Source organism: Tursiops truncatus, chromosome 8 (assembly GCF_011762595.2).
Source record: "Tursiops truncatus isolate mTurTru1 chromosome 8, mTurTru1.mat.Y, whole genome shotgun sequence".
In the NCBI taxonomy this organism is placed as follows: domain Eukaryota; kingdom Metazoa; phylum Chordata; class Mammalia; order Artiodactyla; family Delphinidae; genus Tursiops; species Tursiops truncatus.
This window is the reverse complement of record NC_047041.1, coordinates 17,741,917-17,865,750: the sequence shown is the minus strand read 5'-3', so window position 1 is coordinate 17,865,750 and position 123,834 is coordinate 17,741,917. Positions and strand designations below refer to the sequence as shown.

Sequence of the window (123,834 nt, the reverse complement as noted above, 5' to 3'; positions counted from 1 at the left end):
CATTCAATTGGATTGGTCAAAAATAATGGAGCAATCAGTCAGCAATTACTGGAACCTAACAGCTGGATGTTATACCAATAGATGCAGACAGCTTAACAGAGAGATCAGGATAAAAGATGGTCAAAGAGAGCCTTGATAAAACCACGGTCAACTCAGGGTGATTGTGTGCATGCCCAGGGTTACACCTTCTGAGGAGTAACACTAAAGCCTGCATACTCCAGGAGAAATAGACTTTACTAAAATAGTCAAGCAAAAAACTAAACAAATAAACAAGCAAACAACAACAACATCCAGCTCCAGATGGGGAGATCAGTGTATACAGTTACTACAACATATTATCTGAATTTTTCAGTTTTCAACAACACCAACAAAAAAGAGACACGCAAGGAAACAGTAAATTATGACCCCAAAACAGGAAAAAAAAATAAAAGCAAACAACAGAAATTGCCCTAGAGAGGACCAAGGTGTCAGATCTAGTAGGCAAAAACTTCAAAACAACAATTATAAATACAGGCATACCTTGGAGATATTGTGGGTTTAGCTCCAGACCACTGCAATAAAGTGCGTATCACAATAAAGTGAGTCAAATGATTTTTTTTGGTTTCCCAGGACACATAAAGATTATGTTTACACTATACCAAAATCTATTGGGGTGCAATAGCATTATGTCTAAAATATGTACATACTTTAGTTTAAAAATACTTTATTGTTAAAAAATGCTAACCATCAACTAAGTCTTCAGCGAGTCATAATCTTTCTGCTGGTGAGGGGACTTGCCTTGATAGATATTGACCGAGCAGGGTTGCTGAAGCTTGAAATGGCTGTTGCAACTTAAAATAAGACAACAGTAAAGTTTGTCACATTAATTGACTCTTCCTTTCATGTACGATTTCTCTGTACCATGCAATGCTGTTTGGTAGAATTTTACCAACAGTGGAACTTCTTTCAAAATTGGAGTCAATCCTCTCAAACTTTACTGCTGCCTTATCAACTAAGTTTATGTAATATTCTAAACCTTTTGCTGTTATCTCAACAATCTTCAAGCATCTTCACCAGAAGTGGATTCCATCTCAAGTAACCACTTTCTTTGCTGGCCCATAGGAAGCAACTCTTCATCTGTAGAAGTATTATCATGAGATTATAGCAATTCAGTCACATCTTCAGGCTCCACTTCTAAATCTAGTTCTCTTGCTATTTCCACCACATCTGCAGTTGCTTACTCCACTGAAGTCTTGAACCCCTCAAAGTCATTCATTTGGGTTGGAATCAACTTCTTCCAAACTCCTGTTAATGTTGATATTTTGACCTTTTCCCATGAATCACCAATGTTCTTAATGGCATCTAGAATGGTGAACCTTTTCCAGAGATTTTTAATTTACTTTGCCCAGATCTGTCAGAGGAATCATTATCTATGGCAGCTATTGCCCTACAAAATGTATTTCTTAAATAATGAGACCTGAAAGTCAAAATTACTCCTTGATCCATGGGCTGCAGAATTGATGCTGTGTTAGCAGGCATGCAAACATTAATAATTTTGTTCAGCTGCATCAGAGCCCTTGGGTGACCAGGTGCATTGTCAGTGAGCAGTGATGTTTTGAAAGGAACCTTTTGTTTTCCTGGACAGTAGTTCTCAACAGTGTGCTTAAAATATTTAGTAAACCATGCTGTAAACAGATGAGCTATCATCCAGGCTTTGTTGTTCCATTTATAAAGCACAGGCAGAGTAGACTTAACATAATTCGTAAGGGCCTTAGGATTTTGGGAATGGTAAATGAGCATTGGCTTCAACTTAATGCCACCAGCTGCATTAGCCCCTAACAAGAGAGTCAGCCTGTTCTTTGAAGCTAGACATTGGCTTCTCCTCTCCAGCTACAGAAATCCTAGATGGCGTTTTCTTCCACTATAAGGCTGTTAGGTCTACGCTGAAAATCTTTTGTTTAGTATAGCAACCTTCATTGATTAACTAAGCTAGATCTTCTGGATAACTTGCTGCAGCTTCTACATCAGCACTTACTGCTTCATGTTGCACGTTTATGTTACGGAGATGGTTTCTTTATTTAAACCTCATGAACCAAACTCTGCTAGCTTCAAACTTTTTTTTCTGTAGCCGTCTCACCTCTTTTAGCCTTCATAGAATTGAAGAGAGTTAAGGCCTTTCTCTGGATTAGGCTTTGGCTTAAGGGAATGTTGTGGCTGGTTTGATCTTCTATCCAGATCACTAAAACTTTCTCCATATCAGCAATAAGGCTGTTTCATTTTCTTATCATCTGTGTGTTCACTGGAGGAGCACTTTTGATCTCCTTCAAGAAGTTTTCCTTTGTATTCACAGCTTGGATAACTGTTTGGTGCAAGAGGCCTAGCTTTCGGCCTGTCTCAGCTTTTGGCATGCCTTCCTCACTAAGTTTAATCATGTCCAGCTTTTGATTTAAAGTGAGAGACATGCAAATTTTCCTTTCACTTAGAAGCCATTGTAGGTTATTGACTAGGCTAATTTCAATATAGCTGTGTCTCAGGGAATAGGGAGGCTTGAGGAGAAAAAGAGAGAGAGCAGTATGGTGGAGCAGTCAAAACACACACATTTATCAATGGAGTTCACTGTGTTAAATGAGTATGGTTCTTGGTGACCCAAAATAATTAAAATAGTAACATCAAAGATCACTGATCACAAATCACCATAACAAATATAACAATATTGAAAAAGTTTGAAATGTTGCAGGAATTACCAAAATGTGACACAGAGACACGAAGTGAGCAAATGTTATTGGAAAAATTGTGCTGATAAACTTGCTTGATGCAGAGTTGCCACAGACCTTCAATTTGTAAAAAGCACAATATCTACAAAATGCAAAAAGTGAAGGGCAATAAATGGGGTATGCCAGTATATTCAAAGAACTGAAGGAAATTCTGCTTAAAGATGTTAAAGAAAGGTATTATGACAATATCTCATCAAAGAGATCATCAATAAAGAGAAATTATTAAAAAATAAAGAAACAAATAGCAAAATAGAAATTTTAGAGTTGAAAAATACAATAGTAGACTTGAAAAGAAAAGCTCAATAGTATATTTGAATTGGCAAATTACTATATTTGAAGATAAATTGATAGAGATAATAGAGGAATAGGGAGAAATATCATGAGAAAAATAGATAGATCCTCATAGACATGTGGCACAGTTTAAGCACACTGACATACACATCCTGGGAGAGCAACAGGAGAGGGGAGAGAGAGAAAAAGAGTAGAAAAAGTATTTGAAGAAATAATTATTGAAAATTTCTCAAATTTAATGAAAAACACTAATCTACACATGCAAGAAGCTCAACCAACTCCAACTAGGATAGTATAGAGATCCACATCCAGACATATCAGTGAAAGTGCTGAAAAACAAAGTGAAAATCTGTACATCAGAAAGATAAAAATGAAAAGAAAAAGGTGAAGACTTTTAATCACAGTTTCAATTTCAGTGCTTGTGATTGGTCTGTTCATATTTTCTATTTCTTCCTGGTTCAGTCTCAGAAGGTTGTGCATTTCTAAGAATTTTCCCATTTCTTCCAGGTTGTCCATTTTACTAGCATATAGTTGCTTGTACTGATCTCTCATGATCCTTTGTATTTCTGCAGTGTCAGTTGCCACTTCGACTTTTTCATTTCTAATTCTATTGATTTGAGTCCTCTCCCTTTTCTTCTTGATAAGTCTGGCTAATGGTTAATCAAGTTTGTTTATCTTCTCAAAGAACCAGCTTTTAGTTTTATTGATCTTTGCTATCGTTCCCTTCATTTCTTTTTCATTTATTTCTGATCTGATCTTTATGATTTCTTTCCTTCTGCTAATTTTGGGGTTTTCTTGTTCCTCTTTCTCTAATTGCTTTAGGAGTAAGGTTAGGTTGTTTATTTGAGGTGTTTCTTGTTCCTTTTTTTTTTTTTTTTTGCGGTATGCGGGTCTCTCACTGTTGTGGCCTCTCGCATTGCGGAGCACAGGCTCTGGACGCGCAGGCTCAGCAGCCATGGCTCACAGGCCCAGCCGCTCTGCAGCATGTGGGATCTTCCCGGACCAGGACACGAACCCGTGTCCCCTGCATCGGCAGGCGGACTCTCAACCACCGCGCCACCAGGGAAGCCCGTTTCTTAAGGTAGGATTGTATTGCTATAAACTTCCCTTTTAGAACTGCTTTTGCTGCATCTCATAGGTTTTGGGCCATTGTATTTTCATTGTCATTTGTTTCTAGGTATTTTTTTTATTTCCTCTTTGATTTCTTCAGTGACCTCTTAGTTATTAAGTAGTGTGCTGTTTAGTCTCCATGTGTTTGTATTTTTTACAGATTTTTTTCCTGTAATTGATATCTAGTCTCATAGTGTTGTGGTTGGAAAAGATACTTGATATGATTTCAATTTTCTTAAATTTGCCAAGGCTTGATTTGTGACCCAAGATACGATCTATCCTGGAGAATGTTCCATGAGCGCTTGAGAAGAATGTGTATCCTGTTGTTTTTGGATGGAATGTCCTATAAATACCAATTAAGCCCATCTTGTTTAATGTATCATTTAAAGAATGAAATTAGAACACTCCCTAACACCATACACAAAAATAAACTCAAAATGGATTAAAGACCTAAATGTAAGGCCAGACACCATCAAACTCTTAGAGGAAAACATAGGCAGAACACTCTATGACATAAATCACAGCAAGATCCTTTTTGACCCACTTCCTAGAGAAATGGAAATAAAAACAAAAATAAACAAATGGGACCTAATGAAACTTAAATGCTTTTCCACAGCAAAGGAAACCATGAACAAGACCAAAAGACAACCCTCAGAATGGGATGAAATATTTGCAAATGAAGCAACTGACAAAGGATTAATCTCCAAAATTTACAAGCTGCTCATGCAGCTCAATATCAAAAGAACAAACAACCCAATCCAAAAATGGGTAGAAGACCTAAGTAGACATTTCTCCAAAGAAGATATACAGATTGCCAACAAACACATGAAAGAATGCTCAACATCATTAATCATTAGAGAAATGCAGATCAAACTTACAATGAGATATCATCTTACACCGGTCAGAATGGCCATAATAAAAAAATCTGCAAACAATAAATACTGGGTAGGGTGTGGAGAAAAGGGAACCCTCTTGCACTGCTGGTGGGAATGTGAATTGGTTCAGCCACTATGGAGAACAGTATGGAGGTTCCTTAAAAAACTACAAATAGAACTACCATACGACCCAGCAATCCCACTACTGGGCATATACCCTGAGAAAACCATAATAAAAAAAGAGTCATGTACCAAAATGTTCATTGCAGCTCTATTTACAATAGCCAGGACATGGAAGCAACCTAAGTGTCCATCAACAAATGAATGGATAAAGAAGATGTGGCACATGTATATAATGGAATATTACTCAGCCATAAAAAGGAATGAAACTGAGTTATTTGTAGTGAGATGGATGGACCTAGAGACTTTCATACAGAATGAAGTAAGTCAGAAAGAAAAGAACAAATACTGTATGCTATCACATATATATGGAATCTAAAAAAAAAGAAGGCTTCCCTGGTGGCACAGTGGTTGGGAGTCCACCTGCCGATGCAGGGGACATGGGTTCGTGCCCCAGTCTGGGAAGATCCCACATGCCACGGAGAAGCTGGGCCCGTGAGCGATGGCCGCTGAGCCTGCACGTCCGGAGCCTGTGCTCCACAATTGGAGAGGCCACAACAGTGAGAGGCCCATGTACCGCAAAAAACAAAAACAAAAACAAAAAATTAAAAATAAAAGAAAAAATAATGGTCAGAAGAACCTAGGGGCAAGACGGGAATAAAGATGCAGACCTATGAGAGAATGGACTTGAGGATACGGGGAGAGGGAAGGGTAAGCTGGGACAAAGTGAGAGAGTGGCATGGACTTATATACACTACTAAATGTAAGATAGACAGCTAGTGGGAAGCAGCCACATGGCTCAGGGAGATCAGCTTGGTTCTTTGTGACCACCTAGAGGGGTGGGATAGGGAGGGTGGGAGGGAGGGAGATGCAAGAGGGAAGAGATATGGGAACATATGTATATGTATAACTGATTCACTTTGTTATAAAGCAGAGGCTGATACCCATTGTAAAGCAATTATACTCCAATAAAGATGTTAAAACAAAGAGAAATAAGTGAAGGAGATTAAGAGGTACAAACTTCCAGTTGCAAAATAGATGAGTCATGGGTATGAAATGTACAGTGTGGGGAATATAGTCAATAGCTATGTAATATATTTTTATGGTGACAATTTGTAACTAGACCTGTCATGGTGATCATTTTGATATGTATAGAAATATCAAATCATTGTGTTGTGCAACAGTAACTAACATAGTGTTTTAGGTCAATTATACTTCAAAAACAAAGTCATAGCAGAAGAGATCAGACTTGTGCTTACTAGAATCGGCGGTGGTGGTGGGAGGTGGAGAGTGAACTGGATGAAGGCAGTCAAAACGTACAAACTCCCAGTTAAAAAATAAATTAGTGCTAGGGATGTAATGTACAACATGATAAATATAATTAATACTGCTGTTCATTATATATGAAAGTTGCTAAGAGAGTAAATCCTAAGAGTTCTCATTACAAGAAAAATATTTTTTTTACATTTATTTAATTTTGTATCTATATGAGATGATGGATGTTCACTAAACTTTTTGTGGTAATCATTTCATGATGTATGTAAGTCAAATCATTATGCTGTTCACCTTATACTTAAACAATGCTGTACATCAATTATATCAATAAAACTGGAAGGAAAAAAAGAAAAAGAAAACTGACTAGTCATGTGCAAGGAAGCCACAGTAACATTAACAGTCAACTTCTCACTAGAAACAATGGATCCAGAAGACAGTAGGATAAATATTTAAAGTGCTAAGAGGAAGAGAAAAAAAAACCCCAAAACTTATCAACCAAGACTTTTATCCAGCAAAACTATTTTTCACAAATCAAGGTTGAGAAACAAAAGACATTCCCAGATGAACAAAAATGGAGAGAATTCATTGCTAATAGACCTGCATTACAAGAAATAGTAAGGGGAATTCTTCAGGCTAAAAGTAGGTGACCCAGAGAATAATTTGAATTGATACACACACATAAAAGGTGACTATAGAACTTAACTACCATGAATATTGAGAATCTACTGTATATGGTAATTGTTAGAACAACCATTAAAATTTTTTTATATAGTCAAGATACCATTAAGAGAATTAAGAGTTACACTAGAAAATATTCATTTAATACAAACAAAGCAGTAAAGAAGGAACAGAGGAACAAAAAGACATGGGACACACTGAAAACAAAACAAAGCAAAAAAGCAACTATCTCAATGATAACATTAAATGTGAGTGGATTAATCAGTCCAATCAAAAGACAGAGACTAAAAAACTACAAATAGAACTGCCATATGACCCAGCAATCCCACTACTGGGCATATACCCTGAGAAAACCGAAATTCAAAAAGAGTCATGTACCAAAATGTTCATTGCAGCTCTATTTACAATAGCCCGGAGATGGAAACAACCTAAGTGCCCATCATCGGATGAATGGATAAAGAAGATGTGGCACATATATACAATGGAATATTACTCAGCCATAAAAAGAAACGAAATTGAGCTATTTGTAATGAGGTGGATCGACCTAGAGTCTGTCATACACAGTGAAGTAAGTCAGAAAGAAAAAGACAAATACCGTATGCTAACACATATATATGGGATTTAAGAAAAAAAGAAATGTCATGAAGAACCTAGGGGTAAGGCAGGAATAAAGACGCAGACCTCCTAGAGAACGGACTTGAGGTTATGGGGAGGGGGAAGGGTGAGCTGTGACGGGCCGCGAGAGAGTCATGGATATATACACACTAACAAACGTAATAAGGTAGATAGCTAGTGGGAAGCAGCCGCATGGCACAGGGATATTGGCTCGGTGCTTTGTGACAGCCTGGAGGGGTGGGATAGGGAGGGCGGGAGGGAGGGAGACGCAAGAGGGAAGAGATATGGGAACATATGTATATGTATAACTGATTCACTTTGTTATAAAGCAGAAACTAACACACCATTGTAAAGCAATTATACCCCAATAAAGATGTTAAAAAAAAAAAAAAAGACAGAGACTGCCAGATTGGTTAATAAGACAACATCCAAATATGTGCTGACAAAGTAGCTACACTACACTTAATGATTCAAACAGAATGAAAGTAAAATGATGGCAAAAGACATATCATTCATATAGCGGTGATAAGAAAGCTAGAGTTGCTATACCAATACCAGACAAAATAGACTTTAAAACAAATAATGTTAATGGAGATAAATATGAACATTTTCTAATGATAAAAGGGTCAATCCATCATGCATATATAGCAATTAGGAAAATATATGCATCTAATAATAGAGCTCCAAAATACATGGAACAATAACTGACAGAATTAAAGGGAGAAATAGACAATTCAACAATAATGGAGACTTCAATATCCCACTTTAACAATGGTTAGAACAACTAGGCAGAAGACTGACAAGGAAATATAAGACTTCAATGTTATAAACCAACTAGACCTCACAGATATCTATAGAATGTTTCATCCAACAAAGGAAATTACACATACTTATCAAGTGCATGGGTAATATTTTCCAGGAAAGAACATGTACTATGCCATAAAACAAGCATATCTATCTATCTATCTATTTATCTATCTATCTATCATATATCTAACGTCATACAGGTGGCCATGGGTTTACATTTGCAGATATGGAGGGTTGAGTGTACAAGACTTGAGCATCTGTGGATTTTGGTGTTCGTGGGAAGTGGGGGATGAGGGGGTGTTGAAACCAATACTGATACTGAGGGACGACTGTACTTAGTGGTTTAAGATTGAAAGCTTCCCCTAAGATAAAGAAAAAGGAAAAGATGCATGCTTTCAACACTGTTATTCAGCATCATACTAGAGGTTCTAGGCAGGGCAATTAGGCAGGGAAAAATAAGAGACATTCAGATTGGAAAGGAAGAAGTAAAACGATCTCTATTTGCAGGTGATATGACACTCCATATAGAAAATCCTAAGCAATTCACTAAAAACTGTTAGAAAAAATAAATGAGTTCAGCAAAGTTACAGAGTATAAGATCAATATGCCCAAACCAATAGTATTTCTATAAATTATCAATGAAAAATTTGAAAATGAAATTAACAAAACAATTCTATTTACTGTAGCATCAAAAAGAATACTTAGGAATCAATTTAATAAAATAAGTGAAATTCTTATATTCTGAAAACTACAAAACATTGTTGCAAGTAATTATATAACTCCTAAAAAAAAAAAAAATGGAAAGACATCCTATGTTCATGGATCCGAGGACATAATATTGTTAGAATGAAGTTCTTTCCAAACTGATCTGCAGATTCAACACAATTGCTATCAAATAGCTTTTTTGCAGAAATTAATAAGCTGATCCTACAATTCGTATGAAAATGCAAGGGACCCAGAATAGCCAAAACAATTTTGAATAAGAATAACTTCAGATAATCCATACTTCCCAGTTTGAATCGTTCTGAAAAGTAACAGTAATCAAGCCTGTGTTGTACTGGTATAAGAGTAAACTCATAGATCAATGGAATGAATTCAAAGTTCAGAAATTAAACCCTTACAAATATAATCAATTGCTTTTTGGCAAGAGTGCTGAGACAATTCAGTGGGGAAAGAGTAGTTTGAATAGTTTATTTGACAAATGATGCTGGGACAACTGGATATCCACTTGCAAAACAATGAAGTTGGAACACTTCCTCACACCATATACAAAGATTAACTCAAAATGGATTATAGACTTACATGTTACAACAAATCTACAAAACTCTTAAAAAGAAAATATATAATTGAAAAGAATCTGAAAAGAAATGCATATGTATGAATCATTTTTCTGTACATCTGAAACAAACACTACATTGTAAATCAACTATAGTTCAATAATAAAAAAAGAAAATATATGATTAAATTTTTGTGACCTTAGGTTAGACAAAGCCTTCTTAGATTTGACCAAAAGTACAAGTAACAAAAGAAAAAAAAAGATTTCAAATTCATTGAAATTAAAATGTTTTGTGTTTCAAATGACACCATTTAAAAATGAAAAGACAATCTACAGAATGGGAGAAAACATTTGCAAATAATATAGACAATCAGGGGCTTGTACATAGAATAGATAAAGAACTTTTACAATTCAATAATAAAAAGACAAGTGACCTAATTAAAAAATAGACAATAGATACGAATAAACATTTCTCCAAAGAAGATGCATAAAATCCAATCAGCTCATGAAAAGATGTTCAACAGCATTAGTCATGAGGGAAATGCAAATCAAAATGACCACTTCAGATACACTAGAATGGCTATAATGAAAAAGATAGATAATACCAAGTGTTCGTGAAGATGTGGAGAAATTGGGATCCTCATCCACTGCTAGTGAAACTATAAAGTGGTGCATTTCCTGACAGTTCCTCCAAATGTTAAACACAGAGTTACCATATACCCAGAAATTCCACTCCTGGTATGAAAATGAAAGAAAAATGAAAACATATGTCCACACAAAAACTTTTACATAAATGTTTACAGCAGCATTATTTCATAAGAGCCCCAAAGGGGAAATAACTTGAATGTCCATAAACTAATGAATGGATAAATAAAATGTGGTCTATCCAGACAGTGGTATATTGTCCAGAAATAAAAATGAATGAAGTACTGATTCATGCTACCACATAGAAAAAACCTCCAAAACCTATGCTAAGCAAAAAAAAAAAAAAAAAAGCCAGACATAAAAGACCATATATTGAATGATTACATTTATATGAAATGTCCAGAAAAGACCAAGTGACTGAAAGCAGATTAATGGTCGCCTGAAGCTGGAGGTGGGAATAAGAAGGGACTGAATATGGAGACAAGGGATCTTTTGGGGATGATAAAAATGTTCTAAAATTGATTTTAGGTAATGGTTTAGGTAATGGTTCTTATAAAAAATCATTAAGGTCCGTCCAAATGGATGGAAATATCAGGAGTGGGTTCTTAATGTTCTGCCTAGAGCAAATGTTCGTTGCCTTCCCCCACTGTTCCCAGACTGGAGGTTTATGTTCATGAGGTCAAGGCAACCTCTCCCACAAGGGTGTTGGCAGCACACTCACACTTCCTCATAGTTTCCTGAGTGTGTGCCAGGGGAAGTTCTCTGAGTTTAGCTCAAACTTCTCTGTGAATGTATTCCAAAAGCAGACTAGAATAGATTTCAACCTCCCAGGGCCTATGCATGTGGCTAAAAAAAGACCCTGCTAAGGGATTAAGATTCCTTGGCCATCTTTTCTTTTATCTTAAAAAATCTTTATGCCAATGTTGCATTTCCCAAGGGGTATGCTGCAGTTTAAATTGACAAAGTTGTCTAAGTTATTTACCAATTAAATGGCTTTAATCACCCCCCCCCCACACACACACCAAATCATTGAGTAAAATTAACACTATTGGAAAATGTACTCTTGGAGTACCTAAGTACCCTCTTTCCCGCAAATGTGGCCTCATACTACCCACGCCTTTGGGCAATAATTTTTAATTTGAGAAGTAAAAGCCAAGACTGTTATGTCAACCGAAAATCAGCTTTCCTTCACTACATTTATCTCTTCTCAAATGAGTCTCCAGGATGCGGAGCCATACCCTGAAACCATCATGCCCATTCCTGTGGGCTGCATGCCTTCACAAGTCAAGGAAGCTCTAGCCTCAGCTCAGTTGCTAACACGGTGACCTCAGGCCACTTTTGTAGCCCTTCTCCATATCCCAGGCTCTTTGTTACACTGGCGTGGTAGTATTTGTCCTGACTAGCTCAGCAAGTCTTATGAAAACAAAATGAGTTAATTATGTATTTTAGGGGTGCAAAGCATGTGTCTGTTTACTATGCTATTATCTATGGGGCTGTGGTAATGATGCTGTGGCTCAGAGCACACATTTATCATCAAAGATTTAGGGAGCCAAGTATTTTCACTTAGTTCTACACAAGAGAGAAGGCTTTTAGGGTTTAGTTTAAGGATACTGGACCCACTGTTATCATTGTCACAATACAGTAGTACAAGGCAGTAGAGAGAAACATGCCTTATAAGGCGTGGGGAAGGACTGCCGGGATCTATATCTCTTTTCTTTCAATACATTCCTTTAGAAATTATCTACTGTATCTCTGTGCCAATCTTCTGCATGCTGTGATCACAGCCCTGATATCCATACAGTTATATGGATACGTGCCTGGACAGATTGGTACAGATGCAAACAAACAAATGTTATATGTACATACATATATCATATATGTGAAATATACATATGTATATCTATATACATATCTCTACCTAGGTATCTCTATCTCTATAGCTATCTCCATGCCGAGCAATGCAAATTGAGCATGGCTGATATAATATGGTGGTAACAGGCCACCTGGTAGGTGGCTGCATTGTGACTACTTTACCACTGTTAGTGACAATGATTCCCCACGTCCATAGAATTTGCTCTTTTGGATTCTCTCCTATCCTGTTACAGATGCAGGGTGCAGTGAGATTTAGACTTATGGCTCCTCCTCTTATGGCCTGAGATTGATTTTATTCATTCATTCATTCATTCATGCCACGGCTGCGCCCCGCCCCGCCGTATGAGGGATCTTAATATCCTGACCAGGGATCCAACACGCGCCCCCTGCAGTGGAAGCGCAGAGTAGTCGTAACCACTGGACCATCAGGGAAGTCCCCTGAGATTTAATTTAAATCATCATTGTTGGAGTGCTTAATGGATGCAGTCGTTTAGACCAAGGGAAAGTGTTTACAAAGAACACACTACAGGGCTTCCCTGGTGGCGCAGTGGTTGAGAGTCCGCCTGCCGATGCAGGGGACACGGGTTTGTGCCCCGATCCGGGAAGATCCCACATGCCGCGGAGCGGCTGGGCCCGTGAGCCATGGCCGCTGAGCCTGCGTGTCCGGAGCCTGTGCTCCGCAACGGGAGAGGCCACAACAGTGAGAGGCCCGCGTACTGCAAAAAAAAAAAAAAAAAAAAAAAAGACCACACTCCAAATGTTGAGAAGAACCAGCCAAATCAAATCTCAGTCATTCAAGAACCGTGGACGAGGACTTCTGTTTTCCTTCTTTCCAGTTTTTCTGATACTTCTGCTACTGTGGAAGTGACTAATTCCACATGACAGCGAAACGAGGGCATAAGCAAAGGAAATTCACTACGTAAATAAGTAAATAAACAACTACGTAAGACCTCAACCAAAGGTGACCGTGCGCTGGGATTAGATATGTCCGTTCTCTAAAACGAACTCCCTCCTGGCTTCTTTCCCTGGCTCTGTGGAGTGAGCAGGGGCAGTTCATCGCTGGGGAGGGCTGTGATTCTACCTGGCACACTCTGGCCACAAATGGCATTTCAGCTTTTCATCAGTGAAGCTTATAGGGAGACTCCAGTCCCGAAGTAAATGCAAAGACTGCTTTATCCAAAGAAACTCTGGCTGGCTGTAATTCCTGTGAGAAAATATGAGAATATGATGGAGGAGATATTCATCCATAGGTACCGTACTGACAGACAGGAGGGAGAACCATAGACCAGTCAGTGCTTTTTAAATGGCACACTGCAACCCTTTAGGGGATAGTAAAATTATCTTATTTGGGCATGAAAAATACTTTAAAAATGGAATAGAGTAGTATAGAGTAAAATAGAATAACCAGAAAATATCACAGTACATTGCATGCAGTAAGGATAAGGATTGTTTTGTGAAACTTTGGGGTGTGTGTGTGTGTGTGTGTGTGTGTGTGTGTGTGTCTGTGTGTCTGTGTGTCTGTGTGCCCTGAAACGAGATTTGATATGATGTTCTTACTGTGGGTCCCAGGAGAAAGAAGTTTGGGAAACACTGCTGTAATTTAACTCTTTGGCACATACTTTTGGTATTCTGGGTTTGCAAAACAAAAACTAAAATTCTGGCCACTCAACAATGACCTTCTCTAAAGAATACACTCTTGCCCTTTATGGCAATGTTTCTCAACTACTTTAGCATGAGGTGATTAAAAACTTGAGGTGGAAACAAGCTGCCTAAGAAAACAAAGGGGAGATTTAGAAGGAAGCCCCCAGAAGCATGTAAGACCAGGGAGAGTGGATACCAGATAATGCATATGTGTGTGCATGCGTGCGTGCGTGCGTGTGTGTGTGTGTGTGTGTGTGTGTGTGTGTATCTGAGAGAGATTTAGAGACCAGAATTCATCAGAAGGCAACAGAAAAAAAGTGTTTCTTAGGGTAAACAGTCACTAAAACCTTACTACACCTGCTGAGCCCTCCATGAGAGAAAAGGCTCAGAGCCCTGATGTGACTCCAAACGAAAGAGTTCATCTGAGAGTCAGGAACCAGGAGTTCTTTCCTGCCTCACCCAGTTCAGCTCTCTGCTTTGGGGAGGACAGTTGTTTCTGATTTCTAATAGAACATATGATGGAATTTCCTGGAAACCCAGAAGAGAGCAGTTGTACAGAACATAACCCTATTCTGGAAAAGTACTGAGGAGGAACCTAGGTATACACAGCAATGTTATATTTATTTGATTTTTTAACGTGTGATTATTCTCCTGTCCTCTCTTACAAGGTTCTTGCTTTGTTTCCAAATGCTGTAGCTCGTAAATTACTGCTGATGTTGATGTTTATCTTAGTTTTCTGGGTCATTTACTTCTCTTCCAAAGACTTTGAAAAGGTAGGAATTGTTTCCTTTTTCAGAATTTCAGAAAGGGTGACTTTGAATGCTCAGTGTGATCAATGCAAGAATTAAAAGTTAAAAGCATGTTATCTTAGCAACAGATGTGGATGAGAGGGCCCTCTGTTCAGCAGTTATTCCTTTGACACCATGTATTCTATTATTATTATTTTTTTTTAGTGGCAGGTGGATTTACTGCTGTCTCTGTAGTGTCTGGCCCTGCTAACCATCCCTTCTAAACATTCTCTCCGACCTTGGCCTCTGAGCCTCCAATCCAATTAAATCTCTGTGTCAGCCCCTGCCTTTTTCACAGGGTTTTGAAAAATCCTTTACATAGTTCAGTTCACATTTTTTGATTTTCCCTTTCTGCAGTCTTTTTAAAAAACTGATTTTGCTTTATTTTCTCCTCTTCTCAACCATTTAGTACAAATCCAATCTTTCGAAAATTCTGCTTTCATCATCTTCTTGACCTGATCAAAAACTTTCACCAATGGCTTTCACAGATGGTAGCGCTGAGGAAATCAACTCCTTAGTTAGCCATTCAACCTTCCTCTAAATTTGAACCCAACTTCTTTTCAAAGTATCTATTTCACCTTTGTCTAATACAAACCCTCAGCTCCAAACAAGAAGGACCACAAATCTAGGATGTTCAGACAATGATGTGAACTGATAAATAGTAGAGCTCTCAAACCACAGCTCAGAAGCTTTCTCTCTGTGAGCCCTCTCTGTAAATATGTGTTTTCTAGATTTCTTCCATCAATCCTCTTCTCGTTCATGCTTGTACCCTTTAATTCATAGGCTCAGGTCCCACCCACCAACAATATTAGTGTTTCTTAAAGTGAGGTCTGGACACTCTCTGCCCTGGAACACCTGTGTTTGTGCATGTGTGTGTAAAATGCAGATTCCTGTGCCCTACTCCAGAGCTACTAAAAAGAAATCTTTGGACTTGAGACTAAAATAATGAAGTTTTGAAAACTCTAATCAGAAAAGATACATGCACCCCGATGTTCATAGCAACACTGTTTACAATAGCCAAGACATGGAAGCAACCTAAGTGTCCATCCACAGATGAATGGATAAAGAAGATGTGGTACATTTATATAATGGAATATTACTCAGCCATAAAAAAGAATGAAATAATACCATTTGCAGAAACCTGGACAGACCTAGTGTTTATCATACTAAGTTCACTTTAGCAAGTCAGACAGAGAAAGACAAATATTATATGATATCATTTATTTGTGGAATCTGAAAAAATGATACAAATGAAGTTATTTACAAAACAGAAATAGGCTCACAGGCATAGAAAACAATCTTATGGTTACCAAAGAGGAAAGTGAGGTCGGGGGTGGGGTAAATTAGAAGTTTGGGATCAACAGATACACACTACTATATATACAATAGAGTGTCCAGTGGTTAAGACTCTGCGCTTCCACTGCAGGGGGCACAGGTTTGATCCCTGGTCGGGGGACTAAAGATCCAGCATGCCGTGTGGCGCAGCCAAAAAAAAAAATAGATAAACAGCGGGACCTACTGTACAGCACAGGGAACTATATCAATATCTTGTAATAATCTATAATGGAAGAGAATCTGAAAAAGAATATATATATATAACTGAATCACTTTGCTGTACACCAGAAACACAACATTGTAAATCAACTATACTTCAATAAAAAAATAAAATGATCAAGTTTTAACAAGTCCCCCAGCTGATTCACATGTCCACTGAAGTTTGAGAATCACTGCCTATGTACTTCCAGAGCTGAGATCTCTTCTGTGCCCCACTATTCAATACGTTCATCGGTTATCTCCACCTCAGTTCCACTAGTGTTACCAACACAAAGAAAAGCACACTGAGTTAATGCTCCTCTTCAACACCCTCCTTGGCAAAACAGGATCACACAGAAACAAATTCTCTGCTCTTTCTCTCTCTCTCCTCTGTTGCCACAGCCCATTAGTCAACCAAGCCAAAACTCTCTCCACAAGCAGTCAGCCGCTAATCTCACAAATTCTACCTCCTAAATCTTTCTCAAATCTATCCGTTTATCTCCATCCCCAGAGTCTTGCTTTAGTCCAGTCCTTTGTCATTTCTCATCTATGGTGTGGAAATAGTCCTCTAATTAATTTCCCTGGCTCCCAGTCTAGGCCTGCTCTAATCATTCATTCAGCAAACGTTTGTTGAGTATAGATTGTGTGTCAGGGCTGAACTAGGTATTAGGGATACAGAGATATAGGACATCATCTTTATGTTCAGGAGTCTAAGATTATATTTCTAAAATAAAAATGCCATGCTCCCCACTTCAGTGGGAACATGGCAGGGCCCAGACTTCCTGGCACAGTGTCTCGGTCAGGCATTTTTATTAAAGGGTACAGAGAGCCTGGCCCACGGCATTCTTGCACTGGCTGTTTCCTCTGCCCGTTCTTCCTCCAGGTTTTCACATGGCTAACACTCTTCCTTCAGGTTTTTGCTCAAATGTCATCCTCTTTATTTAGCACTAGAAACAGCCCCCACCCTACCTCTTAGTGTTTCCCTCATTCTGCTTGACTTTTAACTTTCTAAAATGCTATATAATTTACTTATTTATGTTCATTGATTATTGTCTATCTTGACCTGCTATAAGGTGATCTCCATAAGGGAAGGATTTTTATCTATATTTATTTGTTGGTATATCCCAAGTGCCTAGAACAATGGCTGGCACATAGTAGGTGCCTAATAAATAAGTGTTAAATTACAAAATAAGGACTGTTTAGTGATCCAGGTGAGAGGTAATGGTGACCTGAAATAAGGTACTAACAATAAGGTTGGAGAAAAGTCAATGAATTTGAGATAAAATTGACAGAAATAGATTGACTGTGGTGAGGGGGTGAGGAGGTGGAATTAAGCAGAAATTATTCTAGATATGTACAAGTACATGGCTGGTGATGCCATTCACTGAAGTATAGAACAGAGTAGGGGAAGTAGTTTTGGGAAAAAAAAGTAAGTTTAGATATGAACAGTTTATGTTTGAGGTACTTTTATGTCATCTAAATGGAAATGTTTCTTCAGTAGACTTGAATATAGAAATTTGAAGCTAAGAAAGACGTGGTTTAGGAAAATGGATTTAGGAATCATCAGAATATAAATGGCAGCTTAACTCATTGGTGTCTGTGACAATTCCTTGAGTGAGCTACAGAATGAAAAGAAAAGGACCTACTGTATAGCACAGGGAACTCTACTCAATACTCTGTAATGACCTATATGGGAAAAGCATATAAGAAAGAGTGGATATATGTATAACAGATTCACTTTGCTGTACACCTGAAACTAACACAACATTGTAAATCAACAATAAAAATTTAAAAAAGAAAAAAAAGTTGTTAGTGCTATTGCCCCGAAGAACAAAAAAAGCACTGGTCTGAGAAGTGAGTGGTAGGAAAGAAAGTGATTGACGAGAACTCCTGAGAAGTTTAACTGGGTAGGGATAGGGAATAAGCAAAAGTTAGTAGAGCAGTTCTTTTTTTAATATGAGAGATACGTGAATGCATTTAAATTCTTATGGAAAGAAGTTAACAGAAAAAAATTGGAAGCAGAAAAAAATGTTATGGTACAATTAAGTAGGGCAGGGTGACAGAAAGTTGAATTGCCATATGACTACTCTTTTAGATTTCTAAAGCTGAGGTTAAGGATCAAAAACAATTAGGTATTAGAGGAGTTGCCTCCTGGGCATTGAGGACTACTTGGAGGATATCAGGATTTTTAATGATGAAGACTATAAGTCAGTTTCTTCAAAATTTTCAGGCAATGAGTAGAAGGTACCAATGACTAGAAAATGATGGATAAGATTATGTAGTAATTAGTGATATTTGGTCAGATGTATCATGGAAAACAAAAGATCTTAGAGTTTTCTGAAAAATACTGTATGTATCAGTGTCTAAATATATGAAATATATACATATTTGAATTATATATTTATATATATTTACTATATATTTATCTCTAATATATATTTGAAATATATATACCCCTAATATTTATATTTGAAAAAAATATATTTGAAACAGGTTGTTAAAAGAATGAGGCAATGGGCTAAGAGAAATTGAGCATTGAATCCTGATCTACTATTATTGAATTATTATTGAATCCTGCTACTACTATTTTAAAGAGACTTTCCCCTTTATATGACTCATTTTAAGGGTCAGGCACAAAATTATTTGTTTTTCTTCACTCATATTTATGGTTCATTTACTGTGTGGTTCCATTGCATAATATTCTTGAAATAATGGAGGAATGGCAAACAGAAAAATGGTTTTCAGGGGCTAAGGGATTAAGGAGGGGTGGGCCTGGAAAGGAAGTAAGTGTGACTAAAAAGTGATACATGAAGGAGGCTGGTGGTGATGGAAATGTTCAGTATCTTGACTATATTCAGTGTCAATATGCGGGCTGTGATATTTTACTACAGTTTTACAAGACGTTATCACTGTGGAAACTGGATAAAGGGTATATGGAGTCTCTCTATTATTTCTGACAACTGCATGTGAATTTACAATTGTCTAAAAATAAAAAGTTTAGGTTGTCCCTCATTGCTATACTACTGCTCAAGTTAAAAATCTCATTACACACTGAATCTTACACAAACCATATTTCCCTTAAGAGTTTAGAACCTCAGGTGGTGGTCAGCTTGCCTTTATCAGACCTTGTCCAAATGTTCCTGCCTGATCTCAGGTGCCACAAGAATTCTAGGGAAACACATTAGGTTTCCCACTCAGGCTGAGAAACCTTCTTCTTGCCCCGTTTGTCTGGCTGAAAGACCAAAAGTAGGGATCCCATAGAATGGGAAAGGTTTGGGGAGATTGCAAAGACAAAGCTCAAAAGAGTTATCCCATAAAGTGGTGGATGAACATCTGGGCTCAACTCTGAGTTTAGCAAGTGTCACTCTTACCCTAAATAGCACACTGAAGACTTAGGGAATTCAGTTACAGACTGGACCATTGCCCAGGTCCCAGACTGACCACTGGATGTTACATGCATGGGACAGATTCAAACAGTACAGCCAAAGGTTTTGAGAACTGAACAGACCTTGAAACTAGAGCCCACAAAAGGTGGGTTGGAATTTATGGCTTTAACCTAACTAGATCGATTGCCTGATTTTAAAAAAATCAACATTATCTTTAGGGTTTAAACAAGATCCAGGATCTCATAGCACAGTAGTTAAAATATCCAAATATAAGCCAAAACTATTCAGCATATGAGGAAAATTACAACTTGCAGGAGAATAAGCAAAGTCACCAACCCTGAGATAATGTAGATGTTGAAATTATCAAAAACTTTAAAACAGTAGTTATAATTGTATTAGTTTTCTACTGTTGCTGTGACAAATTATCACAAACTTGGTGGCTTACATGATACAAATGTATTATCTTATGTTTCTTGAGGTCAAAATTCCAGAATGAACCTCACTGGGTTAAAATCAAGGTGCTGGCCGTGTGCACACCCTTCTGGACACTCTACGGGAGAGTTCATCTCCTTGCCTTTTCTAGCTTCTAGAGCTCGTCTGTTTTCTCTGACTCCTCCATCTTCAAAGCCAGCAACCTTGGGCCAAGTTCTTCTCACACCACCATCTCTTTGGTTCTCCCTCTTCTGCCTCCCTTTTTTACTTTTGAGGACTCTTGTGGTTACTTTTGACCCACTTGGATAACTCAGGATAATTCAGTATTCCCTATTTTAAGGTCAGCTGATTAACAACCTCAACTGCACCTTTGATTTTAATTTCCTTTTGCCATGTAACCTAACAGATGCATAAGTTTTGTGCAATAGAAACACAGATACCTTATTCTTTTTCCTCAATAGGTAGGATTTTTTTCTCCTTCTGGCTTCTATCATGATTTTTCTGTTTGTCTTTGATTTTCTGTAGTTTGAGATGATATGCTTAGGTGTAGATTTTTTAAATTATTTATCATCTGTGGTGTTTTCTGAGTTTCCTGGGTCTATGGTTTGGTGTTTGTTATTAATTTTGGATAATTCTCAGCCATTATTATTTCAAATACTTCTTCTGTTCTTTTCTCTTTTTTTTGCTTCTGATGTTTCCAGTATGTGTATGTTATACTTTTTGTATTTTTCCCATAGTTCTTAGGTGTTCTATTCCTTTTTGCCTTTGCTTTTCAGTTTAGGAAGTTTCTACTGACATACCTTCAAGCTCACTGGTTCTTTTCTTGGCTGTGTTTAGTCTACTAACAAGTTCATCAAAGTCATTCTTTGTTTCTCTTACAGTGTTTTTTATTTCTAGCATTTCTTTTTGATTCTTTCTTAGAGTTTCCATATCTCTGCTTACATTACCTATTTGTTCCTGTATGGTGCCCACTTTTCCCATTAGAACCTTTAGCACATTAATTATAGATTTTTAAAAAATAAATTTATTTATTTATTTATTTTTGGCTGTGTTGGGTCTTCGCTTCTGTGTGAGGGCTTTCTCTAGTTGCAGCGAGTGGGGGCCACTCTTCATCGCAGTGCACGGGCCCCTCAGTATCGTGGCCTCTCTTGTTGCGGAGCACAGGCTCCAGACGTGCAGGCTCAGTAGTTGTGGCTCATGGGCCCAGTTGCCCCGTGGCATGTGGGATCTTCCCAGACCAGGGCTCGAACCCATGTCCCCTGCATTGGCAGGCAGATTCTCAACCATTGTGCCACCAGGGAAGCCCTGTTATTTTTAATTCCTGGTCTGATAATTCCAAAGTCTCTACTATAGCTGAGTCTGGCTCTGATGTCCATATTATTGCTTCAGACTGTGTGCTTTTTTTTGTTTTTTGCATGCCTTGTAATATTTTATTGAAAGTTGGACATGATCTATTGGGTAGCTGGATTTGGGTATTTTCCTTCCTTCCGGTTGGTTAGTCTTTGGTAAACCCAAGTAATTTCAGTTCTGGTGAAATAGTTTCCCTTGAGGGCAAAGCTTGTTAAGGAGAAGAGAGCATTCCGGGTGTATTTCAAGATCATTATAGAAGAATTAAAAAGAGAGAAAACAAATAAAATGGCAGCCCTAAGTCAAAACATATCAATAAATACATTAAATATAAGTAGTCCAAACATACCAATTTAAAGACAATGACTCAGAATGGATTAAAAAAACAGTGACCCAACCATAAATTATTTATAATACACCCATTTTAAATACAAGTAGGCTAAAAGTAAAAGGATGGAAATAGATATGCCATGAAAATATCAACCAAAATAATGCTTGTATGGATTTACTAATAACAAAGTAGATTTCAGAAAAAGAAAAACTACCAGAAGTAAATAGCATCATTACATAATGATAAAAGAATAAATTCATCCTAAATTTATAAACACCATACATTTGTATACATCTGACAGCTTCAAAATATTTCAAGAAAAGCGCATAAAAATGAAAGAAAAAAAGGACAAATCCAAAGTTAAGCTGTTGACTCCTACATTGCTCTCAGTAATTGATAGAACAAGTAGACAGAAAGTCAGTGTAGTGGGTCGAAAGGTGGCACTCCCTTCCAAAAGATATGTCTGCCTGAAACCTCTGAATCTAACCTATTTAGAAAAATACTCTTTGCACATGTAATTAAGTTAAAGATCCTGGGATGAGATCATCCTGGATTAGGGTGGACCCTAAAGCTAATGACAAGTATCTTTTTAAAAGAGGAGAAGGGAGAAGGCACACAAGGGGAAGGTGATATGAAGATGATGGCAGAGATTGCAGTGTTGCATCTATAGGTCAAGAATAGCAAGGATTGCTAGCATCCACCAGAAGCCAGGAGAGAGGCATGGAATATACTCTCCCTCAGAGCCTCCAGAAGGAATCATCTCTTTTGACATCTTGATTTTAGAATTCTGGCCTCCATAACTGTGAGATAATAAATTTATGTTGTTTTAAGCCACCAAGTTTGTGACAATTTGTTTTGGCTTCCCTAGGAATCTAATACAGTCAGCAAAAATATAGAAGAACTAAGGAATACAATAACTGGATCTGCTTGACGTTTAGATAACATTTCACCCCACAGTAGCAGAACACATGATTTTTTCAGTGTACATGAAACATTCATCAAGACAGAACACATCTAGAGGCATACAACAAAGCTTAACAGAATTTAAAATAATTGAAATTACACAGAGTGGTTTTTTTTTTTTTTTTTTTTTTTTTTTTTTTTGCGGTACGCAGGCCTCTCACTGTTGTGGCCTCTCCCGTTGCGGAACACAGGCTCCGGACATGCAGGCTCAGTGGCCATGGCTCATGGGCCCAGCTGCTCTGCGGCATGTGGGATCTTCCCAGACCCCCTGCATCTGCAGACGGACTCTCAACCACTGCACCACCAGGGAAGTCCCAAAGTGTGTTTTTTGACATAATGAAATTACACTGGAAATCAGGAACAGAACAATAATTGGTAAATCTCTCAACATTTGGAAATTAAATGACACACTTCTATATAATCAACGAATCAAATAATAAGTTTCAAGGGACACTAGAGAACAGTTTGAACTAAACAAAAATGGCAATATAACATTAATATTTGTTGTACACAGCTAAAGCAGTACTTAGAGTGAAATTTATAGCATTAAGTGGTTGTTCTAAAAAAGAAGAAAGGTACCAAATCAATAATCGAATTTTCCACCTTAAAGAACTATAAAAAGCAAGCAGAAAGAAGGAAATAATAAATATTGATATTACAGTAGAAATCATTAAAATTGAAAACAGAATACAATAGAGAATACAATAGAGAAAATCAATAGAACAAAAGTTGGTTCTTTAAAATGATTATTAGAATTGATAAAACTTTAGCCAAACCTATAAAGAAAAAAAAAAAAGAGATGGCATAAATAACCAATATCAGAATTGACAAATGGAAGTCACAGACATTAAATGATGATACAGGAAAACCACAAAAAACTTTATGAATATAAATTTGAAAACTTAGATGAAATGGATGAATACCTTAAAGACCACAAACTACCAAAAGTCACCCAAGAATAACTAGATGTTTTGAATAGTCCTAAATCAATTAAATAAATAGAATTCATAGTTAAAACTCTTCTGAAAAAGAAGTATCTAGGCTCAGATAGTTACATGGGAAAATTCTATCAAATACTTAAAAAATAAATAACACCAATTTTACACAATCTCTTTTTCCAAAGGATAGAAGAGAAAGGAAAGCTCTCAAATTATTTTATTAGGCCAGCATTATCCTGATGCCAAAACCAAAGACAGTACAAGGAAATAAAATAACAGACCAATATTCCTTATGAACATAGGTGCAAAAATTCTTAACAAAATACTAGCAAATCAAATATAGCAATATATAAGAAGAATAATATACCATGACCAACTTGGTTTTATTCCAGGAATACAATTGCTGGTTCAATTTTTTAAAAAGTCAATCAGTATAATCAACCATGTCAACAGGCTACAGAAAAAGAAATACCTGGTCATATCAATTTACACAGAAAAAATTATTTGACAAAATTCACAGTCATTTGTGACAAAACCTTTAGGAAGCTTGGAATGAAAAAGAGCTCCCTTAATTCATTAAAGGACATCCATAGCAAATATATAGCTAACATCATTCTTAATGGTGAAAGATTGAATACTTTATTCTTGAGATCATAAAGAAGGCAAGGATGTCCCTTTTCACCACTTCTGTTTAACGTCGTACTGGAAGAGCTAGCCATTGAAGTAAGAGAAGGAAAATGAAGTAAAGCACATGTAGGTTGGAAATGAAGAGCTAAAACTGTCCCTATTTGTAGATGACATGATTGTCTACATAGAAAATCTCAAAGAACCTACAAAAACATTTCTACAAGTACTATGCAAGTTTATCAAGGTCATAGGATATAAAGTCAACATAAAATTCAATTGTATATCTATATATTGTATTTTCAGCAATGAAAAATTAGAAATAAACCATTTACAAGAAATTAAAAAGTGAAATCCTGAGATAAAATTCTAACAAAATGGGGCAGAATCTGTAGTCTGAAAACTATAAAATGCTGATGAAAAAAAATTATAGACATATAAATGGAGAGACATATTGTGTTCACAGATTGGAAGACTCAATATTTAATATGTTAACTGTCTCTAAACTACAGATTTTACACAATTTGAAACAAAATCTTCACAGGAATTCTTGTTGATCTAGACAAGATGATTCTAAAATTTATATGGAAAAGCAAGGGAACTAGCATAGACAAAACAAATTTTAAAAAGAAGAATAAAGTTGGAGGCCACACTAAAAAATTTCAAGACTTACTATAAAGCTACAATAGTTGACACAGTACAGAATTAATGAAGGGATGGATACAAAGACGAGTAAAACAGAATAGAAATTCCAGGAATGTAGCCATACAAATATGGCTACTTGATTTTTGATGAATGTAGAAAGGCAATTCAATGAAAAACGAAAATTTTACAATATGGTTAGAACAATCAGCCATCTGTATGGTAATAAATGAATATCAACCTAAACCTCACAGCTTATACAAAAATTAACTCAAGTGGATGAGAGATCTAAATATAAAGTCTAAACCCACAAAAGTTTTAAGGAAAACAGAAAATCTTAACAACCTGTGGTTAGATTTCTTAAGTATAAAACTAAAAATGCAACCCATAAAATTAAAAAGTGATAAATGGGACTTCATCAAAATTAAAACATTTTCCTTTGTGAAAGACACTGTTGAGAGAATGAAAAGACAAGCTACAGACTGGGAGAAAATATTTGCAAATCACACAATCAACAAAGCACTTGTATCCATAATATACAGCGAACCCTTGAATAACATGGGTTTGAACAGCACAGGGCCACTTACATGAGGATATTTTCAATAGTAAACATGACAGTACTACACGATCTGCTGTTGGTTGAATCCATGGATGTGGAACCAAGGATATGGAGGAATTGCCTATACCAAGGGCTGACTATAAGTTATACTCGGATTTTGGATTGTGTGGAAGGTTGGTACCCCAGCCCCCGCATTGTTCAAGGGTCAACCGTATAAGAAACTCTCAAAATTCAACAGTAAGAAAGCAAACAATTCAATTAACAATTGGGCCCAAAAACTTGAATAAATCCTTTACCCAAGAGGATATATGGCTAGCAAATAAGCAAATTAAAATATATATAATCAATATGCTTTGCCATTAAGGAAATCCAAATAAAAACTGACGAGCTGTCCCTATGTACCTAGTAGAATGGCAAAAAATGCAACTAAAGAAAACCCTGCAATATCAACTGCTGGTAAGAATGTGGAACTCCTGGAACTCTCATTGCTGGTGAGAATGCCAAAAAATATACCCACTCTGGAGAACAGTCTGGCTGTTTCTTGTAAAGTTAAAGATACACCTACTTACCATACACCCTTGTAATTCCCACTCAGGTATTTCCTGTAGAGCAGGTCTCTCAACTGTAGAACTATTGATATTTTGGTCCAATCAGTTTTTGTTGTTGGGGGCTGTCCTGTGCATTGTCAGATAATGCACCTTGACTTCTACCCACTAGATGATAGTAGCAACTCTTCAGCCTCCCCACCCCCCAACAAACTCCCACTCTGCTTTAGTTGTGACAATCAAAAATGTCCCTCAGAGATAGCCAAAAATCATATGAAAAGATGCTCAACATCATTAATTATCAGAGAAATGCAAATCAAAACTACAATGAGGTATTACCTCACATTGGTCAGAATGGCCATCATCAAAACGTCTACAAACAATAAATGCTGGAGAGGCTGTAGAGAAAAGGGAATCCTCTTACACTGTTGGTTGGAATGTAAATTGGTAACAGCCACTATGGAGAACAGTATGGAGGTTCATTAAAAAACTAAACATAGAGCTACCATATGGTCCAGCAATCCCACTCCTAGGTATATATCCAGAGAAAATCATAATTCAAAAAGATAAATGCACCCCAATGTTCATTGCAGCAGTATCTACAATAGCCAGGACAGGTAACCAACCTAAAAGTCCATCAATGGATGAATGGATAAAGAAGATGTGGTACATATATACATTGGAATATTACTCAGCCATAAAAAGAACCAAAAAATTCCACTTGCAGCAGCAAGGATGGACCTAGAAATTATCATACTAAGTGAAGTAAGTCAGATGGAAAAAGACAAATATTATATGATATCACTCATATGTGGAATCTAATTTTTTAAAAAAATGATATAAATGAACTTGTTTACAAGACAGAAATAGACTCACAGATTTCAAAAACAAACTTACGGTGACCAAAGGGGAAATGTGGAGGGGAGGGATAAATTAGGAGCTAGGGATTAACATACACACACTACCATGTATAAAATAGATAACCAACAAGGACCTACTGTATAGCACAGGGATATTCTGTAATAACCTATATGGGAAAAGAATCTGTAAAAGAATGAATATATGTATATGTATGACTGAATCACTATGCTGTATGCCTGAAACTAACACAACATTGTAAATCAACTGTACTCTAATAAAATTTTAAAAAAATAAAATGAAGAAAAAAACAACTCCCCCAGCAAAATTCCCCAAACCCAAAAATGTCCCTCAGGCATTGCCAAAGCTTCCCTTCAGGGCAAAATCATAGAGCAATGAGAACTCATATTCACACAAAACCTGTGCATGAATGTTCATAGCAGCTCTATTCATAATTGCCCCAAACTGGATACAGCCCCAATGTTCTTTAGTAAGTCAATTGATAAACAAACTCATACATCCATACAATGGAATGTTGCTCAGCAATGCAAATGAACAAACTACTGACACACAGCAATATGGACAAATCTCAAGGGCAATATGCTGATGGAAAGAAGCTGGTCTCAAAAGGTCACATAGGGACTTCCCTGGTGGTGCAGTGGTTAAGAATCCACCTGGGAATGCAGGGGACTCAGGTTCGATCCCTGGTCTGGGAAAATCCCACATGCTGTGGAGCAACTAAGCCTGTGAGCAACAACTACTGAGCCTGTGCTCTAGAACCTGCGAGCCACAGCTACTGAGGCCATGCACCACAACTACTGAAGCCTGCACTCCCTAAAGCCCACATGCCGCAACTACTGAGCCTGTGTGTCACAACTACTGAAGCCCTTGTGACTACAGCCCATGCTCCACAACAAGAGAAGCCACTGCAATGAGAAGCCCATGCACCACAACGAAGAATAGCCCCCGCTCACCGCAACTAGAGAAAACCCGCGCACAGCAACGAAGACCCAACTGCAGCCGAAAAAAAAAATAGATCACATACATGATTCCATTTATGTGACATTTATGGAAAAAAGGTGAAACTATAGCTATGGAGAATAGATCAGTGGTTGCCAAAGGTTAGGGGAGGAGGGAGCATGTTATTACAAAGGGTCAGTGTTTGGGGATGATGAAACTGGTCTCTTTTCTGATTGTGATGGTGCTTACACAAATCTAGACTGTGTCGAAACTCATAGAATTGTACATTAAACAAAGTCAATTTTACTGTATTTTAGTTAAATGAAACAAAACAAAAACAGCATATATACCTGAGGTCTGCTCACACCAGCTCCTGTCTTACCTAAATTTGGTGAATCTAGTTAGAATCAGGATGTACTTGAAAATGAGGTGATTGGAAACAAGACAAAGGTGTAGAATCTGCCCTTGTCCCTCAACATCATGCCTTTCCATGACTCTTGCCTCTAACACTTCCTTTGTTACCCCAATGCCTTATGCAAAATACCAAGGTATGCTTGAATTAAAAAGAGAAATTGTATCCCAATTTCCAAAGAGATGATAGTTAGGGGTAGGTAAGGTTCTCATTCTGGAGTAAACAATTTTTAAAGAGCCAGTGATTTGCTATTTTTAAAAGGCACACTTGAAACTAAATAAGCTTATTCTATTATTATCTCTCAACACAAATGTCCCATGTATAAAGAACCCTACTTTAAGAGTGAGGAAATGAGGCTTCATCGAATGCATAATCACAAAAGTAGTAAATGGTGATACCAGGAATCAAAACTTACTGCTCTTTTTACGGTAGTATGTAATCACTGTATCAGGGTTGAAGGAGACGTTTTTATTTTCTAGGAATATCTCATGTCTTATTAAGCTATCTATCCTGAGTCCTCAGCAACCTCACTCTCAGAATAATACTAAGCCTGGGTTCCAGCGTCTCAGGCATGACCTCTGGCTAGTGGAGAAGATCCCCACCTCTTTAACTTCAGAGTTTGTCTCCTCAATCATTAAGCACCCAGTGTTGGGAAGTGAATCCTGAAAACAAGAATCCTAATAAAACCAAGAATAAACACACCTTAGCCCTGAGTAATCAGAGGAAAACTCCGCTCTGGAAGTCCCATGTCAAGAAGGATAAGTTACAGTTCTTCAAAATCTTCCACAATGACTTTATCATCTGTTAGCCTAGACTCTCCTTTAATTTGGTTGTTATTGGGATCTTTTTAACATAAGAACTTTAGGATATTTGTTTTTATAAAGAAATCAGGAAGCAGAATTGCATAGCTATAATTAATGAAAACCATTGTCAGAAAGAAGGAAACCAGGATGGCTGATTCTGCTTATTAGTTTGTTCCTCAGAGCTGCTCCAAGCCCTTTAAATATTTAGGTTTGACTTTTTGCTCTTTTTTTCTTTTCTTTTTGACATTAATTTCCTTCTTGACTCAAAGAATTGTTCTTGATGGAAGGTTAATGGTTCTGGACGTATGGCCACAGTTTACAGATATGTAGTAAAGATAAAGTTTTTTTTCTGAAAGGGAAAAAATCTCAGGGCCAAGAATAGCTCTGCCTAAAAATCGTCCCCTTCTCTATCTAGTAATCTTCCTCTCATCTTTTGAGAATCAAATGTCATCAGCTGTGTGAAGCAATTCTTTTAAAAAAATTATTTGTTTATTTATTTATGGCTGTGTTGGGTCTTCATTGCTGTGCATGGGCTTTCTCTAGTTGTGGCGAGCGGGGGCTACTCTTCATTGCAGTGCATGGGCTTCTCACTGTGGTGGCTTCTCTTGTTGCAGAGCACCGGCTCTAGGCATGTGGGTTTCAGTAGTTGTGGCACGTGGTCTCCGTAGTTGTGGCTCACGGGCTCTAGAGTGCAGGCTCAGTAGTTGTGGCGCATGGGCTTAGTTGCTCCGCGGCATGTGGGATCTTCCTACACCAGGGCTCAAACCCGTGTCTCCTGCACTGGCAGGCGGATTCTTAACCACTGCACCACCAGGGAAGTCCCCGTGAAGCAATTCTTTAAGGAAAAAAAAAAGCTTTATTGAGATATAACTTACATAACATACTATTCATCTATTTAAAGTATATAATTCAATGATGTTGGGTACATTACATTATTAATTGTAAAAAATTGTGGTTAAATATGACATAAAACTTTAACATTTTCACCATTTTAAAGTGTATAGTACAATGGCATTAATAACATTTATAATCACCACTATCTATTTCCAAAACATTTTCATTGCTCCAAATAGAAACTCTGTGACCATTAAACAATAATTCTCATTTTCCCCTCACGAAGCCATTTTTAACAGTCTGAGGCCAAGTTTGCAGCAATCTCTTTCAGATGCCCATGGAGTTCTACTTATATATCTTTCAAATTATTCACTTTTTGTAATAATAAGTTTACACATTTGTTCCTTTCACTAGATTGGTTTTTATGGGTATATAATCATATCAGCTGCAAATAATAATTGTGTACTTCCTTTCATAATTAATCAGAAATAATTAGTTAAATTAAAATTATTATTAAGATCAGTAAAGAGGGCAAAGAGTATCTTTACCATAAGAACCAGTAGAGTAGATCTTTCTATCCACTTGATTGAATCTAGATAGACAAAAAAATGACAAAATCCAGTCATATAAAATATAAAAAACTGATTCTAAAGTTTATATGGAGAGGCAAAACCCCCAGGGTAGGCAAATCAATATTAAAGAACAGAGTCAGAGGACTGACACTACCTGACTTCAAGAATTACTATAAAGCTACAGTAATCAAGGCAGTATGATATTATTGGTGAAAGAATGATGAACAAGTCAAGGGAACAGAAAAGAGACTCCAGAAACAGACCCACATAAATAAAGTCAGCTGATGCTTGACAATGGAGCAAAGACAGCCTTTTCAATAACTGGTACTGGAACAACTGGTCACCCACCCATACAAAAACAATAAATAAATCTAGACACAGAGCTTACACCCTTTCCAAAAATTAACTAAAAATGAATCATAGACCTAAATGTAAAATGCAAAACTATAAAACTTCTAGGAAATAACAAAGGAGAAAACCTAACTGACCTTGGGTATGGAGATGACTTTTTAGATATCATACCAAAGGCACAATCCATGAAGGAAATAATTCATAATCTGGACATCTTAAAATTAAAAACTTGTGCTCTATGAAAGGCAAGGGAATGAGAAGAAAAGCTGCAGACAGAGAAAGTATTTGCAAAAGATACATCTGACAAAGAACTGTTATCCAAAATATACAAAGAACCCTTTTTTTCCCCTCTAGGATAATTTGGCACATTTTCATGTGAAAAAAAATTAGAAACCACTTGATACATATATAATACACACACACACATGGAAACTGAAGCATCTATCTGTAGAATCTGAAATATGAGCTTTTAGATAGGGCTGTAGCTGTAGATAGCACATCAGTTCCCACACTGAAAGATTCCCTTATTTATCTCAAAATTGCCGTGGGAAATGCTAGCTGTGCAATACTAACCATCTTCTCCCGAGGGAAGAGTTTACCATTGCTTAAACATGAAATTTATCTTTACTACACACATATCCTTTGCCAAACCCATCTGAAAAGCTATTTATTTGGAAGGTTTATTTGATCAATCTACTTTGTAGCCAAAACACCTTCTAGTCCCGCAGTCAAATTTTGGAGCATATTTTCAAGCAGAACTGGATTCCATACGTTAAAAGATAAAAATGAACTAAAACTTAGTAAAACAACCCATAGTAACCACATCAAGATGAAAGTTTCACTGCTAAGCTACGTCAAAATTATACTTATGTAAAAGGCACAAAATACATATATATTAAAAATTTATGGTCAAAATAAACCAGCTAAGCTGTTTAATTTATTCCCTTCTTGTCAACCAAAGAACTTCTCTAGTGTGTAGGACAATTTAGTGGTTAAGACTACAGGTTCTGGAGCCCACCTCCCTGCTTTTGAATCACACTTCCCACCACTTACTAGCTCTGCATCCCTGGCCAAGTTATTTAACTTTCTCAGGGCCTCAGTCTCACTTTCTGTAGAAGAGGGGAAGCAGTCCTACTAGTTTCATAGGGTTGTTGTGAGGATAAATTAGAAAATACAATTAAAATGGTTAGAACAGCATCAACGCATAGAAAACATTTGCTAATCATTATTGTTAATAATACAGTAATTTTTCATTTTATTTCCCAATTTCCATCTAAGTCTTCCAACTTAAAATATAAAAAATTGTTGTTAAGGGGAGATTGGGTGTATCTTGCTTTTGTCTCCACATGTCTCCACAGCTAACACAATACAGGGTGCATAGCATGGATTCACTACATATTTTATGGAAGAAGAAAGGGAGGGAAGGAAAAAAAGAGAAATGAAGGAGGGAGGGAGCAAAGGAGGGAAAAAAGAGGAGGGGAAGGGAGGGGAAAGGAGAAGAAAGGAGAGGAGAGAAAATAAAGGAGTAAAACTGAAAATGTATAGTCAGGAGTAGAAAACCAATAGTAATATGGCATGAGTTCATGTTTGGTAGTAGAACTCTCTTAATAATTTCACAGGTAACTTGATTGTTCTTTATCTAAATCTACTTACTTAATACTTTTGATATATATGTACGATCACAACTGTTTGAATACATTACAAGTGTGCTTTCTGGTTAACTTTCCAAATATTTTAAAGCATTTAGTTCATTTGGTTTATACACACACATTGAAAGGTATGAGGAAAAACACAGAATGAAGCATAAATTCATGTACACAGGCTAATTCAAAGTTAAGCTTTTAGACTTGTTTACCCTAAAACCCACTTCCGGCTTTCCGACCAATACAGAGGTGCCTGAAGGCTGGTTGGATTGGTGAGGACTGAGGCAGCTTCTGGCATTTCTGAGCAGCTCTAGTCAGTACAAGATTGCTCCAGTAGTCTTCAGTTACATGGACAGTCTGCTGTGGCAAACAGATGTCTCACTATTGGATCCTCCAACCTGGCTCAGTGACCATATTATTGGGTTTGCCTTTGAGTACTTTGCCAACAGTCAGTTTCATGACTCCTCTGACAAGGTCTGCTTTATCAGTCCTGAAGTCAACCAGTTCATTAAGTGCACGGGCAACCCAGTTATTTAAAAAAAAAATTCATAGGTAGATATTAACCAAACCATTAGGTGTTTAATTTGTTAATTTAAATATGCTATGATCTTAACAAGAAGTAACAAAATTGTTATTCTATTTAAGAGAAAAAAGTTTTTTGGAAGCAATTATTTACCAGATAGTGAAATTATGATCATACATGATAATAAAAAAGGATGACAATAATGTAATAAAATGTAAAAATAAATTCAAAACATGTAATTATCCTGCTAATTTAACTAAATCTAATTAGAATGAATTTGGGTAGTCTAAGTGATCTAGTTTGGCTGGCCAGATTTTTCCTTAATAAAATAGTCGATTTCTCTCTTCACTTTGTACCTGATAAACTTAGTACAAATGTACTTGTTTATAATTTGAAGTGATGTATTTTCATGATTTTCCAGTAATGCTAATTCCTATAGAACAAATATTTTCTCAAAATATTTCTCCAATATTTTCTCAAAATTGATGGTGTATTTTTATCCACTAAATAAACATTTTCTTGTTTAAAAAAATAGAATTGAATATTTAGATAATGAAATTTTGGAGAACCGTCTAAGATTAGAAGCAATAGAATTATGTCACAAAGGAATTTTTCAGTGGTTTAACTATAAATTTAAATACTTTTAAAAATGTCAAGATATGAACTGATAAAATATTTTCTGCAAAATTGAGAGACTAAATGTTAAGATGTTTGTTATATAAAGAATTGATGTCAACCGAGAAATTTAAAAAACATTGAAATCAAAATAAAAAAATCAACAAAGGAAATACACCATATTGAAGAGAAGAGATATATTAGTAAAACCAGTGTTTGAGGGAAAATAAAGTTGAAACACACTAGTATTAAAATAAATGTAATTTAAAACAATAGTATGTCTCCATTTTCACCTGTCACATTTGCAAATAATTTATTTTATTTTTTAACATCTTTATTGGAGTATAATTGCTTTACAATGGTGTGTCAGTTTCTGCTTTATAACAAAGTGAATCAGCTATACATATATATATATATATATCCCCATATCTCCTCCCTCTTGCATCTCCCTCCCACCCTCCCTATCCCACCCCTCTAGGTGGTCACAAAGCACCAAGCTGATCTCCCTCAGTTATGTGACTGCTTCCCACTAGCTATCTATTTTACATTTGGTAATGTATATATGTCAATGATACTCACTTTGTCCCAGCTTACCCTTCCCTGTCCCCGTGTCCTCAAGTCCATTCTCTACGACTGCTTCTTTATTCCTGTCCTGCCCTTGCAAATAGTTTTAATGACAATGTTTTATAATTTAACCACCAGTATTTAAAGTGATGAATTTTGTAAGGGAGACTTAATTGAGATATCCAACTCCTTTCTCTTGGTGAGCAGACAGCTATCCAAACTCCTCAGTCAGAAAATGGATTTTGTATGACTCTTTTATTCAGGCAACAATCCAATTATTAGAATATGATATATGTGATGTTATATAATTGTTTTGGCATAACTAAATATCTTGTTCCAGAAAAATCTTTGACTATAGTTGTGACAGGGGAAATAAGACACCTGGGCTTCAAGCCTTTCTGTATAAATATTAAACAGCAGTCGACTTAAAAAGCAAAACAAAGCAAAACACAAACAAGCCAATTAAGAAACAAACAGGGGTAGTTTCCAGACCCAGCTTCACCTATGTCATTTTAAGCCATGGCTAAATGTACTTCCATGGAGCTTGAGAGATTCCTGGGACCTGAACAGACTTAAATTGGTAGTAATATTTCCTCCAATTACCTCATTGTCCAGGTGAATTCATGGCATTCATTGTCAGCTAAACAAACTTTGGATATGACTAAATATGTCTCTCAGTACTCTTGTTAAGGAGCATTACACATAACTCTTACACTTTGCTGCAATGATAAAAGAGACACTGGTGTGGCATGACAGCTAGTCTTACATATTGCTGGTGGCAATATAAACTCTTGAGAATACAATTGACAGTCAAGAAGAATAAAAATGTTTATATTTTTACTTTGGTTGATTGATAACTTAATTCAATAATATATGATCTGGTACTTCCATCCCTAGGAATCCATCCTAAGGAAGTAATCCATCATAAGGAAGTAATCCTGTACATGAAAAGTTGGAAAATATCCAAATGTGATGTAAAATGGAGATGAATAGCTATAATCCAATTGTCCAATATCATTGGCCACACAACCCATTTTACATCCTCTTGATGGAGAATCATGTAATCATTAAAAATGATCATGAAACGTATGTAACAATATTAAAACGTTTATAAACCATGGTATTATCTGCAAAAAAGTATTAGAACTATATTTTTAGTATGATTACAACTAGATAAAATATATGTATAGAAGGAAAAAGAAAGGACATAATAATTAAAAAATACTATAAAGATAGCAAAGCTTATGTAGGATCATATTTTTTAAAATATGTTGTTTTCCATATTGTCTATAATATGGCTATATGATTTGCATAAAGAAAAATAGGCCAGATAGGGAGATGGTGAAGGGAAACACAAAAATCCAATCATTAAATAGTATATAATTATTCTATATATTTAATTTTTAAGCCAATGACTTCTAGAAGAAATCATCAGCTGGCAGTACAGGAAGTCACATTTCATGGAAATTAATCCTGTGATTCCAAAACTGAAAACTGGTTAGAATCCATTTTCGATATGTGATTGCATCTACTGAAATGTATGTAAACTAAACCATAATGATTTATGTTGAAAAACAAGCCATATTATTTGCTGATAATATAACCCTTTTCTCTTAGTACTTCAGTTCTTGTTCAGCTTGAGAAACCCTATCTCTCTGAATCATTGGAACACCTTCAGAAAGTCCTTCTACCCAGAAGCACCACTGGATCCAGAATTTTCACCAACAGAGACTGAGCTGAGAATAAAGGGGATCATGGAGAAGCTAGACCAGCTGATCCCACCCAGACCCTTCTCCCACGTGAGCTCCACCACCAGTGCCACACACAGTAAAGCCACCCTCCTCAGCCCTCAAGACACATACTGCAGGGGGGATCAGCTAGACGTCCTGCTGGAGGTGAGGGACCACTTGGGACGCAGGAAGGAATATGACGGGGATTTCCTGAGGGCCAGGATGTCCTCCCCAGCCCTGAAGGCAGGCGCTTCGGGAAAGGTGACAGACTTCAACAATGGCACCTACCTTGTCAGCTTCACCCTGTTCTGGGAGGTCCGGGTGTCTCTGTCTGTCCTGCTCATCCTCCCCAGTGAAGGGGTGTCGGCTCTCTGGAGGGCAAGGAACCGAGGCTATGACAGGGTGATGTTCACAGGCCAGTTTGCCAATGGCACCTCCCATGTCAATACTGATTGCGCCCTGGTTTTAAATTCAAATGCTGAACTGTGTGAGAACCTGCACTATCGCGACCAGGAAGCCTTCTACTGCGTGAAGCCTCCATGTGTTCCCTGTGAGGCACTGACCCACGTGACCACCAGGAATGCACATATTTCCTATCTTAGAGAGAAAGAATGGATCATTTTCCGCAGGTAAACGGGCCTTCAAACACAATCATCAATACAAAGAGGGAGACTTAGTTTCAGAGCAACACTGCCTAATAACTTTTCTTAATCAAGCTCCCTTATGTTGACTAGTTTATAATCAGAGATTCAGTGCAGATGGTAATATATTCACAGGGTCCCATACAGGTCACCTCTACAACTGTGGTTTTATTCATCCTGAGCTATTTGCTAAAAGGAGTACAACCAATGAAGCAATTCATGTAGGTCTATAGTTCTCCAGAGTTTGTAATACTTCCAGATAGGAATTTTCTGGAGACCAGTATTTTCTATAATGTGTTCCATGGAATACCAATCCTATAGAGTGTTAATGGATGCTATGCAAAAACAAAAAAAAAGAACAACAACAAAAAAATAAAACAAACAACAAACCCAAGGGGAAGGAATGCTATCATTATTTAGTCTACCTCACCCTTTACATCAAATGAATCACCAAATCCTGTGAATTGTACCTCCCAAGTATCTCCTGAACCAAGCCATTTCACTCTATTGCTGTTGCCTCTATCTTTGTATAAACTATCATTCTACCTCAATTAGGTTATTATAACAATCTCCAGAGATGTTTACTTTCTCACAGCCTTGTTTCCTTCCTACCCACTCCACATCCAGACTAATGTTTACTTTTACTTGCTCAAAACACTTAATATGATCCCATTGCTCTAAGGATGAAATCCAAACCCTTTAATATGTTTACAAGGACTTACCTAGCTCTGAAGCCCCTTATCTCACCTTTCTGCTGCCTTGCTCTCTGTCAGTCAAATTGAACTCCTTTAATTTCACAAACGGACTGTGGTGTCTCTCAGCTCTGGCATTTCACAAGCCTTCATCTAAACATCATTTCCTCTATGTTTGGGTAAAATGCTAGTCTCATACTCTTCCACTGCATTCTATTCTTCCCCAATCATAATACTCATTACACTATTAAATTTCAGATATATATTTTATACCCTCTGTTAAATTGTAAGCTCTGTGAGGCAATAACTGTAACTATTTTTTCACCATTCATTCAATTTATAAATAGCACATTCTATATTCCAGACACAGCTCTAGGTGTTGAGAATTTAACATTGTAGTTGGGTAGAAAGACAACAAACCAATAAACAAATAGATTTGTAATATAAAGTCATCAGAATAAGAGATCTGAATGTGATGGTGAATGCTATTTTAAAAGCGTGGTCAGGTAAGACCTGTCTTGAGCAGCAATCTGAGGATGGGTCACTTGAACAGTAACCTGAATGAAGTGAAGAAGAGAGCCTTGTGAATTATGGGGGGAACACTATTTCAGGAAGAGGAATAGAACCTGAAGCAATGGCATGCTAGAATGTTCCAGGAACCATGAGGAGGACCAGGGAGGCTGGAATGCAATAAGAGAGGGAGAAAGGAGGTCAGGCGAGTAGGCAGAGCCTTGGAGTATCCCTTAACTTTAGTCTCTATTCCTTCAAGTGAGATGGAACACAAAACATTTCCCAGAATTACTTGACTGTGGACCACTTATTTATTTATGTATTTATTGGCTGCACCGCGCGGCATGCAGGATCTTAGTTCCCCAACCAGGGATCAAACCTGTGCTCCCTGCATTGGGAGCACAGAGTCCTAACCACTGGACTGCCATGGAAGTCCTGGACCACCTGTTTAATGGATCATTTTCAGGGATTGTGGTTCCATAGTTTGGTAAATGCTGCTGTAGAAAGGTCTTGGTTTTCGAGAAGAGCAAGTTGGATATCACAATATCCTGGAAATTCAAGTTCAAATCCAATTCAAACATTATGATGACACAAGGGGAGGGGGTAGGATACAAGAGACCTTACCTGGCTACAGGATTTCCTTTCCACTCCTAGGTCACCTTTACTTCTTTTTGTTTTCTTGGTCAAGGTGTGAAAAAATCCATTTATCCTATGGCTCAGCCAAAAGAGGCTGGACTTTTTCAAATAAATATTTTACTGAAAACTAAAGGAGACATAATCATGGAGACATAAAGGCCTAAATAATTGCAAAGACAGAGACCTTCCTGTCTTGAAGGTCTGAGAACCATGTCTTAACTCTATGGGCAGAGACTACCTGTGCTGATTCCACATTCCTTGTTGGCCACATCTGCTCCCTCTTGAGATGGTCCTCCTTGCAGCTTGGGTTGGAGGAGCTCTCCTTGCACACTCTCCTGGCTGCTCTCAGGAAATGCCAAGTCCCTGGTCTGGCAGATCTGCAGATCTGTATTTTGGGTCTAATCATTCTTCTCAAGTGAGCTATGTTCATGACAATAATCTGCCTGACCCCATTTTACTTCCCCAAAGACACATTTACTTCCTGGATCCCCTGCTCTATTCAAACCATCTATTCTCCCCCGCCTCCATCCCCCCTGCCCGCCCCCCACCTCCAATGCATGGAAGTAGATATCTCAATCTTCTCAAAGGTGATTTAGTGCCCACACAAGGAACAGTTGGCTTCATTGGTGATTCTGGATCCAAGAACTCTCACTATCACTAAGCTCTAGTGCCCCTTCTTAGGCCCACGCCAGGTTCTGTGGCATCTTTCTTTCCCACAAGTCCAGGGACTAAGCCTGTTTCTCTTTCATTTGTCACAAAGTAAATACATTTTCCTACCAGGGTTCTCTCTCCCAACCCTAGCTGCAGAATCAGATGCTACCTCCTCAGATACTCACTTCTTCAAAGTTAAAAAAGTCTTTTTTCGTCTTAATTTAAGAGTTTTATTGAAAATCATGATGGGAAAATAAACAAGAGGCATCACATGAGAACACATCACACAGGCAACAAGTTGTTGACAATTCTTTCCGTTTCTGTTATGTTTCTAATACTATGGACCCCTTCTGAAATGTGATACACAAGCACACTCAATACTAAGACAAGACACATTGAAATGAATGCCTTTATACCATGAATACATATTTTTTTTTGTTTTTTTAGTTTTTTTGTGTGTGTTTTTGCGGTACGCGGGCCTCTCACTGTTGTGGCCTCTCCTGTTGCAGAGCACAGGCTCCAGATGTGCAGGCTCAGCGGCCATGGCTCACGGGCCCAGCCACTCCGCAGCATGTGTAATCTTCCTGGACTGGGGCACGAACATGTGTCCCCTGCAACGGCGGGCGGACTCTCAACCACTGTGCCACCAGGGAAGCCCCATGAGTACATATTTTTAATCCTAATTTTAAGGTCCCATCAAAGTTTGGCTTTGGTAACGAAATTTACGAGGTAGCTGGCTATTGGTCTCTTTTGTCAACTTCAACCTTACCTGGAACGGATGTAGAAGAATCAATGTTTCAAGTTTTAAAGTTCAAGTTTTCCACTGAGACAAATTTTAATTTGTGCCAAATAGAGGTCTGACAGGCGCCTCAGTAAGATACTCTGGAGCGACTATGGTTGCCCAGAGTAGGTAGCATCTAGTAAGTGGCAGAGTCAGAACTGGAATACCTCTATCCCCTATTCTAAAGTCGGTAGGCTATAGCACAGTCTCTCATGACTCCATCACTCTATGCAGCCATCACTGTCCAGATACCCCAGCCTCTCTGCTCTCCAGCCCTCAGATGCCCTTGATAAAGAAAATATTTTTCACTTGACCTAAAAAAATCCTTTCCTGTGATTCCAGCAATCCCTCTCAATTTTTGAAAATGTGTCCTTTGTCCCTCCTGGAGATCTCTGTGGCTCTGGGCCTGGAAGTCCTTCTTTCCCCCAGTTGGATTTCATTCTGATGAAATGAATTTGATTGATCAGTAAAGTGACCATCTTAATTGGTAAGACCTATACCTTGAGGTGAAACTCACTGTGCCAGGGCCTTGAAATATTATAGTGAATAAAATTTGACCTACTTATTCACTATAATATTTCAAGGCCCTGGCACAGTGAGCTCTCAAGGAGATAACGGAGAGCAGAAAATAGACTCCTGGGGGGATTTGTGAAGGAGAGTGCAGGGAGGAGAGGCTGGAGAAGTAGATACTCGTAGGAAGTGTTATGCCAGTTGAGGACCTTGGTCCTTATCCTGCAGGTTGATGATGGAAAGTCATGGAAAGATTTGGTGTAGGGGAATAAAACAGGCAGCACAGAGGATGTATTTAGGTGGGATAACCCAAAGGGGCAGAAAGACAATATTATAACAATCTAGGACATAGTTCTCAAAGTAATGTCCTTGTATCAGCAGCCTCAGCATCACTTGAGAGTTTGTTGGAAACCCAAATTTGTGGACCCCGCCCCAGAACTAATTTGTTCTAGGTTTATTGAGGTATGATTGATAAATAAAAATTTTATATATTGAGGGTGTACAGCATGCTGTTTTGATACACATACACGTTGTAGAACAATTACTAAAATCAAGCTGATTAACATATCCATCACCTCACATAATTTGCGTTTTTGTGTGTGTGGTAAGAACTCTTAATATCTACTTTCTTAGCAGATTTCAAGTATACAATACATTATTATTAACTATACCCACCATGCTGTATGTTAGATCCCCAGAACTTGGTCATCTTCTAACTGAAAGTTTGTACCCTTTAACCAACATCTCCCCACTTCCCCAACCCTCAACTTTTGGCAACCACCATTCTACTTCCGTTTCTACTCTCTGAGTTCAGATTTTGTAGATTCCACATAAAAGTGAGATCATGCAGTATTTGTTTTCCTATATCTGGCTTATTTCATTTAGCAAAATATTCTCCAAGGTCATCCATATTGTTGCAAATGGCAGGACTTTCTTTCTTAAGGCTATTGTACATATAAACCATATTTTTCTCTACCCATTTATCCATTGATAGACACTTAGGTTGTTCCCATATCATGGCTATTGCGAATAATGCTGCTATGACCATGGAAGTACAGAGATCTCTTCAAGTGCCCAGAACTATCGAATCAGAAGCTCTGAAGATGAAACCCAGCAATCTGAGTCATAACAAGCACTCTAGATGATTTTGATGCACGGTCGAATTAGACAAGTACCTGCCTAGGAAAATGTCCATGAAGGACTGAAATACTACGAGTGGTAAATGTGGAAAGGGTGGCTTGTGGTAGAAAATCATTTGGAAGGTAAAATCAAAGAGATATATATTTGATTAATTGCACGAAGAAGGTGAGTGACTCTCTGGATCTCTGCATTCTTGTCATCAGTAGGAGAACAGTTTTATAGAATCTTGGCCCATCTATTTCCTGCAAAATATCTAAAATATATCAAAATAAAGAAAAAAGTATTTGTAGAGAGTTGAGAGTGGTTTGATCCCTCTAAGTCCCCCATGATTCATTCTTACTTTAACGTCTGGACAGCTATCAGGCTATTTTACTTTCCCATTTCTTGAAGTTCCAACATGGGGCTTGAAATAATGAAGGACTTTACCTCCATCGAGGTCTTGCCATGTAACAAGTCTATTGTGTTCATAATTTATCCATTTAAAGGACATTCTTACTTTAAGAGATATTTCTTGAACATTAACCATTTCAATCTTTCATTTCCTGGAATAAATAATATTAATCATCTTGGGTTTTGCAGAAGGGGTTTTATTCTTGGAAATATTTTCATATCAATTTAAACCAATTTTCATCTTGAGTCAGATATAAAAGGCTAGGTAACTCTTCATTTCAGCTGCCTTCTCTCAAAATGTACAGGTTATTTGTACTTGTATTTCAATTTGGGATTTGTTCCTGAAAAGCCAATAATTGGATACTGGTGAAAATGTCTCAAATGAACTACAGAGCTAGAAAATCTCTCTTTCAGCCAAACCATCTCAGTTAAAGTTCTATGAACTAGCAATTCCTGTGAATATTTTAAATTTTATCACATAAACTTCAGTGGTCAATACAAAGCCATCTCACTTAACAAAGTGATGTTTCTGCTATCCTGAAAGTAAAGTCAACTTCAGAAAAGCAAATTACTTCTGTTTTAACAGTCAATGGGGTATGCATTTATCCATTGCCCTTTTCTCATATATTTAGCACATGTTTATTGAGGACCTACTATAGGCAAAGAACTTTGCTAAATCCTGTGGAGATATAAATGGATCAGGAACCCAGACCTAAAGCTCACAGTCTATGGGAAAGACAGATCCCTTCTCTGCCATGGCAACCATTGTCCATACCCAACATTTACACCAAAGAAAGTTCTTTGACCCTTGAAGCCACTTGAGTCCTCTTAACACCCCTGTGGTTTCTCTCTTGCCTGGACAGTAATTTCTAGTAAAGTCAGGCAGTTTCTTATAAGACAGTGCCAGACTTATTTTAGGAGCCATTAATAAACCTGATATAATTCAATATGGATAAACTTAAGTCCCTAAACATATACCCCAAATCTGAACAATGTAGGTAGATAACAAAATGATGTGTTTTTTAAGTGGCAAAATAAAAATGGCCTGAGCCACACATGGATGGAAAGCTTGATATGAGTCAGTGAATTCAGCTTAGGCCACTTCAAAGTGGAATATTCAGAATAAGCAGATAATGTTTCTCTCTTTTTCTGCACTAATCAGACCACACAGAATATTAAGTTCAGTTCTGGGCACAAGAAAGAAATATTGAAGGAGTTTTCCTATTAACTAGAAAACATGGTTCTGATACATACAAAATAAACAACGTGTAATAGTCATTTTGTAAAGGTGTTCAAGCTTTCTCCATGGATAAGGAGTTTGAGGAGGAGAAGATGTCCAGTCCCCCCTGGCCAGTGTCATGGGTATGATATTCAGCTGGGCTACCGAGTCCTGCTCTTTTGCCACCACACATTTCCCCCTGATTTTGGCTAGCTGTCTCACAACTGAGTGACATTAGGGACAAGATGAAGCCCTGGGAAACATTGCAAATGCACAAAGAAAAAAATTTAACCCCAGTCTAGGAAATACCATTCATTATTGGGATTATTCAAAAGTGAGAAATTTTAACTCATCCCTTAACATGAACTTATTAAATAAATATTTGGGAAGAGAGGATGGCAGAGACAGAGAAGGGTGGAGGGAAAAGGGGAAAAAGAGGAAGAAAATGAGGAAAGTGTTTCTGAAATAATTTGTGATAATAAAAGTTGCTGACTGTGGGAGTTTTTATTGCCAGAGAGTGAGAACATAGAAACAAACTGTCAGCTTGGCAGGAAGGCTCCTTTTCCCAGCGGTTATACTGTGAAAAGAAGGTGGATTGCAGCATTTTGCAAACAGATCGAGTTAAATGAAACAAAAAATATAAATGACTGCTTGAAGAGAAAACTTATTTACCTCATGGGAGATTCAACACTGCGTCAGTGGATTCACTACTTACCAAAAGTGGTTAAAAAGTATGTAATTTATTTTTACTTTGAAACTATAGTTGCCTTCAGAGGTTATTTTTATAGAATTCTTTGCTTCCCTTTTCTGACGTTTATTATTTTTCAAAATTTGCCAAATATTTGGATTTGGGCTTTTAATAAAAAGTTAAATTTTATTTTCTTCATTCACAAATATTAACATTTTCTTCCTCTTTCTCTATGCTGATAATAAGTTCAAAATTTTGTTAAGATTTGAATGCATCTGTTAAAGTTCCCTTCCTCCCACAGGCAGCAGTGCTCTTAAAGTTAGAAGTGATCTTGGCTAGAATTTTACAAATACATGCATTTAAAAATTATATCATTATTTTCCTTTTGCTAAAAGATTTATTGATTTTTTTTCCCATCAGCCTTAAAATGTTTTGATCGTCATGGAGCTGGGATCTTTAAAACACATGTGCTTCTGGATGCTGAAAGACATATTTTGATTCAGTGGAAAAAGCATGGTCATCCATTTATTACCAAAAATCTGTTCTCAGTGAAGGATGAAAATTATATCCCATGGGAAATTGACCGGGTAGCCGGAGACAATGACACAACCATTGTCATCACTCTTGGTCAGCACTTCAGACCCCTCCCCATCAAAATCTTTATCCGTAGGGCCATCAATGTTCAAAAGGCCATTGAACATCTATTCTTGTGAAGCCCAGAGACCAAGATGATCCTGAAAACTGAAAACACCAGGGGGATGTCTCAAAATGCAGAGATGTTTAGTGACTTTCATGGTTCTATTCAGAATCTTATCATGAGGGATGTTTTTGTGGATCTCAACGTGGGTATTGTTGATGCCTGGGACATGACTATTGCATATAACACTGATAATGTTCATCCACCTGATTATGTGATTGGAAATCAGATTAACATGTTCTTAAACTACATTTGTTAGAGGAAAAATACAAAAAAAGCCAGTACCAGCCACTCTCTATAGATGACCTCACTTATACTGCAAGGATGGTTTAATGAAATCCAAGGTAGGAGGAAACAAAATAAAAATAATTATTGTTAAAATATACGTAACATAAAAATTACCATTTAAACCATTTTAAGTGTACAATTCAGTGGCATTAATGACATTCACAATATTGTGCAACCACCATCTTGATCTATCCCCAGAATTTTTCATCATCCCAAACAGAAACTTCGTATCCATTGAACAATAATTCCCCTCCCCCCCAGGCAACCACCATTCTACTTTCTGTCTTTATGAATTAAACCATTCTAGGTAGCTCATATAAGCGGAATTGTATAGTATTTGTCCTTTGTGCTGGCTTATTCCACTTAGTATAATGTCTTTAAGGTTCATCCATGTTGTAGCATATGTCAGAATTCCCTTCCTTTTTTAAAGCTGAATAATATTCCATTGCATTATGTGTATATCACATTTTGTTTATCCATTCATCTGTTGATGCACACTTGGGTTGTTTCCATCTTTTGGATATTGTGAATAATGCTACTATGAAGAGGAAACCAAATTTGAAAGATTGTTTCCAGTACTGAGTATGATGACAGAACAGCAAAACATCATCATTCATAGTTTGATTTTAAGAAATGTAAGGCCTGGAAAGGAGCAGTCTAAATGATTCAAGTTTACAGAAAATGTGAAATGTAGGAGGAAACTTAGTGAAATCATAATAACAGTCTTTGTGCTTAAGATAATTATTTGAAATTTGGTCAACAGTTTTTCTCTAGATTTCAGTAAGAATCAGAGATCACAGTCCAAACCCACAAACTCATTGAGAAAAACCAACTAGTATTATGTCAATGTACAGACCCTACAACCCTGGTTCTTGCTGATCTTAAAAGTATGAGATGAGATCCTCTCCAGAGGACCTCAAATGACTTTATAAGCTTTGTCTCTAAACTGTCCTCTCAGAATAAAAGTATCCTCCATTTCTATTAATATACTTGAGGTCACATGAGTGGAAATATTGTTACTCCAGGGTGATTTCTTTGTTTGGACTGTGTTTCTTAGGGAGAGGAAGTGAAATTATAGTACTGTAACATCAGTATAAAGGTCAATCCACACAGCTTAGGACGAGGCTCCTCTAAATAAGGAAACACACATTAGAAATCTTTTCTTTTGGTTCTAATTCTTCGCATAGGAAACTTTCAAAATAAACCTAATCGTTCTTCCAATCATTGCATTCTTAAATGCTTATATGACTTATCATTGTCCCACCAAAGTTACCTTAAGTTCGTTTAACCTAGTTCTGAGTTGATAGAGTTTCCAGTTTTGTTACCATTACTCTTCTCTGATTGCAATGAAGTGTGTCTGTGTCATTCCACAGCATGTTTCTACCCCATCTCTCTCCTCAAAAAATTGAATGCTCTAATTTAAATGTGATAAATCAGCATCGAAAAATGAGGGTCTATTACTTCACTTGTTCTAAAGCTGAACTGTACAATATTATAGCCATTAGTCACATGTGGCTGTTTAAATTAAAATTAAATTAAATTAAAAATCATTTCCTTGGTTGCACTGATCACATTTCATGTTCAGTAGCCACATGTGGCTAGTGGCACTGTACTGACAGCACAATATTTACTTACATTTGTTGCTGGAGATTATTTTTTAACGTTTTGTTGTAGTATTTGAATGTGTTTTTAATAATAAGGCCAATGATATATTGTAGTTTTTTACAGTGAGTAAAAAAATTATTAAATGTTGCTAAGTGTCAAACTCTTGACTTTTAAGCCATTTTCTTCTGGTTCAGTCTTTTAAAGAAATCCTGGTACTTATATAGTTCATAATTCTTTGGCCTTGAAGTGATAGCTTCAGATTATTACAGATATTGACTATGTTGCTTGTGTATTTACAAGACTTGAGCAAGCCATTTGAAATGTAAAGATATTCTTTACTGGTATTATCAAGTCTCTTTCAAAAGCCCATGTATGTATAAGGAATGAAACTAGAAATCAATAACAAAAGGAAAACAGGAAAATTCACAAATACATGGAAATTAAACAGTGGACTCTTTTTTTTTAACATCTTTATTAGAGTATAATTGCTTTACAATGGTGTGTCAGTTTCTGCTTTATAACAAAGTGAATCAGTTATACATATACATATGTCCCCATATCTCTTCCCTCTTGCATCTCCCTCCCTCCCACCCTCCCTATCCCACCCCTCTAGGTGGTCACAAAGCACCGAGCTGATCTCCCTGTGCTATGCGGCTGCTTCCCACTAGCTATCTATTTTACGTTTGATAGTCTATATATGTCCATGCCACTCTCTCACTTTGTCCCAGCTTACCCTTTCCCCTCCCCGTATCCTCAAGTCCATTCTCTTGTAGGTCTGCATCTTTATTCCTGTCTTGCCCCTAGGTTCTTCTGACCATTTTCTTTCTTTCTTTCTTTCACTTTTTAGATTCTATATATATATATATATATATATATATATATATATATATATATATATATATATATATTAGCATATGGTATTTGTTTTTCTCTTTCTGACTTACTTCACTCTGTATGACAGTCTCTAGGTCCATCCACCTCACTACAAATAACTCAGTTTCATTCCTTTTTATGGCTGAGTAATATTCCATTGTATATATGTGCCACATCTTCTTTATCCATTCATCTGTTGATGGACACTTAGGTTGCTTCCATGTCCTGGCTATTGTAAATAGAGCTGCAGTGAACATTGTGGTATATGACTCTTTTTGAATTATGGTTTTCTCAGGGTATATGCCCAGTAGTGGGATGGCTGGGTCATATGGTAGTTCTATTTTTAGGTTTTTAAGGAACCTCCATACTGTTCTCCATAGTGGGTATATCAATTTACATTCCTACCAAGAGTGCAAGAGGGTTCCCTTTTCTCCACACCCTCTCAAGCATTTATTGTTTGTAGATTTTTTGATGATGGCCATTCTGACCAGTGTGAGATGGTATGTCATTGTAGTATAAACAATGGACTCTTAAACAATTACTGGATCAAAGAAGAAATCACAAGGGGATTTAGAAAATATTTGGAGGCAAGTGAAATAAAAACCACTATATGTCAAAACTTATGTCATACAGTGAAAGCAGTGCTACGAGAGAAGTTTATTGTGGTAAATACTTACACTAAAAAAAGAAGAAAGTTCTCAAATCAACAAACTAAACCCAAAATGAGTAGAAGAAAGAAAATCATGAAGGCTAGAGCAGAGATAAATGAAAGAAGAAAACAATAGAGAAAAAATCAACAAAAGCAAGAGTTGATTTTTTTTTGAAAATATCAAAAATTTGACAAGTGCTTAGCTAGACTAACTAAGAAAAAATGAAGAATCAAATGAAGTTAGAAAGGAAAGAGAGGACACTACAACTGATGTTACAGGAATAAAAAAGATTATGAGACTGCTATGAACAATCATCAACCAACAAGTTGGACAACCTAGAAGAAATAAATAAATCCCTAGAAACATACAACCTACCAAGACTGAAGCATGAAGAAATAATAAATCTGAACAGACCTGTAACTACGCTGAATACAAACAGTTCTTTAAAGCAGTAATCAAAAACTTCTCAACAAAGAGAAGCCCAGGACAAGATGGCTTAACTGGAGGATTCTACCAAAGATTTAAAGAAGAAATAATACGAATCCTTCTCAAATTGTTGCAAAGAATAAAAGAGGAGGGAACATTCCCTTTGAGTGTTCAATGAAGCCAACATTACCAGATACCAAAACCAGACAAAGACACAACAACAACAACAACAACAACAACAGAAACCACTACAGATCAATATCCCTGATGAACAGTAATACAAAAATCCTAAACACAATAGTAGCAAACCGAATTCAACAGCATATTAAAAGAATCATACATTATGATCATACATCATTTATATCTGGAAACAAGGATAGTTCAACATACAAAAATCAATCAGTGTAATGTACCACATTGATAAAAACTTGATTGTCTCAATCAGTGCAGAAAAAATATTTGACATAATTCAACACTATTTCATGATAAAAACATTAAACAAACTAGGAATAGAAGGAAACTACTTCAACATAATAAAAGCCATATTTGAAAAGCCCACAGCTAACATCATATTCAACATGGAAAGACTGAAAGCTTTTCTTCTAGAATCAGGAAAAAGGCAAAGATTCAACATAGTACAGGACATTCTAGCCAGAGCAATTAGATAAGAAAAAGAAATAAAAGGCATGAAAATTGGGAAAGAAGAAACAAAATTATCTCCATTTCCAGATGACATGATCTTATATATAGAAAATCCTAAAGATTCTACAAAAATACCTGTTAGAACTAATAAACAAATTCAGCAAAGTTGTAGTATACAAAAATCAACACTCAAAAACCAGTTGCAGGCTTCCCTGGTGCGCAGTGATTGAGGGTCCGCCTGCTGATGCTGGGGATGCAGGTTCATGCCCCGGTCTGGGAAGATCCTGCATGCCGCGGAGCGGCTAGGCTCATGAGCCACGGCCGCAGAGCCTGCACGTCTGGAGCTTGTGTTCCACAACGGGAGAGGCCACAACAGTGAGAGGCCCACGAACCCCTCCAAAAAAGAAAACAGTCCTATTTAGTATAGACTCAAAAAGGAATTAAATATTTTGGAACAAACTTAATCAAGGAGGTGAAAGACTTGTACACTAAAAAATACAAAACATTGTCAAAAAAAATTCAAAGAGGTTACAGATAAATGGAAAGGCATCGCATACTTGTGGACTGGAAGACTTAATATCAAAATGTTCATACTTCCCAATGCAATCTACAGACTCAATGCAATACTTATCAAAATTCCAATGGTATTTTTTTGTGGAGATAGGAAAAAATTTCTAAAATTCATATGGAATCTCAAGGGACCCTGAATAGCCAAAACGATCTTGCAAAAAAAAAAGTTGGAAGACTCAGACTTCCTGATTTCAAAATGATACTACAAAGCAGTAATAATTAAGGTGGTGTGGTACTGGCATAAAGATAGATATATAAGCCAATGGAACAGGACAGAGAGTATAGAAATAATCCCTTGCATATATGGCCAAATGATTTTTACCAAGGGTGCCAAGCCTAAACAGTAGGGAAAGAACACCAAGGGTGTTGTGGAAACTGGATGTCCACATACAACACAATGAAGTTGGACCCTTACCTTATACTGCATACAAAAATAAACTCAAAATTGATTAAAGACCTAAACTATTAAACTTCTAGAAGAAAACATAGTGGAAATTTTTAGGACTTTAGATTTGGCAATGATTTCTTTGATATGACACCAAAAGCACAAATAACAAAATAAACAGACAAATGGGACTATACCACGAACTTAAAAACTTATGCATGCCAAAGGAAACAATGCATGAAAAGATAGTCTAAAGAATGGGAGAAAATAATTGTAAATCACAAATCTGACAAAGGTTAATATCCACAATATATAAGGAATAGCTACAACTCAAAAAAAAAAAAAAAAAAAACAAACCCTGATTATAAAGCGGGCAAAGGATCGAGGCTAGAGCCACGCTTGGGTAGCAGCCATTGTCTTAGTGTGCTAGAGTCCTCAAAGAGTAGCTGCTGACCTTATTCACTGGCTGTGGCCCTCATGGCATAGTCAGTCACCAGGTTAGTGACATGCATCAGAGAAAAAAAATGGGCAAAGGAATCGAATAGATATTTCTCCAAAGAAGATATACAAATGTCCAATAAGCATATGAAAAGGTGCTCAACATCAGTGATCATTAGGGAAATGCAAATCAAAACCAAAATGAGACATCACTTCACACCTGTCAGAATGGCCACTATCAAAACAAGTGTTGGTGAGGATGCAGAGAGAAGTTGGAACTCTTGTGCACTGTTAGTGGGAATGTAAAATGGTGCAGTTATTGTGGAAAACAGTATGGAGGTTGCTCAAAAAATTAAAAATGGATTTACCATATGACCCACTGATCCTGTTTCTGGGTATAACCAGAAGGACTGAAATCAGGATCTCAAAGAGATATGTGCACTCTCATGTTCATTGCAGCATTATTCACAATAGCCAAGATGTGGAAACAATCTAAATGCGCACCAACAAATAAATGAATAATGTGATATATTCACGAAATGGAACATAATGGAAGTCTTAAGAAGAAAAGGAAATCCTGTCACATGCTACAACATGGATGAACCTCAAGGAAATTATGCTAAGTAAAATAAGCCAGTCACAAAAGGACACATAGTGTATGATTCCACGCATATGAAGTATCTAAAGTAATCAAAATCATAGAAACAGAAAGTACAAATGTGGTTAACCAAGGTGGGAGGAGAGGGAACCAGTATTTAGTGGGTGTAGAGTTCTGGTGTTGCAAGACAGAAGTTCTAGAGACCTGTTATACAACAGTGTGAATATACTTAATGCTACTGAACTGAACATTTAAAAATGGTTAAGGGTAAATTTAATGTTATGTGTTTTTTATGTGATGTATGTTCTTTCCCTTTCATAGCAAATAAACATCAATGTTGAGATCTAGAGCAGTTCATTTCTTTGCTTAACATGTTAAAATGAAATAGTCTCAGTTGCTCAGTAGCTGTTAGTGACTTGAATTCTTAATTTTCTTTCATAATAAGTCAACATTAGGAGGCATATTGTTAAAAAAGAAAACTGTTCTGTTAGTAAAGCAGCATGTGAATTGGCTTCAGGTAAAGTCTTGCTGCACACATAGCTGCTGTCTTAGTAGGAGTAATCCCAATGCCCTTTTCCATTCTACACCACAGCTCAAAAAATAACATATGAAAATTCTTCCTCTACAGCACGTTTTCAATGACAGCAAGAAGCAAAAAATCATCAAGTGCTTCAGCCTCTTAGAAATGCTGCACAGATGCCAAGAGCTTATCATACCCTACATATCAATCACTTCAACTTACTGTAAAGCAAAATGTGTTCCAGTATACACCTTTCAATTCACATTATATGCTATTGACATTGTGTTTGCACAACAGTATCATTTGACAAAGGAATTTTGCCAACAGTTCCATCTGATTTAGCACTAACCATATTTGTCGTTAACTTGTGGTTGGCTTTATAAACTTCTCATCAGTGGTTTGACATGTACCTTTTTTCATTATCAGGAGTTCAGTGCTGAATGATACCTTAGTAATTCTAATCTTTCCTTTGACTTCATTGATAAAATGCATCAAGTTTATACTGGAAGGCAATATTTTGTTCCTACTCTGGAAAAAAGCTGATTGCTTTAGCAGAGAGGTGACTGTGCTTTCTCTGACGATCATATAAAATCTTTAATGGCTTTAGTCCTCTGTGCTAGACAGGAGCTTTTTTTTTTTTTATAGGTGATAGAAATCCACCTCAAAGTAGCCTAAGGAGGGTGGGAAGGAACGTATTGACTCATAACTAAAAAGTACAGAAAAGGCAGAAAAATTGAGGAATGTTGCCTCCAGATGCTTAAAGAGCATTGTTAGGACTCTGTCTCTCCCTTACCATCTCTTGGCTCTGTGTTTCTCTGGCGGTTTCATTTTCAGGCAGGATGTTTACATGTGATAGCTGAAAAGTTGCATGATCCTTGTGACTTGGGATCCCAGAGGAACAGAACCCTCTTCTAGTGTCTATATATAGATAAAAAACATAGAGAAGACTCTGGTTGTCCTGTTTAGGTCACATGTCCATGTTGGACCCAATGACAGTGGCCCAGGGTACAAATGATTTTGATTATCAAGCCTAGACCATATGCCCACACTTATGGCCAGATTCTATTGCTAGAAGTGAAGGAAAGAATATAAACACAACATATTTTTCTTTTACTGCAGATGTATTTTTTTAACATCTTTATTGGAGTATAATTGCTTTACAGTGGTGTGTTAGTTTCTGTTGTATAATAAAGTGAACCAGCTATACATAAACATATATCCCCATATCTCCTCCCTCTTGCATCTCCCTCCCACCCTCCCTATCCCACCCCTCTAGGTGGTCACAAAGCACCGAGCTGATCTCCCTGTGCTATGCGGCTGCTTCCCACTAGCTATCTATTTTATGTTTGGTAGTGTATATATGTCCATGCCACTCTCTCACTTCCTCCCAGCTTCCCCTTTCCCCTTCCCCGTGTCCTCAAGTCCAGTCTCTACATCTGCGTCTTTATTCCTGTCCACTGCAGATGTATTTGAAGAAGTCTCATAAAAAATAATACAAATAAAAAATAATACCCAAGGGGCAAATAGATTACTGATTCTGTAAAATTTAATTATCAGAGATTTGTGGTTGTATTTTTTTGTACTTTCTTTTTTACTTAATTGCATAAATCACCACATTCACAGATATTTGGAAAGAAGCTCTTCACTTTATGTCTAAAATTATTTTGAGTTGAAGTATTTGTCACTAATTTTTCCACTACATTTAATTTCAGTAATCCACTCTTAAACCTTTGAGTTATTTATTTGTGTAGTGAGAATCTAAAGTTATATAATAGAAACCAATAAAATATAAATTTAACATAAACAAAAATACTCTGAAATGATATAAAAATATGTTTACGAATCCCAAACTGCACCATGTTAACTGAATATTAGTCAAAATTAAGTGACCAAACAGACCTTATGACTCATGCACCAACTTTGAGTAAGAGATTTTTATTAAGAATATGGAGAAATTTGGGGAAAATCATAATTTTGCCTGATAATTATATCAAGTCTTTCATGGCTTTAGTCCTCTCTATTAGACAAGACTTTTTTTTAAACGAGTGATAGAAATCAACCTCAAACTAGCCTAAGGAGGGGTAGGATAAAATGCATTTCATTTCAAATCTATGAAATATAAGTAAAGAAAATATCTAAGTGTTTTTCTTTGAGAACTACTCAAACACCTCCTGACCTCTTGCTAAACTACCACAAGCCACACTCTGAGAATTAGTGCTTTCTCCTATAAGGGTATTTTCAAAGTCACCTCCTCCAAGAGCTTGGGTACCACAACTATCTGTGAAGCTTATAAAGGACATTGATTGACAGACTTAATTCTGACTAACCAAATAAGGCTTTTCCTGGGTGATGCTCAGAAGTCTCTATTTTTAAATAGTCACTGTAACATACGCATCTTGGCATCTGGCAATGGGATTAATTTAGGAATCACACCCTAAAGTATTCTCTCTCCACTCTATTCCCTGAGGTCAAGCAACTTAACTTATCGATTTGCCCTGTCTGTATCCCTCCTCGGTTCTCATCTAAACCTATCACATGGCTGAGTCCTCACCACAGGATACTGTGGGAAGAAGCCCCCCAAAGAGGTAACTCATAATCCTTGTGGAAGTTTTATCAGCAGGTAGGACAAGGAAAAGCAGCTTTAGTGGGGCCTGATCACCAGGCAGTTTGTCTCCACCCTCACCTGCTCTGGATCCAATAAAACTAGTTGTCTATGCCTCCTCTTCTACTGCACTTCATGAAAAAAGGAATTCTGGTGCTCAAGGAAGGTCACTCCATTTCCTACATAAAAGTTACCGTAGGAATAGGGGAGGGGTGATGAAGGATGAAATAAAAATGCTCTGAAATATAGGTGGGTATATGTTTCTTGTCTCTTCTATTCATCTCTGTCTTCATTATCTGGGTCTCGGATATATTACACAATATGTCCTTCCTGCAAAGTACAACCTGGGCAGAGAAATAAGTCAGTGGCACTTTTCAAGGATTTGGCCAGCATATATTGAGATGCAAGCTGAGGGCTTCCTGGTGGCCAAGCAGGGAATGGTCAGTGCTGCTTCTATAGTCTTAAGCAATTCAGCTCTGACCCCCAAGCTGCAAATCTCACTAAGCCAAATGAGAGCTCTGTGATTGAAAAGATCTGCCCTACTCAGAAGGCTGTTTGGTATCAGGTCATTGTCACTAGGTTATACACTTAGGGAGGAGGTAGGTGGTATTCCATACTTTAAGCAGTTGGTGAAAGTATTCCTTCCACCTGCAAAGAGCACTTTCAATAAGGAGAATGGAAATAAATAAATAGGTTCTGCCTTTTTGCATATCTGCTGCTAGTTTAGGAATCAGCAAATTGATGGCTGCCAGCCAAACCCAGCCTGCAGCCTGTATTTATACAGCCTGGGGGACAGGGGCTAAGTATGGTGTTTGCCTTTTTAGGTTTGTAAAAATAAAACAAAGAAGAATATATGACCCACAAAACCTAAGATAGTTACCATCTGGCCCTTTACCGAAAAATTTGCTGACCTTTGGCTTAGAGTCCTTTGAGACTGGTGTACCTGGTAACTTCCTGGCTGGCCCTCCTCTTAATTGGACTCTCCCTGGATCTACCATGAAGACCAACGGAGAGTCATTTCTGACCTAGTTCACATACCTGTCCTCCATTTACCAAATCCCTCTGGTGTGCAAGTAAATGTTCAACAACCAGCAATCAGAACAAAAAAGCCCTGATTTGTAGCATCTGTCGGTTTCTGGGGTGTAAATACTCCCCTCCACGGCTGGTTTCAAGCTACCAGCATGATGTTACTGAGCACAGAATTGGGAAGAAAGGCACACATCAGATCTCACTAGATGGTAGGAGCTGACTCCAGCAACCACTGCCCAGTCCTGAGAGGTGTGAGGCATCTGGAGTACTGGAAAGAGAATCATTCCCTGGTTAAATATTCTTAAATTCAAATCAAGTCATCACTACTTAACTAGTTGGATGACCTTCAAAAATTCACTTAACCTCAACGAGCTTGTTTTTTCATGTGCAAATTTGAAATAATGCTACATTATTATCTCAGAGAGAAGGATTTGGGACGAGTGAGAATAGGTACAAGCAAACATACCACACAGCATTTGGGACACAGCTTCCCCACTTTTCCTCCACTGGCCCCATAGTAGGGTGGAGGTTTCCTCTTCCCTCCTCCATCTTCTCTACAGCTCACTCTGCTTAGGCCAGGACTGGATGGGAGTCCAGTGGATCCTCCTTCTGGGTCTGTTGTGGAGGTGTTTGGGCCCCAGGAAAAGTTTGAGGTCTGAGAGAGTTGGCTGGGGCCTTATGAGCGGGACAAGCACAAAACTTTGGGTGAGTTGTCCTGAGGATGTCCTTCAAAAGAGAAAATAGTCACTGGATTCCACTTTAAGGGCTGAGTTCCAGTCTTATTTTTCTCTGTATCTACCATGGCTGGCACAATTGAATGGAAATAGGAGACATTCAATATATAATTGCTGGATGAGTGAATGAATGCTGATTGTATCTGCCAACACATGAATGCAATCCTGATCAAATACTGATTAAGAGACTGGGCTGTGAACAGTCTGAATTTGAATACAGCTTTGTCCCTTACAAGCTCTGTATCTTTGGACAACTTACTTAACCTCTCTGGACTTCAGTTTCATCATCTATAAAACAGATAATAGTATCTACTTTCAAGAATTGATTTAAAGTATTTACTAAAATAAGTCTGGAACAATATAAGTGCTCAACAATGTAAGCTATTATTATCTTTCTCATCAAAGTCAATGTCAACAACTAACACTCATTGATACCCCCTATGCCTCATGCTCTTCTTTTAATCTATTAGTCGGTTCATCATTTCAAGGAAAGGAGGCCACAATACAATAGTACCACTCTAATATGTCAAGATGCCTAATTTTAATAGAACAGATTCATCGTAGCCAAATATTTCTATTCTTTTGGTCTCTCATGCTCATCCGATTTAAGAAGCAAAGGCTGTGATGAAATCAAAACAAGTCTGAATTATAGCAGCAAAAGATGTTAAATCCTGATGCCCACTCTTGCCTCTGAAATGTTCTCTGCCTCACAGACATGTCCGCTCTTATCTCGTCTATGTCACTATTCTTAATTCTTAGACTTTTTACCTTGGGTAAGATATAGGAGAGATAATGGTTAAGAAACAGAATGTTCTTCTGTAAATATTATGATATGGTCATTTTGATGCTTTGTGGAAGCAGTAGTATGGGGTAGCATTCGACTTTTAGCCTTTATTTCTCCCAGTAACTAATGTGAGAAATGAATCTTCTCCCAGGATGGCCAGCCTTCACCCCACACCTGGACATAGTCTCATTCCTGACCCGTAGTCCAAATATTTTACTAATGCCAACTTTATTGTGGCTGTTATTGCTGTTAAATCCTGCAATTAATCTTTGGTTTATAATTAAGTAACTGGATTTAGATTTTGGCTTAAATTTGTGGCTTTCTTGCTTTTGAGTTGGGCTGTACCTTGTGTAACAACTGGCACCATAAAATACCCAATGTCTTGAACCACTTTGGCTTAGGACAATTGCCTTGCTCCATTAGCAAAACAGTAGACAATATTCTGGGAAATGTGGCATAATTCTTCAAATTTTCATCCATAAAAATAGAAGAAATAATCCTTATTGATGTCACTAGTGGGAAAAAGTATAACAGAAATCAAAGGCCATTTCAAAACTAAGAAATGAATCAAGAGTCGGACATGGAATAAAGTAAGAGCAAGGTAACTCTCAGAGTTGGGACTTGCAGATAGGTTACAGGTGATGGATGAATTTGGTAGCAATTTTACTCACACATAAAAGCTTTTGAAAGAACCAAGCTAGTCTGCCTCTGTTTCTTTCTTTCTCTCTCCCTCTCCCTCACCCCTTTCCTCCCTCCCTCTCCCCTCTCTTTCTCTGTTTCTCTCTTTTCGTCTCTGTCTCTCTGACTCTCTCTCTCCTCCCTTTTGATGGACAGGGATATGTAAATGTCAAAATGTAGCCTAAAACCAACTTTTAAAAATTTTATCTACATTCTAAAAATGGTCCTGAGGTTATTTGTGTTTGCTTTTTGATTTACTTATATCCAATACATTTCCATCCCTGCAATGTCTAACTGACATTTCTTAACAGTTTTTTTCCTAGTCCCCTACACTCAATATCACACACTATTCTTTTTACGTTGGAAGGTAATTCTGAGTTCACCTCTCTCCTGTTTTTTTTTTGCAGGCTTCTAGCAGCCATGAATAAACTTTCACATGTAATACTTAACTCTTTTTATAAACAGAAATTGTACAATAAAAACTGAGGTCCCCTTCCATTTAGGGGTCCGAAAAGGAATTCAAGGGGCTCTCACTGGTCAAATATGGGGCAATGTGAACTCCAAAAAGAATGACTGCAATTGTTTGAAGCACATTGAATATATAAAAGTCTCCGAGTTTATGGGAGAGAGGGAGAGGGAGTGAGAGAGAGAAGAAATCTCATTTATCATCACTGGAGGTAGGAAGCACAGAAACACCTTACTCTAAATGTTGATAATTAAAGTTAAAGAATTCGCATTCATCTTGCTTTTCCTGTGTGAATTATATTCAGGGAAATCAAAGAGCTTGAACTGATGAAGGAAAGTTCTACTTAACAGAATTGTTCCAGGGAATAAATGTGGAAAGAATTAGAAAATCACCAGCTTTTAAGCTCCTAATGAATTTATTTAGATAATAATTATTAATAGATGCTAAAGTAATTACAGATATTCACAAAGTGCCCAAACATTGCCCCACAAATTACTTACTGGCTGTAAGAGGAAAGTGCATCTACACAATGGGGAAGTCAGCCTGCCACCACCCAAACCCACTCAGCATCACTATAAGCGGGACAGTAGGCAACTACATGCCTTCTGAACACTTCATGCAACATGAAGCGTTTTTGTCCAAAATGTTGAACCAGAATCTAATTGAGCCTTCAGATCTATTTCTAGTTTATAGGAAACCTAGAAGTGTAATGAAACAAATTAACTAACACCTTGGGGAAGCAATAAGAAAATTCAGAAGATGGGTTATTCTGCAGAACAACTGCCTCATTTTTCAACAAGTCAATGTCAAAAAAGCAAAGGAAGTTGTGAGATAACTGTTCTAGCCTAAAAGAGATTTAAGAAGTAGAATGGTGGTTGCCAGGGGTGGGGGGTGGAGCAACGTGAAGTTGTTCAGTGGGTATAAAGTTTCAGTTGCACCAGATGAATAAATTCCAGAGAACTTCTGTACAATATCATGCCTATAGTTAATCCTACAACGTGCAGTTAAAAAATTAAGAGAGTAGATCTCATGTTAACACACACACACACACACACACACACACCACAAACTAAACAAAAATAACCAATTTGCACAAGGAAACTTTTAGAGGTAATGAATATGTTTATTACATTGATTGTGGTGATGGCTTCATGAGTGTTACACATTTTGTTCCAGATAAATTTATAAAGTCTAGTCGAAACAACCCCCATTATACTCTGATCTAACTCACTCTGACTTGTTTTTTACAGACGACTTGTTTTTCTGCTTAGTTGCATATCCACACCTGGTATTTTTCTCTTTTAAGAACACTCCCCTTTACACTCCGTTCTTTGTAAGCATTCTTCATTCCAGAGAGAAGGTCACAGTTCGATAATCTTGAGAACCACAGAAGCCCATCACAAGACCAAGTCCTGACGGTCTCCAGATGATCTCTGGATGGAAGGAATGCAGGCCCTGCAGGTACTCTGATCCTAATCAACAACCCTGTTCCCTGAACCATTACTATAAGACTCCTCAAAACAGCCCCCTTCCCCAGGCTGGGACACACAGTTTTGAGTGCATTATCCTGCTGTGGCCCCCCTTTGCCTGGCAAAGAAATAAAGCTATTCCTTTCTGCTTCACCCAAAACTTTGTCTCCGAGATTCAATTTGGTGCTGGTGTACAGAGACCAGAATTCGGTCACAATATGTCCAAGCTCAAATTGTACACATTAAATATTTACAGTTTTTTTGTATACCAATTATACATCAATAAAACTGTTTAAAGAAAGAAAAATTTAAGAGTTATAAGATCCAATTATTAAAATGTATGATTATTTATTGAATCCTGGCTTGAACTTGTAAAAGATGTTTTGGGGACAATTGGGGAATTTTGAATATGAACAGGATACTTGATAGAACTAAGATAATACTGTAAATCTTGTTGGGAATGATAATGGCATTGATCTTAAGTAAGAAATGCCATGTTTTAAAAAGGAGAGGCATACACACACATTTGGAAATTAAGTTTCATTTGTCTGACATTTACTTTAAAATACTTTTGCCAAAACAAAACAAGTGGAAAACAAATGGGACAAAACTTAAATAGATGGAAAAAATATAGTAAAATTTAATCATTGTTAAAACCAGATGTTAGGTATCTGAGGATTAATTATATTAGTCCATTCTACCTATTTATATAGATGTTTGAAAATGTTCAATAAAAAGTGAAAAAGAATATGAGGGTCCATAATCCCTTTGTTACAAGGAAATGGATGAAGTCACATCCATCATTGCTTTTCTCATGGTGAGTTGAAATCCACAATAAAGGTAGTAAATCTGGCAGAATTTCCAATGAAATTGCTGTGATTATAGGTACGTATAGTCATTAGTGTAACTGAGACGTTCAGGCTTCATTTATCTGTGACAAAAATTACATGTCACAAATCCTATTTTTAAAAAATTTGAAATAAAGATATATATAAATATATAACACATATATACGTTAAAAGCAAGGCTAAGTACAATAGAATGGTATCACATGGAATACCACTCCCTCCAAAGAGTTAATTATTTCTGTTTTAGGTTGGCAGGTGGTATACCATACATTTAAGTTCATACTTCTTATTGATTATACTGACATTAGATGGAATTCATTGAGTTGTTATTGGGAAAGATGAGGAATCTAGATCACTTCCAGCTTCTTTCTTCCACTGTAAGATTTGTTCCTTATATTACTACTTTTAGTGCTTCTGTGGATTGTTTTTTTTATTACGTTAGATAGTACAGTCAAACCTCTATTTCATGTTAGATCACCTGTAGTCAGTATGTCTTCACTGCCAGCAGGTACGATAAATAATAATGCACCACTACTTCTTCCTTCCTTTCACCTCTTTCCCAACCCAACCAAAGAAATGGCATAAATAATACTTTTAATGAATAAATTAATAACAATTTTAGGAAACAAGGAAGAGAACCAATAGCAGATGGAAAAATTTTGAGCATTTTCTGAAAGTCAGAAAACAAGGTCACTCCTCAGGGGTATGGGAGGCAGCAGCTTAGTGCAGGAGAAGCTTGGGTGCCAAGGACCCTGGGGGGTGGGGGAGCTGTCTGGTTGTGCCTTTGTTCTTCTCCACATTGCTTCGGGTGGACTCTTGCCCATTCTGTCATCACTACAGGTCCCTGGTATGAGTCAGGGGTGGCAGTGCCCGTCAGAACCACTGGATCCACTTGGTCAGGGAAAGTGTTTAGAAGAGTTACACACAGTTTCTGCCTCCCCAGACCTGGTGGAGGGCCAGCAGAGTGAGTGCATCCAGCCTCATGTGACCACCTGACCCAGGGCTCAGCCTGCTTCTGGTGGCTGTGGCTGCTGGGGGTCTCGGGCCACAGCGTGCATGTCACGTGTCTCCTCTCAAGCAGTTTCCTGACCTTGTTCCTCAGCTGAGAACCTCTCGAGACAAGTAGTCTGTGGTCCCAGCCCTCTCTGATGCCATCCCCCCCACACCAGGTCCTTCTGGAAGCCCCATACTTCTCATTGGTACCTGAGTGGCTCTCCCCTAATGAAGGTGACACACTGGAGACAGCCTGGCTGTGACAGCTATGAGTGAGCCTGTGCCCCGTGTCTGACCCCCCATGGCTTTGCACTGTTCCTGACAAAGGAGGAAGCCTGCAAGGTCAAGTGGCTACCCAGGATGCCCAGGGTGAGTTCAGGCCATGGGGGGTCTGGGGAGTTGACTGCATACCTACCACTTATGAAAGATTTTTAGTATTGATATTATTTCTCTTCCCATAATCACCCCTGAGGGAGGTAGTAAGATCATCCCATTTTACTGATGAGAAAACTGACACAGAAGGAGGTTAAATAATCTGCCCCAAATCACAGCAATGATCAGTAGCTTGGACCAGATTTGAGAGGTCTGACTTTAGAGTGTTTTCCTTTAACGACTGTATTTCCTGCCCATGAATAGAATTAGGATAGAGGATTAAGTAGAAAAGAGAAAGGCATGCCAAAAGAAAAAGGAAATAGAGGGTACAAAATAATGGTATCCCAGAAATGCGAGCAGCATAGAGGAAAAGTTTGACTAGAAGGAGAGTATTAAAAAGAGGAGGAGATAGGAAGGAAGTGGAAAGAAAGTCTGCAGTTTCAACCCTTGTTTATATATTGTACCTGGAAGATCCCTGTTCTTGCATTTATCAGCAAAACTTCTATTTAAGCTTAATTTTCCTACATAGTTTAAGGAGTTCTGTTTATGAGACAACACATCATTCCCTAACCTTTACAGAAAATTTGCAATTTATTTAAGAATTGCGAGGAGGAAAGGAAGGAAAGAAGGAAGTGAAAAGAAGAAAGGAAGGGAGGGAGAGAAAAAAAGGAAGGAAAGCATGGAAGGAAGGGGAGAGGGAGGGAAGAATTACTAATTTTTGAAATCCCAAAGTGTGGAAAGCATAGAGTTGGAAAAGTGTTACCAAAAACACAGTAATAAATGATCCATTTGGTCAGGAAGAGGGAGAACAATTCAAGGTTACATCATATGGCAAGATTTCCTGAGGGCTTCAGAAGGAAAGAGTCTCACAATGGATTTTGTACGCAGTTATTAATTCCCCTGGGCATGTACCAGCTATATCCCCAAATCTGAGTTATCTTCATAAGGTGATTTACTTTGGCCTGCCCAGAGAGATTGTTATGAAACTGGATTAAAACATCTAATATAGTGAGTAAGCAAACATTTCCTAGCTTTACAAAGTCTTTGGGGGGCAAGGAAGGGGTCACAAAAATGATCCAGGCAACTAGTACAAACATCAGTATGGAAGATAATGTATGTTTCCTTCCAGTGTACAATACATGGTATGAATCTTATTATAGGTAAATATGAAAGAAATTTCATGAACAATTACAAGTAACATGACACCCCTTGGTGCTGACACTGCCCCTTTCCATTAGATCTCTTGTGCTCAGAACCCTCTCCTGACTGATTCCAAGTTCTTCCCAGTTCTTCCCAGCTGTCATCTCTTTGTAGCTCTGAATTTATCAACAATGCTTTCTATAGAAGGGGAAAATGAGAAACGAAGAAACTTCCTAAATTTCCTCTAGAAAAATAAAATGTCAAACTGGTTGGAGACAACATACACAATCCTAAGGATGAGAGACCATTATTATCTCCATTTGACAGATGAGGAACCGAAAATTCAAATAGGATAAATAAAATAGTCAAGGTCACATGAAGGGTAAATCAGTAACCTGAGATTTAATCCCAGCTCTGTACAATTCCTAACTCAGATCTTAACCACAACACTGTTCTGTTTCTCATGCCATTATGACAGCCCACTTCCCAGTTACACTCTCAACCTTGAGTCAACTGCAGAGTGGAAGTCTCTTTCCCCTTATCCCACCAGAGTGTGTGACACCATAGAGCTTCAACATGTTGACATTGAAAATATTCCATTCACTTCTGCTTGTAATGTTATAGCCAACAGTTAGGGTCTATCTTTGCATTCTTTTTCCACCATCTTTTTCCTACCACTCGGCCAGTCTTTTGCCATACACAGGCCTTTGAAGTCCAAATGTTACCTGGCTACACCAAATGAAGAGACTTGCATACCCTGTTACCATAGTTAAGTACCTCTGAACTTTCTACTAGCCAAGCAGGAACTTCATAATCCTCCATTGCACTACTTCTGAACAAAAAGTCTTCCCATCTGTTTCTGAACATCCTCAAATGGGTGCCTCGTGTGTGCCTATGAACCATCTGCTGGTCTTTTCTGTGTTTGCCTCTTCCACCCCTCTCTGTTTTGGTTCATGCCTGCGGACAAGCAATGCTTGCAAAGCTACTTGAAGGAGCATCATTGGGACTTCCATGGCTTTATTTTACACTCTGGGTAATGTTGCCTTCAGAAACTGTCTCCTCCTAATGCTAATAAAGCTAGTGATCCTTGGCTTGCCGCAGTTGTGCTAGATTTCAGGTTACAGGTCAGGAGAATACCCTAAAACTCTATGCTACACTTTTGCACTGGGGTCCTGTAGCAGCATTGTTTGTGCCATAGCTCACAAAAGTATTTTGTCCACACGACAACATCTGAGGTCTAGCTCAGCCAGGCAAAATTCCTTGCTGCATGTTATTAAATCATGCAATCATAGGACTCAGAGTTAAAGGGGATGGTGAAGAGCTTCTGTGTTAACCTCGTACGTGGTGCCAAATTCCCATTTAAATCAGTGGTTTTCAAACTTTAATGTGTATCAGAATCACCTGGAAAGCTTGTTAAGTCACAAGTGTTTCTTGCAGTGTGTACCGACAACAAATTTTCTTAGCTTATTTTACCTGAAAATGCTTTATTTTACCTTCGTTCCTGAAGGATATCTTTTGCCTGGTATAGAATTCTGTGTTGACAGTTGTTATTCATAAGCATTTCAAAGATGTTGTTCCTCTGTTTACTGGCCTCTGTTATATACAATAAGAAGTCAGCTATCATTTGAGTCATTATTCACTTTTTATGTATTGTGTCAGTTTCCTCTGTCTACTTTGAAGATGTTCTCTTTATCTTAATTTTCAGCAGTTTATCTCTAATGTGCTTAGGAGTGGTTTTCTTCAAATCTATCCTGCCTGGGGCTCTATGAAGTTCTTGAATCTGTAAGTTTATTTCTTTTTCTAAGCTTTGGACATTTTGGGTCGGGATTTCTTTACCCCCCCCCCCTTATTTTCTTTATTCACTCTCTCCTTTCCTTACGGGACTTGTTAAAATAAAAAGCAAATGGAGACCAGCCTTGAAAATTCCCTGAGCAGACAAAACTACTTTAGTCATACAAGCAAAGTTTAATTTAGCTTACTTTACAAGAATAACTTGACCTAGGTCATTTCTTGTTTATGACTCTGGAAATCATAAGCAAAACTTAAACTGTTGATATGAGGTAACTACTGACCAATTCCCTATCATTTAAGAAAATTCTAATGTTATAATTAATCACTGTGAAGAATAAACAGTCACTGTCTCCTTACCCTGGAACCTCATTCCATGTTTGATTTGAATGCTCCAGGTTCACAAACTGTCTTTTTGCTGTGTACATAATAAACTTTTACTAATTACTACTTTGGTGATTCATTGGTTTTACCTTGGCTGTTTCTGAACTTTTGACAGATTCCAACTGCATCTATGTTAAACTTTATAATACTGTCCCTGAGTCTTGGTTCACCTAAATTTTTTTTTAATGTACTGGATAACTATTGATTTATCTTTAAGTTCACTGACTTTCCTCTATAAGCGTCATCCTGCTTTTGAGTACATCAGTGACTTTTTAAACAAATCTTAGTTCTAAAATTTACATTTAAAAATTAGTGTCTATTTCTCTGCTAGTATTTCCTATGTTTTTATGTATTGCAAGAATTTTTTCTTCATGTCGTTGAGAATAGTTTAAAATCTGCTCATTCCAACATCTGAGTCATCTTAGGGTTAGTCTCCACTGAATTTTTTTTCCTCCTGAAAATGAGTCACATTTTCCTGTTCTTTCATTAATAGAAATGTCCGGGATTGAATTCTAGATATTGTAAATATTATGTTGTAAAGACTATGGATTCTGTTATATTCCTCTGATAAGTATTGCTTATTTATTCTTATTGTTTTAGCACTCAGTTGACTTGGCTGGACTCACACTGCAAACCTGTTCCTTGGGAAGCAGTTCAAATCTCAGTTCAGTTCTTTATCCTTTGCTAAGCAGCTTGGAATCTACCTTGCACATGCATGGTCTGGGGACAGCCAGAGATTTGTTTAAAGACTGTACACAGCATTTGGGGATATCTCCCTCTATCTCTCTCATTTCTAGGGTTCTCCTCTTACTTTCCAGTTTCTTTCTATTGGCTATCTTTTCTGGCTCTTCAAGTCAGAAAAGTGGAAGATTTGCTTTAGGGGTTTTAGATGCCCTGTATAGTACAGTCTAAAATTTTCCTTAGGCTCAAAGCTGTGAAGACAAGAAACACACCAGTACTGTTCTTGTTTTTCAAATATCAACCCCTTTCCAGAATCTGCCTACTTTTAGTTTCTCTTCCTTCCACGCTAGATTTTATAATAGTTATTTGTGTGAAAATCTGCTCATTATAAGCTTACTTAGCCATACTAGAACTAGAACCTCCTCTAGTGATTTGAAAGGTATGCATTCTATTTCTCATTTTAATAGTAACACTAAAAATGTTAATAAACCTTGAATTTTTATTTAGGCATTAATATCTAGAGTTAATCAGTATCTGTGGCTTGCCAAAACCAGAACAAACACCAAGAACCTTAGCAGGGCTTGTTTCTATCTTCTTTCCTTCACCATCATCTATATTGAGATCACCTGGGATTCTCAATATAGATTATTAACCTTTTACATTTAGGCTTCTTTAGTTTCTTTGCTTGCCCTTGCTTCTTATGACCTGTGTCTTCTCTGAATTCATTTATTTCTCCTTTTGGAGTATATCCTCTAATAATTCTTTCAGAGTATGAAGTTGGTAACCTTTTTGATTTAGTTTAATTTTTTAATTAAACTTATATAGGTACATAGATTAATGGCATTTGTCTGACAAAGCTTGTAATGCATAAGAGCAATCCCCTACATCCTTACTACTTAAGTTCTGCTTTCTAGACTTATTATCTATTTTTGATATATTCATTAGCTTATTATATGGGGAGATAAGTGTTCATTTCTCTTACCCTACTGCCCTCCCATACACACACACACACACACACACACACACACACACACCTTTCCCCTTCTCTTCCTCTCAGAAGACTATGATTTTGATTAATTACTCAGGATTTCATATTACTGGGTGTATTAGTTTCCTATTACTGCTGTAACAGATTACCAGAAACTAGTGGCGTAAACGAACACAAATTTATTACCTTACATCCTGTAGGTCAGAAGTAAAATACCAGTCTCACTGGAGTAAAGGGAAGATGTTAGCAGGGCTGGTTCCTTCTGGAAGCTCCCTGTGTTTTCCAGCTTCTAGAGACCACCTGCATTCCTTAGCTCATGGTCCCTTCCTTCATTTTCCAGACCAGCAGTGCAACATCTTTAAATCTCTCTGACTCTTTGACCTTTGCTTTAGTTGCCCATCATTTTCTCTCATGCCAATCCTCCTGCCTCCCTCTTATAAGGATCCTTTTGATTACTTTGGGCTCACTTGGAAAATCTCCCATTTTAAGATCCTTAACTTAACCACATCTATAAGTCCCTTTACAGTGTAAGTTAATATATTCACAGGTTCCAGGGATTAAGATGTGGCCATCTGGGGCAGGGGCTTGGCATAATTTTGCCTACCATACTAGGATTATATAAATCTTTCTATAAATGAATCACGTGGTATACTATGATTAAATTTTCATTATGTATATAATTTATTTTGATAATTATCTTTTGTTGTTTGCTTAATTTTCTATGTACTTACACATTTTTTTCCTATACTCTATGTTAGAATAATAAACTCTCTTTAATATGTCAAACACTTTGGGTAAACTACTAGTTCCTGTGATGGTTAATTTTGTGTCAGCTTGACTAGGCCACAGTACCCAGGTATTTGGTCAAACATTATTCTAGATGTTTTTTGTAATATTTTTAACATGAAATTAACGTTAAATCCGTAGACTCTGATTAAAGCAGATTACCCTTCATAATATGGGTGGGCCTCATCCAATTATTTGAAGGCCTTAATAGAAAAAGACTGACCTTTCCTCAAGAAGTGGGAATTTTCCAGCAGACTACCTTTGTCCTCAAACTGCAACTCTTCCCTGGGTCTCCAGCTTGACAGCCTACCCTGCAGATTTTGGATGTTCCAAGCCTGCACAATCTTGTGAGCCAATAAATCTCTCTCTCTCTCCCTCTGGCTATATACACATCCTCTTGGTTCTGTTTCTCTGGAAAATCCTGACTAATACAGATTTTTGTATTGACAGTGGTTCTAGAGGAACAGAATCTTAAGGATGAGTTTTCTGAATTGGTTCTGGGGTATCTGGAATAGGTTCTCTGATCTGATTAGATTTAAAGACACTAATGACTCTATTTCCAGTAATAAAGAATGATGTCTTTGTAAGAGGAGACTAGGACACAGGTTGGTATAGAGGTAAAACTATTTGAAGAGTCATAGAGAAGACGGCCATCTACAAGCCAAGCAGAGAGGCCTTAGGGGAAACCAACTTTGCCAACATTTTGACCTTGGACATCTAGCCTCCAGAATTTTGAGAAATAAATTTCTACTGTTTATGCCACCCATCAATTATGTCTTTACAGCAATTCTGTAATATTATTTCTTCATTCCTAATTTTTTAGCCTGTTCTTATTTAATTGATATAATATTCTGTCCTGTTCCTCTGAGAATATTACTTTGATTTAAAAAAAAATGTCCGGTTCCTTTAATTATCTTATTGAGTGTCCTGTTTGTTGAGTTTGGTGCTGTTTTATGTAGTGAATTTCCAGAATGTTAGGTGCTTCTTGCTGCGTACTCATCTTGTATGAGAGTTTCCCTATTCTAATTTCAGTGGCTGCTAATTTTGGGGGTGAACAATGCTGCCTTAAGCGATTGTGGTACTGAAACAGTAGGCTATATTTCAAGGAGGTAAAAATATTTATTTGGGGAACATGGGTTTCCTGCTTCTTCCTGGGTGCTGCAAGTAGCCTAATATGTTGTCCTTCCTCTCTTGCCCAGGTACCCATATTCATAGTTTTAGCCCAGAGGCTAATGTCCTGTTGGCTGTTCCTTGGTATAAATGGACATGGGATGTCATTGTCCTATGGTGTCAACTCATCTGGACATTCAAAATATATTTCTTTAATCATCTAGGTGTTTCGCCAGGGATCCTCCCTGACCCCTGTGTCTACACCTTCAACTTGAAGTATTGATACTTCCAAAGTCATTGCCACCTTTCCTAAGAGTCCTCTTATATGTTTTGGACAATGATTTCTTCTGTTGATCCAACCCCATGTGTATATTCTAGTTTTCATGGCTTCCTCATGATCACTGGTATACGTTTCTGTTTTATAGTGTGTTTATGAATTTATTCCTTTAAACAATATCTTTTATGCCATTTTTAAGGATTTAGGTCAGGAAGTGGAGACGGGAGTTTGTGGTCAATCCATTCTCCAATTTTTTATCTTTTACTATGCTCTGGAATAGTTTAAGTAGCACCAGAATTATTTGTTATTTTAAGTCTTGATAGAACGTATCTTAAAGAAACCCCCTGAACCTGAATTAGTGGCAGAGTTTTGACTACCTATAATAATTCTTATCTTGGTCAATTTTGATCATTTGTATTTTTTTTTAAAAACCCATCTTTTCACATAGATCTTTTAATCTGATACAAATTTGACATAGTAAATTCTTATTATAACTTTAAAACTCCCCTATGTATCTACAGATATGTCTTCCAAATACTGCTTACTTGTGTAATGAGCAACTTTTAGGGCAAAGCTAATTCATCTTGTTTCCTCCACAGTGTACGAGCACAGGGCTTTATATATTTGTTTAGTTTTCTTTTTAATCCCTTTCAAAATGTTCATTGTACTGGCATTGGTCATGGTTCAGGAGACCAAGACTTTGGCCAATGCCAGGTGTGTGGCTAATAATTCACTTTCCTATACACTGCTCGTCTTTAAAGTTATGGCTGTCAGTAGGAAGTAATGAAAGTTGTTAGCATAATCTTCCATTTGCTTCATTTCACAATTACATCATCTTTCGAATAGGTTATTTGTACCCTCATAGGGTTGCTAAGACTCTTCAGCTTCTCTTGGATACACGCTCCAGGAAAAATAAGCACATGTCCCTGTGTGATTCAATGGTCGCTTCTCTGAAGTGTAGCAGGGAGTTTTGCATGTCTCATCCTCCTGTGGTGTTTGGGAAGTTTTTTCTTTTCTTGGCATTTCTAAAAGCATAGTATAGTTTTTCTTTTTTTTTTTTTAGCATATTCAGAATAATCTTCTACAAAAGAGCCTCAATTCTATATTTATAAGAATATAAAGGTTTCTCTTTTTTTACCTCTGCTGTTTGGGATCTTTCCAAATCCACTTCTTATGAGTTGTTTCCTTCTATCACTGTATTTTTACAAAAAGATTTCTTATATCTTATGTGAGAATTTTTCTTCCTCACTGATAAGCCAGGTTTGTAGTCCAAATCTATGAGTTTCTAGCTTTGTGAATGTAGGCAAATCCACTTAATTTCTGTGACCACAGTTTCCTCCTTAGAAAAATGGAGGAGTTAAAATTATTTCCATCTCGTAGGATTATTGCGAAGATGAAATGAGATAACGAATGCACATTGCTTAGCGTGGCACACAGGAATCAATAAACATTAGGTGGTACTGTCAATCATAATCATCATCATTGTTGCCATTTATATTTCAGTTACTTTCCTCTGATATCAAGCAGAAACTCCAGCTTAAACTTGCAAGAGGTATCTGGAGTGATCACCTGCAACAGGAAAGTAACCATGGCACACTGTCCTACAGGCCTTTGTTACAAATATCTGTCTCTCTGAATTTGAGCTTTATCTAAGTGGTCGTATGTGGTCACCATCTGTGTCTGTTTGTGGTGTTCCTGGAAAGCGTGCTTCTAAAACCTACTTCTTCCCTTCTCTCTCTGGAAGTGATAAACTGCCAACCTCTGAGTGCTAGCAATTTGCAAGGTATTGATTTCCCTGACTCCTGCACTCCCTCCTAGAACAGACATGCACATGGTAAAACTTGTTTCTTCCTTTACACAATTGGATTTCTCTTATTTTCTGTGTTCTGACAATAGTCTGATTTCGATCTTTGCCCCAGAATTTTAGTGCTGTGTTTTCCTTTTAAACCAGTTCTGTCAGCACTGATATCGGCCAAGGCCCCAAACTCATCTCTGCTGATATCAGTAATATCCCAATCCCATCTCCACCAACATCAGTTAATGCTCAAACCCATCTTCACCAATATCAGCTAATGCTTCAAATTCCTTTCCACATGGATTGGGCGCAGGTGGGTTTGGGGCGTTAGCTGATATCAATGCTGGAAGAATGTTTTTAAAAAAGAAATAGAGCAATACGTTTCTGCAGCAAAGATAAAAATTATAATAATAAAGTATGAAATGAATTAAAATATTAAATTATAAATATAATAGTAACATTTCTTGAGTGCTTAAAATGTGCCAGGCACTCAGCTAAACCCTTTTTTTGGCTTATACCTTGTCATCCTGCCAAACAATCCTTGAAGTAGTTTCTCTTATTTTCTCCATTTTACGGATGAAGAAACAGAGCTGTGGATGGATTAAATCACTAACTCATGATCACACACATCTGTTGAGCAGTGAATCCTGGACACAAGTCTAGGTTTTGAGGGCCTCTAATAATTTGCTCCCCTATGCTTCCCTCTTGAATTCTAAACCGAGAGGAATAAAATAGTCAGAAAGATGGAGATCAAAGATTGGCTCTTTTACTGATATAAGTTGGACTGGAGGGCATGGCTTATGCAGCAAAAATTGGCTTCCCACTTCTCAGTGCCCCTCAAGTAAGATCATGGGAAAGTTTGATTCTGCAGGGCAGACACACCTGACCAGCCTGCTGCCTTATATCACTGTAGGTTGGAGATGGGAAAAATAGAGAGTAACTTCTTGTATACTATTTCTATTACTAAAGAAAATTTGATCTTGTCAGTAAATTATGTGTTATGATGCTTCCTAGCTATGTAATCTTAGCTCTGTGCCTCAGTTTCCTTATCTGTAAAATGGGAATTATGGTCATATTTTCTAATATTGTTTTTATAGTGTAACATGTAAGCATGATTGAAATAGTACCAATCAAACTGGAAAGGTGAGAGAGTTAGCAGAAGAGAATAAGAGTTTTTAGTGAGGAGCTTACTTGGATGTTTAAAATCCATTTATTTTATGCAGAAATTTAGAATTGACAAGACTTTCATCTTTTTAATACCTTTACCAATTTGGTAATGTAGATACTGTTACCTACAATTTCTAGATGGGAAACTCAGGCTCAGGTGGATTAGGTGGGCTAAAGTGGAACAGTCAATACATAGCAGAGGTGGAAAGATAGTCCAGACCTTTGCCTCATCATCTATTTCCTTTTTTTTTTTTAAACATCTTTATTGGAGTATAATTGCTTTACAATGTTCCTATTCCTTTTTATTTTTCTTTTTGGCTGGGCATTTTAGATATGCTTTCTATTTAGTTAGTGTAAATATTTTTCTTTACCAAAGCTAGGAAAGAGTGTGTTTCTCCATCCTTTCTTTGTTTCTGTGGATTTTGCTTTCTTAGCTGCTCCTGGAGCCCTTTGTACATGAGCTGATTTGCTGAGAGAGCAGGAGTGCTTCCCCTATTAAATTGTGCCTGGTGTGAATGTGGTCTTTGGCATTCACTTTCCTGTAAATTCTAGATAGAGACTTTGTCTTCAAAGTATCATTTGTACACACTAGATATACACCAAAGTTTGACTTTACCCTAGGAATCTGGCCAAAAAAACTGGTATTCAGCCTTGGCTTCATCATTAGTCTTAGCCTTTGTATGTTAGAGTAGACTAGATATATGTTTAAACGTAACTTTTGCCACCTTTAACTTGTCCATGATCAATAACAGCTTCGTCCTGTGGTTTACTATTATGTCTAAATGGTTTAGCAATGTGAGTAATACAAACATGACATGTTATTCAGATTTTTCGCTGATACCTTTAAATGTAAGTGAGCATTCTAGATGTTACGTAGAATGAAAATCTCTGTGTATTTTATATACGAACATTTTCAGCCCATTAAAGTTATGAAGGTATATTTATTATTGCAATTATAAAATGGAACAATTATGAAGGCTCTTCACTTTTTGTACAAAAATAATTAAGAATATTTAAATATAAGGATATAAGTTAGTAGTTAATACAAAAATTAAGGGAAGCTGGGTAACTTCAGGAAGTTATCCTTGGTCAGCAAATAACTACTTATAAGAATTTAAATAATACAAAGCAGAATAATAAAAATATGATTATGCCATAGTTCTAATATTTATAACATGACTAGATATTAAAATAGGCTTTAAGAACCATATTTAAATCTTAGTTTTGTAATTCCATTTAGGCCATGATTCTCTCAAGGAAAGTTTCTTTTGGGAATTCTTTATGTCTTGTGAGAATGAAGTACGAATGTCAACTTTGTGACCTTCAAATTTCACGAGAAGAGAAAACTCCAAAATCACATAGAAAAACTAGTTATAATAAAGAATAATAGAGTAGAATACAAGAAGGAAACACTAGGGAAAAATTAGGTGTCTCTCAATTTCTTGTTCTTTTACCTTTTTTTTTTTTTTTTTTTTGCGGTACTTGGGCCTCTCACTGTTGTGGCCTCTCCCGTTGCTGAGCACAGCCTCCGGACGAGCAGACTCAGCGTCCATGGCTCACAGGCCCAGCCGCTCCACGGCATGTGGGACCTTCCCTGACCAGGGCACGAACCCGTGTCCCCTGCATCGGCAGGTGGACTCTCAACCACTGCCCCACCAGGGAAGCCCTCTTTCACCAATTTTAATGAGTTACTTTATCTCACAAATGTGCTATATAGGAGCTGACCACGCTAAGCAAATACTGCTCCTGTGGTCACACGATAAGCTTAAAATGTCAAATTTCACTTTTAAGTTTAGTGATAAAATTGCAATAATAATATTTTTTCTATATTATAAAAATATAATAGATTTTGTATAAATATAAATTTTGTGTACACATAAAGTAATATATTTTACATCCCACAACTGCCTTCTATAATGTCTATTTGGCTTGGCTTTAGCTGAATAGTGGTTTTCACACTTGACCTTTGGGCATTTAGATTTGGCTAAAATCTATATTTGGTGAACTTCTACTACAAATGATCTTGTATAATTTTGGCAACCATGTTGTACCCTCAGCAGTGGGGTGCTGAACCTCATTAAGTGAGTATTCCTACTATGTGGGGTAACTAGTTATGATGATGGATATTATTATAGTATCTTTATTTCTGTTAACTGAGCCAGGATTTTTTGTCAAGAATATCAAATAAACTAAAAACAAAACAAAACTAGAAGCAAACCTCCTAGTAGGAGTTAAGTATTATAAGAAATTCAGTATGGGGCTTCCCTGGTGGCGCAGTGGTTGAGAGTCCGCCTGCCGATGCAGGGGACACGGGTTTGTGCCCCGGTCCGGGAAGATCCCACATGCTGCGGAGCGGCGGGGCCCGTGAACCACGGCCACTGAGCCTGCGCGTCTGGAGCCTGTGCTATGCAACGGGAGAGACCACAACAGTGAGAGGCCCATGTACCGCAAAAAAAAAAAAAAAAAAAAAAAAAAAAATTCAGTATGCCAAATCCAGAGATATAAACCATTTGAGGATTGTTACCAAGACCGGAGATGGGTGAGAGGACAGAAATCCTAAGACCAAGAACTAGTAGGAGATCCACTTCAGGTGCCAAGAATCCAAGCATTTAAAGGGCCAGGAATCAAAAGAGTGCATTTTCCTCTTTTATCACCCTATGTCTAAAGATAGCAAATTTTTATGTCTTGTTCCTATGTTAGCATTGTTATGTCCATCAGAAAATCCAGATTCCCTATCTCTTTGGTTGATTCATAGTCGTATTCCACAAAGATATCACTCTGACCCCTTTTATCTTCAAAGTGATGCTCATGTCTTTTCCCTTCCCTCTACCCAGGTTCTTTCTAGGAATGAAGTATCTATGTAGGCTAGATTACACTATAGTAATGAACAACCTCTAAACTTAGTGGTTTAATCCCTCACAAAAGTCTTTTACTTGCCCTACTTGCCTCCTTTATTTCTAAGTTCCATTAGGTGTCTGACTCCACGGTGATGCCCAGATTCAGGCTGGTAGAGAATCTGTCATCTTGTAGCTGCAGCATCTGAGCACATGCCTTCTTCAATCACCACAGCAGGGAAAGAGAGATGGGGGCAAAACATCTAGACCCTTCACTGCATCTGTATAGAAGTGGTATGTGTTATTTCTGCTCACCTTTCTTTGGCCTGAAATAGTCACAAGACACATGGGCTAATAATTACAATGTTTTGTACACACAGAAAGTTAGATTTTGATGGATACGAATAATGGCTACCACATTCTCGCTTCTAGTCACCAAATATTCAGTTCACTCTTCTCTAACAACCCTCCCCAAGGGAGACAACCTGAAATGTTAGCCAGTTATGGTTTTGAGCTCAAAGCCCAGGACCTCTTCAGGAAGGATCATAGCCTCTACTTCAGATCCAGGCCTGGCTCCTCTTTATCTGGAAATAATGAATGAGAAAGGCAAGTTATCTGTCTGCCATGGACCCAAAATACAGGAAGGGGAAGAAATCCCCGGTCTACGGGAATTCTTCAGTCTCACTGGCAGGCATTGTGAGGGTCTTCTACCTTGGAAGCTTCCTAGTCCTTTGTTTTTTTGGCCCCAGTCTTTGGGAGATTTTTCTTTTACTGTTTTCTTCTTCAGCCACAGCCGATGATGACTTTGGGAAATAGGCGCTCTATGAGGGCTATGCAGGTTTCACAGCCCATGTTCTAGCTAGAAAAGGTCAGGAGCAAACAATTTCTCACAATCTTTCAAAAACGTATAGAGCTTCTTGCCATTTGATTCCAGTCATCTTCATGTGCCAGAAACCACACCCATATTCACAATTCTTTTTTTGCTTATTATTATTTTATTTTAAAACAATCTCAAGCACATAGAAAAGCTGCAAATATGGCACGAAGAACGTTCTTTTCTCTGAGCCATTTGACAACAAGTTGCTGATCTGATGCCCCCTCGTCCCCTTGTGTGTGCATTTCCTACTAACAAGGCTGTTCTCCTACGTAACCAAAATATAATCGTCAAAATCAGGAAGTCAACATTGCTATGTTACTACAAGAGGGAGGGGATGTATGTTTACATATAGGTGATTCACTTTGTTATACAACAGAAATGAACACATTGTAAAGCGACTATACTCCAATTAAAAAAAAAAAAAGAAACCTCAGACACATTCACATTTTGCCTGATATTTCAAAAATGTCCTTTATAGCAAAAGAATTCAGTTCAGAATCATGAGTTGTTTTCCATTCTCGTATCTTCTTAGTGTCCCTCATTGTGGCCCAGCTCCTCAGTCTTCCCTTCATTTTCATTACATTGACACTTTGGAAGATTATAGACCGATTACTTTGTTCTGTGTCCCCTGATTTGCATTTGTTTCATTTTTCCCCATTATCAATTCAAGTTGTATGTTTTGTCAAGAATATCACAGAGATGATGCTGTGTTTGTGCCATTGGGTGACAGTTTGATTTTTTCACTTTGATCACTTGAATGAGTTGATGTCTACCATGCTTCTCCACTGTAAAGTTATTCTTTTTCCATTTGTAACTAATAACTATTGTGGGAAGGCACTTTGGAACTATGTGTATACCCCATTTGTCATCAAACTTTCAGTTGATTCATTTATTAATTTGTATTTAGAATACATATGTTTTCCATTTTATTTAATGAATTATAATCCATTACCATCATTATTATTTTGATAATTAAATTGTCCTAGATTTGATCAGCAAGTGTCCCTTCAAGCAGGCATCTGTGTTCTTTTGACATGTCTTTATCATTCTTTGAGCTACTCCTTGTTTTCTAGGACAAGAAGGTACCCAAGCTCATTTTATACTTTTCTTGCCCCAGCTCTGGAATCAGATGTTTCTCCAAGGAGCCCTGGTTCCTTTTGGTAGAGAATGAGTATATAGAAAACATGATCTAGGCACTGGTATGTTCATTGCAGTGTCACTCTTCCTAAGCTCTCTCAGAGGATAGAGTTAGGGAATCAGTGTATGTATGTATACACACACACACACACACACACACACACATAAACGTACAGATTTACTTCTATCTCTCTATCTATCAATCTATCAACTATCTATCATCTGTCTAATATTACATATAACATATATATAAAATCTCCACAAGCTCATATGATGTATCACAGGGCTGATTCTAATTTTCTCCCTTTTCATATTTAAAGTGCCCTTCTCTGACAATGAGAAACCCATCTCCCATTATCCTTATTTCATCAATCCCTTGGTAATCATCCATTTCTACTGCCCCTTCCCTGCACAAATGCCCTCCTCACTGCATTTAGGCTCTGACAGCCTGACTCGATCTGCACTTCTCGTGTGGATGCCGCCCTCAGCCAACTCAAGAGCTGATACCCATGCTAGGCTGCCACTCCACAAAGACCCCTTCTTAACCCTGCTGGGTCTCTAACTCCCATACTTGGAATGTCCTTTTCACTCTGGGCTCCAAAGGCCCATGACAAGCCATCCTCCACGTGGGGTCTTCTGCACCCAGCTCAGGGTTTGCCATCTTGTGTCTGATGTGCCAACTCTCCCTCCCCCATCACCACGGGTGGTCACCTCGGTTCCCATGGGTCTCTGACTCTCTTTGCTAGTGTGTGCTTCCCACAGGGATGTCCTCTGATACCCCACGCCAGCCCACTCCTCCAGCAAGACTATTCAGCCTCCTCAGGCTCTGATGCCACTTGCCAGGACACTTCCCTCCACAGGGACACCCTCCTCACCATTCTGAGGCTCTGACGCCGACACTCCCTCCTCCAGGTGGACAACCTCCTCGCCACAGTCAGGCTCAGACCTGGGCAGCTGTCCTATGCAGATGCCCTCCTTATTCAGCTCAGACTCCAGTACCCTCCTCTGGGCCACTGTGGCTGCCCCCACCCCGCACCAGGCATGGATGGTCCACCTGTCTTTGCCCAATTTGGCTTTAGGGCCAAATTCTTCAAGAAGGAAAGGAAAGAGAAGAGAAAGATCCCATTGTTCCTTTTGGGACAAATTTCTCATATCTGGTATGTTTCTTTGCATTTTCCTTCCCAAAGCGCTCTTTCTCTATTCCACTTCTGGGGGCAAGTTTTACCCTTAATATTTGACATGAGTAATTTTATAAAGCTGAAAAAGATTTACTGAGCAATATATCTGTAATCTGATCCTTGCCCTTAGGTAATATAATCTGTTGACAGATTTTATCATCTTCCTTAAAATTGCTTTCTGACTCTTATATTTTACTATCTGGAACCTAGAAGCAGTTGGGTTTTTTTGACCTTGCAAAGTCCCAATTCCTAAATCTCTCAATTTCCTTTCATTTGTGCTTTCAAATTAAGCAGTTTTCTCCTGGGCTTATGTCTTTATTATAATACCTAGCCAAACATGACAAATATCACTAAACAAACATTCTAACGTATTTCCCCCTAGAGCTGTAGGTTCACTCAAATCACGATCTATTTCTCAAGTTACATGAATGACAGTTCTACGAAATATTTGGTCACTATAAAACATGGTTTACAGCCTTTCTAGCCTCTGTTATCAGTGCCCTTGCCAATGACCATCTAACTGTGAAACATGGGCCACCACATATTTTGAGTTATTATTATTATTTTTTTTACAAAGGCACCCAATTTCTGGCAGGAAATTCTGCATTAATAGGAATGGGTGAGGTTATGTTCTGATAACAAACAATCCAAAGTTTCAGGGTCTTAATACAACAAAAGTTGATTTCTTGATCACATCGTATGTCCTGTTCTGGTTGGTGGGGATAAAGGGAAGGCTCTGTTTGGCATAGCCACTCAGAAACCCAGTTTGTCAGATGTTCTGCCATCTGTATCTACACCATCTGAAACAACTAGCTCCCTAGTTGCCTCAACAGGGTGATAGGGAATGGTGAAGAGTGCATGGACTTTCCATCACCTCACACCGGATATGACATACATCACTTATGGCCACATTTCAATAGCCAGAATTAGTCATAGGGTCCCAATCAACCATGAAGAAGCTGAAAGTGGCCCTTCATATGCCAACAGGGGCAGAACTAGATATTGGCAAACACTAGTATCTTCTGCATGTACATTTCACTAGCAGATTTCAGTTGTGTCTCATTCCAACATGGTTATTATTTATGGAGTGTCCTTCACACTCATTCAGCAGATATTTATTGAGTTCCTATTATTTTCTAGGTACTCTTCTAGGCACTGGTCATATAGCAGTGAACAGAAGAGACAAAGCCCACTTACCCTTATTCTAGACAGACAAATTTTAAATATACAATGTGTCAGGTGGTGATAAATGCTGTGGAGAAAAATTAAGCAGAAAAGGAGGCTAGGGCTTTCTGATGGGGGAATGAGATCTGTAAGCTTGAATATTTCAGTTGGAGAAGGTCTACTAAGAAAATCACTGTAGTTGGCTGAATAATGGCACCCAAAGATGTCCACGATTTCATTCCCAGAACCTGTGAACATGTTACCTTTTATAGCAAAAGAGACTTTGCAGAGGTGATTAAGGATCATGAAAAGGAAAGATTATCCTGGATTAAGTTGGTTGGATCAAGTGACAAGGGTCTTTATATGAGGGTGGTAGGAGGGTCAGAGTCAGAAAAGACAATGACAGTGGAAGCAGAAGTCAGAGGAAGGGAGATATGAAGATGCTACGTGGCTGACTTTGAAGGGGGCAGGACTCGAGGAATGCAAGTGCCGTCTAAGGTTGGAGATGTGGAAGGTGAGGTGATCACCTGGGTAAAATAAATTAATGTAAAAGTGCATATATAACAACCAAAAAGAAAACCCCCTTTATCCTTAAAAAAGCTAAGCTAAATATATTATAATTCCATCACGTGCAATAGTCATGGTGTAAATTGTTCATCAAATCATTACAATAAATTCCAAATCATTTGTTAATGTTTAGAAATTGTTGCTGTGATCTTTCATTTGAAGAGGTTATCATTAGCTAAATGATGCCCCTGTCTGTGAGCTATGCTGTAATAAAAGAGATTACATCCAACACACAAAAACTTCCCTGCTAAATTAATAGTCATTGGTGACTTAGAGTGTCAAATTAACGTCGATAATATAGATTATGATGCCGAATCCTCTCAGCTTCTATTGAAATGCAATTATATTAAAAATGTTCTACCCTCCTAAATGTTTTAGTCCTTATATTACTGAGATTTTGTGTATTAAAAATCTATATTATCAACTAAATCAAGAAAAGCATTTGGGAATGTCACATTTAATTGGGTGGAACGCAATCCTTCCAGCCAAACAAGAGGCAAAGCACTACAGCAGTTAAGAGCATTGGCTATGTGCCAGACTAAGTTTGAATCTTAGTTCTGCCATTTAAGTTTTAAATAACCTCTCTGTGTCTCAGTTATCTTATCTGTAAAACTGGAGATGATAATGAGCATTAAGTACCTAAATGAGTTGATATTTACCAGACAAAGCAAATATTGTAAGTGATTGCTCTCATTTTTATTAATAAAATTATTGCTGCTAATTCTTGTGATGGGTGAGTGTTTGATGGATTTTAATGAGCTGATCCAATTAGATGGAGGTGAAATTCAACAGTGATCTATACTCCGGGTATCCTAGACCTCAAACTGTCCCCAAGTGTCCCATCCATTCCTTCCTGCTTACCTGTTCTCCCAGCATCTCCCAGATCCTTTCTTTCTTTTTTTAAAAGAATTTCAGTTTTATTATTTTTTTTCAGTTATACATATATATATTCTTTTTTTTTTTTTTTTTTTTTTTTTTTTTTTTTTGTGGTACGCTGGCCTCTCACTGTTGTGGCCTCTCCCGTTGCGGAGCACAGGCTCCGGACGCGCAGGCTCAGCGGCCATGGCTCACGGGCCCAGCCGCTCCACAGCATGTGGGATCTTCCCAGACCGGGGCACGAACCCGTGTCCCCTGCATCGGCAGGCGGACTCTCAACCACTGCGCCACCAGGGAAGCCCATACATATATATATTCTTTTTCATATTTTCCATTATGGTTTGTCACAGGATTTTGAATATAGTTCCCTGTGCCATACTGTAGGACCTTGTTTCTCCATCCTGTATATAATAGTTTGCATTCCAGATCCTTTCTGAGGCAAAGTCCCATGGAGGCTACAGTCCTAGTAGCCATGTGAAACTGACAACAGGGTAAGAACCAGCAGCACTAGGCCAGAGCTTTGGGGGCCAGATGGAGCTTTAGGCATTTTCTTACGTGAATACCAGTGCCACCAGGAACACTTCCTATAAATCTCTGGGCCAACTAGAGCCGGAATCTAAGGTTGGCTCACGGGAGCCATGGTGGGTGGGCTGGCATTCCAGGAGCCTCCCAAACATTATCACTCAGAGATCCTCAGGCCTGTGCACAGTGTGAGCAGGGCATGGTCTACTCTGCTTGGGGTTGGAAGGATGGCAATGCCAGGGAGTCAGGACCCTTGGGGAATATAAGTGGCACTTACACTATCGATCAATGAGAAAAGAATCTGGCCTTAGTGCTGGAGCAGGGACCTAGAGCCACCTCCAGTGCCTAGGATGAAGTCTTTAATTTCTGGATTTTGAGAAGGTAATGAATGCGTTCCAGGGAGTAGCAATGGTTGGCAGGAGCACTCAGAGAGCTCAGAAATGTGACTATTTATCAATGGTGTGGGAATAGTTTAGTATTTTAACAACTAGAATGGCTATAGCTATGCATATGGTTGGATATTTGCTCTGCTCTTAGTTCAAGTAAGCTGAAAACTGACTTAGATTTTATAACGTGGACGTCGTTGATGTTTTGGTGAGCCAATAAGGGTATGAGTTTGACTGAGTAGGTACAGAGGAAAATGCAAGGAAAACTGGTGACTCTTTCAAGGGATTTTGCTATAAAGAGGAGTAGAGAAATGGGGTTGGGGATGAGGGGATCAAAGGAGGGTTTTCTTAAAGTAGGAGAATTAATAGTATGTTTGCTGTTGATGAGAAAGCTTTTGCAGAGAGATGATGTCTGTCTTTGTTTATTACCCAGGAGCTGTGTGTGTGATGTACGAAGACTACACATTTTTTTTCTCAGTATTATGCTCAGCTTTTCTTCCCATTATTTCCATTATGAAGTACCAGGCATCCCTCTCACTATTATTTTTTCTTCTCTTGTTATAGATGCTGCCCTGATTCATATCTGGGAATTTTTCTTTCTCTGCCTCTATTTTTAGTGTAAAGTCTGCTTGATAAATCAATAAGCACCTAGGTAGCCTGCATATACTGGATGTGTGCTCTTTTCTCTGCCAAGAGACCAACACTTCAGTATCTTAAACCACAACCTAGAAAGCCAAAACCAAATGTCATCCCATAATACTAGTTTTGCAGACAGCTACCTTCCTTACATCTCTCTCTATGTATTATGTCTGTCTGTCTGTATCTATCTATCTCTCCTCTATCATCTAGTTCTAGAAAGAAATTAAACTACTTGGCTGTTTGTTGAACTAATTTCTTTCCTCAAATCCCAATCTTAGTTGAAATGAAAAATACTACCTACCTGAACCCCAAGTTTTATAGTTTTATGATAAGACATCCTTTCTTTAGAGTATTTCCCCATGTCCCACACCTCCATCCTTCCAGGAATGAGTTAAAGTGGTTGGGGATGAAAGAGTGATAAATTCTGTTTATTGTCCATCACATCGTGGATTCGTCTGCGCCAGAGACAGCCAGCCCCCTCTTGACTTCTCACATCCACCATTTAGGGTTTCCTCCGTGCTCTCCAGTCGATGGTTTCTTTTTTCCCTGGGCCCAGTAAGTGGATTTCTCAGACTCTGTAATACTTGTGAATTCTCTTTATTATTCCATAGAGGATGAGATGCTGCTTCTTTTCCAAAGGTCCCAGCAGGAGGCAATAACAGAGGAGTTAAGAGCCCAAACCATTGAATAAGACAAGCTTGCTTATAAGTCTCAGCCCTGTACTGACTAGCTCTGTGCAGCATGTTCCCTGTTAAATGGGGATGAAATCATAATGCTTTATTAGGGTTGTGTACCAAATGAGGGAAAAAAAGTAAAGTTCTTAGCATTAAAACAAGTCCTTGTTTACATTCTGTAGTAAAAGATTTCTGCTTCGTTATGAGTCTCATACTTAGTTTTGAGTTTCTAAAATGTGATTTCTTCCCATATTTCTAAATCCTTAACAATAAGTATAATTCTCAACAGCCAATAATTTTTCTCCATCAAGAAAGCCGTATGTATTGCTATAATGGATGTCAACAGAAAAACTTAACATTCTGAAATCTTTATTTTGTAGTGACCCTCTCAGAAATCAGTTTTATTTTATACAGTGAAATGACCCTACTTGCAGAAAGGTACATTAAAAAAACCCTGGAACCTAAAGATATAATAAGCAAACCACTTCTCCTACTTTTAGTTTCCTTATTCATAAAGTGAGGAGTGAAATACAGAAGATTTCTAAGATCCTTTTTAAATATATACAACCAACAATACCAGTTTCCAGTTTCCGTCAGGAAGGAGATTTAAGCATTGAATGAACTATAAGGTGAGGCCTTGGTGATGGTCTACTACATGCGTTTCTCTTCTCCTCAAAGCAGCATGGGGTTTAACTGGTATGTCAATACAGGGTTAGCAGGTACTTGGAAGTCATGACATTCTTTTTTCTCTCCACAATAGACCTTGTTAATGCATCACAGCTTTTTCCAGCTCTGCTTGATGAGGTCTCAGAATCCTTCTCAACACAGTTCTGCAACAAGCCATTACCAATCACTTGGCATTGGCCTGCACATGGGAACCAATGTTTCATCCCTGGAACAAAAATATTTGTTCCAGAGAGTTTGTCTTCACAACATATAGGAAACACTCAGTAGAGTGTAGTTTCCTTTTTCGCTCCAAGATAATATCGACTCTGAAAAAAAAAAAATATCGACTATGGTGAAACCATCCTCCCCCTCCAGAGCAGATCCTTCCTGTACCAACTGTGTAACCCGCTGTCTTTCCACGTTTCTACCTTCCTCCTGAGGGTGGGCAGGACATGTCCTATGCCAATCATGGGACAACATTTTGGTTTTAGTCAATGGAGCGAAAGCTCTATTTTGGCAACATTTCTATTGGTGACAGAAGCTTTTTCTCTGTTTTTCACTCTTTTTCCCTCTGTAACCACTCATTCCTGAAGTTTCCAGAAATTTCATGGCCCTTTTTCTTCTCAGACCAGAGAATACTAGTTAAAAATGGAAATTTCTCTCCTCAAAGAATACTAATTAAAAATGAAAAAAAATATTGTTACCCCTATAAGGGAGGGATTTGGAAAGGGCTGTGCTTAATCTGTAGCAAGAATTTTCTATGATAGATTTCAGACAATGAGACCAAATGGGAGATATGTCAGAAAAAGCTGTTTTTCTAATGTATCTCAGATTGTAGTATTTGGTCTTAACAGCAAAAAGTGACAAATGGGGTGCACAGTGGGAAACTCATGTTATTTTGGAAAAGAGTTGGGGTTCTTAGATAAGGGCTCTATGGAAGATGTCAGAGATAACACAAAAACAAATATTCACACTCAGGAGCAGTGGCATTTAATAAAGTGATTAAGCATTGACATTAAATAAGTTCTCAGGACATTTTGAAGTGATTAATGTGCGTGGATGGAGGCCAGGCTTCATTGGGGAAGGAATAGAGGGATGTTTTTCATGACTAAAAATTGCAAGCAACGGTGGTAAAAATTTCATGGGAAGTTTTGTTTGATTGTCCTTGGCATTAAATGACATTGATTATTAAAAAGACTTCTCCCCCTCCCTGCTACAGGGTGGAGAGGATAAAGCCTCTGGAGGAATGGAAATATTTGTGAGCAGATTCTGGGTTGGTGTTGGAATTGTTCGCAGACACTTTTGGTTCATCTCCATCCATTAACCTCTTCCATTTCCTAGGTGAATTTCACTGATCCAAGAATATTATTGCCATTTGCTTAGAAGGGCATTGCTTCCATGATTGCATAGTGGTTAAGTACCTACATCTAGGGTTACTGAGGAGATTTGATGAGTTACATTGTGCAATGTGCTTGACAGAGAACAAGGTATATGGCTACTGCTCAAGAAAGATGCTATTGCTGTTATCGTTATTATGTTCTATCTTTAACACCAGCTCTGATGGAAGCAGTCCTGTAGAATCTTTAACCAACAGCTTATACCCATGGGGCTCTGTCTCTACATTCTAACCCAGTGGTAAAGTATAAGAAGACACTTGAGTTTACCATCAACCGTACTTGTCTAATTCACTATTGTATCAAATATATAATAGATGCTTGTTGAATGAACCTAATGTGTGCAGAATTCACAGGTGAATGAAAATTAGATGGACAAATTCCACTCAGGCAGAATTCTTCCTGCTGGGGAAGGTAGAGGAAAGTGGAGTTACTCTGTTGGAAGGCCATATGGGATTATCTGGTCCAACTTCCTACTTAAAGCAGGAATCACAATCTCAGCTTTCTTTCAAATGTTCATCTGCTTCTCCTTTAACATGAGATTGAGAGGTTTGGTTGAATGTTCACATTTTTCTTGGGCAATAAGCAGGACGTGTTCTTGGACAAGTATGAGTGAACTTACTCAGATACGCTGATGCATTAGCTGGGTCACAGTGGAAGTCTGGGATGCACAGTTATTCTTTAAACAGAGCAGAGAGCAGGTGTATTTGTGTCATACCAGAGTTCTGGTCCTGACTCTCTCACTGAAGAGGCAGTAGAGTGGTCAAGAGGTTGGGCTTTGGAGACAAACCTGGACTAGAATCAGGAGAAAGTGTAAGCCAGGGTCCTTCATTTGCATGGATTCCTTCCAAGGCCCTGGGAGAAGCCCTAGCAATACAGTCACATGGCTATATATTTTAGTAAAAGAAAAATCTGTATATATTATATATGTATTTATATAGAGATAAATATATACAAAACCTATAAAATATAAAAACTTATATTTTATAAATATATATTTAGTTATTTTATATATATATATATATATATATATATATATATATATATATATATATATATATAAATAAAGCTGCAATCAGTTAAGACTAAGGGCTCTTTCCACCCGGATTTTATGTGAAGAGGCAATCAAAGAGTAAATAACCACTAAAACAACAGACATTAAGTGACTGTATATATATATATATATATATATATATATATATATATATATATATATATGTATATACAAATATTTTTTTATTGAAATATAATTAATGTACAATATTAAGTTAGTTTCAGGTGTACAACATAGTGATCCGACAATCAAATATATTATAGAAGTATCACCACGAGTCCAGTAACTGTCTATCACCATACAAAATTATTACAGTATAATTGACTCTATTCCTTACAGTATGTATTACATCCCTGTGACTTATTTATTTTATAACTGGAAATTTGTATCTCTTGATCCCTTCCTCTATTTCACTGAATCCCCCGCTCTCCTCCCCTCTGGCAGCCATCAGTTTTCTCTCTGGATCTATAAGTCTGTTTCTGTTCTGTTTTGTTTGTTTTGCTATTTAGACTCCACATATAAGTGAGGTCACTATTTTATATCTTTATTGGAAATATTTTGAAAGGTACAGAGAAGGGGAAGTAGGAAAAAAATACAAATATAGTTAGAGAACTCAACACCACTCTCTCAAAAATTGACATCGTATGTAGACAGATAATCAGTGTTGATATAAAGTACTTAACACTATCAACCAACTAGACACATTTGCCATTTATCAAACAGCTAACCAACATCAGCAGAAAACATGACACTTCTTTGTTGTGTGTCAGCTTGAATAGGCTGAAATACATTCCCCAGAATATTCACTCTTATGTATTTGTGATTGTGATGAGCCACAGGGAGATTCTTGTGGAAGATTTAGAAGGTGGAAGTGAAGCAGCAGCATGCTGTTGGTGATCTGCTGAGTCAACTTGGCATTAATGCAGCAGGTGGACTGCAATGACTCCACCGTGCCCTGGACATGCTGCCAGCTTCTACAACAACCAGGGGCACGTATGCATGATAAACTCCAAGATGAAAGACCTCAGGTCTGCCAGATATCCATACCACTATGTCAGAGGCGACAAGAACAAACATGATTTTCTGTCCATCTCATGAGTTTTCAACTCCTTATGTTGACCCCAATTTGTCCTGGATCTCCCTCTTTACATCCATTGTCCCTTCCCAAGTGTCTCCCCAGTGGCCTATAATCTCCAGCCCAAGATGTGAAGAATGAACCTTACAAAATGCTTAGTCAGCTTCCACAAATGTGTAAGATCAAATTCCTGTTACAAATCCATATATATGTTGCTCTTCATTGAATAAAGTCTCTCTGGGAACTTCCCTGGCAGTCCAGTGGTTAAGACTTCGCCTTCCAATGCAAGGGGTGTGGGTTCGATCCCTGGTAGGGGAGCTAAGATCCCACATGCCTCATGGCCAAAAAAACCCAAAACATAAAACAGAAGCAATATTGTAACAAATTCAATAAAGACTTTAAAAATTGTCCACATCATAAAAAAGCTTAAGAAAAAAAGTCTCTCTGGTATAATTAAACACACACACACACGCACACACAAAGCAAAACCACAAAACCAAAGACTGGATAACCAAAAAAAAAAAATGAGGGAGGAGATAGAGATGTGTCAGGGAGTTAATTAATAAAAATCAGTTATTTTTTCTGGATTTTATGATGTTTGGTATGTATCAGCTTTTAAAGATGCGCAAATTTGTTATGATTTCCTTTCTTGTTCTAAATAAGTCTTTACTTTGACACCTAATTTTGTCTTTTAAATTATGTATTCTTTCTCTTCCAGAAAACCCCAGAAGATCCAGGCCCCAAGGAACTCATACCCGTCTCTGATTGGAATCCTAGCGCCATTCACTAACTCTGTGATCTTGGGTACCTCACTTTACCCGTCTGAGTCCCAGTTCGATCTGTAAAACAGCACCCATCTGTTAAATAATAAAGCAGCACTAATCTGTGTAATAATCTTATGAAACTACTTAGGTTATTGTCAGGGCTAATGTTGATGCATGTGACAGTGATAGTAAATATTAGCTATTATAGTTATTAATTAATAATAATATCTGATTTTCCTACAGATTTCCCCATCTTAAAATGGATGTCATAAAATATAGTCTCTCATACTCACAAGGGTTTTTGAAGACTCAAACGAGATGATAACATTTACATGGCTATGAAGATGTCTTTTAATCACCGGAAGAAGGGCATGTACACAGGTCCACATCCTATCTCCTGTACACACACACACACACATACACACACACACACACACACACACACACACTTCTCTTTCTAATTCCGATCTAGAATTCACACTGATTAGTTGGCTCTTCCCATGCAGATTGTTTCCGCTTCAGTCAGGTAACCCACAGCGGTGCTCTATGCCTCCTCTATACCTCCTCCAGATGGCCTGTGTTTGAATTCTGGCTCTACCAGGCCCTGTTGTAAGACTTGGGCAAGTTATTTAATGCATCTATTTGTCAGTTTCTTCTCTGTAAAATAAGGGTAATAATAGTAGTCACTTCTAGGGGTGTTGTGAAGATGAAATGAATTAATACATGTAAAAATCCATATAAAGTAAATCATTGTAAGTTTTACTACTTCCATTTTACCAACACCTAGTGAGTGCTCATGGAGTGTCAGCTATTGCTGTCTGCATAACAAGTCAGCTTCTGCTGGTGTGTCAGACCTTGTGTTTATGCTAAGCCTTCTCCCAGTTATGTGGATGAGTATTTTGTTGGTCAAAAAGTAAGCTACAACTAAAAATAGAACTACCATATGATTCATCAATCCCACTCCTGGGCATAACCAGACAAAACTATAATTCAAAAAGATACATGCACCCCTATGTTCATAACAGCACTATTTACAATAGCCACAACATGGAAACAACCCAAATATTCATTGACAGATGAATGAATAAAGAAGCTGTGGTACATATACACAATGGAATACCACTCAGCCATAAAAAAGAATGAAATTTGCAGTAACATGGATGCAACTAGAAATTATCATACTAAGTGAAGTAAGTCAGAAATACAAATACCATATGATATCACCTATATGTGGAATCTAAAATATGACACAAATGAACCTATCTATGAACCAGAAACAGAATCAGGGACATAGAGAACAGACTGGTGGTTGCCAAGGGGGAAGAGGGTAGGAGCAGGTTGGATTGGGAATTTGGGATTGGCAAATGAAAACTGGTATATATAGAATGGATAAACAACAAGGTCCTACTGTATAGCACAGGGAACTATATTCAATATCCTGTGATAAACCATAATGGAAAAGAATATGAGAAAGAATGTATATATGTGTATAACTGAGTCACTTTGTTGTACAGCAGTAACTAACACAACGTTGTAATTCAACTATACTTCAATAAAAAATAAATTTTAAAAAGTAAGCTATAAAATGAGAAAAATTAACATAAAGAGTAAGTTTTTCATAAAGCAAATTGTATTATATTTAATTTCCTTTAATCATTTTATGTTTTTCCTACCTTTTATATCTTATGTAATTTTGTTAGTGGTGAATGGTAATTTATTTGTTATTGCTTTATTTGGTGATATAAAGAATTGACATTCCTTTTTTAAAAAAAATTTTATTGACTCATGAAATCCAGAAACTTTCACTGGTTCATGAAATCCCAAATCCTGGGAATCATTGGTTTCCCATTAATACTGAAAGTCTGTAGACATAAGCACTTTTCTAAGGGTCACTGCTTTCAACAAGGTACTGGAGGCTTTGCTTAACAAAACTTCTACCCATCTTCCTTTATCTCCCTTGATTTTTTCATGGAGCTCCTAAACCAGATGGAGAATGAAAACTTGGGCCTCTTTTCTCCATTCTCAACAGCAGGGGGGTTATAGATAGGCACTCAAATATGAAGCTACAGTGATTCTCAGGACAGTCCATCCACTGGTAGCAAAAGGGAGAATAAGGGAAAAGCAATACAGAAGAAGCTCCTTTAGCATTTGAGCCAAGACAAGGAAACGTCAGTGGATAGAGAAGAGTCCAAAGTGTCTGCAAACCACAAAGTATCTGATTCCAGCAAAGGACTCTTGGTGCCAGCACTTTCCTTCTGTCCCTCACCTGGAACTCCTCCCTCTCACTGTGAAAAGACAGAGCTATTTAATAGTCAAGACCATCTTAAGGCCAAGGACAACCAATTAATAACACTTCCCTGAAATTTCAAGACCTCCCCCAACATACCCTTTTTATTCAAAAGAACAGCCCTCCACATCCCTCCCCTAACAGATCCTGGCCTCCATCCACCCACATTAATCACTCCAACATGACCTGAGAACTTACTTAATGTCACTGACTAATCACTTTATTAAATGTCATTGCTCGTGATTGTGAAGACTTGTTTTGTTTCTCATCCCTGCCCATCTCCTCTGGACACCTATTCTCTTGAAAGGTAGAATTAGAGACCCTGTTGTGCACTGTTTCTCTGCATCTCCATCAAGATCTCTCATTTTGAAATGGGATGCATTTCTGCAAAAGCAACAGATTGTCCCTGAAGTCCTCAGGAAGCAGGTACACTCAGCTCCTGACTTCCGTTGCTTCTCCCACTTTCCTCGGCAGAGGTTGGAAATATGGAAACTGAGCTATTTGCAAGCCGACATTTTGGGAGAGCATCCAGTTTTGTGGCCAAAACTGGATGAGTTAGGAGAGTATTGTGTCAGCTATGGCCTGAGAGAGAAATCAAAAGTCAGCTATTTTTCACAATTACCAGAACCCAAATCCACCACGATCTTCTATCGTTTGTCTCATCAAGTTTAAATTTCTCTGCCTGACATCCAGAGCACCTCACGATGCAGTCTCGTGCATTGTGTCTATTACGTCTCGAGAAGGACCTCAGACCAAGCCAGGAACCTCGTGATTTTTCCTTTGCACCAAAGGTCTTCATTGGTGCTATATCCTTGCCTTCTTCCTTGTCTCTCCATATACACTATCCAGGCCTCTTCAGAATTAATCATTCATTTATTAACCCCAAACTGACTTATTCAGCTTTTTTGGGTGCCAGGCACTGGGGACTGGTAACACAGAAGGTAAGGCCTTTGCCTTCAAGGTGTTATACGTAAGATCTTGTAGGTAAAGACTGACGTGTAAACAAAGAAGTTGATGAAAGTTTTGCAGTGGAAAAATGTCTGCTCTGGGAACAAGGTGGCATAAAGAATGGGGTGGCCAGGTATCTTTGCGGGGTCGGGAAGGAAAGGTTTCATAGCAGAGGTGGCTCTTGAGGTAGATTTTGGGAGAGGGGTGTTGTTCTCCACGTGGCTGGGCAGGGCTTAAGTTATGCATCTCTGGGAGCTGTGCCCAGGATGGGGCTGGGTTGGGGGTTCCACTTAAGTTATGCATCTCTGGGAGCTGTGCCCAGGATGGGGCTGGGTTGGGGGTTCCACTTAAGTTATGCATCTCTGGGAGCTGTGCCCGGGATGGGGCTGGGTTGGGGGTTCCATCAGGGGCACCTATCATGCTGTCCCAGAGCCAGTCTGTGTAATGTGGGCATGAGTATGGTGTGTGTTTCCTAATCTAATGTGTAGGAGCCTCAGTGCGCCTATGCAAGGCATTATGTGAGACAATGAGGCTTATTTAACATTCGCTATGGGAAAAATAAGAGAAAATTAAAAGAGCAATTTTAGGAGGGAATAATTGTTTTCTATACACTATAATTACAACTGCTTGTAAATGCTGTTATCATAAACGAATTTGCCTTTTGGTGTTCTCTTAAATTCTCTTGGTAATGAACAGACACTCAAGGAAAGGGACTAATGTCTCCTTATAGAGAATCTGGGGTTGCACTGACCCCTGGCGTCTACCTTGAGCAGAGGCCTCTAACTGCCCAGAACTGTATATTAGGCTTCTTAATCTTCCTGTCCCTGGTTTCAGAAAGACCCAAGAATCCTTTAGGACCAGAAGTGAACCTTAGAATCTCAGCCTTCCTAGGCCTTCTTAGGTAATTTTCTAATATTTGTCTTCAATTCTATTTCTCCTCTCGTGCTACTTCCACAAAAGCTGCCGTTTAGAATCTGAATGTCATTTTTGATGCTTCCTTTCTTCCCCACCATTCTCAAGTCCCCAAGCCAAGAGCTGCTCAGTCACTGAGACCTACTGATCGTACCACCTACATAAACGCTACAATCCATCTGCTGCTTGAAATCAGGACACGGTCACCCTGCTTGGTTTGTAAGCAAAGATTTCCTGTCTGGCTTCCCTGCTCGAGACTTTCTGTCACCAGGGACATCCCATCTTAGCTCACTAAATTTATTCCTCAACTAACCTTTGATATGCTGGAAGGATTGCTATTAATTGCTTCTGGTAAATAACTGCATGAACTTATGTATGTCACTTGGGCAATCTCGTCATCTTATAAAATGAGGGTTTGGGAACAAGAAGAGGGGTTTTCTATCTTTTCACTCTGAGGACTTATACTATGAGTTCCCTCAGCACTCTGCCCTTTTCCCTTGTTTCAAAAAATCTCTTCTACCAAAATAAACTCTTTGATTAAAGAAAAGTTTATTTGTTATCCATCTTTTTTATCCATCAAAGACATGTTTAACTGCTATTGGACATTTGGTAAGCGGAAGATCACTGATGTTACTGTAAAGAGCTAATCTAATACCAGGCAAAGATAAAACAAAAAAATTAAAAAAACGCTGATATTTTATCTAGACTGTGCACCCTTATCATGAGTATATGTTGCATTTCTGTTAGTCTTCTTGAAATACTGAGAGTACCACATAGCCTTGTATTATAGCCATTACAGATCCCTGTGATATAAAGGGATCTATTGAAAGAAATAACCACAAAGGTCACACTAGCTCTGAGATTCTAGGTTTCTCAATCTCTTATATCTTAAATCCCCCTTAGCATTCCCTACAGTGAACATAGCCCATTCTTTGCGGAGCACAGGCTCCGGACGCGCAGGCTCAGCGGCCATGGCTTACGGGCCCAGCCGCTCCGCGGCGTGTGGGATCATCCCGGACCGGGGCACGAACCCGCGTCCCCTGAATCAGCAGGAGGACTCTCAACCACTGCGCCACCAGGGAAGCCCATAGCTCATTCTTCTTTAATGGCATCTGGTCCATAAATAAATATCCATCACCAATGTCAACTCTAATTAAAGTTGGGAGGTGTTGCTACTTGCAAATTGAGCATATATGTGGAGAGAACTTAGAACAAATTAATTTCACATACATTTAATGATTTCTTATTTAATGTATGGTAATTAAACATTTTTGGTAGCATATGAAGAGTCTAATTAATATTAATTTTTATATTGCCAAATCATATTTCTAATTTTTTTCTTTTTTGGTCCTTTAATATCTAAAAATTATCATTTTCCTTTGATGTTATGCCCCGTTCATCTTCCTTTTCTTCCTTATCATCATCTTCTCATCACTACCACCACTACAACGATACATTTACAGATAACTTCAGGCAAAGGCCTGTGTTCTCCAACCAAGCAGATCTCTGTACACACTATAGCTCCTATTTCCCCAAAGGGCAAATCTGGCTCATTAAAGGGTCAGACTATCCAAATTCTGCCTAGGCAACCTTACTGCTTTTGGATACATATATATGTCCCAAATATAATGTGTGATCCTTAATGGGCTCATAAGGACTGGTAACACAGAAGGCAAGGCCTTTGCCTTCAAGGTATTATACGTAAGATCTTGTAGGTAAAGACTGACGTGTAAAACAAAGAAGTTGATGAAAGTTTTGCAGTGGAAAAATGTCTGCTCTGGGAACAAGGTGGCATAAAGAATGGGGTGGCCAGGTCTCTTTGGGGAGTGGGGGGACAGCTATAAAGTAAATTTAAGAACAGTTGGAAAGTTTGAATATGGATGTATACTAGATAAAATTATTGTATTAATATTAAATTTTCTTGGTATAATAATAGTATGGTAGTTCTATAGAAGAACATCCTTATTCTTGAAAAACATGTGCTGAAATACTCAGAGTGAACTGGTGTGATGTCTGCTACTTACTTTCAAATGTTCTTTTTAAAGAAAAAAAGAAAAAGGAAGGAAAGAAAGGGAAAAAAGGTGTGTGTGTGTGTGTGTGTGTGTGTGTGTGTGTGTGTGTGTCTACATACATTGTACACAGAGAGAGAAAGAAAATGTGGCAAAACGTTAGCAGTTGGTGAATCTGGGTGAAGGGTCTATGGGTGGTCATTATACCAGTTTCCTAACTTTTCTGTAGGTTTGAAATTTTGGAAACACATGTTGGGAAAAAGAATCTTTTGGAATCACTTGGATACTACTGCTGTTGTAATTTCATACCCTTTTCCCCCTTAAAACCCCAATTACTCCTGCTGTTCTATTCTCAGGAGGCAACTTTCTCCTTGTATTCAGCCAGGATGGGCTGGGTTATGCTGCAATAACAATCTGAAGATCTCGGTAACTTAACCCATCAAAGCTTTCCTCCTCACTTGTGCTACATGGTCATTTCAGATCAGTGGGAGATTAAAGCCATCTTTGGGAACATCTCATCTACTCATTCTCACAATATAAAAGTTCTGTTTCTGAAGTGGACTTTTCCCCTTTATCCTCAAAGGAAAAGGCTTCTTTCCTCTTATTTAAAGATAACTGCTTCCTGTGAACTCTGGACCCATGTCTCCTGTGGAATTTTGCTTCCATGAGATCTCGCTGGTTCCTCCATCTCCGACAGCTTCAGTCTCTTTCTCTCCATGTGTTATAGTCTCCATATCTCAGAAAGTCCTGTGTTTGATCCTACCATACCTTCTAATTTCCCCTCTTCCTTTTTCCTGGTAAACTTTTCAAGCTTTTGTTCTTTTCAGGTGTTGTCACTTCCTGACATCCTAATCTTGGTTTTCATACAAGATGGTGTTTGCTCTCAAATTAGACTGAAATGCCTTCGTGCAGAACAAATAGCATTTTTAGCCCTCTGCTCCATCATTCTTGATCTCTGCTGTGTGGCACTATGGACAATTCTCTCATTTGTAATATTCTCCTCTACTTTGATCTTTGTATATCAGATTTTGGAAGTTCTGCTCTCATCCTCTGGAATTGCTCCTTATCTGTCTTCTCTAATGTTTCCTTTTTATCGTGTCTTCCTAAACATGAGGATTCTCTGGGGACCGTTTTAGCCCTTCTCCTTTGTCCCTCTAACCCCTTTCTCCAAGAGCTTGTTGACTATCACCTTCAGTACATCTCTCTTGTGTACATGTCCAGCCCTGATCTCACCACTACCATTTCAATCTCATTATCCCAACTGCTTATATGATAGGATTTTTTCCATTGGAGTGACTTTCCCATCACCTCAGACTGACACATTCTAACTTAAAGTCACCATATTTCTTATTTCCAAAGGCTTAATTTTCCCCCCAGAAATACCATTTTTCTTCTGGTTTCCCAGCCTCGTAGACTCTTGGCAGGATTCTTTGACTTTTTCTTCTTCTCCATTTCTCATTTTTATTTCTAATACTCCCAGCCCTATCATTTTCCCTCAGATCCACCCTTTCCTCTTTGTTCTTGCAGATGCACCCTCATTAATGGAGCAGGGATCATTGAGTCTGTGATTCGGGCTTTCTACTTCTTGTTCTTGCTTACCCCCAAGCTACCTCTCATTCTGTTACCAAGCAAAACTTCTTCTATCACGACAATCCCTGGTACGAACTGGCAAGAAGCATCAAATCCAGATGCCTCAGCTCAGAATATAATTTGGTTTCATCCAACCTATTCTGCTGTCACTGACTCTGCTTCAATAATCTTGTAGCCAAGCCCTTCCAGATCCATTCCAGCCTCTCCTGCAAATGCTCTAAATCTTCTATTTGAGCTTTTCCCTCTCTTCACTCCTCTCTTCCCTTTGTTTCTACTTTTCATGATTTCTCTCCATTTTTTCTACCCTCTCCCCCTTCCTTCTTTCCCCTTCATTCTTTTCCTCATCCTCTTTTACTTTCCTGTCTGCTTTTCCAAATCTTAGCTTTTCTTTTTTAAAAATAAATTTATTTATTTTTGGCTGCATTGGGTCTTCATTGCTGTGGGCAGGCTTTCTCTAGTTGTGGAGAGCAGGGGCTACTCTTCGTTGTGGTACACAGGCTTCTCATTGCAGTGGCTTCCTTTGTTGCGGAGCACTGGCTCTAGGCGTGCGGGCTTCAGTACTTGTGGCATATGGGCTCAGTAGTTGTGGCTTGTGGACTCTAGAGCACAGGCTCAGTAGTTGTAGCGCATGGGCTTAATTGCTCCACGGCATGTGGGATCTTCCCGGACCAGCGATAGAACCCATGTCCTTGCATTGGCAGGCAGATTCTTAACCACTGCACCACTAGGGAAGTCCCTAGCTTTTCTTTAAGATGTAATTTAGTTCTCTTCTCTTCCATGAAAGCATCTCTCACTGCTTGAGTTTACACTAGATTTTTCCTCCTCCCACAGTGACCAGAGTTAGTTGCAGTTTGGTATAATAGTTAATTATTTAATATTTGTTATTCTTCTCCTTCCAACTAACTCACTAGCTCTTTGAAATTCTACACAGAAATCACCACAGTGCTGGGCACATGGCTGTGGTCAGTAGATACTTAGGATTTGATTGATTGATTTCTCTGAGATATAATTATATTTTTTCATCCTCCTACTCTAGGGAGACTTACACCTGCCAATTTCTGAAAATACTTTTTCTCCTCAATCCCAAATGGACGACTCTGGCCCCTAAAAAGGTGGCTGGTGATTTCAAAGTTCCAGGGATTTCTCATTTCCTTGGAGCATCCATACCTGTTTTATTATACTGCTACTTAATCCTGTATTATAGAAACATGTACATTGTTTTTATGCCTTTTCATACTTACCTTTCCCATATTTTCTATCTTTGTGATTATGGTGATGAATAATAGTGCTTTCGTTTACATTAACTCATTGTATCCTCTACCTAGCTCTTTTATGATTGGTAATATCATTAGACTGGTATTTTTGTAATCCAGCAAAAAAAAAAAGAGTTTGAACTGGCTCAGAATCACACTAACAGAACTCAAATCCAGTTTTTTTCCCTTAAATTCAAAGGCTTTTACTCCTTCCATCACTTTAATTTCTTTCTAGTCTGGATGTCCCTCCTCTGGGCTTGCATAGTTTCCATCCACCAAAGCATGTAATGGCAGTGTCATCATTAATTTACAAATTGGTCTCCCCAGATTAGACTGTGAGCTTCCTGACTGTAGAGACCAGGTGTTATTTAATTTCTTATTTCCAGTGAATAGCACAGGACATGTTGTTTCAATGTCTGAATTAAGGCATAAATGAATGAATGCATGAACGAAAGAGAATTGTGGCTTGTTCTGTTTCTGTCTGCTTTTTAGAGAACTTAGTCCAAGATGTCACACGACTGTGTACTCTCCGTGGTACATTGTACATGATTGTAAAAAAATTTGTGAAATTTCTTTCTCTTAAATCTCCTTACCTATCCCCTTTATCCCAGGAGACCAGTATCCTCAAAAACATAAAACTCACTGAAGTCTGTGGTCTTGCGTATTTAAGACTCAGGCAGTCTTGGGTTCACACCTTTCTTCTGTTGATTACTAGCTAGTTGAGCATCTGTGGACAAGTTGTTACTCTCTTAAGTTTCAATATCCTCATCTGTAAAATGGGCATGATAAAATTCATAAAGTTGGTGTGAGAAGTCAGTGGGATCATTTATTTGAAGCCCTCGGTATAAGTCCTGGAACATAATAACTTGCTTCATGAAAGTTAACAATTATTCTGGGGAAGAGTGATCAGTGTATTTCAGGAACCCCCTAGGCTATAACATAGGGCTCACCAACTGGAATTTTTCAGCTTCAAAACCACAGAGGTCTTTCCTTGGCCAAATGCAACCAGAAGATGTAGCCAATTCAAATAATTTGGCCCTAAACTCTACTTCCATTTGAATAATTCTGAGAAGTAAAGGGATAAGATAACCCTGACAGGTCCTTTTCAGCATCTCTAAGAACCTTACAGAGAGTTGGAACAAGAGGTTATTTGCCATTTATATTTGTAAGTGGGACCTTCCTGCCAGAGTCCTCCCCATCTATCTCCTATCATTACTGTGTTCCCAGAGTGCTTGCTTTGTGTGTGTGTGTGTGTGTGTGTGTGTCTGTTTTGTTTCCTTAATGACATGAGCTGTTGCTACCAGGTGTCCAGAGACATTGATATAAAGCATCACTTTTAGGTACCGGTGAAAGATATTTAGCACATATGCAAATCCATCTCCTGGCACAGAGAGCCATATACATAGAGTTATCACATTAATGCTGTTTATCACCAAGCATGGGGGTTTGGATTTACAGGAAAGGTGGCCTTCATACAAATTATCTCAGTTTTACTGTATCTCTGAGAAGAAGAAAAACGGTGGCCATTTCCTTCATCAAAAAGCACTGCCCTAGCCAGTCCATTTTATCGGTGAGCAAACTGAGGTCACCACACACAAACCTCGTTTGAATGGGCTCTGGTTTGGAGAGGGCCTGGAGAGGGCCCAGAGAGGGCTGTGGCCAATGTCTTGCACTGATGTTGAACTGAAAAGAGAGTGATCTTTGGCATCAGAAAGAAAGACCTAGGTTCAAATCCTAGCTCCACTGGTGAGTAAACTTCAGCAAATTGTTCATTTTTTCCTAAACCTTGGTTTTCTCTTCTATTTGATAAGGACAGTGATACCTCTCAGGATAATTCAATTATTCATCCACTTTACTTATGCTTATTAAAGACATATTAGGCACCAGGCTCTGATATTATAAGAATGAAATGATATTACAGGTGTGAGTTTCTGACCAAATGCTGAACTTACGGTGAAAACTCAATGAAAGTTCTTTCTCCTCCTCTCAAGCCTCACGGCTTCAACTGACCTTTCTCTAGGGAAGAATTCATCCCCATCCCCCCATCTGAGAATGAGTCAGACCTGGAGTATTTGCAGACTGACTTCAATCCCTTTCTCCCCCACGTTTCCCTTCAGCCCCCAGAACTTTCCCGCGGGGCTCTTGGGACTAGAATACCCCACTCACTGTGACAGATGGTCTTGGAGGGGAGAGAAATCTGACACTCCAGGCCCTAAGTGACAGCACACGGATATTCAAAATGATCCTGTTCAGACTAGATAAAGGCGACTTGTCAAAAGGGGACAGGTCGCTTTAGCAGCAGCTCATGGGAAGTCTGACAAGGGAACATTTCCACCCATTCTAGGGCCAAGTGGTGGCTCTTCTCAAGGGTGAGAAAGATGCCAGGGTCACAGGGAGTTAGAAAGTCCGGGAAACAGACCAAATAGAAAGCAAGATCGCCTGAAAGTGAGAATGACTCAGGCAGTATAATCAAATATTTCATCCTCTTGAGGGCTCACTCCCACCTTACACTTTGCTCTGAGTGCCTTCTCCACCATGGCGCAAAGATGACCTTCTTCCCCACCAACAGTATCCACATCTGACGCTTGTTAGTGCCCTGCTTCTCTTTCCACTGTGGCCTCAGCCATGGCAACAAGTACAGGGAAATATAACAACATAATCCTCTTCATACCATTCAGTCCCCAAAGATCCTTACTGAGAATTCTCCACTTATCTGGTCATTAGATCTAATTAAATCCCTCCAACTTAGAGCACTGATGAGTGGCACTACTTTCTCTCACCAATTAAAAGAGAAGAGATTAAAGAATTCCCTCGACATTTTGTCCTTGTGAGGGTGGTGGCAGGGGAAGAGGCAGGGAAGGAACACAGGAGGCTGTCCTTTATCTCTGAAGATGGTGCTGATATAATGTGGGTTCCTGCCAAAAAAATGTACTCTTTGCATGGCTTACACAGCTGTGGCCATGAACATGCATTAAGGAGTCTGTTGTCCTTTATAGAAATAGCTACCTCTTTCCAAAGATGGTTTGAACAGCTTGCACAAAGGACACCTACAATAATAGAAATCAAAGAGGGAAACCAAGATTGAAGAAGGGCATTATCAAACATATTAATCCAAAGGATTAGTTGCATATTATTGCAATTAACAGAAAATCTAATTGGAACTTCCTGGTAGCTAAGGCAAAAAAAGGAAACATGGCAAATTACCATAGCTCTCATCATTTAAAACAGGGAAGTGCACTTCCCCACTATCCCCTATTCTTAGGGCATAAAAAAAAAAATGTCCTGGTTCTAAATTCTGAAAGAACGTGGGGCTTATTTTAGAAGACGTTGCATGATAGACAGTGTATTGAACATTGTCTCACATTTGACAAGCAAGGTGCTGAACGTCCAGGGCTTCAGAATTGTGTTTTCTTCTGTGAAGGGTTAAGTTGCCCACATAGGGCTCCAATGGTGACCTTAGTTTTATTATTTGGTACAGTATTCTATCAGAAGAGATCATGTCAACTCACGGGTTTAAGCAGGGGTGGGAGGGAAGGCCACTGATTCCTATCAAGTCTGACTCCCCAACAAGGTCCTTCTGAAAAAGTATCCCAACTCTTTGCCCCTATAAAACAGACCTGCCTTCTCTGCCCAACCCCACTGACATGTTTGCTCATTAAGATAGTCATCAGACAGAAACAGGGGTTCAGCACTTTGAAGAGCAGAGGTTGAGGGGTCTCACCCCTTGTAGACCAGTGTAATCTTCTGTCTCCCTTCACCATGGCATTACTGAGCCAGAGCGGGCTCCTCTCCTTCTTCTCCTGACTTTTCAGAGTGCTATTTGGGGAGGACATACATCTCTTTCGAGCCCTCTCTCGTATTCAAAGTAGAATTGACTTTGGTGTGGTTGAAAGGATTGGAAGGCAGTGGGGCATGGAGGCAGAGGAATGAATAAAGTGATCTCAGCCTCACTAACCCTGAGATTCACTCCCTGCCATGAAAATATAGGGGAGCTGGGCTTCCACTCAAGCACAGGTCCACGGGGAAGCACATTTCTGCCAAAGAGATACCTTAGTGCACAACTTCCTCTGTTCTCATCCCAGACTCCTTCAAAAGAGACTCCAAAAGAGAGTTTTGGGTTCAAGGTCAAGCTCACACCCTGTGTACCCCACTGCATCCTGAGCACTCACAGATCTTCCTCTGGCTCTCTGCATCCCCAGACCCACTCAAAGGAACGCATCTTTAAGATGTTTCCAGATAAGAGCTCCCCCTTTGCCCTTGACTCAACAAAGGGCTCCCTTCTGGAGAACTGCCCTTTTTTCTCTTCTCCTGTTTCTAGCTCCAATATTGGTCACCCCCTGACTTGACCTCTTACCCTGGGATCCTGGATTTCTCCCTGCACTTTTGACTAGCTCCCTGTTGCTCTTTGTGTGATTACCAGATACTGCTCTACAGTCCTTGAAACTGCCTCCTGGCTGCCCATCCAAACCTGAAGCCTAGCGGTTTCTCTCCTTACTAACCAAACCCTGCTGAGGCCAAGCCCCATGTGCCAGTGCAGGTTTCTGATACCAAGTCCGGGGCTCTTTTCATGCCCCAGCGGCTGCCACCTGTTCTCGATCACTGAGACCAGGAGGAAGCAAAACAAGATGAAACTACAGGGGAGAGGGGACACTTGTGAAACCTGGCCTTGACTATTTTTACTTCAAGTGCACTCTCCACCTACAGCCAAAGCCCTCTGAAACTTCTTGTGTTAGTCCCTTGAACGCAGTTGTTTCTTCTCATGGTGATTTTAGCGGAGAATTTGAAAAGTATTTGTGGAGATGAGAATAGAGCTAGTCACAGTTCTCCTGAACCAAAGAGCATGGATTTGGTTTTCCCAGGACCGTTGGCCCTGACAGCCACTCTTCCTGTGTCCTTTGGATTCTCCTGTGCCCCTTAGCCTTCATTACTAAACTGGGACTAGGGGCTTATTATGTGTGTGAGCTTTTAATGAGACTACGTATGTTGAGTGTTCTCAGCACAGCAGAACGTGTACCCGTGGGGCCCCCTAGAGGTCAGGTCCCTTTCCCTCTGCCCCTACCCCCCTTCTTCCTGCCCGCTCCCTGGCCTTTCTCCTTGCCTTCCCCAAGCTCAAACTTGTGCAGAGAAGGTTGCCAGGCCGGTTGTAGTAGGAGCCTCATTTCCAAAGGGGGCGCTCTGAGATCAGGAAAAAGGCCTTTGGGGACCTTGAACATGTGTCTGCGAGGACTGCATGCTGGTACCTATGGCTGGATATTTAAAAAATGACTTTTATGAAATCTTTGCCTTGATATGCTATCAATTTTTCCAGATGCCTTTTCAATATCTGTCTACAGAACTGTATGAAATTATAGTAAGTCCTACAGCTGGGAGGATGACGATATGGCAGCTGGAGACAGACATCTCTGGCTCTGATGAAATGAGGTAGATTCTCCCGGTAGTAGGTCCACTCTGGTGGGATGCCGAACTATGGGTCCCCTGAATGCAGGCCTCTGGGGCACTGACAGCTGTTGCCCCGTCTGTCTCGCCCTTCCTCTCCACTTCCCTCTAGGTCTGTGCCTCCCAGGCAGGAAACAGAACCAGACTTTCGGCTTTGGGGCAGTGCAGGGTGAGAGCCTGGCCTGGGTTTGCCTCCCTCTGCTTGACCCAGGTCCTTCAAGGTGGGGGAAGAGAGAATGAGGATCTGAACAGCTCATTCTAAGCCCTCCTGGACTGGAGAAGGGAGAAAGCTGTTATAGGAGGCTAAGCGGACACCTCCACGGGATCCGACGACTCACTTCTCTCCATTTATTACCTTTCAGGTGTGCAGGGCACCATGAGAAACAACTGAGAGACTACAGCTGCTTTAAACCAAGCATCTGGGGTAGGGCGTCACTGAGCTCCTGGGGAAGAGGTGCTGAGAAAGGTGAATAGTGCCTGGCACGTGGGAATGCCTGAGTGGATAGGCATCTGAAATCAACCCAAAGCTTTCCCTCTTGTGGGTCTTTGTCTCCCTATCTGGGAGGACCCAGGCTTTGAAGGAGAAGCCCCACTAAGAGAGAGCCTTGGAGGACCCGGAAGTACTCGCCAGTCCTTGTCTCCGTTCTGGCCGAGGCCTCAGAGCACCGGGGACCGCACAGCAGCTTCTGGAATGGGGAGGTGCAAGGTTGCTCCTCTGGCGGCCACGCTAGCGGCTCGGGGAACCCAGGAGAAGGAAGGTCCTAAGCATGTGTTACAACAACCTGCGTGCTGCAGTTTACCAGCGCTTGTCATCTTGTCGGTTTTGTCCACCTGCTAAGCCTGTTTCCAATGAGCACTCTGGAGTGGGAGGTGGCCGACCTCACATTGGAGCCGATAACAGACGGCCTTGCGTGAACCGCAGGAGGTTAAGAGGCTTTTCTTTGCTGTTGTGGAGAGACCTCTGGCTCGAGGCAGTGCTCCCCGAGGGCACTGGAGATAGTGTCAATTACAAAACAGTCCTTCAAGCGAGCTGGGTGGCTGTGGGGTCTGCCTGCAGATGGGTGTGCACATGTCCAGAGAGGAGCCTGGTGCACAGAGCAGGTGGGCGAGCCCCCAGTAGGCCTGCTTCTTCCCTTCCCCCTTAACTCACTGTAAAGTACTGTAATCTGTCAAGATGACGTCACCCTCGAGGACAATTGTGTCCTCTTCCAGGTGGTCCTATGTAAGGGGAGTGGTCTTTTCCCCCTCTGCCATATTAGTATGTCAATCTCAACACCAATTCCTTGGACCCTCTACTGCATAGATCACAATCCTTTCTTGGTTCACAACATCTTTGGTCTCACTAGTTTTTATGGTACCTGGAGGCCAAAAGAACTAACAGTTCCATTTTTTAAGTAGCTAGGGTCAAACAACGTAAGAAGTATTAATGTCCTAAGAACGTAATAACAATTTGAAAAAATACAAAAGAAAGGGAAAAACATTTTTATTTTGTTCTTTTTGTTTTTTTGAAAAAATTTTGAGAATTTTATTTTATTTTATACAGCAAGTTTGTTGTTGGTCTTTGTTTTTTCTTTTCAAATTCATGTCCTTAGATTGATTGATTGATTGATTGATTGATTTTTAACATCTTTATTGGAGTACAATTGCTTTACAATGGTATGTTAGTTTCCGATTTATAACAAAGTGAATCAGCTATACATATACATATATCCCCATATCTCTTCCCTCTTGGGTCTCCCTCCCTCCCACCCTTCCTCTCCCGCCCCTCTAGGTGGTCACAAAGCACTGAGCTGATCTTCCTGTGCTATGCGGCTGCTTCCCATTGGCTATCGGTTTTACATTTGGTAGTGTATATATGTACATACCACTCTCTCACTTTGTCCCAGCTTACCCTTCTCCCTCCCTGTGTCCTCAAGTCCATTCTCTGCTAGGTCTGCTTCTTTATTCCCAGCCTGCCCCTAGGTTCTTCATGACATTTTTTTTTTTTAGATTCCATATATATGTGTTAGCATATTGTATTTGTTTTTCTCTTTCTGACTTACTTCACTCTGTATGACAGACTCTAAGTAAATCCACCTCACTACAGATAACTCAATTTCTTTTCTTTTGATGGCTAAGTAATATTCCATTGCATATATATGCCGCATCTTCTTTATCCATTCATCTGTCGATGGACACTTAGGTTGCTTCCATGTCCTTGCTACTGTAAATAGAGCTGCAATGAACATTGTGGTACATGACTCTTTTTGAATTATGGTTTTCTCAGGGTATATGCCCAGTAGTGGGATTGCTCGGTTGTATGGTAGTTCTATTTTTAGCTTTTTAAGAAACCTTCATACTGTTCTCCATAGTGGCTGTATCAATTTACATTCCCACCAACAGTGCAAGAGTGTTCCCTTTACTCCACACCCTCTCCAGCTTTATTGTTTGTAGATTTTTGATGATGGCCATTCTGACTGGTGTGAGGTAAAACCTTATTGTGCTTTTGATTTGCATTTCTCTAATGATTAGTGATGTTGAGCATTCTTTCATATGTTTGTCGGCAATCTGTATATCTTTGTTGGAGAAATGTCTGTTTAGGTCTTCTGTCCATTTTTGGTTTGAGTTTTTTGTTTTTTTGATATTGAGCTGCATGAGCTGCTTGAAAATTTGGAGATTAATCCTTTTTCAGTTGCTTCATTTGCAAATATTTTCTCCCATTCTGAGGGTCACCTTTTCATCTTGTTTATGGTTTCCTTTGCTGTGTGAAAGCTTTTAAGTTTCATTAGGTCCCATTTGTTTATTTTTGTTTTTATTTCCATTTCTCTGGGAAGTGGGTCAAAAAGGATTTTGCTGTTATTTATGTCATAGAGTGTTCTGCCTATGTTTTCCTCTAAGAGTTTTATAGTGTCTGGCCTTACATTTCAGTCTTTAATCCATTTTGAGTTTATTTTTGTGTATGGTGTTAGGGAGTGCTCTAATTTCATTCTTTTACATGTAACTGTCCAGTTTTCCCAGCACCATTTATTGAAGAGGCTGTCTTTTCTCCACTGTATATTCTTGCCTTCTTTATCAAAGATAAGGTGACCATATGTGCATGGGTTTATCTCTGGGCTTTCTATCCTGTTCCATTGATCTATATTTCTGTTTTTGTGCCAGTACCATACTGTCTTTATTACTGTAGCTTTGTAGTGTAGTCTGAAGTCAGGGAACCTGATTCCTCCAGCTCCATTTTTCTTTCTCAAGATTGCTTTGGCTATTCGGGGTCTTTTGTGTTTCCATACAAATTGTGAAATTTTTTGTCCTAGTTCTGTGAAAAATGCCATTGGTAGTTTGATAGGGATTGCATTGAACCTGTAGATTGCTTTGGGTAGTATAGTCATTTTCACAATGTTGATTCTTCCAATCCAAGAACATGGTATAACTCTCTATCTGTTTGTATCATCTTTAATTTCTTTCATCAGTGTCTTATAGTTTTCTGCATATGGGTCTTTTGTCTCCTTAGGTAGGTTTATTCCTAGGTATATTATTCTTTTTGTTTCAATGGTAAATGGGAGTGTTTTCTTAATTTCTCTTTCAGATTTTTCATCATTAGTGTATAGGAATGCAAGGGATTTCTGTGCATTAATTTTGTATCCTGCTACTTTACCAAGTTCACTGATTAGCTCTAGTAGTTTTCTGGTAGCATCTTTAGGATTCTCTATGTATAATATCATGTCATCTGCAAACAGTGACAGTTTCGCTTCTTCTTTTCCAATTTGGATTCTTTTTCTTTCTTTTTCTTCTCTGATTGCTGTGGTTAACAATTCCAAACTATTTTGAATAATAGTGTAGAGAGTGGGCAACCTTGTCTTGTTCTGGATCTTAGTGGAAATGGTTTCAGTTTTTCACCATTGAGAATGATGTTGACTGTGGGCTTGTCATATATGGCCTTTATTATGTTGAGGAATGTTCCCTGTATGCCTACTTTCTGGAGGGTTTTTATGATATATCAGTGTTGAGTTTTGTTTGAAAGCTTTTTCTGCATCTATTGAGATGATCATATGGTTTTTATCCTTCAGTTTTAACCTTCAATATGGTGTATCACATTGATTGATTTGCGTATATGGAAGAATCCTTGCATTCCTTCATTTAAAGCTTGTGTTCCTTATTTATTTTCATTTTGGATGATCTGTCCATTGGTGAAAGTGTGGTATTAAACTCCCCTACTATGGTTGTGTTACTGTCAATTTCCCCTTTTATGGCTGTTAGCATTTCCCTTATGTATTAAGGTGCTCCTATGTCAGGTGCACAAGAATCCTTGCATTCCCACATGATCATGGTCTATGATCCTTTCATTGTGCTGTTGAATTCTGTTTGCTAGTAGGATTTTTGCATCTATGTTGATCAGTGATATTGGCCTGTAGTTTTCTTTGTTTGTGACATCTTTTTCTGTTTTCGGTATCAGGGTGATGGTGGCTTCATAGAATGATATTGGGAGAGTTCCTTCCTCTGCTATATTTTGCAGGACTTTGAGAAGGATAGGTGATAGCTCTTGTCTAAATGTTTGATGGAATTCGTCTGTGAAGCCATCTGGTCCTGGGCTTTTTTTTATTGGAAGATTTTCTTTTTTTTTTTTTGTGGTACGCCTGCCTCTCACTGTTGTGGCCTCTCCCGTTGCAGAGCACAGGCTCCGGACGTGCAGGCCCAGCATCCAGGGCTCACGGGCCCAGCCACTCCACGGCATGTGGGATCCTCCTGGACCGGGACACAAACCCATGTCCCCTGCATCCGCAGGCAGACTCTCAACCACTGCGCTACCAGCGAAGCCCATGTTGGAAGATTTTTTTTTTTTTTTTTTTTTTTTGCGGTACGCGGGCCTCTCACTGCTGTGGTGGCCTCTCCCGTTGCGGAGCACAGGCTCCGGACGCGCAGGCTCAGTGGCCATGGCTCACGAGCCCAGCCGCTCCGCGGCATGTGGGATCCTCCCAGACCGGGGCACGAACCCGTGTCCCCTGCATCGGCAGGCGGACTCTCAACCACTGCGGCACCAGGGAAGCCCCCATGTTGGAAGATTTTTAATCACAGTCTCAATTTCAGTGCTTGTGATTGGTCTGTTTATATTTTCTATATCTTCCTGGTTCAGTCTTGGAAGGTTTTGTTTTCCTAAGGATTTGTCCATTTCTTCCAGGGTGTCCATTTTATTGGCATATAGTTGCTTGTAGTAATCTCTCATGGTTCTTTGTATTTCTGCAGTGTCAGTTTTTACTTCTATGTCTTCATTTCTAATTCTGTTGATTTGAGTCTTCTCCCTTTTTTTTCTTGGTGAGTCTGGCTAATGGTTTATCAATTTTGTTTATCTTCTTAAAAAATCAGCTTTTAGTTTTATTTTTCTTTGCTCTTGTTTCCCCTCATTTCTTTTTCATTTATTTCTGATCTGATCTTTATGATTTCTTTTCTTCTGCTAACTTTGTGTTTTTTTTGTTCTTCTTTCTCTGATTGTTTTATGTGTGAGGTTAGGCTGTTTATTTGAGATGTTTCTTGTTTCCTGAGGTAGGATTATACTGCTATAAACTTCCTTCTTCGAACTGCTTTTGCTGCATCCCATAGGTTTTGGGTCATCGTGTTTTCATTGTCATTTTTTTCTAGGTATTTTTTTTAATTTCTTCTTTGATTTCTTCAGTGATCTCTTGGTTATTAAGTAGTGTATTTAGCCTTCATGTGTTTGTATTTTTTACAGACTCTTTCCTGTAATTGATATCTAGTCTCATAACGTTGTGGTCAGAAAAGACACTTGATACGATTTCAATTTTCTTAAATTCACCAAGGCTTGATTTGTCACCCAAGATATGATCTATCCTGGAGAATGTTCCATGAGCACTTGAGAATAAAGTGTATTCTGTTGTTTTTGGATAGAATGTCCTATAAATATCAATTAAGCCCATTTTGTTTAATGTATCATTTAAAGCTTGTGTTCCTTATTTATTTTCATTTTGGATGATCTGTCCATTGTTGAAAGTGTGATATTAAACTCCCCTACTATGGTTGTGTTACTGTCAACTTCCCCTTTTATGGCTGTTAGCATTTGCCTTATGTATTAAGGTGCTCCTATGTCAGGTGCATAAATATTTACAATTGTTATAACTTCTTCTTGGATTGATCCCTTGATCATTATAGTGCCCTTCTTTGTCTCTTGTAATAGTCTTTATTTTAAAGTCTATTTTTTCTGATATGAGAATTGCTACTCCAGCATTCTTTTGATTTCCATTTGCATGGAATATTTTTTTTTGATCCCCTCACTTTCAGTGTATGTGTCCCTAGGTCTGAAGTGGGTCTCCTGTAGGCAGCATATATATGGGTCTTGTTTTTGTTATCCATTCAGCCAGTCTATTTCTTTTGGTTGGAACATTTAATCCATATATATATATATATATATATATATATATATATATATATATATATTGTGTGTGTGTGTGTGTGTGTGTGTGTGTGTGGTATGCAGGCCTCTCACTGTTGTGGTCTCTCCCATTGCAGAGCATAGGCTCCAGACGCGCAGGCTCAGTGGCCATGGCTCATGGGCCCAGCCGCTTCACCGCACATGGGATCTTCCTGGACCGGGGCACGAACCCGTGTCCCCTGCATCAGCAGGCGGACTCTCAACCACTGCACCACCAGGGAAGTCCCTAATCCGTTTACATTTAAGATAGTTATCGATATGCGTGTTCCTATTACCATTTTCTTAATGATTTTGGGTTTGTTATTGTAGGTCTTTTCCTTCTCCTGTGTTTCCTACCTAGAGAAGTTCCTTTAGCGTTTGTTGTAAAGCTGGTTTTGTGGTGCTGAATTCTCTTAGCTTTTGCTTGTCTGCAAGGTTTTAATTTCTCCCTCAAATCTGAATGAGATCCTTGCTAGGTAGAGTAATCTCAGTTGTAGGTTTTTACCTTTCATCATTTTAAATATGTTCTGCCACTCTCTTCTGGCTTGCAGAGTTTCTGCTGAACAATCAGCTGATAACCTTATGGGGAATCCCTTTTATGTTACTTGCTGCTTTTTCCTTGCTGATTTTAATTTTTCTTTGTATTTAATTTTTGATAGTTTGATTAATATGTGTCTTGGAATGTTTCTCCTTGGATTTATCCTGTATGGGACTCTCTGTGCTTCCTGGACTTGATTAACTATTTCCTTTCCTATATAGGGAAGTTTCCAACTATAATCTCTTCAAATATTTTCTCAGTCTCTTTCTTTTTCGCTTCCTCTTCTGGGACCCCTACAATTCCAATGTTGGTGCTTTTAATGTGGTTCCAGAGGTCTCTGAGACTGTTCTCAATTCTTTTCATTCTTTTATCTTTATTCTGCTCTGTGGTAGTTATTTCCACTATTTTATCTTCCAGGTCCCTTATCCATTCTTCTGCCTCAATTATTCTGCTATTGATTCCTTCTAGAGAATTTTTAATTTCATTTATTGGGTTGTTCATCACTGTTTGTTTGCTCTTCTTCTAGGTTCTTGTTAAACGTTTCTTATATTTTCTCCATTCTAGTTCCAAGATTTTGGATCATCTTTACTATCATTACTCTGAATTCTTTTTCAGGTAGACTGCTATTTCCTCTTCATTTGTTTGGTCTGGTGGGTTTTTACCTTGCTCCTTCATCTGCTGTTTGTTTGTCTGTCTTCTCATTTTGCTTAAGTTACTGCATTTGGGGTCTCTTTCTCACAGGCTGCATGCTCATAGTTCCCGTTGTTTTTGGTGTCTGCCCCCAGTGGCTAAGGTTGGTCTAGTGGGTTTTGTAGGCTTCCTGGTGGAGGAGACTAGTGCCTGTGTTCTGGTGGATGAGGCTGGATCTTGTCTTTCTGGTGGGCAGGACCACGTCCGAAGATGTATTTTGGGGTGTCTGTGACCCCAAACATAAATTATCATGATATTAGGCAGTCTCTCTGCTTATGGGTGGGGTTGTGTTCCTGTCTTGCTAGTTGTTTGGCATAGGGTGTCCAGCACTGTAGCTTGCTGGTCGTTGAGTGGAGCTGGGTCTTATCGTTGAGATGGAGATCTCTGGGAGAGCTTTTGCCATTTGATATCATGTGGAGCCAGGAGGTCTCTGGTCTACCAATGTCCTGAATTTGGCTCTCCCACCTCAGAGGCACAGGCCTGACACCCAGCCAGAACACCAATATCCTGTCAGCCACACATCTCAGAAGAAAAGTGGGAAAAAAAGAAAGAAAGAAAGAAAAAATAAAATAAAGTTATTAAAATAAAAGTAATTATTAAAAATAAAAAATTAAAAAGCAATAAAAAAAGGAAAAAAAGAAAGGAGAGAGCAACCAAAGCATAAAACAAATCCACCAATGATAACAATTGCTAAAAGCTATACTAAAAAAAGAAAAAAGAAAAAAAGACAGACAGAACCCTAAGACAAATGGTAAAAGCAAAGCTATACAGACAAAATCACACAAAGAAGCATACACATACACACTTGCAAAAAGAGAAGAAGGAAAAAAAAAATATATATCATTGCTCCCCAAGTCCACCATCTCAATTTTGGGTTGATTCATTGTCTTTTGAGGTATTCCACAGATGTAGCATACATCAAGTTGATTGTGGAGATTTAATCCGCTGCTCCTGAGGTTGCTGGGGAAAATTTCCCTTTCTCTTCTTTGTTCGCTCAGCTCCTGGGGTTCAGCTTTGGATTTGGACCTGCCTCTGCGTGTAGGTCCCCTGAGGGCATCTGTTCTTTGCTCGGACAGGATGGAGTTAAAGGAGCAGCTGATTAGGGGACTCTGGCTCCCTCAGGCGGGGGGTGGGGGGGGAGGAGTATGGATGCTGGGTGAGCCTGCAGCGGCAGAGGCTGATGTGACTGCACTAGCCTGAGGCACACCATGTGTTCCCCTGGGGAAGTTTTCCCTGGATCGTGGGACCCTGGCAGTGGTGGGCTACACAGGCTCTCAGGAGGGGAGATGTGGATAGTGACTTGTGCTTGCACAAGTCACACAGCTTTTTGATGGCTGCAGCAGCAACCTTAGCATCTCATGCCCATTTCTGGTGTTCGCGCTGATTGCCGCGGCTCGCACCCATCTCTGGAGCTCATTTAGGCAGTGCTCTGAATCTCCTCTCCTCCTGCACCCTGAAACAATGGTCTCTTGCCTCTTAGGCAGGTCCAGACTTTCCTGGACTCCCTCCCGGCTAGCTGTGGTGCAGTAGCCCCCTTCAGGCTGTGTTCATGCAGCCAACCCCAGTCCTCTTCCTGGGTTCTGACCTCCGAAGCCCGAGCCTCCGCTCCAAGCCCCCACCCGCCCCGGCGGATGAGCAGACAAGCCTCTCAGGCTGGTGAGTGTTGGTTGGCACTGATCCTCTGTGCGGGAATCTCTCTGCTTTGCCCTCCACACCCCTGTTGCTGTGCTCTCCTCTGTGGCTCTGAAGCTTCCCCCCTCCACCACCCGCAGTCTCTGCCTGCGAAGTGGCTTCCTAGTGTGTGGAAACCTTTCCTCCTTCACAGCTCCCTCCCACTGGTGCAAGTCCTGTCCTTATTCCTTTGTCTCCGTTTTTTATTTTTTCTTTTGCCCTACCCAGGTACAGGGAGTTTCTTGCCTTTTGGGAAGTCTGAGTTCTTCTGACAGTGTTCAGTAGGTGTTCTGTAGGAGTTGTTCCACATGTAGATGTAGTTTTGATGTATTTGTGGGGAGGAAGGTGATCTCCGTGTCTTACTCCTCCACCATATTGAAGGTCTCCTCTACAGCAGGTTCTTATTAGTTATCTATTTTATGCATATTAGTGTATATATGTTAATCCCAATCTCACAATTCATCCCCCCTACCCCACTTTCCCCCATTGGGGTCCATACCTTTGTTCTGTACTTCTGTGTCTCTACTTCTGCCTTGTAACCCTGTTCATCTGTACCATTTTTCTAGGTTCTACATATATGCTTTAATATACGATACATTTTTTTCTCTTACTTACTTCACTCTGTATGACAGTCTCTAGGTCCATCCACATCTCTCCAAAAGACCCCAATCGTTCCTTTTTATAGTTGAGTAATTGTAGTTGTATATATGTACCACAACTTCTTTATCCATTTGTCTGTCAATGGGCATTTAGGTTGCTTCCATGGTCTGGCTATTGTAAATAGTGCTGCAATGAATACTGGGGTGCATGTGCCTTTTTGAATTATGGTTTTCTCTGGGTATATGCCCAGTAGTGGGATTGCTGGGTCATACGGTAATTCAATTTTTAGTTTGTTTTTTTTTGTTTGTTTGTTTTTGTTTTTTTTTATTTGCTGTATGTGGGCCTCTCACTGTTGTGGCCTCTCCCATTGTGGAGCACAGGCTCCAGATGCGCAGGCTCAGCAGCCATGGCTCACAGGCCCAACAGCTCCATGGCATGTGGGATCTTCCCGGACCGGGGCACAAACCCATGTCCCCTGCATCGACAGGTGGACTCAACCACTGCACCACCAGGGAAGACCCTGAGGGTTGTCTTTTGGTCTTGTTTATGGTTTCCTTTGCTGTGCAAAAGATTTTAAGTTTCATTAGGTCCCATTTGTTTATTTTTGTTTTTATTTCCATTTCTCTAGGAGGTGGATCAAGAGGATCTTGCTGTGATTTATGTCATAGAGTGTTCTGCCTATGTTTTCCTCTAAGAGTTTTATAGTGTCTGGCCTTACATTTCAGTCTTTAATCCATTTTGAGTTTATTTTTGTGTATGGTGTTAGGGAGTGTTCTAAATTCATTCTTTTACATGTAGCTGTCCAGTTTTCCCAGCACCATTTATGGAAGAGACTGTCGTTTCTCCACTGTATATTCTTGCCTTCTTTATCAAAGATAAGGTGACCATATGTGCATGGGTTTATCTCTGGGCTTTCTATCCTGTTCCATTGATCTATCTTTCTGTTTTTGTGCCAGTACCATACTGTTTTGATTACTGTAGCTTTGTAGAATAGTCTGAAGTCAGGGAGTCTGATTCTTTCAGCTGCATTTTTTATTCCCTCAAGACTGCTTTGGCTATTCAGGGTCTTTCATGTCTCCATACAAATTTTAAGATTTTTTGTTCTAGTTCTGTAAAATATGCCATTTGTAATTTCATAGGGATTGCCTTGAGCCTGTAGATTGCTTTGGGTAGTATAGTCATTTTCACAATGTTGATTCTTCTAATCCAAGAACATGGTATATCTCTCCATCTGTTTGTGTCATCTTTGATTTCTTTCATCAGTGTCTTATAGTTTTCTGATTACAGGCCTTTTACCTCCTTAGGTAGGTTTATTCCTAGGTGTTTTATTCTTTTTGTTGCAATGATGAATGAGATTATTTCCTTAATATGTCTTTCTGATCTTTTGTTAGTATCATGTCATCTGCAAACTGTAACAGTTTTACTTCTTCTTTTCCAATTTAGATTCCTTTTATTTCTTTTTCTTCTCTGATTGCCATGGCCGGGACTTCCAAAACTATGTTGAATAATAGTGGAAAGTGTGGACATCCTTTTCTTGTTCCTGATCTTAGAGGAAATGCTTTCAGTTTTTCACCATTGAGAATGATGTTGGCTGTGGTTTTGTCATATATGGCCTTTATTATGTTGAGGTAGTTTCCCTCTATACCTAGTTCCTGGAGAGTTTTTATCATAAATGGGTGTTGAATTTTGTCAAGAGCTTTTTCTGCATCTATTGAGATGATCATATGGTTTTTATCCTTCAATTTATTAATACGGTGTATCACACTGATTGATTTGCATTTATTGAAGAATGCTTGCATCCCTGGGATAATCCCACTTGATCATGGTGTATGATCCTTTTAATGTTTTATTGGATTCTGTTTGCTAGTATTTTGTTAAGGATTTTTGCATCTATATTCATCAGTGATATTGGTCTGTAATATTCTTTTTTTTTTTTTTGTAGTATCTTTGTCTGATTTTTGTATCAGGGTGATGGTGGCCTTGTCAAATGAGTTTGGGAGTGTTCCTTCCTCTGCAATTTTTTGGAAGAGTTTGAGAAGGATGGGTGTTAGCTCTTCTCTAAATGTTTGATAGAATTCACCTGTGAAGCCATCTGGTCCTGGACTTTTGTTTGTTGGTTATTTTGTTCTTAAATAATTATAATTATTTACTAATGGGATGTGTGTACTTTTTGAGAACTCCACAACTTTTTGAACCTTGGACACTGCTGCCTTTACTTGTTGTTGTACATTGATTTTTGTGCAGTACTTGCTTTTTATCACAACAACCACAGAAAACCTGCCCTCCTAAAGATATGACCCAATTGAAAGGAAATTGTGAGATCTAATGCCAAAACTGTAAACTTCCTTGCATTAGCAATTTGCTCAGCATCTGGCAGGTGCTGAGTATCTCTGTGTTACCCTCCGAAAATTAAGACATCCTGTGTGAGTTCACTGTTCACTGTGTGACCCAGGACACCTTGGTGCACAGTTTGGAAACTGTTGGTCCAACTGTATAAATTTATTGCCTCTCCTCATGTTGGAGGAAATTTGTGGGCTAGAAGTTGGGATGAAGGCAAAGAATGGGGAGAGAAAAATTGCTGAGAAAAATCATCTTAACTTTCTCAAGACATCCTCAGATTATGCTCATTCTATAAAGAGGTGTATCTAGGAAAACTCATGAGGCTGGGATCTTTCCTGGGAATGTTAAAGACATATTGTGCTAAGTAGGAATGGGTACCTGCATGAGTTGAGGACTGGGTCCATAGGATTATGCCTGGTACCACTGGTTACTTCTGCAACTATTGCTAGGCCAGTTATTCCTTCCTTACTTCTACCCTCCCCCTCTAACACCCTCCCTCCCTCCCTCCCTCCTTCCTTGCTTTCCACAAATGAATATTCTCCTCCATGTGAGCATACCCCAGTGATAAAAAGCAGGATGCAGGGCTTCCCTGGTGACGCGGTGGTTGAGAGTCCGCCTGCCGATGCAGGGTACTCGGGTTCGTGCCCTGGTCCGGGAGGATCCCACATGCTACGGAGCGGCTGGGCCCGTGAGCCATGGCCGCTGAGCCTGCACTTCTGGAGCCAGTGCTCGGCAACGGGAGAGGCCACAACAGTGAGAGGCCCACGTACCGCAAAAAAAAAAAAAAAAAAAAAAAAAGCAGGAGCCAGACTACCCACCATCTGCTACCATGTATGACTTTGGCTAACATCTAACCTCTGTGCTTAATATTCTACTTCTGTAAAATGGGTTTAGCAGAATTACATACTTTATCAGTTTGTTATGAGATTGAAATGCCCTGAGAGAGATTAGATCAGTGTCTGCTATGATGACGTGCAGGCAGCTCACCAAACACGTGTGACAAAATAGACTTTATCTCTGTTTCTCCCTGGCTTACAGTCCAGGGCAAAAGATAAATATCAAACCCTGTTGGTGCAAACAATTAGTTGATTACAGTTCCAATGTGTGTTAAGAAGAAATGTAGTAGCCCACGTGAGCATTGCCACATGGGGATTTCACTTTGGGGTGTGTGTGTGTGTGTGTGTGTGTGTGTTGGGGGGGGTGAGTGTCTCGAATTCCTCCCAGAGTAAATGATACTTAAGTTGTGACTCAAAAGATGTATAGAAGAAGTTAGGCCAAGGTCCAGTGGGTGGAGGAGGTGTGGAGAATATTCCAAACAGAAGGAATACTGTGACCAAGACACTAAGACTCCTGCTACGGTGAAAACAAGGGTGAAAGGCTTAGGCAGAAGCCAAACCATATGATGCCTTGTGGTCCTTGTTAAGGAATCTTAAGAGTGACGGGAAGCCATTGAAATGATTTGAGCAGAGGAATGGCATGACTTTGTCTTATAAAAGATCACTCTGGCTGCTGGGTAGAGAATAGACTCCAGTGGACAAGAGGGAAAACAGAAAGACCAGCTAGGAGCCTACTTGGAGATCCTTTGGGAGAGATAGGAGGTGGCCCTGCCTATGCCGGCAACAACGAAGAGGACAGATTTGAGAGGTAATTAGGAGCCTGAATGGATATGATGGGTTGATTGTGGAAAGAGAGGAAAAACCAGGCAAATGCCCAGAAGTCTTCCCAGAAGGGTTGGAAGGAAGGAAGGTGTGATGTGATGACAGGGCTGCAGAGCCCTGCAGGAGGGGCAGTGCCCATAAAAGACTCCTGGGAGGGCATGAAGGAGCCAGATGACGCAGCTCTCCAAACCACTCTCTCCAAGTACTTCTTAAATCATTGAAATAAAACAGGATCTCTGTGTTTCTCTTCTGAGATGTCCAGATAACTATCTCAGGTCTTCACCTTATTTTGTACAAAGGCCAGCCCTGGCATAGAAAATGAAAACCTCCATTCCACAGAGAGCCCACTGTGGTTTTCAAGTTCTTAATCAACCTAAAATGTATGTGGAGTCATTCAAAACAAAGTTTATTGTTATGCTGTCCATGCACAGGCATATCCAGATTTGCTGTCAGTTCCTTTCTCCCTCTCTATGGAGCCATCTCTTTTTCTTGTATTTAAGTAAAAAAAATGTTTTTGATATTAATTAAGTTACATGGCAATTTCCTCCCCCTAATTAAAGTGGAACCTTCTCACAGGACACTTTGAAGTGCGGCTCTGTGGATATAAGAAACTTTTCATCCTCCGCCAGGGCTCTGTAGTGTCTCTTCATATTGTTCACTTCAGTCAGAATAAAACTCTTTCTGATAATGAAGGGAAGAGCATTTCCCTTTTCCCAGCTACCACACAGTCAAGCCCGCCTGGCGTGGGATGTGGGGGAGCCGTGGCCGCAGGCAGGTTGGGGGGCTGGAGGCGACAGCTCAGGTGCATCTGGGAAGGGGTTGATGGGGTGACAGGGCTGACAGCTGGGTGAGGGGGACATAAGTTGGAATGGGAGGGGTGCTGGGAGCCAGGGATGATTGGGGGAGTGGCAGCACACTGCTCCCGGGAGATAACAAATCCATCAACGACTTTTCGCCATGAGCTTTGATATCCTTAATGAAAAGTGTAACGGTTGGATCGTGGGTTCTTCTGTTCTAATTTCCAGGGGACAGTTCCTGTGCTTCGTTTGGGCCCAGAGGACCCCCTGAAATTCTCAGAGAGGGAACAGTGACCAAAGATGTAAGGAGAAAGGAAGAGAAGAAAGTGGGAAAGTGCAGCACGGGTAGCAGCAGTGGAGAGGGATGATCAGGAAAGGAGGGAGGAATCAGTCCCTCACCCTGAAAAAACTCCCTCAGCTGGGGAGACAGTTTTGACTTTCAAACCTGCTGGTTCCTCTGATTTACTCTTTCCCTCCCTCCAAGAGTTTCTCTTTCAAGCCCCTCTGAATGCCATGGAGGTGGGGAAAGAAAAGGAAGGCATCTTGTCCCCTCCTTGCCCAGAAACCAATTTCTCATGAGAACACCCCAGGGAGGAAGCAGAGGCCACTGGTTTTTATCTGCGAATCTGACTGCTGGTGTTTTCCTTGTAGGTATCGACAGCCAGGAAAACATATCACAGACCAAACCAGAAACAGCCCTGGTATGTCCACCTCCTCCCCACCAACTGCCACCAGCCCAGAGTGTCAGACGCTCTAATTGGATTATTGCTGTTTCTCCAGCTGTCTCAAGGTGTCTCTCAAATAGCTCCGAAGCCACAGACAAAGGCAAATAGAAGAGGCATAGAAGGAGGTAGAGAAGGATGCAGGTTCCCTTCTCCTGGTCCCTCCTTCAGCAGCTGCCCCCTCCTGTCTCAGGCCAAGGAGGCAGGAGCAGGTCTCCAACAGAAGGCCTTAGCTTCCCACCTGGCCTGCAAATCCCTGAAGAAATAGGTGCTGAAACAGGGATGGGAAGGGCAGGGTGGCGTAGCAGAGCTGGGCAGGTAGCGGGGTTTATCCTGAGGTCCTGCAGCTTAATTCAGCAACTGCAACTCAACTCCATACATGGGATGTGATGACGACTCCTGGGTGCCGGGCATCAGGCTGGAAGGTGGGAAGGAGTCCCTGAATGCCAGAGGTTCCCAGCCTCGCCGGTGGTGGTGCCCAAATGTACGAGAAAAAACCACACGCTCCGGGAGCATCAGGAAGGCAGATCTGATTCCAGCTTGGGGAGGCCTGATAAAAGCCTTGGGGATGTGCCATTTCTGCATGACATTTGGGAGGCTGGAAAGATGGCAAGAGGAATGTTCCAGACAGAGAGGCAACAGGCGGAAGTTGCTGTTGGGGGCTATGCCTCGTGTAGCAGCAAGTCTGGGGTACTTTAACCCTGAAGGTATCGTTGGGGCCCAAGGGGAGCTGAGGGGAGGGACGGAGAGGCCCTGCAGAGAGGACGCCGCAGCAGAGCAAGACCTGGTCTACCAGGCTGAAGAGCTGACCTTTCTTTTTTGTGTCTTTTTTGTGTCACGGGGCATCATGGAAGACTTATGAGATGTGGAGTGATGGGATTAGACAGATATTTTAGAGGAACAGCTCTGCTCCCTTTTGGCACATGCTCCCTAATCCTTTATCCTCACCACACGGCTTGCCATCAAAAAAGCTAGGAACACTTAAACAAACTACAGTGTGTGACTTAGGAGAAATCCAGAACCATGGCATGAACTTCTTTACCTCCTGCACCTGGCCCTGTGGACAATTCCAGCAAAGCTCCAACGAGCATGGCATGGACTACAGAATGGCTTTTCCTGAGGACCCTTGATCAAGCACCATCCCATTCCCATCCCCGGCCATGCTGACTTTCAGTACATGGGTATCATAATAACCCAACTCAAGATACAGATGCCAGGGGAGCCTGCACGTAAAGGGTGATGAGGACAATAGAGGGATGTGGTTAATTGGGAAGGCTTCCCGAAACTGTGGCCTTGTGATTGAGATATCATAAGTGAATGATTTGGCAGGAAACAAAAGAGAGAGGCAGTCCAGAAAGAAGACTCATCAGAGCTGAGGACAGCAGGTGTTTCTGGGGGTGGGGGGAGAATTGGATGTGTTGAGAGGAAGGAGAGGTGGGTAGTTTGTAACATGACTTGAAGCTGGAGATGCCATATTCCACGGGGTATGAATTCTGGGTGATGGGGTACGCCAGAGTGGTTTGTCAATAATGGGCCACATCAACCCATTCTCCAGAGCTCCTCCACTTCTGCCTCCACCCAGAGTGCAGGCAGCCTCCCTTGATTTTGTTCCCTTGAGACACAGCCTTGCAGAGGGATGAGAGTTCACCCCCAACTGATGGATCCGGACTAGTCATTGCATCCCTCTGAGGTTGGCAAGGGCAGGAAAGGTGTTCTGACCAGGGAAGGTGGCCCTGCTGAGCTGAGTGATGGAGATGATATATGTGTACTAATTCTGCAGTTAGACCCTAGAGCTGTGTGATAACCTGTGCTCTTTATATTTTGGCAGTGAACTTATGCTGGCCAGCTGGGAGCCAGGATTGTGTTTTAGACATCCTCTGAATACTCTGGGACTTCTTTCTGCAGCATGGCTCCATGGAAAATACTTCCTTTGATGAAAGCAGCAAATTCCACTTGCTTGAATAGCTACATAGGAAAGTTAGCTTAACAACTATTTTGTGCTTTACTATTAAAGAAAAAGCCACTCACATTCCATTTAACGTTCACAGAGTTCCGTGAAGATTTTAGGGTAGATGTGATTATACCCATTTTACAGATGAGGAAACTAAAGCTCAGAGAGGTTAAATAATTTCCCCTACATCCCACAGCTCCTAATTGCAGAGCAAAGATAATCCCTGGCCTTCTGATGCTAAATCAAATGTATTTTCTGCTACAGACATATTTCTGATGAATACCAATTCCTCCGCATCCGGAGGCAGGCCAGTTTGTGGATACTAGGATCCAACACCTGATTCTTATTGCAGGGCTTCCTAAGGGCTGGGTCTTCAGCGCTGATGAAAGCCAGATTCCAGCTGCCAGCCGTAGGAGAAAGCTGCAGGCGTTCCAGCCAACCCAGAGACCTAGAAAGAAAATCCAAGCATTCTTAACCTTTAAAAAGATCTTGGCCTGTGGGCAGATAAATTAACTCCAGGGCTCTGGGGAGATTAAACCTTATTTTATGGTTTGCTTGTTAAAAACGCATAACTCCAAATCTCACCAGAGATTGCAATTAAGATAGCATGGGGCTAAAGCTATATGAGAAGTATTATTTACTCCTGGCTCCCCGCAAAGTCCAAAACGACAATGGGTTTTTCCATTTCGTAACCTGCAGTCGATCTGAAGCCACCTGCCTTTGTACCTAAAGTGCTTTAGGACACGTGCTTCTTCTCTCCGAGCATTGCTGCTGCCACCGTTCTGTTATCCTTTGTGGTTGCCCAAGGTAACCATAAAAACCCAAGTTAAAACAAAGTTTCCAGGGCGTTAATGTTCAAGAGACACCAAGAACACTTTTTACCATCTGCTCCTCTACTGTTCCCACCTGAGGGGCTCTTTTCCTGTGTTCCCCTTTGAATGCCGGAATTGTACAAGCCCCAAATAGCTCCCTGATTTCTAGCAAAGTCCAAGGAAAAGCCAGGTCACCCTGAAGCAGACTGATCTCACTAAAATATGCCCAAGAGAGAACCATTACACATCTTCTCAACCATCCCTGTTAGAGATCTCATGTAAGAAGGACACACAGATTTTCTCTCCTGAACTTCTGTGAATAGTTACTTTGTTTATGCAAAAACACCACCGAGAACTGTTTAGATCACTCTTTCTGGGATCCTTGTTACCTCTCAAGATTAGTGGTTCCTTTATTCCCATCCTCTGTATGGATAGAAGAGATACAGAAGGAACGAGAGCCTTACTCGGAGAAATTCCATCTTGGGTACTGTAGTGCAGTGAGGGTCTTTCTCGAATTTGTCTTTTCCATCTTAAGACTCACTTGGGACCAATTCCAGACGCCTCAGGAGAGTTACTCAACCATTTTGGAGGCTGGTATAGTGGAAGAACACTGAATGGGGAGTTAGGAGAACTGGATTTTACACCAATCTTTACTTCCTACTAGCTCATCTTCATCTAGACACAATGTCTTGCTGGTTGTTAAATTCCTCCTTGTAAAAGAAGGGGCTACTATGATTAAATGTGTTAAGCATGATCTAATTGCCTTGTAAGCATCAACTCTATAAAGTAGCCCAAGGTCACACAACTAGTCAGAGGCAGGGCCAAGATTCAAACTGAGGTCTGCCGGACTCATGAGCCCAGACTTATAACCATTGTGCTATTCTACCTCTCTAGGTGGGCCCTTTCAGCTCTATCCTCCAATGAGAGTTTCTTACAGGCAAAGAAGATACTTCACACATTGGATGAGAAATAGACTTTCTATCCCAATTCGTTGCCTTTCTGTCCACTGGGTTAATCCTCCAGCCCCCGAATGCCACAAAAACTCTGAACCAGCCCCGCATTATTTCCCCCTTCTCTGGTGATGATCTGGGGCTGATTTGGCCAAACTTCTAAGTCTGTTGCCTAGCAAGTCCCAGCACATCTGGAGCCCTGCTGTTGTCTAAATTACACAGCTGTCTGCAGCAAAGATGCAGTCATCAGAAAGCTGCTGCCCAATGGAAATCCAGAGAACAATCTTTATATGGATCAGCTCTTTATACCTTTGTGTGGATTTCACTTCTCACTCACAAAGGCAACGGGGGCAAGTTAGCAGAGTTCACACTGAGATGTGAGTGACTTTATAACCAGCATGAGGAAGATTTTCCACAGAAAACCCTCTTCTCTCCTGGTGACAAACCTGAATTTTTGCTAAGGGGGGAAAAAAACTCTCTCTCCAAGAGAATTTGTATGGACCCAAGGGCTTTGAAATGGAAAAAAGCTAGAAGATTTCTCTGAGGCAAAGAGATACCACCAAATAGTGCAGTCTCCAAATTTAGGTTTTGTAGACATGCACAGTAAAAGTTTCCAAAAGCTTAAGGAGGCAGAGCCAATTTGAAGCTTTTTCTTTTTCTTTTTTTTAAATGCAATAGGATAGGAAATACTGTTTTGGGAGTGGGGAAGATTGAAACCTGCAGTGAAAGGAAATGAAAAACCAAAATCTCTGCTGGAGGTGTCGATAAAAACTAGAAAATAAGAAAAAAAAGAAAAAAGAAAAAGAAAGCCAAACTGACCAGTCTTATTTAGCTCCCCAAGGAGAGAAGTGCTGCAGAAAAGAAGAAAGTGACAACAGTCAGCCCTGTGATCTCTCGTCCTATTAATCAGTCCTCTCCATCAGCTGACAGTCTCCCAGACAAAGGCCACTGATGTTCAAAATGGCGACCACATGCACCGCAGGATCCTGAAATGCCGTCTGCATCAAAAAGGCCAATGAAATCATACTCAAAATTGAACCTCAGAATCTCAAAACTGGATGGGACCTTAGAGGTCCTCTGGTCCAACCTCCTCATTTTGCGGTTGAGGAAACTGAGGCACAGAGGTCACGAGACTGGTTGATCAAAAGTGGGAACACGGTCCCAAATCGCCACCTTCTGACTGCTGTTTCCTGTTACAGCACACTGACAACCCAAACTCCGTGGTGTTATAATAATTTGCACATGGGTTATCTCCAGAGAATAATGGGGTCACTTTTCTTAAACCATATTATTGATTGAACCATATAGATTAAGTAGAACTCATCGATGACTTTTAATATATTAATGACAGTAGCCACTTTATCCCTGTGTGTTAGGTGTACGTACTTAGTTCCATGGTGCTTCCAAAATGCAGTTCTCTTTATGTGAAGGCCAAAAAGGTGAGTCAGTGAGCTGGGATGAGGATTCCTTCCATCCCGGGGTTTTGTCAGTGACCTAATTTATTAATTGTACCTCCCTCCCAATTTAGAAACCTGGACACAACTAAAGCTCTTCACATTAGCTGTCAGTGTTGTCACTCACACTTGTATCAATAATCCTGAACTCTGACAACTTCCCTTATTTTTAGACCTAAATCCTATCTTATAATATAAATATCACACTCTAGGCAGAGCACCATAGAGCAATTATTGCACTTCCCAGGTGAGGTGAATTACTTGACCTCGACTCTTCAAGGCAGCCTCTGAGATGTGTTCTAATCACTTGGAGGCACTGGGGCAGAAGTTTAATACTACTAAAGTGTACAGGAAAAAAGAGGGCACCTGTTCTTTTGACAGATCTCCAGGTCCTTCCCTCCAGAGAGAAAAAAGTGAAGGTGGGGTGGGTTGTCAGTGCAATGAGGGGGTTAGTACAGGGTGCTGTAAGAGCCCATAATAAGGGGAATCCATCCCAGTGGAGGAGATCGGACTGTCTTCCTGAATTTGTACGGTGCTTGCAATTTACAAGTGTCTTTCATTTGCATTGTTGCACTGATCCCCAGGACAGCATTTGGGATTTTTATCGACTAGTTAGAGTATTGGATAATGTCCTCTGTGATGAATTTTCAGATCTCCCATTGTACAGATGAGAAAACTGAGGACTGAAGAGGAGAGGTAATTTGGACAAAGCTGGTATTCAAATTCAGATCTTTCTACCCCCTCCCCCATATTACTCATTTAGTGTGGATTTTTCCCACGTCCTGGCACATTAGGTCAGGCAAAAGTGAGGTTGTTAGTTTCATTCATTGAATCAACCTTTGTTCTTCGATTAATATCAACAAAATGCCATGACATAAAACGACGTGTAAGGCTCAGAAGTACAGCGATCACTAGCTTCCTTACACTCTATACTCAAAGGAGAATTTTTAGTGTAAACTTCCACGATTATGGAAGATTATGGATTCCAGGTGGGTATCTGAAAAGATCTTTCAGGGAGAAATTAGTAGAAGGGTTCCAAAAAGACACCCAAGTCATAGTTTCCAGTTTGCTTTATCAAGAGAGTTCTACTGCACTTTGCCTTTCACCTTCCATCCTGCCTTTAGGCCCAGCTACCTCCCCACAGCCTCACATGGCCTGTCTTCTGCATGCCTCCCACACGCAACACACAGTGTCACAACACCGGAGCCTGCACATGCAGGCTCACATGCTTTTTGGCGGGCACTGTCCACCCACACCTCCCTTCATTCCCATCACATTTTGGTCCCTGAAGCTCTCTTTCCCTCGTCCTGGCCTGCTAAGAGTGCACCATGGGGGTGAAGTGCATTGCCCTCCAGCCCAGGAACACCCCGGAACAGCTGCCTGTCCCCGGGCTAATGTCCCGGCGCCTCCCACATCTCCCCAGCCCCTTCTCCCTGCATACTCTGCAATCACTCCAACCTCTG

The 123,834-nt window shown here is 39.2% G+C and overlaps 1 protein-coding gene and 1 non-coding gene across 2 annotated transcripts; both read left to right on the top strand.

Annotated features, from left to right (window-relative positions):
* Positions 1-25,553: 25,553 nt before the first annotated feature.
* LOC101325775 (NXPE family member 2-like) lies at positions 25,554-47,219 on the top strand. Its single transcript, XM_019941857.3, is given in 5 exon segments — positions 25,554-25,674; positions 35,799-36,540; positions 41,863-41,932; positions 43,604-43,811; positions 44,190-47,219. Coding segments are annotated over 5 exon segments (1,677 nt in total). The 3' UTR covers positions 44,726-47,219.
* A 3,066-nt stretch (positions 47,220-50,285) lies between these two features.
* LOC117313438 (small nucleolar RNA SNORA3/SNORA45 family) lies at positions 50,286-50,415 on the top strand. Its single transcript, XR_004527946.1, has one exon. It is a non-coding gene; the product is annotated as a small nucleolar RNA SNORA3/SNORA45 family (small nucleolar RNA).
* Positions 50,416-123,834: the final 73,419 nt, after the last annotated feature.